The sequence below is a fragment of the Mus caroli genome, unplaced genomic scaffold (genome assembly GCF_978045245.1).
Source record: "Mus caroli unplaced genomic scaffold, Mus_caroli_1 scaffold_11, whole genome shotgun sequence".
NCBI lineage: Eukaryota > Metazoa > Chordata > Mammalia > Rodentia > Muridae > Mus > Mus caroli.
Window position 1 is genome coordinate 9,230,375 of NW_028227266.1, and position 144,179 is coordinate 9,374,553.

The 144,179-nt window shown below is 37.6% G+C and overlaps 1 long non-coding RNA gene across 1 annotated transcript; it reads right to left on the reverse strand.

The window, feature by feature from the left end:
• Positions 1-37,321: 37,321 nt before the first annotated feature.
• Positions 37,322-83,728, reverse strand: LOC147001962 (uncharacterized). Its single transcript, XR_015044515.1, has 3 exons — positions 83,637-83,728; positions 82,086-82,131; positions 37,322-37,471 (listed from the first exon to the last, which is right to left on the reverse strand). It is a non-coding gene; the product is annotated as an uncharacterized LOC147001962 (long non-coding RNA).
• Positions 83,729-144,179: the final 60,451 nt, after the last annotated feature.

Genomic DNA, 144,179 nt, shown 5'->3' on the forward strand with positions numbered 1-144,179 from the left:
ACAGGACAACACATCTAAACAGGTGATGGAAATGAACAAAACCATACTAGACCTAAAAAGGAGAGTAGAAACAATAAAGAAAACCCTAAGTAAGGCAACACTGGAGATAGAAAACCTAGGAAAGAAATCTGGAACCATAGATTCAAGGATCAGCAAGAGAATACAAGAGATGGAAGACAGAATCTCAGGTGCAGAAGATTCCTTAGAGAACATCAGCACAACAATCAAAGAAAATGCAAAATGCAAAAAGATCCTAACTCAAAATATCCAGGAAATCCAGGACACAATGAGAAGACTAAACCTACAAATAATAGGAGTAGATGAGAATGAAAATTGTCAACTCAAAGAGCCAGCAAATATCTTCAACAAAATTATACAAGAAAACTTCCATAACCTAGAGAAAGAGATGCCCATGAACATAAAAGAAACCTACAGAACTCCAAATAGACTGGACCAGAAAAGAAATTCCTCCCGACACATAATAATCAGAACAACAAATGCACTAAATAAAGATAGAATATTAAAAGCAAGACGGGAAAAAGGTCAAGTAACATATGAAGGCAGGCCTATCAGAATTACAACACACTTTTCACCAGAGAAAATGCAAGCCAGAAGATCCCAGACAGATGTTATACAAGTACAAAGAAAACACAAATGCCCACCCAGGCTACTATATCCAGCAAAACTCTCAATTACCATAGATGGAGAAACCAAAGTATTCCATGACAAAACCAAATTCACCCATTATCTTTCCATGAATCAAGCCCTTCAAAGGATAATAACAGAAAAAAAAAAAAAAAAAAAACAATACAGGGATGAAAACCACGCCCTAGAAAAAGCAAGAAAGTAATCCTTCAACAAATCTAAAGGAAGACAGCCACAAGAACGGAATGCCAACTTGAACATCAAAAATAATAGGAAGCAACAAATACTTTTCCTTAATATCTCTTAATATCACTGGACTCAATTCCCCAATAAAAAGACATAGACTAACAGACTGGCTAAACAAACAGGACCCAACATTTTGCTGCTCACAGGAAACTCATCTCAGGGAAAAAGGACAGACACTACCAGAGAATGAAAGGCTGGAAAACAATGTTCCAAGCAAATGGTCTGAAGAAACAAGCTGGAGTAGCCATTCTAATATCTAATAAAATAGACTTCCAACCCAAAGTCATCAAAAAAGACAAGGAGGGACACTTCATACTCATCAAAGGTAAAATCCTCCAAGAGGAACTCTCAATTCTGAATATCTATGCTCCAAATACAAGGGCAGCCACATTCATTAAAGACACTTTAGTGAATCTCAAAGCACACATTGCACCTCACACAATATTAGTGGGAAACTTCAACATACCACTTTAATCAATGGACAGATCATCGAAACAGAAACTAAACAAGAAAATAGTGAAACTAACAGAAGTTATGAAACAAAAGAATTTAACAGTTATCTACAGGGCATTTTATCCTAAAACAAAAGGATATATCTTCTTCTCAGCACCTCATGGTACCTTCGCCAAAACTGACCATATAATTGGTCACAAAACAGGCCTCAACAGATACAAAAATATTGAACTTGTCCCATGCATCCTATCAGATCAATATGGACTAAGGCTGATCTTCAATAACAAAATAAATAATAGAAAGCCAACATTCACTTGGAAACTGAACATCACTCTTCTCAATGATGCCTTGGTCAAGGAAAGAATAAAGAAAGAAATTAAAGACATTTTAGATTTTAATGAAAATGAAACCACAACATACCCAAACTTATGCGACACAGTGAAAGCATTTCTAAGAGGAAAACTCAGAGCTCTGAGTGTCTCCCAAAAGAAATTAGAGAGAGCACACACTAGCAGCTTAACAAAACACCTAAAACCTCTAGAACAAAAGGAAGCAAATTCATCCAAGACGGGTAGACAGCAGGAAATAATCAAACTCAGAAGCAAAATCAACCAAGTGGAAACAAGGAGAGCTATTCAAAGAATCAGCCAAATGAGGAGCTGGTTCTTTGAGAAAATCCACAACATAGATAAACCCTCAGCTAGACTCACTAGAGGGCACAGGGAAAGCATCCTAATTAACAAAATCAAAAATGAAAAGGAAGACAAAACAACAGATCCTGAAGAAATCCAAAACACCTTCAGATCCTTCTACAAAAGGCTATACTCAACAAAACTGGAAAACCTGGATGAAATGGACAAATTTCTAGACAGATACCAGGTACCAAAGTTAAATCAGGATCAGGTTAATGATCTAAACAGTCCTATATCCCGTAAAGAAATAGACAAAGTCATTAATAGCCTCCCAACGAAACAAAGCCCAGGACCAGATGGGTTTAGTGCAGAGTTCTATCAGTCATTCAAAGAAGATCTAATTCTAGTTCTGCACAAACTATTCCACAAAATAGATGTAGATGGTACTCTACCCAATTCATTCTATGAAGGCACAATTACTCTGATACCTAAACCACAGAAAGATCCAACAAAGATAGAGAACTTCAGAACAATTTCCCTTATGAATATTGATGCAAAAATACTCAATAAATTTTTGCTAACCAAATCCAAGAACACATCAAAACAATCATCCATCCTGACCAAGTAGGTTTCATTCCAGAGGTGCAGGGATGGTTTAATATATGGAAATCCATCAACGTAATCCACTATATAAACAAACCCAAAGACAAAAACCATATGAAACTCTATAGATGTGGAGAAAGCATCTGACAAAATCCAACACCCATTCATGATAAAAGTCTTGGAAAGATCAGGAATTCAAGGCCCATTCCTAAATATTATAAAAGCAATCTACAGCAAACCAGTAGCCAACATCAAGGTAAATGGTGAGAAGCTGGAAGCAATGCCACTAAAATCAGGGACTAGATGAGGCTGCCCACTTTCTCCCTACCTATTCGACATTGTACTTGAAGTCCTAGCCAGAGCAATGTGACAACAAAAGGAGATCAAGGGGATACAATTTGGAAAGGAAGAAGTCAAAATATCACTTTTTGCAGATGGTATGGTAGTATGTATAAGTGACCATAAAAATTCCACCAGAGAATTCCTAAACTGATAAACAGCTTCAGAGAAGTAGCTGGATATAAAATTAACTCAAACAAGTCAATGACCATTCTCTACACAAATGATAAACAGGCTGAGAAAGAAATTAGTGAAAAAACATTCTTCACAATAGTAACAAATAATACAAAATACCTTGGCGGGACTCTAGAAAGTAAAAGATCTGTATGATAAAACTTCAAGTCTCTGAAGAAAGAAATTGAAGAAGATCTCAGAAGATTGAAAGATCTTTCATACTCATGGATTGACAGGGTCAATTTAGTAAAAATGGCTATCTTGCCAAAAGCAATCTACAGATTCAATGCAATCCCCTTCAAAATTCCAACTCAATTCTTCAATGAATTACAAAGGGCAATCTGCAAATTCATCTGGAATAACAAAAAAAACTAGGATAGCTAAAATTCTTCTTAATGATAAAAGAACCTCTGGTGGAATTACCATGCCTGACCTAAAGCTGTACTACAGAGCAATTGTGATGAAAACTGTATAATACTGGTATAGCAACAGACAAGTAGACCAATGGAATAGAATTGAAGACCCAGAAATGAATCCACATACCTATGGTCTCTTGATCTTTGACAAAGGAGGTAATACCATCCAGTGGAAAAAAGATAGCACTTTCAACAAATGGTGCTGGCACAACTGGAAGTTATCATGTAGAAGAATGCGAATTGTTCCATTCCTATCTCCTTGTACTAAGGTCAAATCTAAGTGAATCAAGGAACTCCACATAAAACCAGAGACAGTGAAATTATAGAGGAGAAAGTGGGGGAAAGCCATGAAGATATGGGCACAGGGGGAAAATTCCTGACTAGAACAGAAATGGCTTGTGCTGTAAGACCAAGAATTGACAAATGGGACCTTATAAAATTGCAAAGCTTATATAAGGCAAAAGGCACCCTCAATAAGACAAAAAGGCCACCAACAGATTGGGAAAGGATCCTCACTTATCCTAAATCAGTTAGTGGACTAATATCCAATATAGATAAAAAACTCAAGAAGGTGGACTCCAGAAAAATCAAATAACCCCATTAAAAATGGGGCTCAGAGCTGAGCAAAGAATTCTCACCTAAGGAATACCAAATGGCTGAGAATCACCTGAAAAAATGTTCAGCATCCTTAATCATCAGGGAAATGCAAATCAAAACAACCCTGGGATTCCACCTCACACCAGTCAGAATGGCTAAGATAAAAAATTCAGGTGACAGCAGATGCTGGGGAGGATGTGGCGAAAGAGGAACACTCCTCTATTATTGGTGGGATTGCAAGCTTGTACAACCACTCTGGAAATCAGTCTGGCGGTTCCTCAGAAAATTGGACATAGTACTACCGGAGGATTCTGCAATACCTCTCCTGGGAATATATCCAGAAAATGTTCCAACTGGAAAGAAGGACACATGCTCCAATATCTTCATAGCAGCCTTATTTATCATAGCAAGAAGCTGGAAAGAACCCAGATGCCCCTCAACAGAGGAATGGATACAGAAAGTGTGGTACATTTACACAATGGAGTACTACTCATCTATTAAAAAGGATGAATTTATGAAATTCCTAGGCAAATGGATGGACCTGGAGGGCATCATCCCAAGTGAAGTAACCTAATCACAAAAGAACTCACATGATATATACTCACTGATAAGTGGATATTTGCCCAGAAACTTAGAATACCCAAGATATAAGATACAATTTGCAAAACACATGAAACTGAAGAAGAACGGAATCAAAGTGTGGACACTTTGCCCCTTCTTAGAATTGGGAACAAAACACCCATTGAAGGAGTTACAGAGACAAAGTTTGGAGCTGAGACGAAAGGATGGACCATCTAGAGACTGCCATACCCGGGGATCCTTCCCATAATCAGCCTCCAAATGCTGACACCATTGAATACACTAGCAAGGTTTTGCTGAAAGGACCCTGATATAGCTGTCTCTTGTGAGGCTATGCCTGGGCCTAGCAAACACAGAAGTGAATGTTCACAGTCAGCTATTGGATGGATCACAGGGTCCCCAATGGAGCAGCTAAAGAAAGTACCCAAGGAGCTAAAGGGGTCTGCAACCCCATAGGTAGAACAACAATATGAACTAACCAGTACCCCTGGAGCTTGTGCCTCTAGATGCATATGTAGCAGAAGATGGCCTAGTCGGCCATCATTGGAAAGAGTGGCCCTTTGGTCTTATAAACTTTATATGCCTCAGTACAGGGGAATGCCAGGACCAATAAGTGAGAGTGGGTGAATAGGGGAGTGGGGATGGGAGGGTATGGCGAACTTTCAGGATAGCATTTGAAATTTGAAATATATATAAAGAAAATATCTAATAAAAATAATAAAATATTTTTAAAAATCTCAAGCACTATGTGCTCTACTACTATATGGTAGGCAGCTTCCAAGTTCTAATTTCTCACAACTTCTCCAGTGAGCTCCAATTCCAGTTCTCTTTAATAATAAGCAAAGATATTGAGCAATGCCCTCCAGTATGTCTCCAATGTTCTGAACATAACTCTGCCTGCAAATCCATGTACATCTAACCAAAACATGTATGCACCCAGAAAACAAGTGAGTATGAGTCTTCTAGCTCAGGTTAAACACCCCTCCCCCATGTAAAAGTTACCCCATGGCTTGAGAAAGAGGCAGGCAGACTAAAGGCCTTTTTTTGTGTTTTCTTTGTGCCTCTGTTTTGGATTATTCCATCTGTAGAAATGAAAGTGCCAAGATGCTAGTAGGAAGTTTAAACTGCAGCCTTTAAATTTCAAAGCTAAGGAGCAGCTTCAAACCATTGTACAACAACACCATGTGTGTGGCCTTTTGTTTTATATTGAATTACAGTCAACAGGAGACTTAGCATCAACACATAGTAATGACATGCCTTCAAAACATCCTATGCTACCACTGTTTAGTGTATAGGCAATGCAAGCATTCTATTTAAGTGGCATGATTTTACTTACCTCAAACTCAATGCATTAAGACATTTCTATAATATCATAACTCCTTTTGCCATAGAAAGTACAAGTTCAAAATCTGACTCTTCTGTTTGTAGCTTATTAGACACAGACAGGTTATTTTTCTGTATTGGTTCTCTCTCTCTCTCTCTCTCTCTCTCTCTCTCTCTCTCTCTCTCTCTCTCTCTCTTTGTTTTTTGTTTTTGTTTGTTTGTTTGTTTGTTTGTTTGTTTTTTGAGACAGGGTTTCTCTGTGTAGCCCTGGCTGTCCTGGAACTCACTTTGTAGAGTGAGCCTCTACAGGCTGGCCTCGAACTCAGAAAACAACCTGCCTCTGCCTCCTGAGTGCTGGGATTAAAGGTATGTGCCACCACTCCCAGCTGATTATTTTTCTTAAGTAAGACTTGAAAATGAAACACAGTCTCAAATAAGTATTGCAAAGAAGCAATCATACAACCTTGGATAATCACAAGAAGTTTTAAATCCTAATTAGTTAATGTTTACTCCAATTAGGAGATATTATATGTAAGAGATATTACTTAGAAATTTATGTGTTACCACATAAATTATAGAGTGCCTTATAAAGACATGTAAAACTTTTACATATGTGAGATTAACTATGGAGTAAAGGAACTTTCTGGTCAAAGGCACATAGATGAACATCATTTGAAAACTACTCCACTTAGCATTATCTATAAAGTGACTGCTCAGAACAGGTAAGTACCAACTCTGTCTTTAAAATAAGGATGGGAAGGTTTAAAAATCTATTTTCCCAGCATTCATTAAGTTAGTCTGTTAGGAAGTTTCACACAAAAATTATGATTCCTTGTTTTGCAACTTAGGTAAATATTGTGTTCACCCTGACTGCTCTCAGAGGTTCTTAGGTTCCAGGCAAAAGACCAAGGTCATGAGATTAAATCTTCATATTCTGAATTGTTGGGAACAAAATAAAAGAAGGGTAGGCATGGAGGGGGGCTCAGGGAGAAGTGGAACAGGAAAAAGATGCCCACACCCCACCAGAGTTTCCCTATTCTCTGGTCAGTGGGAGGGCTGCTATCTACTCTATCCACTCCTCCCTGGTGGGCATTCCTGTATTAAACTCTTCAGGGGGTGGCTAAGGGGCAGCCCTGCCTGGGGACACCCCCCTCCCCCAGCTACTTTGCTAAAGACACCAGGGTTGTGGGAGAGAGGGAAGAGTGAAGAAGTTCCCAACACTGACCAGAGTGTGCAAAGGAACTTGAAGGAGCAGAGCAGATACTCTATGGTTTTAGAGTTTTATTATAGAAATGCAGGTGAAAGAGAGAGGGTAGAAAGGAGGTGGAGAGAGAGAGAGAGAGAGAGAGAGAGAGAGAGAGAGAGAGAGAGAGAGAGAGACAGAGACAGAGACAGAGAGAGAGACAGAGAGAGAGAGAGAGAGAGAGACAGAGAGAGAGACAGAGAGAGAGAGAGAGAAGAGAGGAAAGAAGAAGGCAAAGAGAATGGGAAGAGGAGAGAGAAGTGAGAGAAGAGAGAGGTGAGAGGACAAAGGAATAAGAGAGTCAGGTGGGGACTGAGCACCCCTTTTTATGGTCTACACTGTTGCTAGGTAACTGGGGAGGAGTTTAGCCTGAAGAACAGAAGCTTGGGCCATTGCTTACATGACTACTGACCATGCTTCTCTTGTGGGGGCTGTGGGAGATGGTACCTTAGGCAGGGGACGGAGATCCAGGAGCATAAGCGAACGCCTACCATGTCATGTAGGTGAATTATGACCATCAGGGTTCAGACCTCAGCTCGACTAGAGATTATTGTTGTAGAGTTTTTGGGTTCGGCAGTAATGTCCACATTACTTAGGAGCAGTTAATTGTTGTTGAGCTGGGAAAAAAGTTATATCATAAACTTTTGGTTACATGAATCTACTCAGGAATGAATAAAAAGTACCTGGTCTACAACTTTGGATTCAAACCTAACAAGTCTTCTTTCATCTTTTTATCACAGCCCTGTCATCTATCAGTGACAGAAGAACTTACAGCTCCCTAATTATAAAAGTACAGCAGTAAAACACAATTTGTTCTGTTTTGCTATTGAAGAAACTTTCTAAAATTTGTTAAAATGTTGAAATTGGCACTACACTCAAACAATATAAATGTCACCCTGGAAGTTATTCCTTAGAAAGTGTATTTGAAAATGTACCATCTGAGTCATATTAATACAACCTCCAGAGAGTCTTCCTTAACACACCAGGTAAGAAACAAATGCAAGAAGCAGAGGGGAGTTTCTGAGATGAGCTTACTGGCAAGGGTTGACAGTGTCAGACACTAGGCAAAGGTAGAGTAGGCACACATCTGTGTCAGTCATGGAGAAGTGCTCTCAGAATCCTGTGCTATCCAGCTTATATAAGTATAAACACAGTAGTACAGACTGGACACTTAAGTAAAATATTCTAGAAGCCAAAATAGAGGTGCTATTAGAGTGACACCATCATTCTATCGTTCTGTGTCCTCACCTGAAATTATTTTTAAAAACATAGATGAAAGTTCCCTGCTGTCTCTCACTATCTGAGAAAGTTACCAGGTCTTTTGAATGAAAGTTCTACCCTTTGACCTCATTTTATATCCTACACCTTCTTTTTTGTTTTTGTTTTTTTCATAGCAGCCGCATTTATTTTTTCATTTACTTTTTCTTTTTTATATTAATATTTTTATTACATATTTTCCTCAATTACATTTCCAATGCTATCCCAAAAGTCCCCCATACCCTCCCCCCTACTTCCCTAACCACCCATTCGATTTTTTGGTCGTGGCATTCCCCTGTACTAGGGAATATAAAATTTGCATGTCCAATGGGCCTCTCTTTCCAGTGATGGCTGACTAGGCCATCTTTTGATACATATGCAGCTAGAGTCAAGAGATCCGGAAAACTGGTTAGTTCATAATGTTGTTTCACCTACAGGGTTGCAGATCTCTTTAGCACCTTGGATACTTTCTCTAGCTCCTCCATTGGGGGCCCTGTGATCCATCTAATAGCTGACTATGAGCATCCACTTCTGTGTTTGCTAGGCCCCGGCCTAGTCTCACAAGAGACAGCTATATCAGGGGCCTTTCAACAAACACTTGCTAGTGTATGCAATGGTGTCATCGTTTGGAGGCTAATTATGGGATGGATCCCTGGATATGGCAGTCTCTAGATGGTCCATCCTTTTGTCTCAGCTCCACACTTTGTCTCTGTAACTCCTTCCATGGGTTTACAATTCTAAGAAGGGGCAAAGTGTCCATATTTTGGTCTTCGTTCTTGTTCAGTTTCATGTGTTTTACAAATTGTCTCTTATATCTCAGGTATACTAAGTTTCTGGGCTAATATCCACTTATTAGTGAGTACATATCATTTGAGTTCCTTTGTGATTGGGTTACCTCACTCAGCATGATGCCCTCCAGGTCCAACCATTTGCCTAGGAATTTCATAAATTCATTCTTTTTAATAGATGAGTCGTACTCCATTGTGTAAATGTACCACATTTTTTGCATCCATTCCTCTGTTGAGGGGCATCTGGGTTCTTTCCAGCTTCTGGCTATTATAAATAAGGCTGCTATGAACATAGAGGAGCATGTGTTCTTCTTACAGGTTGGGGCATTTTCTGGATATATGCCCAGGAGAGCTATTGTGGGATCCTCCGGTAGTACTATGTCCAATTTTCTGAGGAACTGCCAGACTGATTTCCAGAGTGGTTGTACAAGCTTGCAATCCCACCAACAATGGAGGAGTGTTCCTCTTTCTGCACATCCTTGCCAGCATCTGCTGTCACCTGAATTTTTGATCTTAGCCATTCTGACTGGTGTGAGGTGGAATCTCAGGGTTGTTTTGATTTGCATTTCTCTGATGATTAAGGATGTTGAACATTTTTTCAGGTGTTTCTCAGTCATTCGGTATTCCTCAGGTGAGAATTCTTTGTTTAGCTCTGAGCCCCATTTTTAATGGGGTTATTTGATTTTCTGGAATCCACCCTCTTGAGTTCTTTATATATATTGGATATTAGTCCCCTATCTGATTTAAGATAGGTAAAGATCCTTTCCCAATCTGTTGGTGGCCTTTTTGTCTTATTGATGGTGCCTTTTGCCTTACAGAAGCTTTGCAGTTTCATGAGGTCCCATTTGTCAATCCTCGATGTTACAGCACAAGCCATTGCTGTTCTAGTCAGCAATTTTTTCCGCTGTGCCCATATTTTTGAGGCTTTTCCCCACTTTCTCCTCTACATGTTTCAGTGTCTTTGGTTTTATGTGAAGTTCCTTGATCCACTTAGATTTGACCTTAGTACAAGGAGATAGGAATGGATCAATTCGAATTCTTCTACATGATAACAACCAGTTGTGCCAGCACCATTTGTTGAAAATGCTGTCTTTCTTCCACTGGATGTTTTTAGCTCCCCTGTCGAGTATCAAGTGACCATAGTTGTGTGGATTCATTTCTGGGTCTTCAATTCTATTCCATTGGTCTACTTGTCTGTCACTATACCAGTAACATGCAGTTTTTATCACAATTGCTCTGTAGTAAAGCTTTAGGTCAGGTATGGTGATTCCACCAGAGTTTCTTTTATCCTTGAGAAGAGTTTTTGCTATCCTAGGTTTTTTGTTATTCCAGATGAATTTGGAGATTTCTCTTTCTAATTTGTTGAAGAATTGAGTTGGAATTTTGATGGGGATTGCATTGAACCTACAGATTGTTTTTGGCAAGATAGCCATTTTTACAATTTGATCCTGCTAATCCATGAGCATGGGAGATCTTTCCATCTTCTGAGATCTTCTTTAAATTCTTTCTTCAGAGACTTGAAGTTTTTATCATACAAATCTTTCACTTCCTTAGTTAGAGTCAGGCCAAGATATTTTATATTATTTGTGACTATTGAGAAGGGTGTTGTTTCCCTAATTTCTTTCTCAGCCTGTTTATCCTTTGTGTACAGAAAGGCCATTGACTTGCTTGAGTTAATTTTATATCCCGCTAATTCATTGAAGCTGTTTATCAGGTTTAGGAGTTCTCTGGTGGAATTTTTAGGGTCACTTATATATACTATCATATCATCTGCAAAAAGTGATATTTTGACTTCATCTTTTCCAATTTGTATACCCTTGATCTCCTTTTGTTGTTAAATTGCTCTGGCTAGGACATCAAGTACTATATTGAATAGGTAGGGAGAAAGACTAGCCTTGTCTATTCCATGATTTTTGTGGGAATGCTTCAAGCTTCTCACTATTTACTTTGATATTTGCTACTGGTTTGCTGTAGATTGCTTTTATCATATTTAGGTATGGGCCTTGAATTCCTGCTCTTTCCAAGAATTTTTTCATGAATGGGTGTTGGATCTTGTCGAATGCTTTTTGTGCATCTAACGAGATGATCATGTGGTTTTTGTCTTTGAGTTTGTTTATATAATGGATTAGGTTGATGGATTTCCCTATATTAAACCATCCCTTCATCCCTGGAATAAAACCTACTTGGTCAGGATGGATGATTGCTTTAATGTGTTCTTGGATTTGGTTAGCGAGAATTTTATTGAGGATTTTTGCATCTATATTCATAAGGGAAATTGGTCTCACTTTCTCTATCTTTGTTGGATCTTTCTGTGGTTTAGGTATCAGAGTAATTGTGGCTTCATAGAATGAGTTGGATAGAGTTCCATCTACTTCTATTTTGTGGAATAGTTTGTGCAGAACGGGAATTAGATCTTCGTTGAAGGTCTGGTAGAACTCTGCACTAAGCCCATCTGGTCCTGGGCTTTTTTTGGCTGGGAGACTGTTAATGACTGCTTCTATTTCTTTAGGGGATATGGAACTGTTTAGTTCGTTAACTTGATCCTGATTTAACTTTGGTACCTGGTATCTGTCTAGAAATTTGTCCATTTCGTCCAGGTTTTCCAGTTTTGTTGAGTATAGCCTTTTGTAGAAGGATCTGATGGTGTTTTGGATTTCTTCAGGATCTGTTGTTATGTCTCCCTTTTCATTTCTGATTTTGTTAATTAGGATGTTGTCCCCATGCCCTCTAGTGAGTCTGGCTAAGGGTTTATCTATCTTGTTAATTTTCTCAAAGAACCAACTCCGAGTTTGGTTAATTCTTTGAATAGTTCTTCTTGTTTCCACTTGGTTGATTTCACCCCTGATTTTGATTATTTCCTGCCATCTACTCCTCTTGGGTGAATTTTCTTCCTTTTTTTTCTAGAGCTTTTAGGTGTGTTGTCAAGCTGCTAATGTGTGCTCTCTCTAGTTTCCTTTTGGAGGCACTCAGAGCTATGAGTTTCCCTCTTAGAAATGCTTTCATTGCGTCCCATAAGTTTGGGTATGTTGTGGCTTCATTTTCATTAAACTCTAAAAAGTAGTTAAGTTCTTTCTTTATTCCTTCCTTGACCAAGGTATCATTGAGAAGAGTGTTGTTCATTTTCCACGTGAATGTTGGCTTTCCATTATTTATGTTGTTATTGAAGATAAGCCTTAGTCCATGGTGGTCTGATAGGACGCATGGGACAATTTCAATATTTTTGGATCTGTTGAGGCCTGTTTTGTGACCAATTATATGGTCAATTTTGGAGACTGTCCCGTGAGGTGCTGAGAAAAGGGTATGTCTTTTTGTTTTAGGATAAAATGTTCTGTAGATATCTGTTATGTCCATTTGTTTTATAACTTCTGTTAGTTTCACTGTGTCCCTGTTTAGTTTCTGTTTCCACGATCTGCCCATTGATGAAAGTAGTATGTTGAAGTCTCCCACTATTATTGTATGAGGTGCAATGTGTCCTTTGAGCTTTACTAAAGTGTCTTTAATGAATGTAGCTGCCTTTGCATTTGGAGCATAGATATTCAGAATTGAGAGATCCTCTTGGAGGATTTTACCTTTGATGAGTATGAAGTGTCCCTCCTTGTCTTTTTTGATAACTTTGGGTTGGAAGTCGATTTTATTAGATATTAGAATGGCTACTCCAGCTTGTTTCTTCAGACCATTTGCTTGGAACATTGTTTTCCAGCCTTTCACTCTGAGGTAGTGTCTGTCTTTTTCCCTGAGATGGGTTTCCTGTAAGCAGCAGAATGTTGGGTCCTGTTTGTGTAGCCAGTCTGTTAATCTATGTCTTTTTATTGGGGAATTGAGTCCATTGATATTAAGAGATATTAAGGAAAAGTAATTGTTGCTTCCTTTATTTATTTATTTTTTTGAGTTCGCATTCTGTTCTTGTGGCTGTCTTCTTTTTGATTTGTTGAGGGATTATTTTCTTGCTTTTTCTAGGGCGTGATTTCCGTCCTTGTATTGGTTTTTTTCTGTTATTATCCTTTGAAGGCCTGGATTCGTGGAAAGATCATGTGTGAATTTGGTTTTGTCGTGGAATACTTTGGTTTCTCCATCTATGATAATTGAGATTTTTGCCGGGTATAGTAGCCGGGGCTTGCATTTGTGTTCCCTTAGTGTCTGTTTAACATTTGTCTAGGCTCTTCTGGCTTTCATATTCTCTGGTGAAAAGTCTGGTGTAATTCTGATAGGCCTGCCTTTATATGTTACTTGACCTTTCTCCCTTACTGCTTTTAATATTCTATCTTTATTTAGTGCATTTGTTGTTCTAATTATAATGTGTTGGGAGGAATTTCTTTTCTGGCCCAGTCTATTTGGAGTTCTGTAGGCTTCTTGTATGTTCAGGGGCATCTCTTTCTTTAGGTTTGGGAAGTTTTCTTCTATAATTTTGTTGAAGATATTTGCTGGCCCTTTAAGTTGAAAATCTTCATTCTCATCAACTCCTATTATCCGTAGGTTTGTTCTTCTCATTGTGTCCTGTATTTCCTGGATGTTTTGAGTTAGGATCCTTTTGCGTTTTGTATTTATTTTGATTGTTGTGCTGATGTTCTCTATGGAATCTTCTGCACCTGAAATTCTCTCTTTAATCTCTTGTATTCTGTTGCTGATGCTCGCATCTATGGTTCCAGATTTCTTTCCTAGGGTTTTCTATCACCACATTGCCTCATTTTGGGTTTTCTTTATTGTGTCTACTTCCCTTTTTAGGTCTAGTATGGTTTTGTTCATTTCCATCACCTGTTTGGATGTGTTTTCCTGTTTTTCTTTAAGGACTTGTAACTCTTTAGCAGTGTTCTCCTGTATTAAGTGAGTTATTAAAGTCCTTCTTGATGTCCTCTACCATCCTCATGAGATATGCTTTTAAATCCGGGTCTAGCTTTTTGGTTGTGTTGGGGTGCCCAGGACTAGGTGGGTTGGGAATGCTGCGTTCTGATGATGGTGAGTGGTCTTGATTTCTGTTAGTAAGATTCTTACGTTTGCCTTTCGCCATCTGGTAATCTCTGGAGCTTGTTGTTATAGTTGTCTCTGGTTAGAGCTTGTTCCTCAGGTGATTATGTTAGCCTCTATCAGCACACCTGGGAGACTAGCTCTATCCTTAGTTTTAGTGGTCAGAGTACTCTATGCAGGCAAGCTTTCCTCTTGCAGGGAAGGTGCCCAGATATCTGGTGTTCGAATCTGCCTCCTGGCAGAAGTTGTGTTCCACTCACCAGAGTTCTTAAGATCCCGTGGAGAGTCCTTTGAGGAACTTGGGGGTGTCCAGAAACTCAGCGCACAAGAAACCCTGGTGCTGTAGTGGACCGGAAGGGACTTGTGCCCCTAATCAGGCCGGGTTATCTGCTTCCCTAGTTAATGTAGTATCAGGTCCCGCGAGATTGGATTGAAGCAGATGCTGTGTTCCACTCACCAGAGGTCTTAGGATCCCGTGGGGGAACCTGTGTGGGTCCTTGCAGGTGTCCGGAGACTCCCCAGGCCAGGAACCCTAGTGATGCAGTGGACCAGAAGGTGGTCAGATGTCTGGAGCCCGAAAAGGGTGGTGCCTCAGAAGCTCTGTGGCTCCCACCTGTCCCAGAAGCTGTCTGCTTCTGTGTGCACACTCTCACCTGTGCAGACTACTTTTCCACTGAGTCCCGGGACCAAGATGGCTCTACCGTTCCTGAGGCAAAAGCCTTCCAGGCCGGGTCATTTACTTTTTCTAAATACATTTTTATTAGATATTTTCTTCATTTACATTTCAAATCTTATCCCCAAAGTCCCCGATACCCTCCCCCTACCCTGCTCCCAAACACACCCACTCCCTCTTCCTGGATCTGGCATTCCCCTTTACTGGGGCATATGATCTTCGCAAGATCAAGGGCCTTTCCTCCCATTGATGGCCAGCTAGGCCATCCTCTGCTATATATGCAACTAGAGACACAGTTCTGTGGGGTACTGGTTAATTCATATTGCTGTTCTTCCTATAGGATTGCAGACCACTTTAGTTCCTTGAGTACTTTCTCTACTTCCTTCATTAAGGGCCTTGTAACACATAAATTGAGGAGAACTTACAATTAAGTCCACACAGCAGCCTAAACTGATGGCCACATAATTCTTCATATCTCTACTGTTCACAGTTAATTAGCTCCGTTTCAAATGCTTTCTGTGCACTGGTTTATTTAATCTAAATGAAACATTTATGAGGTAGGTAATGTCCATATCATATCTGTTTTAGAAAAGGAAAATCTTGTCAAAGATACATTACTAATTTCCCAAAAGCTAATATTCAAACTCAAAAGCCTGCATGAAATCCCTGAATTTACATACTGACCTCCTGTCCTTAGCATTCTAATGATAAGCTAAAGAAAGTTATTAATGAGATAACACCTACTACAAAACAGATAATGTCTCAAAAATTCTGGTTTGGACAAAAGGAGTCTGTTTGTTTCTTTGAGCCTAAGTGCTTCATTAGGGAGATTGCACAGAGTAGTAAACAGTAATTAATCATCCACATGAGTCTAAGGTATTAGAAAAAAAAAAACAACAATGCTGTGTCAGAAGATAGGAACAAAGAATTTGTTCCAACTTCATGCAATTGATAGGTGCCCCTCAGACAATCAGGCTGCAAATAGTTTCTTCAGGAGTTTTAAACAAACAAAAGTGACTACAACCACCTAAATCCCAATTTCAAGGTGCTTTGCTTTGTTTTGTTTCGTTTTGTCTTGTTTTGTCTATAAGGTTAGCACACATGGCTAAAGATGTATTGAAAAGTCTTATAGATATTTTATTAGTTTTGTCATTAATATTTCTCCTTAAGCATTTTATTAATTTTATGTACTGTATATAAATATATGCAAATAGGAATAAACATGGTCAAACTCAAAAATCAGTACAGTACATAAACTTAATTATTAGTATTCTAATTATTCTTATAGACATATCTTATTGTCCTTCTTCACAGGGAAGTATTATCTAATGTTGCTAAATGACCACATATTTCTTTTAAACAAACAAAAAAAGCAAATCTTTACCTCTTGAACTTACAAAAATAGTAGATTTATAAAAATCAGGGCCTTAGGAACAAGGAAATAAATTTCTTTTTTTAAAAGTATATTTTATTACGTATTTTCCTCAATTACATTTCCAATGCTATCCCAAAAGTCCCCCATACCCTCCCACCTCTCCCCCATTTCCCTACACACCCATTCCCATTTTTTTTTTTTTTTTTTTGGCCCTGGCGTTCCCCTGTACTGGGGCATAGGAAATAATTTTCTAATCCATCTTTTTATGGAGGTGGTACAGTCCCTATCAATTGTTTGATGAACAATTTTTTTTAGCATTTGAGCAATGTGAACATTTTATAATAACAATTAATTGATTTTATGGTGCTCTTGCCAAAGAAAGCCCATGAATTAATAAATGAGAATGGATGTTTAAAAATATTTAAGAAAACATTATGATGTACTTTTAGATGACAATCCATGGAGTATCAAAATATTGATGATGCAATGCTAAAATCTGCTTGGTCTCCATCTAATTTCAAACCAACATCTCAATCTTCATTTATTTTCCACAATGGCAGTATAAGTGAAAACATATACCTTGAGAGGCATAGCAATTATCCCTCAATTGTCATCATTAACATTTCTCTATATGAATGTTGTTAATTTGAATTCATTTTATAGTTGTATACAAATTGGAGCAAACAGAGTCAAAGGGTAAATATCAACAAGAATAGTTAATAGCAGAAGAGAGCACATGGTGCTAGAGGCTCTGAAGTATGAGAATCAGGGACACACTTTTCAAATGTTTAAATCTCTCCTACAAGTTGCTTATTTAGGAGATTCAATGTACAGCATGGTACTCATCGTTAATAGTGTACTGTATGTTTGAAGTGGGTTACAAGACTGAATCTCAAGTACTCTCATGGACATCAAAGGAAAAATCCTTCAACTTTGTGATCTGATGTCTGCATTACATAGTATGGTGCCCATACATATACCCATCCAGTATGTATTCAATTCTTTCACTAAGCCTGAGACATGATGATAATTGTAGCACTGGTCAAACTTGAAACCAATTGAGTAAGAACCAATCCCTGATAACATTAATGATACTTTGTTATCTTGTCTTGCAAACAAGGGCCTAACATAACTGTACTCTGGGAGGCTCTACCTAGCAGCTGGCTGAAACACATACAGAGACCCACATGATGAAGTGGGTCTCTATTGATGAAGCTCCTGGACTCTTATGGAAGAGTTGAGGGAAGTATTGAGGAACCAAGAGGTAAGAGGAAAGCCAAAAGAAGAACAACAGAGTCAACTACCCTGAGGGACTACCAATCAAACAAAGATTATACATATGCTGGACCCAAACAGCCCCACACATATGTAGCAGATTTACAGCTTGGTCTTCATGTAGATATACCAACTGAAACAGTCACTATTCTTGACTCTGTTGCCCACCTGTTAATCTTGTTCTCCTAACTGGGCCGCTTTGTCTAGCCTCAGTGAGAGACAATGTGCCCAGTCCTGCAGACACTTGTTGTACCAATGTGGGTTGGTACTCAGCAAAGTAGAGGCTATGAATGGAGGAAGGGCTAAGAGAGGGGGAGACTGGGAGCAGAGGGGGATTTTAAATGGAATATAAAGTAAAAAAAAAAAATTGAATGAATAGATGAGTTAATTAGTTAATGGAAAAATAAGGTGGGAAGCCCTAAGGCTTTGAGGCAAAGTGCTGATGCTAAGATCAATCACCACTTTTACAGTCATCAGAACAGAAAAACAGACTCTTCATAACTTCTAAAGGGTAGTATCTAACCTGGTTTTGAAGCAAATGATGAGGACAAAGTCAAGTGCTCTTTGCTATTTCTTGCAGTAGACATGAAAGCTGCTGGCTACCGTGCAGGAGGGAAAGACAGGAACATGGGTTTTGGTTGAACATTTATGATCTTAATTAAGATATGAACATGAGGTAAGATTACAACAGAGGATAGCATCCTCCATCAATCATGTGAGAAATAGATTTAAAAAGAATGAAAGATAAAGTTTTCCAAGAAAACAAAAGCAAGTAAAGAAAGTTTGAGTGTGTGATTTCCAAAATTACCTCTTATAACATCACTTCAAAGTAATTGTTGGTATTTTTCCAAGTATAGTTTAAGGGGCAAGCAAAGACCTAGAGCCCCTGAAAGTTCTAATTGAGCTTGAGGAAGACTCTTATCTTTACTACACATCTTCATTTAAAGGCACATTCCACACTTTTGTCCCTGCTCAATTTGACAGTTCTGACAGGTACAGGCTATCCACTAAGACATTTTAGGAGAGTCTTAAACTTTCTCATCTCTCATTAAAGACCTTCTTACTATGTATATTACCCAGCCTCTTTGTTCCTCTCCTCTGTTCCTTCTTTGCCACCTTCCCCTTCTCTTGTCTAAGAGATACTATCTGGGTTTTTAATTTTGTTGGAGCTTTTATACAATTACAAATGTATGTTCAAGGTCAGTTCTTACTTGATTTAAGCTCCCCCTACTCTCATGTTCTTGAGTACTCCAACCTATCCATGAACACAAGAGTAAAACACAAGAGTAAAATTATTATTGATTTCCTGTCAAAGGCCTTTATAGTTCTTGGATTATTTTATTGAAGAATAGCACCTGGGAGAAAATCTAAATCTTCACATATAATCCTAAAAATAAAAAATAAATGCTGATGAAAATACTTATATAACAGCCTACTTTCATGAGTCTCATGACCCTAAGGAGACAGGAACTCCATCACAAAATGAGCCAGAGATAAGTCAGTAGATATTCAAAAGTGGTCCACACATCATATCCTGATTCTCAGTTACCTGCTAAACTGGCAGAGCTGAGCTGACCTACATACAATCTGCATAAAATGGAAATCAGATAAGGTGTTTATCACTGTAAAGCACCGAGAAGCATTAAGAATTTAACTATGTAAACTATACACATTCTTGCATGCTCTCCTGAATGAGTAGAAATGATTTGGTTCTGAGGTCTATCCTGTTGGTAGCAATGCTTCTTAGAGCTATTTAATACTAGAAATGAAATAAAAACTTGCCTTTTGACCAATGTAAATGTTTTAGTTGCTGAAATTCAAGAAAAATTCTTTCAAATTTATATATAAATAGATTTTAAATGTGTAACTAGGTGTGTGTTATTATCATATAGCCATGAGCATACAGTCATGAAACACATAACAGGTGGACAAACTTCAAGGAAAACTATCATTTCATACATATATGCACATGTATGAGGGGGAAAGCCAGTGGCAACCTAGTATGCTCCAGAATCTTTCATAAGAGCAATGCTTGGTCATCACAATGCAATTTCAGATTTAAGTGCATTTAAGATTTTCCTATAAACTAGAAAATAATAAAATAAAAAGGGAAATAGGATGAAATAGAAGAAAAGAGAGTGGCAAGGATTTTAAGAGCCAAACATATTTATAGGCAATGTACACTGCCTAGTCATTATTACATGCTTTAAGACCTGCATATTGAAATAACTTCTACTTTGAAAAACTGCAAGCAGTGATTTGTTGTAGGATATGATTTTAGAAACAAGCCTACAGTCTGCTTTAGAACTAAGAAGGATAAAATATTCAACAATCAGGCAACAACAAAAAAGTTGACAAAGCAAAGATGTATCTGCCATTCTTGAGAGCTGGAACAAAGTCTTGGCAATGTTTTGGAAGTTTCCACCCTGATCAAATTCACAAAATTTAAGTTTCTTCCAGAATGACTACAGAGGCTGATCCATGCCAAGTGCTTCTCCTGTGCCATGTGAAGCATATGAGAGCTATACTTTAGTTTCCAGAGGATCTGTGGTAAACCTAAACTCTTGGGAGGTCACTATATCAGTCAGGATAGTATCGATAGGGTTTCCAATGCTGTGAAGTATCATCATAACCAAGGCAACATTTAACTGGGGCTGGGTTATTCTTTCAGAAGTTTAGTTCATTATGGCAGGAAGCTTGGCAGCATGCAGGACAACTTGGTACTGGAGTAGGTAGAGTTCTAGATCTTGATCTAAAACCAGCAGGAGAAACTGGCATACTCAGGCAGCAAGAAGGAAATTATTTTCTGCAATAGGTGAAGCCTAAGTATAGAAAGAAACCTGATGGGAACAAATAATGGGGGGGGGGCTATGGAAGTGGAGGAGGGGAGGATAGCCCACATCCAGCAGGAGTTCCTCCTGTGCTCTGGGCAGGTGGACAAGGGAGGGCTGCCAGATGCTTTCCACTCAGCCCTGGGTGGGCATCCAAGCCTCTGACCCACACCCTGCAGCCCTGAGGTTATGGGAGAGAGGGATGAGGGAAGGGGTTCCCAACACTGACAAGAGTGTGCAGTGGATCTTGATAGAGCAGAGACTCTCTATGGATTAAGAGCTTTATTATAGAAATGCAGGGAGAAAGATTCAAGAAGGGAGAGAGAGAGAGAGACAGAGACAGAAACAGAGACAGAGACAGAGAGACAGAGACAGAGAGACAGACAGAGAGTGAAGAGGAGAGGGGAGGAGAGGAAAATACAAAGAGAAAGGAAAGAGAAGAGAGGAGTGAGAGAAGTGAGAGGTGAGAGAACAAAGGTGTGAGAGAGCAAGCAGGGGCTGAACTGCTCTTTTTATGGTCTTTACTGTTGCTAAGTAACTGGGGAGGAGTTTAGCCTGAAGGTCAGAATCTTGGGCCATTGTCTATGAGACTACTGACTATGCTTCTCTTGTGGGGGCCATGGGAGGCAGTAACTTAGGCAGGAGCCAGAGTTCCAGGAGCATAAGGGAACACCTACCATGTCATGTAGGTGAATTATCACAGCCAGGGTTCAGACCTCAGCTCAAATGGATACCAGGCTGCAATTCCCCACAGAAACCTCCACAGGTTCCTTCAGGACAGCGCTAGTTCCAGGCCACCTGGGGCCTGAACTCGGTGGACATTCCCATGGTCCCCAGAGGACACTCCACCCCACAGGTTCCCTAGCAGGCCCAGTATCTTAGAATCCCTGGGGAGTATAACACATCTGTTCCTACAGAACTGAGGGTTCCTGGGGCCAGCTGGAACATGGACAGTGGAACACCACCTGACCAGTGGCTCAGGTTCCTTCCAGTCAGTGCTGGTCTACCTTGGTTTCAAATTCAGCAGAAAGACCCACGAGGAGTGCCATTTCCAGGAGCTCTAACATGCCCACGATCTTAGGATCCCAGGATCCCAGGAATTTGGTCACACCAAGATCTCAGGGTCTCAGAGGAGGCTTGATAACCAAGAACTCTGACACACCTAGAATCTCAGCATCACAAGTTCCCATAACCACAGGATGAAAAGGAAAGCTGGACTCTGAGAAGTTCTGACTCAACTGGGATTTCAGGAAGGACAGGCTCTAATCATATATATCGAGGGCAGTGGGGCACTTGAGGTAAACAGATGGTGGGAGGCAAGCGTCAGAACAGAAGCAACAGAAACCAAAGTTACTTGGCATCAGCAGAACCCAACACTTTCACCATAGGAAGTCCTGGATACATCATCATACCAGAAAAGCAAGAAATGGCTCTAAAGTCACTGCTCATTATGATGATGGAGGACTATAAGAAGGAAATAAATTAACTCCCTTACTGAAATACAGGATAATACATACAAATAGGTGAAAGAATTGAACAACACGATTCAGGATCTAACAATGGAAGTGGAACCAATAATAAAATCACAAAGGGAGACAACTCTGGAAATAGAGAACCTAAGAAAGAAGTCAAGAGCCATAAATGCAAGCATAACAAACAGAGTAAAAGAGACAGAAGAGAGAATTTCAGGGGCAGAAGATACCATAGAAAACATGGACATAACAATCAAAGAAAATGCAAAATGTAAAAAAATACTAAACAAAAACATTCAGGAAATCCAGGATACAGTGAGTAAACCAAACTTAAGAATAGTAGGTATAGACAAGAAGAAATATTTCCAACTTAAAGGGCCATTAAATATCTTCAACAAAATTATAAAAGAAAACTTCCCCAACCTAAAGTAAGATGCCCATGAACACAAAAGAATCCTACAGAACTCCAAATAGATTGAACCAGAGAAGAAATTCCTCCTTTCACATAATAATAAAAACACCAAATGCAAAAACAATGAAAGAATATTAAAAGAAATAAGGTGAAAAGGTCAAGCAACATATAAAGGCAGATCTATCAGAATTATACCTGACATCTCACTAGAGACAATAAAAGCAAGAAGATCCTGGGTAGATGTTATACAGACACTAAGAGAGCACAAATGCCAGCCTAGGCTACAATACCCAGCAAAACTCTCAATTACCATAGATGGAGAAACCAAGATATTCCATGACAAAGCCAAATTTACACAATACCTTTCCATAAATCTAGATATTCTAAGGATAATAAGGGGAAAACTCCAACACAAGGAGGGAACCACATTCTAGAAAAATCAAGAAAGTAATCTTTCAACAAAATTAAAAGGAGATAGCCACATGAACAAAACACCAACTCTAACAACAAAAATAACAGGAAGCAACAGTGACTTTTCCTTAATATCTCATAATATCAATGGACTCAATTCCCCAATAAAAAGACTGATTACTTAAACAGGACTCAATCTTTTAATGCATACAGGAAACCCACCTCAGTGACAAATACAGACACTACCTCAGAAAAAAGGCTGGAAAATAATTTTCCATGCAAATGATCCCAAGAAACAAGCTGGAGTAGCCATCCTAATACCTAATAAATTCAGCTTTCATGCTAAAGTTATGAAAAATGATAAGGAGGAACACATCATACTCATCAAAGATAAAATTTACCAAAATGAACTCTCAATTCTGAACATCTGTGCTCCAAATGCAAGGGCATCCATATTCATTAAAGAAACTTTAGTAAAGCTCAAAACACATACTGCACTGCACTCAATAAGAGTGGGAGACTTCAACACCCTACTCTCATTAATAGACAGATCTGGGAAGCAGAAACTAAACAGAGACACAGTAAAACTAACAGAAGTTATGAAACAAATTGGATTTAATTAATATCTATAGAACATTTTGTCCTAAAACAAAAAGATATACCTGCTACACCCACTCCAGTGAAGTCTGCCTGTCAAGGTCAAAAGGCCTGGATGCAATCAAGAGGCAAAGAGTTTCAAGGAAACTCAGACTCCTGGAACCTTGGCATTCTCATAGCCCATATACTCAAACCTTATCCCCCTGTTAGTTTGGTGTATGCTTTCTTTCAGTATTGTTTTATTATAAGTGCCTTTAAATATTGAATTTTAATATAGGTGAACTTCCACCAATGTTCCAACGTCCTAGAAAATCCTTGAAGCCAATGAGCTTGGAATTCAGTAGGGATTCAGTGAGAAGGTTACCTATTCAATAACATTCAAATTTAGAATTCGAATTGATCCATTCTTATCTCTTTGTACAATGCTCAAGTCTAAGTGGATCATGGAACTCCATATGAGACCATAGATGATGAAACTTATAGAGGAGAAAGTGGGGAAGAGCCTCAAATATATGAACACAGAGGAAAAATTCTTGAACAGAACAACAATGGCATGTGCTGTAAGATTAAGAATGGACAAATGGGACCCCATAAAGTTACAAAACTTCTGTAAGGCAAAGGACACTGCCAATATGACAAACAGCAACCAACATATTGGGGAAAAAATCTTTACCAATCCTAAATCCAATAGGGGGAAAATATTCAATATACATAAAGAACTCAACTCCAGAAAACCAAATAACCCTATTAAATATGGGGTACAGAGCTAAACAAAGAATTCTCAACTGAGGAATGCGAAATGACTGAAACGCAAATAAAAAATTGTTCCACATCCTTAATCATTGGGTAAATTCAAATCCAACAACCCTGAGATTCTACCTCACACCAGTCAGAGTGGTTAAGATAAAAAACTCAGGTGACAGCAGATGCTGGAGAGGTTGTGGAGAAAAAGGAACACTCCTCTATTGCTGGTGGGATGGCAAGCTGGTACAACTACTCTGGAAATCATGCTCTTCAGAAAATTGGACATATTTTTACTAGAATACCCAGCGATACCACTCCTTGGCATATACCCAGAAGATGCTCCAAATTGTAATAAGGACACATACTACACTATGTTCATAGCAGCCTTATTTATAATAGCAAGAAGCTGGAAAGAACCCAGATGTCCCTCAACAGAGGAATGGATACAGAAAATGTGATACATTTACACAATGGAGTACTACTCAGCAATTAAAAACAATGAATTCATGAAATCCTTAGACAAATGGATGGATCTGGAGGATGTCATCCATGTGAGGTAACACAATCACAAAAGAACACACATGATATACACTCACTGATAAGTAGATATTAGGCCAGAAGTTCTGAATACCCAAGATACAATTTGCAAAACACATGAAACTCAAGAAGAAGGAAAGTGTGGACACTTGGATCCTTTTTAGAAGGGGGGGACAAAATACCCATGGAAGGAGTTACTGACACAAAGTTTGGAGCAGAGACTGGAGGAAGGACCATCCAGAAATTGCCCCACCTGTGGATCCATCCCATAAACAACGACTAAACCCATACTCTATTGCAGATGCCAACAATAGCTTGCTTACAGGAGCCTGATATAGCTGTCTTCTTAGAGGCTCTGCCTGTGCCTGACTAATACAGAAGTGGATACTCACAGTCATCCATTATATGGTGAACAGGGTCACCAATGAAGGAGCTAGAGAAAAGACCCAAGGAACTAAAGTGGTTTGCAGCCCCCTAGGAGGAACAACAATATGAACTATCCAGTAACCACAGAGCTTCCTGTGACTAAATCACCAATCAAAGAAAACACATGGAAAGACAAATGGCTCTAACTGCATATGTAGCAGAGTATGGCCTAGTTGGTCATCAAAGGAAGGAGAGGATGTTGGTCCTGGGCCAAGAAGAGGGAGTGGGTGGGTTGGGGAACAGGGGAGAGAATAGGTAATTTTTAGAGGAAATTAGGAAAGGGGATAACATTTGAAATGTAAATAAAGAAAATATCTAATTAAAAGAAATAAAGAAACCTCCAAACCCCATTCCACACTGTGACTCACTTCCTCCAACAAGGCCACACCTCCTAATAGGACCATGCCGTATAGACCAAACTTACTCAAACTACCAGTAGTGATTTCAGGCCAAGAGGGTTTTTAACCTCCTCTGGACAATTTGTTATAGAGTTTATAACCTGGGAAACTTGGCCCATAGCATGTAACCCCAGCTGCTAGTGTAGAATCCAAAATAAGTTCAAGACCACATAGTCCCTCTCCCTCTAAAAGGACTTTCAGAAACATAGCAGTCAAAATGACTAAGTCTGCAGCTGCCAAAACAAAAATGAGCTGTTCTCAGAAAAATAACCATAACAAGACAGCGGTTCCCAGAGAAATTCCCCTTTCTTACCCAACACTGAATTCTGACAAATAATACAAACCTCCCTGACCTGGATAGGATTCCCAGTGACATTAATAGCTGTGAAGTTAATAGCTGACACATAAGTTCAAAATGTACTACTGCTTTGCTGACCAAATCATAATAACCCACCATGGGGACAGGGAGAGTGAGTCACTAGGCCAAGGGTAGTCACGATGCAAACCAACCCAATGCCTAAAAAGGTTACTTGCTACACCAATTAGACTAAACCAGCCAGCCTTGTTGTCTAAATATGCCCCTTACAAGGTATAAAAGGTGTGTTCTTTGTTTGTTCCGGGTCTCTCCTCTGGCTTGTGTGCTTAGAGGGGGTCCTCAACATGTTGGATCAATAAAAACCTCTTGCGGTTTGCAGTAATGGTGATTTCTGTGGTTTTGTGAGTGATGGTCTTTGGACAAACTCCAACACTAGGTTTGTTTCCAAATTTAGAATGTATGTTTATATTTTTTAAATTTAGAATTATAAATCTAAAATTTATACCTTTACACTTTCAATCCTAAATCTAATCAGTTGGCATGTTCAGGTTCCTATTTCCTCTCTGTTTAAAATTTATGATTAGATTTTAAAAGAACAGCAATAATTCATTTAGGAAAGTAACTTCACACCCATATAAAAATAAATCAATATTGACTTAGATAATCTTGTGATTCAGACCACCTATATTTGGTTCTCTTATTCTATTTTCAATGGAGTTTTAAAAATTTATATACACTCAAAATACTTTTAACCCATATTTGTTTATCTTTGATTTGAACAAGAGCAGTGGTGTTTTGCTCATTTCTGGAGCATTCTCTGTTACTCTGCTCCCCAGGGGTTCCTAAGTCAGCTTCTCTTAAAAATATCTTATACCCTGCTATTTAAAGTGAGTTTAATGTTACTGCAAATTAAATACATTACTTCTCATCTATCAGTTTTCCAGCTTGAATCAGTATCCTCAAGATTCCCATCTGATGTCTATTGTGAAGCCATTACTTAAATCTGTCTCTTTGTTCTATATTCTATCACCTCCTAGTCCTTGGAAACTCCTCCACACACTATCTACACTCATCTTTCCCTGTCAGAGATATCTTGTTATTCTATGCAGACTCTAATGTTAGACAAATTCTACTTCTACAAATTCATGATCAGACCCTTTAATGTTCTAATTTTAAGTGGTTTCCAGAATATAAAAGAAGTTCATTTCAAAAATAGAAACACAAGGCCTTTAGGATACAAAACAATCAGTAAAAAATAGAAAATTGAGCTTTAAAAAAGAACTGAAAAGTTTTTTTATTTCTTAAGATTTATTTATTTATTTATTATATGTAAGACACTGTATATGTCTTCAGATGTGCCAGAAGAGGGCATCAGATCTCATTACAGGTGGTTGTGAACCACCATGTGGTTGCTGGGATTTGAACTCCAGATCTGTGGAAGAGCAGCCAGTGCTCTTAATCACTGAGTCATCTCTTTAGCCTCTGAAATGTTCTTAAATTGGAAGAAAAAATTAACTGATACTTCTGTGATCCCAAGGTAATATAAAATCTTGACCAAGTCTATAGTTTTGTTCACTCTTATCATCTATAAAATGAGAAAAATTAAATAAATATAATGTGATATTTTGAAAATAATGTATTATGTTACATGTATAGAAACCATCTATATTCTAGCTCTTAAACTTTAGAAAATTTAAACCATCAAAGTAGAAAATATATGTTGCTTATAATTCACTTGGCATTACTGACACACGTTTGCCTTTTATATTATATATTGGTAGATATGTATGCATGTAAATATAAAATTAGGTTTATTAATTAGGTCATTTAGCTATCTGAACTTTGTATTCTGTTTTATTTTTTAAATTTTAATAAATTTAATTATATTATGTTTTGAAAACTTTTATACAACACAGTGCATTTTGATTATATTCCTTCCCATAACTACTTTCAAGTCTACCTGAACCTCCATTCTCCAGCCCTTTTATCTTCATGTCATTTGTTTTTGTTTTTGTTTTTGTTTTATACTTCTGGGGTTTGGTTTATGGTTTGGTTTGGCTTGGTTTGATTTAGTTTTGTTTGGTTTGCTTGTAACCAATGGATTCCAATTTTTACAGAGGTATGCAGTCATCCAGATAACTATGGCAAACCAACTAGGGACTATTTTATCCAGAAGTGATGAACCACTTTCACTTCTGTGCTAGGATGTTGATTGACTTGATCTTACAGATTGGTTGTGTGCAGGCAATTCCATACTGTATATTCATGAGTACAGTGTTCCTTTCATTTCAACAACATTCTTCTTCATTCTAGTATCCACACATTTTAATTCTTAAATGTTTCAGACTCCCTTTCAATGATGCTTCTTGAGCCGTGGGTAGCATTGAGATAAAGATGTCCTAGTTATGGCTGAGAACTCTTCTGGCATTTATTATCTGTACTTTAATCAATTGTAAATGTCTATGTTAGCTGTCATGCAAGGCAGAAAGAACAATTCTCTCATGAGGTTTGAGTACTGTGTAAATATATGGATATACAGATATGAGTTTAGATGGAAGATTGATACTATATCTATTCAGCAAAAATAATTCAAATAGACTTAGTCCTGGGGCCTATAATCTTCCCCAAAATGGGTTCTTGGCAACATCTATGGTAACAGGCATGTATTTCCTATTGTGCAGTGAACCTTAAGTCTTATCACAAAACAAGTGGTTACAACCATAACATGTGTGCCACTATTGTATGCACAAGTGTATCTTACTGAAACAATAATTATTGCTACAGAGTTTGCAACTGGCTGAAAATGTTGATAACTTTTCCTTCTGAGCAGCCTTCATAGCATTTGCTGATACTATGAAAGCTATGCCAGCTAAGAAGATGCTTACTAGCCAATGCCAACTTGAGTTCTCCATATTTTTTGTGACCAAATTATCTGGTGTCTCCAATAATAGGGTATTATTATCAAGTTCTGGTAGGTAACCAAGAACAATGCCATATAACAACTATATTGTTTAGTTGCTCTCTGGGGCACTTCTGGTAACACCTAGCATGGAACATTTTATTTGGAAATCTGTGGCATCTGAGAGGATTGTTTTCCCTTGTGTGTATTTATTCCAACTGAATTCTTCTACATGAAATTATAACTATATCTATACACTATGTTACACATACTGAAGAAACATGTAATAGTATATTTGTATATTTTTTTCAAACATCAGCATGTTTTCATAGGTGAAAACTTCTATACATGTCAGACCAAACATGGGCATATTGAAAATAAATGTAAAACAAACATCAGTCTATCATGATATGTATATTTTTATGTTCTGTTCCTCACATATGACATCATAGGTACAAAGAATATGACACATTTCAGGTATTTCAAATGAAGGATGCTCAATTTGTGTCTCTTCCACCACAGACTCTTCATGTCAAATGGGCCCATTTAAATTTTTATAAATTAATACCACAGCCTTCACAGAGTATTATATAGTTTATTTTGAACCAGGTTGCATCCACTCATTATCAAAATGCACATCTATGGAACTTCAATACTTACAATCTCATGAAATATTTGGGGGACAACAGATACATAATATATTTAGTCCAGTGTCTTCACACTGTTGCATAAGCACTGATATGAGTCAAAAATGGTTTATGAGATCACCATCACATAAACCTACTTACAAATAGAATATTTTAAAGCAAGACTATCCTAGCTCTTCTGGGAGGGATAATGAAGTTAGGTCTAATGAGCTCAGGTAGATTCTTACTTAGACTCTGAGGGAGTAATCTCCACAAATTCTTGGCAACAATTGTGGGAAAACTGGCATTTTAATATTATCAAGCAAACTCTGAGACAATCAAGACACTGTTAGTTCCATGACACCTACAATTACATAGAATATAAGATCACAGTGATCAGCACATTTGAAACACAATAACACTGACACAGAGGAACAGAAGGAGAATCAAGTATCCACTTATTTTAGAGCACCATCAAATAGCTTAATTTGTATATGCACATGCCATAGCAATATTGCAAAAAATAAAGAAGTAGCAGCATTAAGAATAGAAAAACTTTCGGTTGGAAGTCAATCTTATCAGATATTAGAATGGCTACTCCAGCTTGTTTCTTCATACCATTTGCTTGGAAAATTGTTTTCCAGTCTTTCATTCTGAGGTAGTGTCTATCTTTTTCTCTGAGATGAGTTTCCTGTAAGCAGCAAAATGTTGGGTCTTGTTTGTGTAGCCAGTTTGTTAGTCTATGTCTTTTTATTAGGGAGTTGAGTCTATTGATATTAAGAGATATTAAGGAAAAGTAATTGATGCTTCCTGTTATTTTTGTTGTTAAAGTTGGCATTCTGTTCTTGTGGCTGTCTTCTTTTAGGTTTGTTGAGGGATTACCTTCTTGTTTTTTCTAGGGCATGGTTCCCGTCCTTGTATTGGTTTTTTTCTGTTATTATCCTTTGAAGGGCTGGATTCGTGGAAAGATAATGTATGAATTTGGTTTTGTCGTGGAATACTTTGGACTCTCCATCTATGGTAATTGAGAGTTTGGCAGGGTATAGTAGCCTGGGCTGAAATTTGTGTTCTTTTAGTGTCTGTATAACATCTGTCCAAGATCTTCTGGCTTTCATAGTCTCTGGTGAAAAATCTGGTGTAATTCTGATAGGCTTACCTTTATATGTTACTTGGCCTTTTTCTCTTACTGCTTTTAGTATTCTATCTTTATTTAGTGCATTTGTTGTTCTGATTATTATGTGTCGGGAGGTATTTCTTTTCTGGTCCAGTCTATTTGGAGTTCTGTAGGCTTCTTGTATGTTCATGGGCATCTCTTTCTTTAGGTTTGGGAAGTTTTCTTCTATATTTTTGTTGAAGATATTTGCTGACCCTTTAAGTTGAAAATCTTCATTCTCATCAACTCCTATCATCCGTAGGTTTGTTCTTCTCATTGTGTCCTGTATTTCCTGGATGTTTTGAGTCAGGATGCTTTTGCGTTTTGTATTTATTTTGATTGTTGTGCCGATGTTCTCTATGGAATCTTCTGCACCTGAGATTCTCTCTTCCATCTCTTGTATTCTGTTGCTGATGCTCGGATCTATGGTTCTAGTCTTCTTTCCTAGGGTTTCTATCTCCAGTGTTGCTTCACTTTGGGTTTTCTTTATTGTGTCTACTTCCATTTTTAGGTCTTGGATGGTTTTATTCAATTCCATCACCTGTTTGGTTGTGTTATCCTGCAGTTCTTTAAGGGATTTTTGTGTTTCCTCTTTAATGTCCTCTACCTGTTTGGTTATGTTTTCCTGCAATTCTTAAAGGGATTTTTGTGCTTCCTCTTTCATGTCTTCTACATGTTTAGCAGTGTTCTCCTGTATTTCTTTAAGTGAGTTATTAAAGTCCTTCTTGATGTCCTCTACCATCATCATGAGATATGCTATTAAATCCAGGTCTAGCTTTTCAGGTGTGTTGGGGTGCCCTGGACTGGGCGAAGTGGGAGTGCTGGGTTCTGATGATGGTGAGTGGTCTGGGTTTCTGTTAGTAAGATTCTTACGTTTACCTTTCACCATCTGGTAATCTCTGGAGTTAGTTGTTATAGTTGTCTCTGTTTAGAGATTGTTCTTCTGGTGATTCTGATTACCTTCTATCAGCAGACCTGGGAGACAGGCTCTCTCCTCTGAGTTTCAGTGGTTAGAGCACTCTCTGCTGGCAGGCTCTCCTCTTACAGGGAAGGTGCACAGATATCTGGTGTTTGGACCTCCTCCGGGCCGAAGATGAATGGCCCAAAACAGGACCATTCCCAGATGCTGTGTTGCTTTGGCAGGTCACAGAAGCTGTCAGCTTCTGTGGTGCACACTCGCACCTGTGCAGACTAAGTTCCTAAGCTCAGCAGAGTCCTGGTACCAAGAGGGCACTCCCTGCTCCTGAGGCAGAGGGCTCCCGTGCAGGGCGGACCACTGTCCTCCAGCTGAGAGAGTGCCGGATGTCTGCAGCCCCAAAAGGGTGCTGCCTCAGTGGCTCTGTGGCTCCCGCCTGTCCCAGAAGCTGTCTGCCTCTTTGGTGCACACTCTCACCTGTGCAGACTATGCTCCAAATACAAAGGCAGCCACAATCATTAAAGAAACTTTAGTAAAGCTCAAAGCACACATTGCACCTCACACAATAATAGTGGGAGACTTCAACACACCACTTTAACCAATGGACAGATCATGGAAAAAGAAACAAAACAGGGACACAGTGAAACTAACAGAAGTTATGAATCAAATGGATCTGGCAGATATCTACAGAACATTCTATCCTAAAACAAAAGGATATACCTTCTTCTCAGCACCTCATGGTACCTTCTCCAAAATTGACCACATAATTGGTCCCAAAACAGGCCTCAACAGATACAAAAATATTGAAATTGTCCCATGCACCCTATCAGATCACCATGGACTAAGGCTGATCTTCAATAACAACATAAATAATGGAAAGCCAAAATTCACGTGGAAACTGAACAACACTTTTCTCAATGATACCTTGGTCAAGGAAGGAATAAAGAAAGGAATTAAGGACTTTTTAGAGTTCAATGAAAATGAAGCCACAACATACCCAAACTTATGGGACACAATGAAAGCATTTCTAAGAGGAAAACTCATAGTGCTGAGTGCCTCAAAAAGAAACTAGAGAGAGCACACATTAGCAGCATGACAACACACCTAAAAGTGCTAGAACAAAAGGAAGCAAATTCAACCAAGAGGAGTAGAAGGCAGGAAATAATCAAACTCAGGGGCGAAATCAACCAAGTGGAAACAAGAAGAACTATTCAAAGAATCAACCAATCAAGCAGCTGGTTCTTTGAGAAAATCAACAAGATAGATAAACCCTTAGCCAGACTCACTAGAGGGCACAGGGAAAGCATTCTAATTAACAAAATCAGAAATGAAAAAGGAGACATAACAACAGATCCTGAAGACATCCAAAACACCATCAGATCCTTCTACAAAAGGCTATACTCAACAAAAATGGAGAACCTGGATGAAATGGAGAAGTTTCTAAACAGATACCAGGTACCAAAGTTAAATCAAGATCAGGTTAATGATCTAAACAGCCCTATATCCCCCAAAGAAATAGAAGCAGTCATTAATAGTTTCCCAACCAAAAAAAGCCCAGGACCAGATGGGTTTAGTGCAGAGTTCTATCAGACCTTCAAAGAAGATCTAATCCCATTTCTTCACAAACTATTCCACAAAATAGAAACAGAAGGTACTCTACCCAACTCATTCTATGAAGCCACAATTACTCTGATACCTAAACCACAAAAAGACCCAACAAAGATAGAAAACTTCAGACCAATATCCCTTGTGAATATTGATGCAAAAATCCTCAATAAAAATCTTGCTAACCGAATCCAAGAACACATCAAAACAGTCATCCATCCTGACCAAAGAGGTTTCATCCCAGGGATGCAGGGATGGTTCAATATACAGAAATCCATCAACGTAATCCTGTATATAAACAAACTCAAAGACAAAAACCACATGATCATCTCGTTAGATGGGGAAAAAGCATTTGACAAGATCCAACACCCATTCATGATAAAAGTCTTGGAAAGGTAAGGAATTCAAGGCCCATACCTAAACATGATAAAAGCAATCTACAGCAAACCAGTATCCAACATCAAAGTAAATGGTGAGAAGCTTGAAGCAATCCCTCTAAAATCAGGGACTAGACAAGGCTGTCTACTTTCTCCATACCTATTCAACATTGTCTTTGAAGTCCTAGCCATAGTAATTCGACAACAAAAGGAGATCAAAGGGATACAAATTGGAAAAGATATAGTCAAAATTTCACTTTTTGCAGATATGATAGTATATATAAGTGACCCTAAAAATTCCACCAGAGAACTCCTAAACCTGATAAACAGCTTCGGTGAAGTAGTTGGATATAAAATTAACACAAACAAGTCAATGGCCTTTCTCTACACAAAAAATAAACAGGCTGAGAAAGAAATTAGGGAAACAACACCCTTCTCAATACTCACAAATAATATAAAATATCTTGGCGTGACTCTAACTAAGGAAGTGAAAGATACGTATAATAAAAACTTCAAGTCTCTGAAGAAAGAAATTATAGAAGATCTCAGAAGATGGAAAGATCTCCCATGCTCATGGATTGGCAGGATCAACATTGTAAAAATGGCTATCTTGCCAAAAGCAATCTACAGATTCAATGCAATCCCCATCAAAATTCCAACTCAATTCTTCAATGAATTAGAAAGTGCAATCTGCAAATTCATCTGGAATAACAAAAAACCTAGGATAGCAAAAACTCTTCTCAAGGATAAAAGAAACTCTGGTGAAATCACCATGCTGGACCTAAATCTTTACTACAGAGCAATTGTGATAAAATCTGCATGGTACTGGTATAGTGACAGACAAGTAGACCAATGGAATAGAATTGAAGACCCAGAAATGAACCCACACACCTATGGTCACTTGATCTTCGACAAGGGAGCTAAAACCATCCAGTGGAAGAAAGACAGCATTTTCAACAAATGGTGCTGGCACAACTGGTTGTTATCATGTAGAAGAATGCGAATCGATTCATTCCTATCTCCTTGTACTAAGGTCAAGTCTAAGTGGATCAAGGAACTTCACATAAAACCAGAGACACTGAAACTTATAGTGGAGAAAGTGGGGAAAAGCCTTCAAGATATGGGCACAGGGGAAAAATTCTTGAATAGAACAGCAATGGCTTGTGCTGTAAGATCGAGAATTGACAAGTGGGAACTCATGAAACTGCAAAGCTTCTGCAAGGCAAAAGACACCATCAATAAGACAAAAAAACCACCAACAAATTGGGAAAGGATCTTTACCTATCCTAAATCAGATAAGGGACTAATATCCAATATATATAAAGAACTCAGGAAGGTGGACTCCAGAAAATCAAATAACCCCATTAAAAAATGGGGCTCAGAATTGAACAAAGAATTCTCACCTGAGGAATACCGAATGGCAGAAAAGCACCTGAAAAAATGTTCAACATCCTTAATCATCAGGGAAATGCAAATCAAAACAACCCTGATATTCCACCTCACACCTGTCAGAATTGCTAAGTTCAAAAATTCAGGTGACAGCAAATGCTGGCGAGGATGTGGAGAAAGAGGAACACTCCTCCATTGTTGGTGGGATTGCAAGCTTGTACAACCACTCTGGAAATCAGTCTGGTGGTTCCTCAGAAAATTGGACATAGTACTACAGGAGGATCCTGGGCATATATCCAGAAGATGTCCCAACCGGTAAGAAGGACACATGCTCCACTATGTTCATAGCAGCCTTATTTATAATAGCCAGAAGCTGGAAAGCACCCAGATGTCCCTCAACGGAAGAATGGATACAGAAATTATGGTACATTTACACAATGGAGTACTACTCAGCTATTAAAAAGAATGAATTTATGAAATTCCTAGCCAAAAGGATGGACCTGGAGGGCATCATCTTGAGTGAGGTAACACAATCACAAAGGAACTTACACAATATATACTCACTGATAAGTGGATATTAGCCCAAAACTTAAGATACCCAAGATATAAAATACAATTTGCTAAACGCATGAAACTCAAGAAGAATGAAGACCAAAGTGTGGACACTATGACCCTTCTTAGAACTGGGAACAAAACACCCTTGGAAGAAGTTACAGAGACAAAGTTTGGAGCTGTGATGAAAGGATGGACCATCTAGAGACTGCCATATCCAGGGATCCATCTCATAAACAGCTTCCAAACGCTGACACCATTGGATACACTAGCAAGATTTTGCTGAAAGGACCGATATATAGCTGTCTCTTGTGAGACTATGCAGGGGCCTAGCAAACACAGAAGTGGATGCTCACAGTGAGCTATTGGATGTATCACAGGGCTCCCAATGGAGAAGCTAGAGAATGTACCCAAGGAGTTAAAGGGATCTGCAACCCTATAGGGGGAACAACATGATGAACTAACCAGTACCCTGTAGCTCTTGTCTCTAGCTGCATATGTATCAAAAGATGGCCTAGTTGGCCATCACTGGAAAGAGAGGCCCATTGGACTTGCAAACTTTATATGCCCCAATACAGGGGCGTGCCAGGGCCAAAAGAATGGGCATGGGTGGGTAGGGAAGTGGGGGAGGGGCTGGGTATGGGGGACTTTTGGGATAGCATTGGAAATGTAATTGAGGAAAATATGTAATAAAGAAATATTAAAAATTAAAAAAAAGAAAATAACTGCAAAAAAAAAAAGAATAGAAAAACTAAAACCAACTGTCTTTTTCTATCTAATAGTGGCTGTCATAAGTTTTCTTATTTCATTTATTGTGGTTATACATATATTTTTAAAAAAACATATATATACCTAAAACTCTTTGTTTACATATTCATTTAGTATGTGCTTATACTTATGTGAAAAAAGTCCTTTTCAATATTTTTATCATGAACAGATTTGTGATGTCTTCACAGACTATTTTGAACCAAAAATTACAAATAAAATGTATACTACTTGTATTTTTAACAACTAAAACTTATCTCAAGAATGATTTGTTCATAGGGTAAATAGATGATTAAGTGGATAAAGTTGCTTACTGCTAAGAAAATGACTGAAGTTCATTCTCCAGGTACCACATGGTGGAAGGAAGGAATTATTGTTCTTATACCTCCAAATGTTTGCTCTGACACACACAAGCTACAAATATATAGATACATACATTTATACATACATACACACACACATAAAACCTTTTATTCCAAAGAAATTTCTTGTTCTTATTAAGTTAAAATATATATTTATGCAATTTTGTACATAAGTCAAATATTAAATCATACATTTCTAACCCACATCCAACTCTGAGTGACCTACTGAGTTACTAAAACTAGGAACTAGGAGTTTTCAGGACACAAGAAAATTTGTAGACACAGGCATGCATACATACATGCATACATACTTACACATATACAAACATTAGCATACACACACACACATATACAAACAAAAACAAACCTACATATACATGTACTTATACATTTGCACACATATATAAACTCATATAGCTACTTACAATCTAAAAGTGCATATATTTACTAACAGATACACAGGCACACATACTCTCTCTCTCTCTCTCTCTCACATATACACACACACACACACACACACACACACACACACACCTGTATGTACAGGAACACACAGATACCCACTCAAATTCAATAATTTTGTAATTTAAATTCTCTTAAAATTATCATGCGATTAATCCCTGTGAGACACCTGACTCGCCAGCAAGAAAGACACCACAATAGTATCCTTCTGCACACGTTTATTGGGAGAGCATTGACTGTGTAGGCAAAAGACCCCGAGCCCTGGGCCTCTCACTCTTATATACTATCAGTTCTCATCCACGCACAGCAGGCCACGCCACCTCACCAGGCACGCAGCTTCAGCTAATCAGGGCAGCAGGGGCATATCTCCACCAAAATGGCTTCACCGGTAACCTGGTACACCTGCGCAGCTCTCACGATGTTTGTGGCTTATATTCAGATGTATGAGGAAGTCAGGTGCAAGTCATAAGACTTAGCTGCAGTACCTGGCGCCTTCTTGGGACTGCTGCCACATCTGCTCCTCACAAATCCCACTCTTTTTTGTTGTTGTTGTTGTTGTTCATCTCAGAGATTCCTATATTGGTTGATTTAATATTTCTTTCTATTCCTTGTCAAGTTTGACTTTCTAATGATTCATTATGCTACAAAACAGAGATAAAAGTAGGATTGCATTTAGTTAATATGTTGAAAAACATCTCTGCACTTAAAACACATAAGCATTGATAAATGGATATAAATATTCATGGGTTGTAAGAAGTACAGTAAAAGTATCCATAATATCCAGAGAAACATACAAATTCAGTAAAGTACTGTAAAGATATGAAAGAGATGCTTCACAAAAAATACAAAAGAAGCAAATAGAAGCATATAAATCTAAAAGGCTATGAAGAACTGAAGGACTATTGAGCTAATGGAACAAAGATAGAAAATAATGCTTGAATAAAAATATATACATAAATATTCCACACATGTTATATATAAATAACAAAAGTGTATAGAAAAATCATGTTATAATATATATTACAATATATATTATTATACTATTCCATATATATATATACTATACATATGTTATATATAATATCATATAATCATATAAAACACGTTATTATATTATATATGTACATATGCATAATATGTGTGTATACATTTATATTGTATATATGTATATGATACACATACACACACACACCCACAATCTTTATCTTTATTAACCACAAAACATGGTCCAGGAATGATTGAAATAAATGGAACTTTTTGCTTTAGAAATCTGAGGATGGCTTTATTGTTCCTGCCGGTATAAGTTTAACTGACTTTGCCTTAATAGTGAATGAAAGTGACTCAGGAATGACATACTGGGTTCTCCACCTTTTCTACATGACTATCAACAGAAATGAATTCAACCATTTCCAAACTACTTTACTAATGAGCGGATGTTTCCATTTTGAGCATACTCTTGCAAACTCCTTAGGGACCTTTTGCCTGACAGATTGAGAAGGTAATGGACTTCAAATTGCTTTTCAGCTAGTTGTAACCATTTACAAATCACCTGGTAGCCATACTGATGACTTACATTATATTTATAAAATTATATTTCCAATAAGTAAAACACTTAAGTGTGTTAATAACATTACCTGTTCAATGAATCTAGTAATTGTGTTCCAATGAACGTTTCTACACATGATTTTTATAATTTTCTCTTATGAAAGGAAACATATCCCTACAAACTTCTAGGCTCAGTGTAAGTAATACCTACAATGCTAAATCCACAGAAACTTTTTCACCCTTCTCTGTGAGTCTAAATCTGTCAGACAATGAAGTTGAATGAATCCCTTTGTCTGATTCCTTGCTTTTCATATCATTGAACTATTAGTGGTTGTTATAGATAGGACACATTCCAAAGGCTGTTCAGCAGATAAAAAGTCAGAATATACTTTTAATACTTTTACTTCTTTTTTGTTGTTGTTGTTCATCCTAGAGATTCCTTTATTGGTTAATGATTTAATAATCTTTACATTCCTTCTCTAGTTTGACTTTATAATGGTGCATTACTTTCTGTTACCCAAAATTATATGCAATAACTAAAATTGCAGAGAAAGAATGTTCTAGAAACTTGAAAATGAAGAGAAGATGCACCATTATGCTCATCCACTTAGAGATGTTAATTGGATATTTTCTATGACTCAGATACTCTGCTGGATCTGCAATTGATAAATAAAATAGAGAGACCTCTCCTGAAGAACTGACTGAGGAAAGAGAGATAACTGAGCAACCTGTACAGTAAGGGTATTCCAACACAAGAAAATCAAGAAGAGGGAAAACCAATAGGTAGATACTTCGTTCTTCCTTAGAATAGGGAACAAAATAGCCATGGAAGGAGTTACAGAGACAATGTTTGGAGCTAAGACGAATGGATGGACTATCCAGAGACTACCCCACCTGAGGATCCATCCTATAATGAGCCACCAATCCCAGAAACTATTGCTTATGCCAGCAAGATTTTGATGAAGGGACCCTGGAATAGCTGTCTCGTATGAGTCTATGCCAGTGCCTGGCAAATACATAAGTGGATGCTCACAGTCATCTATCTATAGGATGGAACACAGGGCTCCCCAATGCAGAAACTAGAGAAAGCACCTAAGGAGCTGAATTGGTCTGCAACCCAATAGGTGGAACAACAATATGAACTAACCAGTACCCCCAGAGTTCGTGTCTCTAGCTACATATGTAGCAAAAGATGGCCTAGTCAGCCATCATTGGGAAAAGAGGCCCCTTGGTATTGCAAACTTTATATGCCCCAGTACAGGGGAATGCCAGGGCCAAAAAGTGGGAGTGGGTGGGTAGGGGAGTGGGGGCGGGAGGGTATGGGGGACTTTTGGGATAGCATTGGAAATGTAAATGAGGAAAATACCTAATAAAAAAAATTAAAAAAAAAAGCAGTCTACAGATTCAATGCAATCCCCATCAAAATTCCTACTCAATTCTTCATAGAGTTAGAAAGAAAATTTTGCACATTCATTTGTAATAACCAGGATAGCGAAAACTATTCTCCACAATAAAAGAACTTTTGGGGGAATCACCATCCCTGACCTCAAGTTGTATTACAGAGCAATAGTGATAAAAACTGCATGATATTGGTACAGTGACAGGCAATAGAATAGGAGACCTTGAAATGAACCCACACACCTATGATAACTTGATATTTGACAAATAAGTTAAAACCATCCAGTGGAAAAAAGACAGCATTTTCAACAAATAGTGCAAGTTTAACTGGTGGTCAGCATGTAGAAGAATAAACATTAATCCAGTCTTATCACCTTGTACAAAGCTCAAATCAAAGTGGATCAAGGACCTCCTCTTGAAATCAGATAAAATGAAACTAATAGAACAGAAAGTGTGGAAGAGCCTCGAACACATGGGCAGGGGGGAAATTTTGGTGAACCGAACACCAATGGCTTACACTTTGAGATCAAGAATCCACAAATGGGACCTCATTAAATTGCAAAGCTACTGTAAGGCAAAGGACACTGTCAACAGGACAAAAGAGCTACAAACAGATTGGGAAAAGATCTTAACCAATCTCACATCAGATAGAGCACTAATATCCAATATATACAAGGACTAAAGAAGTTAAACTCCACCTGTAGGGTTACAGACCCCTTCAGCTTCTTGGATACTTTCTCTAGCTCCTCCATTGGGGGCCCTGTTTTCCATCCAATAGATGACTGTGAGCATCCACTTCTGCATTTGCCAGGCACTGACTTAGCCTCACAAGAGACAGCTATATCAGGGTCATGTCAGCAAAATCTTGCTGGCATATACAATAGTGTCAGTCTTTGGTTGCTGATTTTAACCCTATAAGAGGAAGATGAATATGAACTAACCAATACACCCAAGCTAGTGTCTCTAGCTGCATATGTAGTAGAAGATAGCCTAGTTGGCCATCATTGGGAGGAGAGGCCTTTGGTCTTGCAAAGATTATATGCCCTAGTACAAGGGAATGCCAGGGCCAGGAAGTGGAAGTGGGTGGGTTGGGAAGCAGGGTGAGGGGAGGGTATAGGAGACTTTCAGGATAGCATTTGAAATATAAATGAAGAAAATATCTAATAAAAATTGTTTTAAAAAAGAAGAAATTAGAGTCCATAGAATTAAATAACACTATCAAAAACCAGTTACAGAGCTAAAATTCTCAAATGTGGAATATTGAATGGCCAAGAAGAACCTAAAGAAATGTTCAACATCCTTATTCATCAGGGAAATGAAATTCAAAACAATCCTGAGATTGCACCTCATACGGGTCAGAATGGCTAAGAAGAAAAACTCAGATGACAACAGATGCTGACAAGGATGTGGAGAAAGAGAAACATTCCTCCATTGTTGGAGGGATTGCAAGCTAGTACAACCACTCTGGAAATCAATCTGGCAGTTCATCCGAAAATTGGACATCATACTACCTAAAGACCCAACTATACCACTCCTGGGTATATACCCAAAAGATGCTCCAACATATAACAAGGACACATGCTTCACTATGTTCATAGCATCCTTATTTATAATACCCAGAAGCTGGAAAGAACCCAGATGTCCCTCTACAGAGGAATGAATATAGAAAATGTGGTACATTTACACAACAGAGTACTACAGACCTATTAAAAACAATGACTTTTTGAAATTCTTAGGCAAATGGATGGAACTAGAAAATATCATCCTGAGTGAGGTAACCAAGGCAAAAAACAACTCACATGGAATGCACTCACTGATAAGTAGATATTAGTTCCAAAGTTTGGAATACCCAATATACAATTCATAGACCATATGAAGCTCAAGAAAAAGGAAGACCAAAATGTGGATGGTTCAATCCTTCTTAGAGGGGGAACCAAAATACTCATTGAAGGAAGAGGGTAGGAGGGACTTGGGAGAAAAAGAGGAGGGTGGGGAGGAAAAATAGAGACAGGAACAGGTATGAGAGGAAACAGGGATGATAGACGGAGGGTCAGGAATTTCAACAGAGGTTTGTAGCAATGGTAGAAGGGGAACTAGAGGTAGCTGCCAGCACATCCCTGAGACCAGGAAACAAGAGGTTCCCAGCACACAACAGGGTTGAAATTAGCTGAAAGGCCCAACAAAGGGGAGGGAGAACCTGAAGAGGACATATCCAGAGGTTAGACAAGATCCCTGTTTGGGGATAGGGACACCCACTCATCTCTAAATTGTTAACACAGAAAGGCTCCTGTCTAAAGGTAATATGGGGACAATGTGTGAAGCAGAGACTGAAGCAAAGGCCATCCAGAGACTGCCCCAATTCCCATCTAGGGATCCATTCCATATACAGACACCAAACCCAGACACTATTGCTGATCCCAAGAAGTTCTTGCTGGCAGGAGCCTGTTATAGCTATGCCAAAGCCTGAAAAATACAGAGTCAGATGCTTGCAACAAACCATTGGATTTTTCATGAGGTTCCCATTGGAGGAGTTAGAGAAAGGACTGAAGGAGTTGAAGGGGTTTGCAACTCTATAGGAAGAACAACAATATCAACAAACCAGACCTCCCAGAGCTCCCAGGGAATAAACCACCAACCAAAGAATACACATGGAGGGACCTATGACTCCAGCTGCATATGTAGCGGAGGGTAGTATTGTCTGGCATCAATAGGAGAAGAATCCCTTGGTCCTTTGAATGCTTGATTCCCAGTGTAGGGGAATTCTAGAACAGTGAGGTGAGAGTAGGTAGGTGAGAGGGAGAGCTTTCTCATAGAATCAGGGGGAGAGGAATGGGAGACAGGTGATTGAAGGAGAAACTTGGAAAGGGGATAATATTTGAAATGTAAATACATAAAATATCACATAAAAATATTTATTCATGTAAATATAATCTAAACAAATAAACCAAAGAAATAAGCAACACTACCCCAGTGTTATTCTAGTCAGAAAAATATAATGCAAATTTAATAATGTTGAAGAAACATCAGATATTTCAGAAACATCAGTGACTAAAAACAATATAACTGTATATTTTAAGATGTAAACCTCAAAAAGTAGAGCTAAATTCATAGCAATAATGTTCCAGAATTGAATGGCTAAAGAGATGGCTAATTAAGTGCAAACACTGCTCTTGAGGAGAACAAGACTTTGGTTCTTATCACTCATGGCTGATGGATGGCAATCTCCTGTAACTCCAACTCTTGTATATCAGACAAACCCTCCTAGGCTCCCCAGGCACTTAAGTTCAGAAGCACACACAGACACACTCATAGATATAATTTAAAAGTAAAATCAATCATAAAAATAGAAAAAGTAATTTGGTAAAATGCCTATTTAATATCCTGAGGCAAAATAAATGCTGAAAAGCCTTTATTCGTGGAAACACTGAAATACAGCTCATAGGTTGGTTAAAAATCATTTTAACACTATCAAATGTCTTAAAGTTAAGTACTGTGCTATGCTTATATAAAAATAATACAGCATTCTTATGAAACACAAAGAAATATGTACTAAAGGGCCCTCCTTAAACTGTTCAAATGAGGCCAAATGTGATTGTGGATAAGTCTATGTATGCAGATATTCTCACCATAATCCTCCTTCTTATATTCCTTGAAATATTGAAATTCCTTCAAAATACATTTGATTATAACAAAGTCATTATTATGCTAAATCCTGAAGTATTTACATTAAGGATCTGGTATATAACACAGTAACTACTTAAACAATATTGATTTAATTACTTATAATAATGGTTCTCTTAGAGACTTGTGCTTCTTATTTCTACAAAGGAAAACAGTTTTCCTTATGCAGGATTTAGTAGAAAATAATTGGCCAATATGAAAACTTAGATAAAACAGAATTTGTTTACAGATGACTAATTAAAATTGTGGTCTCTTAAATTATATCATCCAAGATTTTAGACCACTTGATTCAGGAAGAGATACAACACACATTCAAACACACACACACACACACACACACACACACACACACACATACGTCCCCTCCCCACACACCAATGCATCTTTTTTGTACCCTTTAAAAATTATTACCCCTGTAACTCCTTCCATGTGTATTTTGTTCCACCATCTAAGAAGGATCAAAGTATCCACACTTTGGTCATCCTTCTTCTTGAGTTTCATGTGTTTTGCAAATTGTATCTTGGGTATTCTGGGTAACTGGGCTAATATCCAGTTATCAGTGAGTGCATATTATGTGTGTTCTTTTGTGATTGGGTTATATCACTTGGATGATAGCCTCCAGACCTATCCATTTGCCTAGGAATTTCATAAATTCATTATTCAGAGCATAGATTGAAGGAATGACCATCCAGAGACTGCCCCACCTGGGAATCCATCCCATAAACAACCACCAAACCCAGACACTATTGCAGATGCCAACAAAATTTTGCTGACGGGAGCCTGATATAGCTGTCTCCTGAGGGGGTCAGCCAGTGCCTGGCAAATACAGAGGTAGATGCTCACAGTCATCAATTGGATGGAGCACAGGGTCCCTAATGAAGGAGCTAGAGAAATGGCCCAAGGAGCTAAAGGGGGTTGTAGCCCCACAGGAGGAACAACCATATAAACTAACCATTACCCTCAGAGCTCCCTGGGACTAACCCAACAATCAAAGAAAACACATGGTGGGACTTGTGTCTCTAGCTGCATATGTAGCAGAAGATGGCCTAGTTGGCTATCAATGGGAGGAAAGGCCCTTGGTCTTGTGAAGATTCTATGCCCCAATATATAAGAATGCCAGGGACGTGGATTACTTTGGTTTCTCCATCTATGTTAATAGAGAGTTTGGCTGGGTATAGTAGCCTGGGCTGGCATTTGTGTTCTCTTAGTGTCTGTATAACATTTGTCCAGGCTCTTCTGGCTTTCATAGTCTCTGGTGAAAAGTCTGGTGTAATTCTGATAGGCCTGCGTTTATATGTTACTTGACCTTTCTCCTTTACTGCTTTTAATATTCTATCTTTATTTAGTGCATTTGTTGTTCTGATTATTATGTGTCGGGAGGAATTTCTTTTCTGGTCCAGTCTATTTGGAGTTCTGTAGGCTTCTTGTATGTTCACGGGCATCTCTTTCTTTAGGTTTGGGAAGTTTGCTTCTATAATTTTGTTGAAGATATTCGCTGGCCCTTTAAGTTGAAAATCTTCATTCTCATCAACTCCTATTATCCGTAGGTTTGGTCTTCTCATTGTGTCCTGTATTTCCTGGATGTTTTGAGTTAGGATCCTTTTGCACTTTGTATTTTCTTTGATTGTTGTGCCGATGTTCTCTATGGAATCTTCTGCACCTGAAATTCTCTCTTCCATCTCTTGTATTCTGTTGCTGATGCTCGCATCTATGGTTCCAGATTTCTTTCCTAGGGTTTCTATCTCCAGCGTTGCCCCATTTTGGGTTTTCTTTATTGTGTCTACTTCCCTTTTTAGGTCTAGTATGGTTTTGTTCATTTCCATCACCTGTTTGGATGTGTTTTCCTGTTTTTCTTTAAGGACTTCTAACTCTAACAGCAATGGCTTGTGCTGTAAGATCGAGAATCGATAAATGGCACCTCATAAAGTTGCAAAGCTTCTGCAAGGCAAAAGACACCATCAATAAGACAAAAAGGCCACCAACAGATTGGGAAAGGATCTTTACCTATCTTAAATCAGATAAGGGACTAATATCCAATATATATAAAGAACCCAAGAAGGTGTACTCCAGACAATCAAATAACCCACAACAGAGGAATGGATAAAGAAAATGTGGTACATTTACACAATGGAGTACTACTCAGTAGTTAAAAACAATGAATTAATGAAATCTTAGAAAATGAAGGAATCTGGAGGATATCTTCCTGAGTAAGGTAACCCAAACACAAAAGAACACACATGACTTGTACTCACTGATAAGATTTTAGCCCAGAAACTTAGACTACTCGTGATACAATTTGCAAAACACATGAAACTCAGGAAGAAGGAAGATTACAGTGTGGATACTTCTTTCCTTCTTAGAATGGGTAACAAAACACCTATGGAAGGAGTTACAGTGACAAATTACAGGGCCGAGAGGGAAGAAAGGATCATCCAGAGACTGCTATACCCAAGGATCCATCCTATATACAACCACCAAACCCAGACATTATTGCATATTCCAGCAAGATTTTGCTGACAGAATTCTGACATAGCTATCTCTTGTGAGGCTATGCCAGTGCCTGGCAAATACAGAAGTGGATGCTCACCGTCATCTATTGGATGGAACACAGGGCCCCTAAAGAATGAGATAGAGAATGTACCCAAGGAACTAAAGCGGTCGGCAACTCTATAAAAGGATCAACAATATGAACTAACCAGTACCCCCCGGACCTGTGTCTCTAGTTGCATACATAACAGAGGATGGTCTAGTTGGCCATCAATGGGAGGAGAGCCCTTTGGTATTGGGAAGATCTTATGCCCCAATACAGGGGACTGACAGGGCTAGGAAGCAGGAGTGGGTGGGTTGGGGAGCAGGGTGGCTGGAGGGTATAGAGAACTTTTGGGACAGCTCTTGAAATATAAATGAAGAAAATATCGAATTTTTTTAAAAATGAAGGAAAAAAAAAAGAATAAGAATTGGATTCTAGTCCTTGGATTGAAGTCCCTGGAAAAGAGATGCCCAACATGTTAGTTCGCATATTTTATCACATGTTAGCATTCACAGCAAAGAGATTAGTGTACTTTCTGCCTCATTTCCAAATCTCTACACAGACCAGGCTGCCACCTTTTCCCACTGACCCTTAGATTTCTATTCTTTGGGATAGAAACTTATTTTGTTTTCCTTTGTACTTCTTTCAGTATTTTTGTGGTTTTATTTTTTTCTGTAATTTTTATCTGTAGTGTATAAACTGATGACTTAAAATATCCAGAGCAAGTCTCTAGTAATCTTTTGTTTCCATCAGAGTTTTATATAAAACTTATTTTGCCAGTTATATTTCATAGTATCTGCTGATTTTACATAGTTTTTATCTGTGTCTTCTTGCTTTCCAGGCATTCAGAAGTTTGTGACAGTTGAATGAGTGAGGCCACCTCCAGTGATGTGTAGAAAGGTAAATATAGGCGGTCCTGCCTGCTTCACCAACTGGAATCTATACATAAGTACAAATAACAGCTGGCTTCCACAGGGCCTTAAATACAATGGCCCCTTGTAGCAAATACTTGTTAAGAATACCTCATCAACAATTCACTACTAATTTTCCCTGACAAACTTTTAAGTCTCCCCTTTTTTCAATACGCTGAAACACAGACTCTGCTTAAAAGTCTCTTTCCTTTTTCTCTTTTATTCTGCAGGCCTCCTATCAGATTCCACATATATATGGTCAATTTTTCAAACAAATACCTTTGAGTCACACAGTTCTTAATGTCTCTCCAACTGGACTTACACTGCATTGGCAAAATGTGAAGTCTTCGCAGATGCTGTGACCTATGTAAAGGTTATCCTTTTGTAATTCAAATGCTGATATCTCTGACCTCATGTCTTCTTTCAATCCAGACACAGAATTGTAATGTTTATGCCCAGATTATCTAATCCTAAATCTGTATAAACAATGCTTACCATTTATTCTCTTCATTGTCAATAAAAGCTGATCAATAAAAGGGTATATAGCTTTTGTAAAGAAAATTAGAAACATGTTGTTATGGAGGTAAAATTTGAGTCAATGAAATAGGCTAATCTTCCAGAAGACATTTAGCAATCACTCACATGAACTAATGTAGGGAGGGCTACCCACATTGTGGTACAATGTTTGTACTAATATTCAGCATTGACAAGCATGTCACATGTACACAGTTGGTGTTCTCTTGAAACACCATAATTTTGCTGGATTAGTTCTTGAACATGAACATCCCGGAAGGCTACAGCTGAACTGTATATAAATAAGTGGGTTCTTGTTAGCCTCACCTGCCAAGGAAGACCAAGTAGAGACATGTCAGTTTTCTATCACTTGCAGTTACAGCAAATTTCAAAGTTCATGGCTTAAAACAATGCAGACCTACCATCTTACAGTTCATAAGTCAGAGATGCAACACAGATCCCAGTATTCTGCAACACAGATCCCAGTATTCTGAAGCCAAGGTGTGGGGAGGGCAGCGGCAGCACTTGGGGGAGAACTCAGTTCCTCCTCCTTCTGAGTGTTGGAATTTGATTGATGAGATTTTTAATATTTAAAGTAAGCAAGGGTAAATGGATCTTATTCTATTTTATTGACTCTTCCTCTAAATCCTGTTTCCCTTCTTCATATTGTGTGGACCCACCCTGTAACTCAGGTTAATACTAACATTGAAGGCTAGCTGATTGACAATTATCAACACATGTATTATCTTGAATTTTCTTTGATGTATAAGTTAGAATATTTTAAAAATCCTCAAATAAGGATGTAGTTTTGGAGAGAATTTGTTCTGCTTACCATGGGAGACAATCTACCATTCAGCCATACCGTTTAGAGACAAATAAGCTTCCAGGAGATTACAGCAGGTACAGATGTTCCCAAGAACTACAACATTGCCCTATTTACTGCCCCTTAAGGTAGATTTTTAATCCCAAACAAAGCGCAGCACAGATCTAGAGGGTTTGCTTTATAAGTATGAAGATGCATGTGAATTTGTACATTTGGCTTTTGCACAAGCTTTGCTTATGGCAGATAGATAGATAGATAGATAGATAGGGAGATAGATAGATAGATAGATAGATAGGGAGATAGATAGATAGATAGATAGATAATCACACACAGAGAGGGGTTTTCAGTACTTTTAGATTGATGCAAACAACTAGAAAGTAAATCTTCCCTCTCAACCTCTACCCCTTCTGAATCACCCTGAAGTCATAATATGTGGTTTAGCATCAGGGAGTAACAGCAGGTGGAAAGTTTTGCAAAGTTACTAAATGTCATTCTGAAAATATTGACAATATAGAATTATTGATTATCTCTAGCTGCAATTACCAGAAAGACAGCAAGGACCTGGAGGTTGTCAGTGTGTAAAGGAATGCATCATGCTTACATAAAGGGAAGCTGGTTCACAAATCAGAACAAAAAGCTGCTTTAAACTTCTGAGAAAATGATCTGGGTAGCTTCCACATCAAACTGTTTTATTATTAATATGTAGAAAAGATGAAAACAAGAGAAAAAAGTGGCAAATTCTCTAGCCAGATTTCATACCCTGACCATGAAAATCCAATAGCTGAATTTGATTCAATCAGTTAGTAAATAGAATTAAAATATGCCCTATATTTTGGCATAAAGTTGTCTTTTGGCCACTACAAACATTCCCATGGTGCTGACACAGGCATTTCAGGGACTTGATTGTTGGTTTTGAGAGATACATTGAAGATAATTGTATCTTCCATGAGGTACCATGTGAACAGTATATGAAAGCATGCCACATGAAGCTCAAGTACTTTACACAAAAATAAGAGCATGTATTGACATTGTATTCCTAAAGACCCTGCCTGTCTTTTGCAATAGAGAATTATATCTGATTTCAAGTGATGAAGAATAGTTTTATAATATATTCCAAAGTTTATTTGAATCCCTTGATTATTTTTGTAGAATCCTTTTTTCTTATTTTTCCAAATTGATTTCTGTTCATATAAATTTAGTTGTATATTGGCAAGTTTTTTTTTAAATCACTTTTTCTTTTTAATGTGCTATTATTTTTGCACATTATACCTCCTGTCTGCAATTATCTTTGAAACACAGTTGATGATGCTAAACTGAAATGGATCTACATATTACTATTTCACAGAAATGAAGTTGGTAGTAAGACAAATGAAGTGCAGACCTGAATACAGTAATTAAAGACAATGCAAGAGGATGAAGAGCACAGAGGACTAAAATGATGCGCTCTGCTCTGCCTACTGCTACCAACACCACTCTGCTGAAAGCATTGCCTCACTAGTTTCCCAAGGTCATTGATAGTTTTCCTCTGTAAATTGACCCCAGAACTCCTCTAACTCACAGAGGAGAAATGAGAAAGTCAATGTCCAGGAATATTTTACTTTCTTTTTTTGGTGCAGTAGTGCCTGCCTGTATTCTCAGCACTTTGGATCTGAGGCAGGAGGAGCACAATTTCCAGTTCAGCCTGTACTTCTGGGTGAAACACAATCTCTCATCTATCAACCTGTTTGTTTACTTAACTATCATCTACTTTCCTGTCTCTCTCTCCCTCTCACCCCTCTCCCCCTCTCTTCCATGTGTGCGTGTTTAGCTGTACCTATATTTAACTAGAAAATAAAAATACATAACCATACCATAACTAGAAGGCCACGAAATTATCTAAATGAATACAATAATAAACTTCTCTGTCTTACATTTAAAAAATAAAGTATTATTGTTTTTCTTCCCTTTCTCAGAGCTACTCTCTTGCTTATGTTAATGAAATTTTGCTTTTATTTGGAGTTCCTGTGATCAAGGAAGAGAAAGAATAAAAAGAGAGAACATTCGATGGATCCCAAACTAGAAAAGTCCTGTGTGAAGAAATGGAAGCAGCCCCATGCCTAGCCAATTCTAATTTAGTGAGTGTCTGTATCCCACTGACCACACAACTGCAGAGACAGAGCAATTACAAACCAATCAATCACCTGAGGAAGAACTTATGTCACCCTGGGGAAAAAAAAAAAAAACATTTTATGAAGTTAATTTCTTGTGACAGTGACTCCTGTGAAAATCATTGCACCCCAATTTCATTTATCCCGAAAGACAAAAATTCCACCTGCAACCTCAGGTCTCCTATGGCTCCAACAAAATTAGGTTTCTCCCTTTTATATAAATGATTCAGTTCTCTTAGAAAAGATTGTATATATGATGGCTAACCTCAGACACAAAAGGGTAATTATTTTAAGATGTCTTCCCAGACCTGTACAGCTGTTGAAATACAACCGGAGACATGCTGAAAATTCCTGACTTGCTTATGAGGCACCAAAAGCACATGGAAATGGTTTCATTCTCAGAGAGAATGCAAGAAGCACATCCTTCCAACAGAAGGGACCAAGATGTTCTTTCTCATGTGTCATTGTGCTAAATGAGAAAAGCACAAGAAATGCCCAAATTAGAAGACAATCCCTTCTTAAGGGGTGTGCTCTGTAAACTGTATGCCAAGAATAGCAATCAACCGTCTTCCTTAGATTCTTGCTTATAGTAGCATCCTACACTAAATATCTTGGACTATTGTATGCAAGGAAATCCTGACTAGTTTTGACTACAATCCTGACTAATTCTGTGATGTGAGAGTAGGAAAATTTTGTCAGTAATAAGTGTGGAGGAATGATATAACAAGGCATGAGATCTAAAACACAGGCTCTGAAGTCATGCCATAGCTTGAACTATTCTGAGGGAGAGAATTCCAAACCCTTCAGAAGAAAGGTAAGAAGTACACTCAATAAAGAATATTTCCAGTGTGACCACATTCTAGACTACATTGTGTTGTTTGTAAATATTATCTTACTCTGGAAAAAGGTTCTTTAGGCATTATCTCCCCTTCTCCCCTTCACACATATATTAGGTGCACATCAAATGTCACAACCTCCAGTGATTTTATGTCTGTATATCCTGACACCTTATACTAACACTCTCTTCAGGCAATGGTTTGAACTTTCCTTCCAAATGCAGTGATAATAATGTTACAGGGTCTGATGTGTCATCTTTTCATGGGTCTGCATGTCAAAAATATATGGAGACCTCATAGTAATCCTTGTACCAGCTTCTTTGACATGCCTCCTCCTAGTCATGCAGACATCATATATAACACATGGCTTACTGAAAATAAGAGTACAAGACTCTGAATACCACACAGAAGATACTCAAGATGACCTGATTGTGCAGCTTATAATAGGGTTCATGGAGGTTCAAAGTAAAAAGGGAAGAAAGTAAACACATTGTTCAGTAAAAGGCCTGAGAGAATAATAGACACAGGCACACCTGCAGCTGGATAATCAGTCAACGCCTGAGGATTGGGCAGGGAAACTTTCTATTAAAATAATCACTTGGCAAAGTGATGTCTGCAAAGTCCCTACAATTAAGATATGAACACAATACAACAACAACAAAATAAACAAAAGGCTGACCCAAGCACACAACATTAGCTACTCTATTCCAAGCAAAGACAAACATGGAGCGGAGAACAATAATGACAGGTCTTTAGAAGAGGCAGGTGACTCAAGTACTCAGAAACAAACGTTTCCATCTATAAAAGGTGCTTTTATTTTTATCAAATCGACAATGTTCAGGGTTCCAACTGAAAAAGAAAGCAATTTAAATTTTTATTATAGAAGGAATAGCAGTTTCATAGAAACTGAGAACATTTTTGAATAGGTTTTATTTACTCTGAGTCAAACACAATTTCAGGTACCAGAGACACTGCAGGTATTGAAACAATGTCCCTGGCCTTACAGATTTTCTGGTGTCATCTAAGGGGACAGGGAAGGTCAAATACACAAATAAAAATTAAGTGGTTACAAGTCCTATGAGTAAAACATTAAGTTAATGGGAGGCACCTTGGGCTTGAAATTTTGTGCATGTCAATCAAAGAAGCTCACATTGAAAGGGTGATGCTTGGCTGGTAACTTAAAGATGGAGCAAAACAAGACTTGGACACTTCAAGATTGTCAGATCATAGACAACGAATTTTTTTTATTAGATATTTTCTTCATTTTCATTTCAAATGCTATCCCCAAAGCCCCTTATGCCCTCCCCCTGCCTTGCTCCCCAACCCACCTAACACCCTCAAGGATGAATTTCTTATCAGAATTGCTCACTTCCTTAGAAGTTATTATGAAGAAGAAATATGAAAAGGGGTGTGTTTTTTGTCAGTTTTTTTTCCAATGCCTTGAAGAATAAAATAACATAGATAGGCATTAATCATGCTACTTTCAAAACTGTTACAAAACTCTTATGAATGCCCACACAGAACAAAGCAAATGCACATATTTTACTTTTCAGTTATTAGGTAGTGGCAATTTTGGCTTTAGAAACAGAATATAGTCACAAAGTTGTGACTTTATAGTAATCACCCAAAGTATTTCTTAAAAATGCACCCTGAAAGTGTTGGCAAAATAATAATTTGACCTGAGACTTTAGTATTTGTGATGGTTTGTATATCCTTGGACCAGGGAGTGGCACCATCTGAAGGTGTGGCCTTGTTGGAATAGGTGTGACCTGGTTGGAAAGGGTGTGTCACTGTGGGTGTGGGTATAAGATCCTCACCCTAGTTGCCTGGAAGTGAGTCTTCCACTAGCAGCCTTTGGATGAAGACATAGAACTCTCAGCTCCTCCTGCACCATGCCTGCCTGGATACTGCCATGCTCCCACCTTGATGATAATGGACTGAATCTCTGAACCTGTAAGCCAGCCCCAATTAAATGTTGTTTTTTATAAGACTTGCCTTGGTCATGGTATCTGTTCACAGCAGTAAAACCCTAACTAAAATAATATATAACTGAAAAGGAGCCACTGAACAGTGAATGATCTCTTGGGTAACCTCCATGGATTTCAAGAGAATATTTATACATTTACTCTCAGTTAACAACTGTTCTTACCATTAAATACTTGGTTAAGTGTAAATAAATTCTTCATTAGAATAAAAACCTTCCAATGGAGGAGTTAGGGGGAAGGACTGGAGAAGCTAAAGGAGCTTTATCTGGCATCAATGGGAGGGGAGGCCTTTGGTCTTGTGAAGGTTTGATGCTCCAGTATAGAGGAATGCTAGGTCAGGAATGGGCAGGTGGGTGGGGAGCACCCACATAGAAGCAGGGTAAGAGGGGATAGGATAGGGGGTTTACAGAAGGGAAACTGGGAAAGAGGATAACATTTGAAGTGTAAACAAAGAAAATATCCATTTTAAAAAAAAAAAAAAACACTCTTTATCTGTAGAATTTGCATGTTCTGGGCCTGTACATGTCATCAGTGTGCACAACTGTGCAGAACCAAGTGGAGATGCACCATGCTGAGAATGTGTCCCTGCCTGCTGACCTGCACTTCATAACTATATTCATAACACACCACCAGTTAGAAAATGCTCCATTGGCATGGTCTCTTCTACCCACCACCAAATTCACACTAACATGATAGCCATGCAGCCTTTGACTGTGGTGGTTTGACTCCAGACTATTTCAAATATTTTTTGTCTCAGAAAGGTGCAAGAGGTGACGAACACTGTGATGGTTAGTTTTGTCAACCTGACAGAAGCTGGCATCACATGGGAGATAGGTTTTAAGTCCTGACTGTGAAGGGTCATCTGACTGCATTGATTGAGGCATGAAGAAATGGCACTGTGGGTGGTTCATTCTGTAGCTAGTCTCCATGGCTACATAGGAGGAGAAAGGGTCCCAGGTAGCAAGCATCCTTCATTCTCAAGCCCTGAAAGTGAATGCAATGTGACCAGCTGCTTCAGGCTCCTGCTGCCCTTATCCACCCCATGTAATAGACTGTACTCTTTAATTGTAAGCAGAAATAAATCCTTGCACCTTTGATTTGCTTATTTTAACTTGTCAACAGAGTTAAAAGAAGACAAATTACAGTGCCCATAAATTGACTCTGAGTAAACACTTCCAGGTCAATGCCTGATTTTATTGACTCCATAAAATTCAAATGTAGCTACAATTCTTCTGTACCCAGCCACCATAAGCAATGCTGAGAAATAAGTACCCCCCAACCCCCATGGAGCTGTCTCCCCCTTCACCTTGGACCATGAGAAAGTGTGCCACAAGCACATCATGCAGTGGTGTGCTTCAATGTTTTCTCTTCCCTTGTGTTCCTTTTTCAGAGTCAAATCAACTCATTTTAGTCCTTCAGATACACAGTTCTAAATATTTCAGGAGTCTTGTCAGTTCATTACAGTTGCTGCCACTATTTGAGAGAAATAAGCCTCAGAGCGATATGCTCACTTTATGTAGGTTCATCCTCTGTGAATCTCTAGACACCAATAAGCACAAAATTAAACATAATCATGTTAAGCACTCTATCTATTATCTATCTATGTATTTATCATCATCTATCTATCTTTATTATCTACATACCCATCTACCTGTTTGTCTTTTTGCCTATCTGTCTGTTGGTCTGTCTTTCTATCTACCTATCTGTCAATATTCCTATATATCTATGTATCTATGTATATATCTATGTATATATCTATGTATCTATCTATCTCTATCTATCTATCTATCTATCTATCTATCCTATCATCACTATCAACTATCTCTCCATCTATATATCAATCATCACCTACATATCATCCTGTCATCTCTCTATTGTCATTCATGTATTATGTATCATCTATTTACCATCTACTACCATCCATCCATTATCTATCTATCTATCTATCTATCTATCTATCTATCTATCTATCTACCTACCTCTCCCTTTATAATAGGTATCTCTTTTTTATGTAAGACTAAGATTCAAAAAGAATAAGATAAAAGTAGATTTCAAAACTTATATTCAGTTTCCTGTGTCCATAATCTTCTCTTCTGAAACACAAAAACTAAAGGAATATAATGATTATGAGTGACAGCATTCAAGAAGTCAGAGGTGGCCCGTGTGTTGGGAAGGGATCATCGTGTATACTCATGGGGACACCACAGCCTCCTGTGGCCCAAACTCTTGTTATTTTCATGTCCTGCTTGAGTTAGTTTGGACCATTTTTTCTTCACATATGCTGGATATTTTTTAGTAGGTATAATTATCAATAATGAAAATCATACATGCCCTGTGAAACTATTATTATATGCTGTTTATTGAATGATACATCCAATATAACTTCAGTTTGGCTCTTATATCTTTTTAGTGAAAGAAAATCTGAACTCTTTTTTTTTTTTTTTTTTTAATCATAGTACCACTTTTTTCTAACTGCTCAAAACCATGGTTAGAAGTGGCATGGTCAGGGCCAAGAAGTGGGAGTGGGTTGGTGGGGAGCAGGGCAGGGGGAGGGTATAGGGGACTTTCAGGATAGCATTTGAAATGCAAATTAAGAAAATATCTAATAAAAATTGAAAAAAAAATGGAAGGGGAAAAAAAAAAAGAAGTGGCATGGTCCATTTCATGTTTCTGGCAGTTCCAAAATATTAGTGACAGCAATTGTACATTTCATATGGTAATAATATTTATACTTTAACTATGTAAACTACCATGATTGATTGAAGTAGTATTCTAAAAACAAAATGCATAAAAACAAAAGTGCATCACATATAAATATTTATAGGTGTTTAGAATAACATTACTGTCAAGCCTTCATGCCTAACAAATGCTCTTATGAAAGTCAAAAAGTCAGAGAATGTGGCAACATACACAGGGTCTGCAGATATCCAAGCCAGATAGAGACTCAGCTGAGAAGGAGAAATGGCCACAGCTCTTATCTCTAGACAAGAAGCTCTCCCCAACTGAAAATGATCTACTAAAGGAAAACTAGTTTTCTCCATTAGAGTCTGTGGTGGTTTGAATATGCTTGGCCCAGGGAGTGGCACTATTGGGAAGTGTAGCTTTATTAGAGTAGGCATGGCCTTGTTGGAGGAAGTGTTTCACTGTGAGAGTAGAATTTGAATGCTTCTTCCTAGCATCCTGAGGATGTCGGTCTTCTCCTGTTTGTCTTCAGAACAAGATGTTGAACTCTCAGCTTCTCCTGCCTGCATTGCTCCCTCCTTGATGATAATGGATTGAACCCCTAAACCTACAAGCCAGCACCAATTGAACACTGTTCTTAGAAGAGTTGCCTTGATCGTGGTGTCTTTTCAGAGCTGTAAAACCCCAATTAAGACAGAATCTCAGTGAATATTCAAACCACCTTTAAGGACAGGTCCCATGCCCAGCAGGAGATGCCCAACACCAAATGAAATTAGTGGTAGTTTTGGAGAAGTTTTATCTCCCATTGTTTTATTTTTGTATTTTTACCTTAACAGGTCTTTTGCTTATATATCATTGTTTCCAATTTTGTGGTTTTATAGTGTGTGTGTGTATGTGTTTCTAGAGCATTTTTTCTTTTGTTGCTATTAATTCTTTTTTGTTGTTTGTATGTTTTTTAAAGAGGTACAGAATGAGTGGTATTGTGTGGATGGGAAGGTAGAGAGGAACTAGGTGATGGTGGTGCAGGAATTGTAAACTATAGTATGAAAAATTATTTTCAATACAGGGGAAGAAAATCATAATAACTTAAATTCTTGTATTCCATATTTAAGTGTAATATACTATATTCTACAAAAGGACTTTGATAATAATTGAAATATATTAACATTAATAGAAGTGATGGACAAAAATTACTGTTTTAGGTCAGGTAGCCTAAAAACAGTCAAGGCTGAGAAATTAGGACATGTATACCTTATTAAGTGAGTGTTTCCAGGGAAAGAGAAAAAGATGTGGGTTTGAGCAGAAATGAAGCTACAAAAAGATAATGTTATTCAGAGCTGGACCCTAACTACAAATGTAGACTAAAGAGCTTCATGGTCTTGTGTCCACTGTAGTCACTACTGGGTACCAGTGCATGCTAGATGCTGAATGCTTGAATGTGGAATAAGGTAACTCAGAAATGAAATCACTTAATTTTATGTTGATTTTAATTCAATCATATTTTAAAATTGGTGTCACTCTGGGTGAAATCTGCAATTTAAAACTGTAATTTCACTGTCTCAAGCCTGACTTTTCTAAAACCTAAGTCCCACCAAGTTTTCTCAAAGACTGTTATCCAATTAAGACATTCTCAAAGTTTATATTGTAGACTAGAGTTTGAAGACATACAATTAAATGATATATTTTTTTCTTTCAAATGGTGTTACAAGCAAAAAGAGTAATGTCTTACCTTGTGTTCAATCCTACCACCACTAATACCTAAATAAATTCAAATTTGGATATACCATATAATGTATCATTGAAATGAAATTTATTTTTCTCCTTTATAAAAGCCTTTTTCTAGAAGCTACCATGAAATTTCAAATCGAATTTTATTTTTATGACAGTGGTGTCGGGGAACATTTCTCTGCAATACAAGTATTTCTCTATAATAGGGTTTGGTGTGTTGATAGAAATATATTGAATGTGAATGGTCTCTTTCAGTAATAACTATCTCATGTGATCCTGCCACTTCCAGGTCCACACTCACTATTCCTAATAAGGAAACAGAATTTTAATTTTAATTGTTTAAGCATATCCCTTTGGATCATGGTAGTCATAAGAAACAGCACAATTAGACAGAATACTACAAGACTGGTCTCATTAAGATACTAAGGATCTGGGCTTTTAACTTCCCTAAAAGTCAGTCATTGGCTTTCTTTAATAGGTTTCTAGTCTCCCATGTCAGAATAAGTCAGTTCTCTACATGAACACCATTGAAGAGTGAGAAGCCACCTTTTACACTGGTGTGGACATACGTGTACTGGCTAGGTAGAGAAAGACTGGAAGAATTCATTCACTGTAGAAAGAAATGTACACAAGTGGATTGATGCATACAGAAAGGCTCATGGACAAGGAAAACTGGAAACAATGGAATATCTAGACGTTTACACCTTTTTTTCAGAACACTTATAAATGTAAGAGCAAGTAATTTACGAATACACAAGTAGAATGTATAGAAATTCAAACAGCATACCCCTACCTCCAATGCCATGATATTGTAAAATATAGGTAAAAACTGGAAATTATGCATTAGAATTTTTAAAGGCCACTTTTAAGCAAGCAGAGTAGTATGAACCTACAGCCCTGAACTTGGGAGATTAGGAAGAAAGATTATGACAGAGTCAAGGAGAGACTATTCAGTACTACACAGAGAGACACTATGTCAAAGAAACAAAGAGACATAAAAAGTTGGTAGAAGGACAGACCTGCGCTGGGAGTACCTGAATGAGTTAGGAGGAGAAATAGGGAGGGAATATAGCCCAAATATATTAAACACATATTTATCTTAAACTAATAATTTTTAAAACAGTAAATATTTAGAACATTTAATCCAAATTGGATGATAATTATACATTGAAATATCCAGTGTACATAAATTTGCTTCAAAATCGCTTATCAGCAGGTACGGGTGTTTAGTTGGCTTTAATTCCAGCATTCAGAAGGCAGAGACACACATATTTCCGTGAATTTGAGGCCAACCTGGTCTACATAGTGAATTTTCAGACAGACCTTTAAGACCCAGTCTCAAAACTAACCAAAACCAAAAATTTAAACAAAATAGTCAAACAAAAACTGTGAAGAATATTAGCATCTCAATTTTCTGTTTTGTATCAACATCCATACCTACTTCCTCTTTTCCTACTCTATTGTTTGCAAACTCATGTCTTGACTGCCAGAAAAATTTCCAGGATGAAAATTCCAAATCAAGAGTCAGCTCTACTCATAACTACTAGGTAAAGAAATTTATTTTAGACATGAGAAGAAGCAAAGAATTTCTGTGATTCCCTAATAACTTGTACCATTATCTCCAGTTAAATTTCAATTAAATACCGCCCCCCACACACACACACACTGGCAAGAGATGATCACTAGGAAACCTAGAAAGCTACTGTGATATTATCAAAGCTATCAAAGTACTACCTTTCACTAATGAATATGTGTTGCCTAGTTTTTCAAGGTAAATTGTGATATAAAGCTCCATTTAACTGCTCAAATGCATATAGTTCCATATGTATATTAGTAGTCGAACAGTGGAATTTGCAGGTCTACATTTCCATATAACATATATTAGAAAAGAGTGCCCACTGGGACTTAATGGCCTTCTAAAGCTTTCATCACAAATGCAGAAATTACAATAATTGACAAAGAAAAGGTGAAAATCAATTTAGAGAAACAAATGCTTTTCTTCATATACCATATTTTCAACCTGAGTCTTAATAAGTGCCTTCCCTTGGGCCTAGAACTGCAGACCTCTGCACTGGTCTTTCACATAGGGATTCAAATAAGAATGAAAATTGCTTTTATGCTGTGCACTTACCATATTTAAAAATGGGTACAGGAAAGCTCCAAGGGTCTTAGACTATGGAGTACTCCAGACTTACCATTTTTTGTATATTCAGGTTGGTATTCGTTCTTTGTGGAACTGAATTTGAGCATCTCTAATCTTGAGCTTGTCCAGAAAGGCAACAAAGCACACAGGGTGGAACGAGAAGGAAAGCAGGCAGCCATCACACTAGGCAGATGGCTGAAGAAAAGTGCATCACAATGTATCTATGAAGCATAAATGCCTACCCAAATCACTCACGCTTGCCTTATGACCTGCATATTCTGAACAGGTCTTTTAGTTGCTATATAAATTATTCTTCCTTGGTAAGAAGCAATATGTAACAAGAACATTCTCAGCAGACAACGTTATCCACAGAAAGCTAAATTTATGGGACAATAATTGCTACTAATTAAAATGATTGCTATGAAAAGAAGATGACCTTCTCTGAAGCCAGCTCCTTTTCTTATGCTGAGAGGTTCAGCATTCCTGGTATCTCACTGGAATATAGCATCCAGGTTTTATTCAATGTCCCACAGCCACATAACTTCTGGTCAGTTCCATATATTTTCTTTATAATTTTTTCAGGTTTCTAAACTATATCCTATAGTTTAGAAAGACTACAAATGTTACTTTGTAAGTTATTATGGGAGAAAAAAAAGACATAAAGTATGCACCATAGCCAGTTTTAACCATATGTGTGGCTGCCCAATCTTTAAAATGTGTTCTACACAATTTTGTTTTATTTTTCACATCAGTGTTTGCTCAAATATTCGTGCTGAGTGCATCTTAAGAAAGAAAGGTAAAGAGTATTCTTGATCATGTGCACAAGTGTGATCCTTGTTAAATAAAAATACCATGTGGCTTCCAAGTTGTAGTTATTATGGCTATTCCCTGCCTTTTTTGTTTTACATTACAGAGTAAAGTGAAGTAGTCTGACAAGAAGATTGCCTTTGTGTATCTATATTTCACTTGTACTCACTGCTGGGCAAAAACCTATAAAATGCAACTTCTCACATAAAACATGAATGTTTTGTGCTTCAAGAGTGGGGAATCCAGTGTTAGGAGGGGGCTAAAAGACTCAGAGTTCCTGGAGGATCCACTCTGAGACTAACATGTGGAGTTGGAGGCAAGCACTGGCAAGTGTTCAACAGCTGTGCCTACACAGGTCACCACTTAACTTTCATCCATTAGTAGTCTGAAAATAAAAGCATAAGACATTACTGATGCTCTATTCACCCTATAGTAAACCAATGTCTTCATTCCAGAAATTTAATTTACATCAGAAATTTTCATCAAGTAAACAACATATATAATCACTGTGGAAGATCTTGTATATAATCCCACAAATTACCAAGGACACACAAAATAAGGCTTACAAGTAAGATTTCAGGGATATCATGAGCCAAGTCAGGCAAAATGCTTACCTCCAAGTGATCCATTGTACCTTGTGATGTTGCACTTATATAAATAATTATAGAGCAGCAAAAGTGGGGAGAATTCCAGGCATTGATTCTGGAAATAGATTGAGTGGAAACAAGGCAGCACGCAGAGGATTTTGTTCATCTAATAAATGTTTTCTGGCCACTGTCCCTGACCACTTCATAGGCTTCTCATCTAGTGCCAAATGGCACTTAATGATCAGAGGATGCTTCTAGCTTCCATACATATGAGTCTGGAAGCTGGGAGACAGACAGATCACTTATTTTCAGAAGGAATTTCTTTCCCTCTCTTATTCTTCTGGGATCCTATTTTGAACTGAGTGTCATTCCCTAAAAGACTTCTTTCATTTTAGATTTATAGGTAGACTTGGGGCCAAGAGACTAAAAAGTTGTCAGGAACATGATGCTTAAGTGCCTACTGCTGCTATGTAAACCAAGTTCAGAATGCAGAATTCAAGTATGTGGAATATGTTTCCCTCCTAGCTTTAATCTGGAATAATAAAAACTTATAACTGAATAGAAATGCTTTAAAATTCTACAAAAAAAACATTTTACACTATTCCAATGATTGGAACAAATAACTGGTTCTTGGGGAAGATTTATATTTAATATTACAGATTGTGCTTTCTCAATTTTTGTTTCATTTTAGCATCTAGTCATATAGTTTATAATCATCAGTAACAGAAATTAACAACTGAACTAAGTTCATTATTGTCTTTCTGTTCCTGGAGTACTGTTGTCCAGAGAAACAAATGCTGCAAATGACAACTGGCATTCTTCACTTCAGAAACTTCTCAAAATGCCATTCCATGGCATCAAATTGATGAACTTGTTGACAGATCAAAGTATTTACTCTCAAGGATTCTAATACTACTTATTCTTCAACATTGAAAGTCCCATCTTAGCCAGGTGTGGTGGCACATGCCTTCAATCCCAGCACTCGGGAGGCAGAGGCAGGCTGATTTCTGAGTTCGAGGCCAGCCTGGCCTACAAAGTGAGTTCCAGGACAGCCGGGACTATACAGAGAAACCCTGTCATGAAAAACCAAAAAAACAAAAAACAAACAAACAAAAAAAACCCAAAAAACAAACTAACAAAAAAACCAAGAAATTCCCATCTTATGTTATGTATCTATGACAGTATGAACCAGGCCTGAACAAGTCCTGACTTCACAGGTCCATAGAGCTGGGGTCAACAACATTTACATCTTCTGATGTTTTCCTTCTCAAATGGAGAGGCAATGAATGTGCCATCAAGGTAGCAGCCTCCCTTGCAAGTTTTTCTAAAGAGATCTTTCTATTGAAGACTATTGGCATAGTCTGGAGTAATTACATTTCTGGCATAGTTACATTTCTTTGACTCTGATGAAACACTATGACCAATGCAACCTATAGAATAAATTGTTTAACTTAGATTTTACAGTTTCAGATAGTTAAACTTTTAAAGTCCATTGTGGTGGAGTGAGCACATGACAGCTGGGACAGCATTGAGCTTACATCTCAGAGAGCAAGAGAGAATCAGAGAATGAGAAAGGAAGAGGGAGAGAGAAACACGGACTAGAAGACAGATGAAATGGGGAGGGAGATGAAGAGTGAAGTGGAGATGGAGAAGGTCAATAGGAGGGGAGGGAGATGGAGAGGGACAGGGAGAGAGAGAAGTACAGGAAATGGTGTGGGCTTTTGAAACCTCAAGAACTTACCTCCTCCTACAAGGCCACACCTCCTAACTCTCCCCAAACAATATGTGAACTAGGGACCTAGCATTCAAACATATGTGCCTATGGGGACCACTCTTATTCAAACTACCACACCTATAGAACCTTCACACAGAAGTCATGAGTTTAATCATGCTATTCTAAGATGATGACTGTATGTTCTTGGTAAGTGTATACAAGAATGATTTATAGGTTCTTTTGGGTTTCTGAGTAAGTCACATTTTACAGTATTGTCTTTAAAAATTATAAAAATAGTATTAAATTACTAAGAATTCTATTAACAAAGTTCTTACTGCTATGCTATTTCTGCCTGATGGTCATTGTCTTCTTAAAGAACAGTTCAAAGAATCATAAAGTTAAAAGAATGTATGACTGAGAAATAAATGTTTAAATCAAATGATTTGCAAAGAATTTAATTAAAATCCTGACTTAAATACTTGAATTCACTGATGCTCTATGAGTTAACCTTCGAATTTATATTCTATAAAGTGCTTTCTGACCAACCCATCTTCAAAAGAATCTCGATGTTTAAACTTGTTTGGGGACCTCGTCAGTTGTAAATGCTATAAAAGCATGCCATGTTGAGTTCATGAAAGTAAAATGTATCGGACATATAACATAATAGACAAGTAATATTTATTTTAAGTTTTGGAGCTATTTGAGCAACTACAGGTAATGTTTATCCAGCTGCTTCCTTAAAGGTGCTGCCTTTCTAAAATGTAAGGCATTTGTGTATGTAATTTGTGTGGTTCTGTGTGTGTGTATGTAAATGTGAAATCTCCATGACTGAATTAATCAAGGACCAGAGTTGAAACTCAAGATTTAGACTTCTATTCATGGTTGGTTAGACAAAAGGAGAGTAACATCATTGATTATTGTGTCTTGTGGAGAAAAATAATGCAAATAGGTGCCACCTACAGGTCACAAGCATTATGGATATAGCCTGTCAGAGTCCTGATACCCCAGGGGATTCTACTGCAAAGATGTATTCAGTGAATTGTTGGCAGAGTAAGTGGCAATCCTTGAATTTCCATTTCAGTCTGCTTTTGAGAAAAAATGGACTTTTCCTCATTTACTATATGGGAAATCCTACAATTGCATATTAAGGCAAAGTATTTCTGTAGACAAGAATGGTTCAAATGGAAATTAAGGAAAAAAGGTAGCCTGGTGATTTGAAGCTTGATCCTGCTGGGTAGTTAGACAAATAGATTGTGAAATGGTTTTACAGAAAACAAAGCTCTAACCGAACACCAGCCCATTAATCACAGGTGATTTTAATTACTGTGATATTGATTAGTATAGCAACTATGCAGAGGCTAAGCAAGACTCTCTGCTTTCCTGAGCTAGCTTTTTCTTTTCTCTCTCCCTCTATGGCCTCTGTTTCATGAACAGCTGGCTTCGCCAAAATCTATTTTAAGACCCCGAGAAGAGCAATGATAAAGAAAGTACAGCTGAAGGCTGTGCAGAGCTACAGTGAGGAGTGTGGAAGGCAATGAAAGGCATCCCTCAGATAATACTCTAGAATGTTTTGTGCTGTAGGAAAATGACTTTGTCAATTCCTCTCACCAAGTTTATGACTACATCCACGTGGATTTCTTACCTGGGTTGAATATTTGTAGCTATCTTTGAAGATGTATATTTTAACATAGCTTAAGATCTATGTATGGTCATCATATGAGTTTAAAATTGTTTTATATTCCTCTTTTAAGAACCACTGTCTTCTTTCTACAAGTATAGTTTCTGATGGCAGCAAAATTCCTTCAACATTCAAACATAAAAAAATACCTACTGCACCATGTTCATATATTTAGGCTCAGTGAGATTTAGATGAAAAGAGGATCACATTTGTGTTTTTTTGTTTGTTTGATTTATGGGTTTTTTTTTGTTTTTTATTTTATTGGTTTTGGTTTTGGTTTTGTTTTGTTTTGTTTTGTTTTGGTTATACATAACCTAAAGATAGTTTTTAGCCTTTATTTCCTGAGTTATAATAAAGTATAAATTAAAAGCCTTTAAATTCAAAGTTATCTGGTAACAGTTTTTAAATTTTGTTTGTTAATGATGTGTAAGTACATATGTATACATGTCTCTATATATGCTTGTATGTATGCATATCTGTATAGCAGTATGTGTACACATATACAGGTGTCCCCAGAAGCCAAAAGAGGGTTAAATCTGCTGAAACTAAAGTAACAGCAACTGTCAGCTTCCTCACCTTGGTCCTATTAACCAGAATCTGTTCCTCTTTGAGAATATAAAGCACTGTTCATTACTTGGCCAACTCTCCAGCCCAAGTTTTTGTTTGATTGTGTTTTAGGCCTTCTTTTTTTTTGTTTTTTTTGTTTTTTTTTTTCCCACTGTTTTTTTTTTATTACATATTTTCCTCAATTACATTTCCAATGCTATCCCAAAAGTCCCCCATACCGCCCCCCACTTCCCTACCCTCCCATTCCCATTCTTTTGGCCCTGGCATTCCCCTATATTGGGGCATATAAAGTTTGCAAGTCCAATGGGCCTCTCTTTCCAGTGATGGCCGACTAGGCCATCTTTCGATACATATGCAGCTAGAGACAAGAGCTCCGGGGTACTGGTTAGTTCATCATGTTGTTCCAACTATAGGGTTGCAGATCCCTTTAGCTCCTTGGGTACTTTCTCTAGCTTCTCCATTGGGAGCCCTGTGATACATCCAATAGCTGACTGTGAGCATCCACTCCTGTGTTTGCTAGGCCCCTGCATCGTCTCACAAGAGACAGCTATCTTTGGGTCCTTTCAGCAAAATCTTGCTAGTGTATGCAATGGTGTCAGCGTTTAGAAGCTGATTATGGGATGGATCCCTGGATACGGCAGTCTCTAGATGGTCCATCCTTTCATCACAGCTCCGAACTTTGTCTCTGTAACTCCTTCCCTGGGTGTTTTGTTCCCAATTCTAAGAAGGGGCACAGTGTCCACATTTTGGTCTTCATTCTTCTTGAGTTTCATGCGTTTAGCAAATTGTATCTTATATCTTGGGTATCCTAAGTTTTGGGCTAATATCCACTTATCAGTGAATACATATTGTGTGAGTTCCTTTGTGATTGTGTTACCTCACTCAAGATGATGCCCTCCAGGTCCATCCATTTGGCTAGGAATTTCATAAATTCATTCTTTTTAATAGCTGAGTAGTACTCCATTGTGTAAATGTACCATAATTTCTGTATCCATTCCTCTGTTGAGGGACATCTGGGTTCTTTCCAGCTTCTGGCTATTATAAATAGGGCTGCTATGAACATAGTGGAGCATGTGTCCTTCTTACCGGTTGGGACATCTTCTGGATATATGCGCAGAAGAGGTATTGCTGGATCCTCCGGTAGTACTATGTCCAATTTTCTGAGGAACCGCCAGACTGATTTCCAGAGTGGTTGTACAAGCTTGCAATCCCACCAACAATGGAGAAGTGTTCCTCTTTCTCCACATCCTCGCCAGCATCTGCTGGCCTTCTTAAATGAGATCATATTTTATAAATTTTGAGATATTCATATTTAATTTTCCTACCCACATGCCTCTTGCTAAATGAGTTCAACATGAGCAGAGTGGGGGTAATAGACTCCCTGGAGGGTAAGGGAGGCACATAATGGTAGAAAGAAAACAAAAAAATTGTTTTGTTTCATGCCATTAATAATTCTTCTGTATTCACAGATGTTTAAGCAGATAGATCTCATTGTTTTTCAGTCCCTAACTTAATGCCATCTGAGATATTTCAGATTCTAATGGGTGAAGAATTCTCTCAATCTTTATATAGTTAGTCATAAAATGTATACCTTCACATCCACTGCCAAAGCTTAAGACTGTCAGTATATCTGCTTCTTCCTAAGAATTTGTTTACTTGAGTTTCCCTTAACTCCCCAGTGAGCTCTAGTTGAGTTGTTAACTTGACTCAAACCTAAAGTCATCTAGAAGAGGAAACTTCATCTGAAGAATTACTGATTTCATATTGTCCTGAGTACATCATTGTGGATCATTTTTTTCAAATTGCTAATTGATGATGTCAGTCGGCCCAGACTACTGTTGGCAGTGCCATCCCTAGACAAATGAACCTGACCTATACAAGAAAACAGCCAAGCAGTCCAGAGATCTACCTACTAAGCAACATTCCTCCATGGCCACTGTGTTAGTCTTTGCCTCCAGGTTCCTGCCTTGAGTCCTTGCGTTGGATTCTGACAGTGATGAACTGTGACCTGGGAACTGAAAGAAGAAATAAACTCTTTTCTTCCCAAGTTGCTTTTAGAATATTTTATCAAAACAATAGGGAAGGAAAGTAGGACAATATATCAGAGATTTAGGAAGGTTAAATAACTTCCCAGAGATTGCCTAGCGGGTGTGTGGTAAAACTCATGTAAATCCAATGATGACTGACACCAAACTGGATGTGACCACATATAATCTATGCAAGATGAATGTTCTGAATTGATTTTGTGGCTGGATTCAAAGCAAGATTACTCAATCACATGAAGAAATGGCATATAGTGTCACATAGGATTTGACCATTCTAGTAGTTCCTTATCAGAGAGTAGGTGTTGATGTTCTACTAAAAGATGCTACAATTGTACTCAGGATCCAGAGACTGGGATTGAGCTTGCTATTCCTAATGGAACAGCACAGCATTAACACAAAAGTATTATATCTCAAAACCTTTAATAGTATTCATTCCTTGACATGATTTATCAGCTTACTTACATCAATAGTTTTAGTCTTCCCTGCATTCTTTAAGATGATCTTTAGCAATTCACTCAGTCACTAGCTGAGATATCAATAAATCAGACATAGAAGGTACAGATTACAGCCAATCAAACTCTTGATCTTGTCATACTTCTTCCTAGAAAATCAGTTTGTTGACTAAGAGAGGACCTATTAGGAAGTTAATAGAAAAATTTGGAGAAGTTGCTCTAATGGATGGTTCCTAAGCTTCCAAATGCTGCCTATGTTTCCTTGTCTAAGCAGTAACTCATGTGCACAATGAAGATACTAATTATATTGACTTTGTATGATTATAATGAAAATTCAACATATGTAATTATATATTAAAATTACACAATAATGGGAGAAATTTAGAACTTGGGCAAACAGGAATCCTGAAGTATACTTTTCACTTATGCTTGAGTGTCTGTCCTGGCTTCCACTTTTATGGAAAACAAGCTTATTTATCATCACTTTGTATACTAGGCTACTTGCTCACCCACTTCAATTCTGGGGATTCTTTCATTTCTCTCCACCTCAGCTCTCATCTTAGGTGTGTTGAGTGATTACAGACTGAGCCTGAATTTCTCACTCTATGTTCATTCTAGAAATCCAAGCCCAGGTCCTCATGCTTGTATGGTGAATGTTTTTTGTTTGTTTATGTGTTTCTGGTTGCTTTGGGGGTGGTATTTTATTTATTTACATTTCAAATGGTATCCCTTTTCTTGGTTTCCCCTCTGGAAACCCCCTAACCCATCCCTCCTCCCCAGACTTCTATGAGGGTGCTCCCCTACTCACTCACCCACTCCTATCTCACTGCCTTGGCATTCCTCTACACTGGGGCATAGAGCCTTCACAGGACTCAGGGCCTCTCCTCGCACTGATGCCAGACAAGGCCATCCTCTGATACAAATGCAAATGAAGCCATGGGTTGCACCATGTGTGCTCTTTGGTTGATGGTTTATTCCTTGGGAGCTCTGGGGTGGCAGGGAGGTTGGTTGATATTATTGTTCTTACTATGAGATGCAAAGCCCTTCAGCTCCTTCAGTCCTTTCTGTAACTCCTCCATTGGGGACCCTGTGCTCAGTCCAATGATTGGATGCAAGCATCCACATATGTATTTTTCAGGCTCTGGCAGAGCCTCTCAGGAGACATCTATATCAGGCTTCTATCAGCAAACACTTCTTGGCATCCACAGGTGGGGCAGTCACTGGATGGCCTTTCCTTCAGTCTCTGCTCCATACTTTGTCCCTGTATTGCCTTTAGACAGGAGCAATTAGGGTTTAAAAATTTGGAGATGAATGGGTGGCCCCATCTCTCAACTAGGAGTTTTGCCTAAACTCTGGATAAGGTCTCTACAGGTTCTCCCTCCCCTTTGTTGGGTATTTCAGCTAATCTCACCCCCATTGAGTCCTGGGAGCCTCTTGCTTTCCTGGGTATCTGGGACTGTCTAGTGGCTACCCCCTGTTCCCCACCCCCCATTGCTATATGCCTCTGTTCAATTTCCCGCCCCTCTGTCTATTATTCTTGTTTCCTCCCATACATGATCCTTGTATGGTGAGTGTTTTATCCACTGGGCCATCTCTCCAGGTGTGTTGGTTGAAAACAAAGGAACAAACAGTGGCAGCTAACAGATTCCCTACTTCAGTTTCCTAACTCATGAAAGGGATGCTATTTTGCATTTAAGGTCTAGGCCAAAAGTCAAATCCAATATTATTTCCTCAGTGAACCAGAACAATTAATTCTCTAAGAAGGCTTGATGGATGTTGGGGTGATGATCTCTAGCCTGTCTCCATTTAAGTAGCAGAAGGTAGATTAGTGTTGAGAGAAGATGGATGGGTCTTACAGAATGGCAGTGAATTATTTTAGACTTGATCCAATGATTATATGTAGCCAGGGCTCTTGCTGCTCCTGCAATTTCTTAATGCCAGCTACTTTACATTCCCCTGAAAAGTGGTAAGCACTTTTTAATGTGCAAGTTTGTTTGGTTTTTTTTTGTTTTTTTTTTTGTTTTGTTTTGTTTTTAATCTCTCTGTCTTTATAAGCAGCTATAGTTTATCTTCACATCAGCAGTAAGGGAAACACAATGATTTTACCTCTAACCTTCCTCCTAAATGACCTTCAAAACTCTTAATCTGTCACTATGCTATTACTCCATTGCTCTGACTATATCACATTGTCTAAATCTGGTGATCAAAATTATTGTGAATATATATATATATATATATATATATATATATATAATCATTGAAGAATAGGAAGAAGCTTAAAGAAAATGAATTCATAGATAGTCTGGAATCATTGAAAACTTTGATATATTCTCCAAAGTGAACACTTCTGCGTTCCCAGATAGAGAGAAGATTTGAGAGATTCTGGAAACTTTGGGATATAGGCTTAAGAGGTTGCATGTACTTCTAGTCTCAGCAGTAATGTCAGCAATGTCCTGCCACACCAAAACAAACCACTATGAAAACCATGAGTTTCCTGCCATGACATTGATTGTAGTCCTTAAAAAGAATCAAAATAAATCCATTCTCTCTTAAGGAATTTGTGTCAAGACTTTGTCACAATGTTATTGAAATCAACTAGCACATCAGGTCTCCTAAATATGAGATTGAAAGTATATCTTCAACAGCAGAAGCAGTTTGTGAATTGGAAACCAAGTTCAGTGACATCTCTTTGTTTAATTCTTCTCATACTTCTAACATCTATTGTGAAATTTTCTTAATCTTCTTTTAAAGGGAAAGAACAATTGAGGCAGAGAAGGAGAGAGAAGAAGGGCAAAGGAGGGTTGGATGTGACTAAGAGACAATATCTACTAGAAAAAAACATGTCTTTAAGAAGTCCATTACTATGTACAACATCTATAAACCTATAGGTAAGTAAAAAGGAAAAATTGCTTTCATTTTTACTTATCATTATTAAATATCAAGCACATGTTGTTGACATTCTAGTTATGAATGAGATCTGTACCTCACTGGGCCTAAAAATCAAGGCATCCACAGGCTTCATTCCCCTCCAAAATTCCTAGAGGAAAGTTCACTTGATTGGCTTTTAAACTTATAAGGCCACACTCACTTCCTCAGTGATGCTCTCTATTTCTAAGGCCAGGGGTAGACAGTACAGATTTTCACACATTGTCTCAGGAACAGGCATAGACAGAACTCCATCTTAATACTTATTTCCTTTTGCCAAGTAACAGTAGAAAACCACTGCCTCCTAAAACTAAACACAAGCATGTTTGAAGGACATATTCTACAGACTACCCATCACTTCCCCTTGACCTCATGTTTTCTTGCAAAGGAATTTTATTCACCAACTTTGGTGGTTCTCTGAATCTTCACAATATAAGTTTGGAAGATGAAAATAAGTGTGCATGCCTTCCCTCTGTCCATGACTCACTCCCTTCTACATTTTCTCCGGGTTTCCTGGAGTACAGAGTGTGGACTGTCATTCCCACAATTATACCTAGGAAAGTAGGTAACTATGTTATTGGCTTCATACTTTATCCTGATTTGATTAGCTCAGGTAAAATACTAACTAGATTTTTAATCCACATAGGGATAGCTTAATCTAGATTTGGATTTAATGAAATAATTTTATCAATATATTGAAGATACATTGCTTAAAATGTCATTTTAGGAATCTAAGTGTATATCTTAGCTATTATCTTAGCTATCAGACCCCAGTATCACTTCTCAACTGACCCTGACAAAGATAATGGGTATTTAATGGATTAATTTTATATTTTATCCAAAGAAAATAAAAAGGAGCACACTTTTTAAGATAGCTTATTTAACATCAGATTGTCCTTCCTTGTTTAAAGTGTTGATTATATTTGTAGTTATGAATGTGTGACCCACATCCACCCACCTATATACAGATAGATACAAAGAGACTATAGAAAGAAATGTAGGGGGAGGGAGAGGGGTAGGGGGAGAAGAGGGGAAAAGGAAGGGGAGAGGGAGAGAGAGAGAAGATGCCTGTAGACACAAGAGAAAGTTATCAGATCTCTAGAAGCTGAGTTACAGCAGTTTTTCAGCATTCTGACATGACTCTCATAGATGTTGGGAAATGAATTTGGATCCTCTGCAGGAACAGCAAGACCTTTTAACCAGTAAGCCATCTGTCTAGCTCTGGTGTCATTATTTGAATATATTATTTAGAAGGATGTCACAACCCGAAGGACTCAGTTATTTGGGGGGGGGGGTTCCGAGGGGGACCATGCCTGAAAGAAAAAAAACGGTGGGAAAGAAGGAGTGAGACCAAGCAATGATTGTCAAGGTCTGTTTATTGTGAGCAAGGTTTCAGCATATAAGCAGTAAGAAGGAGGAAGTAAAGAGGGAGAAACTTGCCTGTGCCTCAGCCCGGGGGCACGGGTGGTTCTGCATAACTGCCCAGGAAGGTGCTATCTACTCTTAGCTCAGGGGACATTCTGTGGTTTTTCTCAGGAAGTTTGCAGATACTATTATCTGATCTTGATGTTCAGTCAGCTGTCCTTTCAAAAGCTCAGAAGTTTCTCAAGAAGGGAGGGGAACTTTGGCTTAAGGCTCAGTGTCAGTCTCCAACAGAGGAAAATGTAGGGAAACTGATAGCAACCAGAAGAGTATTCCATATAGAAAAAAAAAAAAACATTCACTCTGAAGACTCTTATCAGCTCGGCATCTTTGTAATTCTTCTGACAGACCTTATTCAGACTCTTTGGTCTGGATTTCTATGAAATCCTGGTAATACTTCTTTCCCATTTATTTCCGGAATAGGTCAGAACCTCTGTGGAGTCTTGCATTATTCCTAAGTAGAAGAAAAAATCTAATGTTTCTCTCCTCCCTGTCCCAAGCTGAGTTTTCCATGAAGATCAAATTGCAACATGTTTCTTTTCTAAACTGCTCTTTTGGAAACCAGAGTCTTCTTGCTGGACAACATTCGCAAATATCTCCATTTCAACTCTATAATTCAGTTCTTTTTGAGCCTTTAAGCTCTTGATGAAGAGAACTGGGGATGGAGGGAATGAGGGAGGGAGGGAGAAAGGGAAGGAGAGAAAAACAGATAGATGAGAGAGAGAGAGAGAGAGATCCAAGGTTTATTCCACACAGCAGTGGCTTGTTAAGTTTCTTTAGAATTCTTTTCTTCCAGGGATTTCCTTCCAACATTTTCATTGTTTTATTCTCAAATCCATAGAAATATTATAAGACATGTTTACACACTTCAGGTGACTCCTTGGCTCCTTCAATTCTGGTCTTCTGTGTCACTTTCTTTCGGTTTCTCATCCCTTTAAAGTCCATACTACATTAGATACATTAGATCGTATATCTTGACGCCCTGATATTTCTCAGCAGCTACCAAACCCTTGCTTGTAGAATTGCTAATGTAGACATATAAAACCTCATGGACTAAATTCAGAGCTTAATGGTCCTCCTACAACCAGTTCTCCCCCAGATTTCTTTATCTTAGGTTCCATGGTTGTCTCTGATATACATTTAAAGAAATCTACAGTTCATACAGAATCTGTCTTCAATGCCAAAACATGATTAGACCCTCAGAAGCTTCCATCCAGCTGCTCCTCAATCTGAGGTTCCATGTTCACTTCTTTCTGTTATTCTCAGAATCATCTCATGACCATTGCTACCTGAAAGTGCCCCAGATATGTTAACAGAAGACCCCATTTCTCCTCCTGGGGCCATGCTCACAATGGACATAGCCCTGTTTTATCTTCTCTGTCAGAACTGACAATAATATTTGTTGGCTTAGCATTTGACTGGCTTTTTGGTTTTTTGGTTTTTTTCGAGACAGAGTTTCTCTGTATAGCCCTAGCTGTCCTGGAACTCACTTTGCAGACCAGGATGGCCTCGAACTCAGAAATCTGCTTGCCTCTGCCTCTGCCTCCCAAGTGCTGGGATTAAAGGCATGTGCTACCACCACCCAGCTTGACTGGCTTTTTACAATCTCCAGACCTTTGGGCACCAGCTTTTCTGACATGCCTTCTAGGCTACCCAGCACATATGATTGTGTTCCACAAACTTGCCTTGAGCATTCACATCTACCGGATTACTCACACAAAGGGAAATATCTGATATGCTTTCCTTGGTTTCTTTATAGAAGAGAAATATACAGCTGCTTAAATCCTGTCTTTCCTATTCTGAAATATCATCTGCACTCAGATTTATTATGGCAACTACCAATATCAAAGCCAACACTGCATGGGGACTTAAGAGTTTTCCACATTTTAATGGCAACAGACTTGAGCTGAGATATGTACTTCTTCTGAAATGTGTTGGGACCTCACTGTGTGACCATGGCCCTGCAAAAGTAACTGTTAAGTATAAGAGAAGCTTGATCATCAGTGTTTAATGCTATGCTACTCATGAGAGCCACAATCTGGAATCATTCCAGGAGTGTAACGGCACAAAACATAGATGAGCCAATATGTTAGAGATGCAAAACAGAACTGTTTATAGTACAAAAAAAAATCCACTTGTGACCTTGGCAAGAAAATAGATGAAATTAGAGATAAATAAATGAAATAAACCATACTCCAGGATGACAAACATTGCATAGTGTCTATATTTACACTTAGATATATGTTTGTTTTTGAGCATATACCCAAAAGATTTTTCAACATATAACACGGATACATGCTCCACTATGTTCATAGCAGCCTTATTTGTAATAGCCAGAAGCTGGAAACACATATGTTCCTCAATAGAGGAATGAATACAGAAAATGTGGTACATTTACACAATGGAGTACTATACAGTTATTAAAAGCAATCAATTTATGAAATGCCTATGCAAATGGAAGGAGCTGGAGGATATCAGGTGCCCCATGCATGATTGAGACAATTAAGAGAAGGAAGCATGTCGGGTGATGGTAGTTTTAGTCCTTATACATGTTAACAGGTGGCATTAATGAACATCTCACTTAAAAATCAGGCTTTGACTAGGAATTTCATAAATTCATTCCTTTTAATAGCTGAGTAGTATTCCATTGTGTAAATGTACCACATTTTTTGTATCCATTCCTCTATTGAGGAGCATCTGGGTTCTTTCCAGCTTCTGGCTATTATAAATAAGGCTGCTATGAACATAGTGGAGCATGTGTCCTTCTTACCTGTTGGGACACACTAGCAAGCATTTGCTGAAAGGACCCTGATATAGGTGTCTCTTATGAGACTAGGCCGGGGCCTAGCAAACACATAAGTGGATGCTCACAGTCAGCTTTTGGATGGATCACAGGGCCCCCAATGGAGGAGCTAGAGAAAGTATCCAAGGAGCTAAAGAGATCTGCAACCCTGTAGGTGCAACAACATTATGAACTAACCAGTACCCTGGAGCTCTTGACTGTAGCTGCATATGTATTAAAAGATGGCCTAGTTGTCCATCAGTGGAAAGAGAGGCCCATTGGACTTGCAAACTTTATATGCCCCAGTACAGGGGAATGCCAGGGCCAAAGAGTTGGAGTGGGTGTGTAGGGGAGTGGGGGGAGGGTATGGGGGACTTTTGGGCTAGCATTGGAAATGTAATTGAGGAAAATACGTAATTAAAAAATATTTAAAAAATAAAAAAAAAAGAATGAGAAACTTAAAGCCATGTCTAGGGTAGTTTATGGTTGTTGTTTTTACCAAAGTAGTGTTAGATATTCAGCAATTTCCAAACACTTTAAAAATAAATAAATAAATAAATAAATAAATAAATAAATAAATAAAATCAGGCTTTACTGCTTCAAAGGGATACATCTCAGATTCCAGGTGACAACTTTGCTCCCTTTCTTTGCATCGCCTGTTTTAGATCTGACATCATCACCAGATGCACCATTTCCTTTCCTAATAATTCCCAACCTAGAGTCTGTAAGAAATATTTTTAATCTCTTTTCCATAATAATCATGCAATGCATTGTTGGGCATTGGGCTATACACAGACAGTCTGGTTTCCAGTTGAGGCTAGATGTTGAACCCCCGGGACCCGGTGATGATAATTCACCTACATGGAATGGAAGAAGTTCTCTCTTGTGTCTCCTGGAACCCTGGCTCTTGTTGAAGTTACCGTCCCCTTATCCCCCCACAAGAGAAACATGGCTAGTAATCATGTAGGCAATGTCCCAAGCTTTTGACCTTCAGGCTAGACTCCTCCCCAGTTACCTAGCAACAGTAAAGATAACATCATACCATAAAAGGGCTGTTTGGCCCCTCCTCACTCTCTTGCTCTTAATCCCCCTACTCTCCTCTCCTTTCCTCTCTCCTCATACTCCTCCCCCCCTTTCTTACCCTCTAGCCTTTCCTCTTTCTCTCTATTTCCCCCTTTTTCTCCTCTTGGCCATGGCCGGTCTCTCTCTCTCTCTTTCCACCTTCTCTCCTTTCTCCCTGCCTTTCTACAATAAAGCTCGAAAACCATAGACTGTCTCTGCTCATCAAGGCCCACTGCCCAGACTCTCACTGGTGTGGAATGTCTCTCCCTATGCCCTCTTTCCCATAACCCTGGGGCTACAAGGTGTCGTTCAGGGGCCTCCAGTTGGGGGCTGTCCCTTGTCTACCCCACCCCTCTGCAGAGTAGGGTCAGAGGCTTAGATGCCCACCCAGGGCCAAGTGGAAAGTGCCTGGCAGCCCTCTCTGTCTGCCTGCCCAGAGCATAGAAGAAACTCTGGCTGGGCCTGGGCTATCCTCCCTTCCCCCTTTTTCCCCAGCCCCCCTTTTTAGTTCCCACAATGCAGCACATTTAAAAGGAGGAAAGAATTTGCAAACAATTACTCTTTTATTTTTTTAGATATTTTCTTTATTTACATTTCAAATGTTATCCTCTTTCCTAGTTTCCCCTCCAAAAATCCCCTTTCCCCTCCCTCCTCAACCTGCTCCCCAACCCACCCACTCCTGCTCCCTGGCATTCCCCTATGCTGGGGCATAGAACCTTCATAGGACCAAGGGCTTCTCCTCCCATTGATGACCGACTAGGCCATCCTCTGCTACATATGCAGCTAGAGCTATGGGTTCCAATATGGTTTTTTTTTTTTTTTTGATTGGTGGTTTAGTCTCAGGGAGCTATGCGGTTGCTGGTAGTTCATATTGCTGTTCCTCCTAGGGGGCTCCAAACACCTTTAGCTCCTTGGTTACTTTCTCTGGCTTCTTCATTGGGGATCCTGTGCTTTGTCCCATGGATGGCTGTGAGCACTGGCAGAGCCTCTCAGGAGACAGCTTTATCAGGCTCCTGTCAGCTAGCTCTTGCTGGCATCCTCAATAGTATCTGGGTTTGGTGCTCTTTATGGGATGGATCCCCAGGTGGGGCAGTCTCTGAATAGTTATTCCTTCAGTGTCGGCTCCGAACTTTGTCTCTGTAATGCTTTCCATGAATATATTTGTTCCTCCTTCTAAGAAGGATCAAAGTATTCACACTTTGGTCTTCCTTCTTGAGTTTCATGTGTTTTACAAATTGTATCTTGGGTATTCTGAGCCTCTGGGATAATATCCGCTTATCAGTGAGTGCATATCATGTGCGTTCTTTTGTGATTGGGTTACCTCACTTAGGATGATATCCTCCAGATCCATCCATTCTTAACTATCTGTTAGTGTGGTAAATAAAAGATGTGTTACCTGTGTAAGCTGTATTCCTCAGGGATGCTGCAGAATCCTTTCTTCTAACTGCTCACAGTTTCTCAGGGCATGTCTATGTTTATGGTGTTTCTTAGTGGAACTCCAGGTTGGACTCTTCTCCCATGATTCCTCATTACCTAACTTCTATGTCAGGTATTTCTGCCACATAAGGTGCAGCTCCCTGTGGAAGCCCATATGCCCATCTTCTCTGACATGGTAGTGTTGCTTATGGAAGGTTTTGCTTCTTCTTGCAAAAAGGTCTATGAAACTTTGCTTCTTGCTACCTGACTTTGTCTAGTTCCTCAATTCCCATGTTGCATATATTCAAAACAAGCATGCATTTTGGGGGCTCTGCCTTAGTGTCCTGAGACTGACATTCATAAGGCTTTCCTGTGACCTTCCTTGACTGTTTATTTTGGCAAGGATCTCCACACTTTGGAATGTCCATGTTGCAGTTTTCTCATGGAAACCAGAAGTGCCCTAGCTAAGGCCACAAAGAAAACATGCTTCTTTTCTTTGTTTTGTTTTCAAGAATTCTGGGTATACACCTAATAGTCTCAAATGGAAAAAAAAAATCTATTTCTGTATTACTTTCTGGAGCCAGGTCTTCTCACTTCCCCATGAGGCTGGCTTAATAATAAAATAAGATTTTGTTAAGAAATTTGCATTTCTCCATGTGTAATTTTAGGTTTCACTAAACAAAAAACATACTGTAAACAAAGCTTTATAAACATGTGAGCACAGGCAATGAGCAGAGCCTTTGTTAAGTCCTCCCCCACAACACATACATGAATTCACATGCTGCTTTTATCTTATCTCTTTATATTTTAAACTGCACAAGCAAACATTAAAGCAATATAAAAACAGAACATTCTCTATAGGTCCAAATTTATGTATTTCAGGTAATGTGTATACTGTTTTAATGAATATATTAAATTCTATTACCATGAATGCATGAAACTAATATGGGATTTCACTTAATGGAACGAACCAAACAGACCTGAAATCTCCTCTAAACTTACTGTTACCCACACATTTCGTAACAGCTATGTTCTTGGTTTAAGAACATAGCAACATGAGAGAAGGGAGGGAATAAAGTCATTAATCATGATGAGATGGAGGGATGATAGTGACCACAATACTGGAAGATCATTATTGATGACCTAGAGAGCTACAACTCACCTGCAAGCACATCCCTTACTTTATACAAATATTACTTTGTGAGAAGAGAACACACCACTATGTTTCATAAAACCTTTTGAATAATTTTATGGACTAAAGCCCATGGGTACTATCTTCAATTCCAGTTTAAATACTAATGTCTACAGGCAAAATATATCTAAAAAAATTATCTATATTAGGTTTCAAAGTGTGTATTTGGTTCAGCTAATTTTCAATATTCTTTTGTTCATGGCATAAGGAACAGGTGTCATTTTTACTGAAAGGTTACCAAACAACCCTGTCCTAGGAAACAAGATTTTTCCATGACATACTGTCACAATAAAGTGTGTCACTTTTTAAACCCTGGAAAGGTCTAGGGAACATCACAGAAGAAGGAGGGGAATGGCCAGAGCCAGACAATAAGGAGTGCTATGGGATGCTGTCTTCTAGAATGAGTGACTGTTACATTACAAAGTTACAACAATTGCGGCTACCAGAAGAAGACATGATCACAAAAAGACAAAGGAAGTAGAAGTAAAGGTATCTAGGGAGAAGAAAAAGGTCAACAGGAGGGTATGGGGCAGATAACGAGTAATGGGAGAAAATACAGCCAAATGCATTGTACAAGTGTATGGAATTGTTAAGGCAAAAGAGAGAAATATGCAAATATATAAACACAGTGTTTAAAGAAGTAAAACAGCATGCTGATATCACTTGATTCTACAGAGATAGCACTTTGTGCCCATCCAAGGTCACTCTGAGGATAGTATACTAGGTGTCACAGAGATATTGGAGATTTTCTCAGTGCTACTTTCCACAATGCTATTGCAGTTTCCAGTGACATTGTTTTTAAGTAGTCTTTCTCTTCAAGGCATTTTAAGGTTAAGGGTGAAAGTAAACAGGGCATAGTTTCGATAACGTGGGAACGATGTTGCTCAGTTAAAAGACTCTTCCATTTTACCAATGGAGACTATTTCCCCTTTGAGATCAATAGTATTTCCTCCTTTCTTTTCTAACATTGAGGAGAAAACTATTTTCTAAAAAGCAACACATAGAATTTTCTTCAGAGTTGTGTCCAAACTATCAAATGTAATCTCTATTAGTGTCCATTGCATACAGTACACACACACACACACACACACACACACATTTATTATGTCATATTTAATACTTCTTATTTCATAAATAGAAAATATTTCAATTACACAATGAGTGTGTGTGTGTGTGTATGTGTGTGTGTGTAAGAGAGAGAGAGAGAGAGAGAGAGAGAGAGAGAAAATCTCACTAATAAGTGGAGGATAAACCAACACTCACTATATAGACTCTACTGGCCTTGAACTCACAGAGATCAGCCCATTTCTGCCTTGTGTGTACTGGTATTAAAGACATGTGAAACAACACTCAGTGAGAAAACATAAATTTTATGTCAATGTTTATGTGGAATTAAATATATTTTCCTTGCACACACCTTTACAAACCCTGTGATGTGTGAAGTTTTTCTAACTCAACAGTAGTACCAAAGTGGTAGTTTGCCTTTCTTATTTTATAACTATAAAAATGTTTCAATTACACAAAATTCCTGATTTTTTCCTTTAATTATTCTCTTTACTTAAATGTAATTAGGTGTGGTATAGAAACATATTTAAAATTCTCAGTAACATGTACTGAAGATGCATAGACTTAAATCATATAAAAATATTTTGGATATCAAATTAAGCCTCAAACTTATACTTGATTTTTTTTACTTCAAATACATACACTGTTCTAAAGCACATAAAATGCTCTGTTCTTCTCAGAGAAAAATATGCTATGTTTTTTTATATAGCTATATAAATTTGCTATATGTGGTGAAGCTGCATATGGATCCCAGGGTCCACTCTGGTCATGAGGATGGGCAACAAGCATCTCTTCTCCCAGAGACATCTCACTTGCTCTAAACCATAAGGAATTAGAATACTAGAAAAGTTGTGAATTGGAGATATGTACCACATGAGTCTGAAGAGAGGGTTCTACTAGTTCTGTCTAATAAAGTCATTGATCTTCAGAATGCCATCTTTCTCCCTGAGGACACGATGGCACTCACCACTGATTGTACAGGGCTCGATGGAGACTCAATCCCACATCTTTTGTCTCTTCCTAAGAACATAATTACTAATCCAAGGGGCTATACTAATGGAGTTTAAAGTGACAACGTCTGTTACAGAGCAATAAAATCTTTTAAGATACACTTTAGGGGCTTCTAATTCTCTCAGTAACACAGTAAATATAATGAACGTAAAAATAATCTTTGCAGCTGTTGTGTTTGTCAGTTAAAATAATGAACTCCCAACACTACAGAAGTCCAAGGCAGCATCTGGTGTGTCTACTCACCCAGCTTAATCACTATGCTACTTGCCATCTTAAAAGGCTTATTTATTGATTTGCAAGACTTTTATAAAAGTATATTAAACACAAACGCATATACACACACACACACACACACACACACATATATATATATATATATTTCAAATGGGAAGTAAGCAGTAAATTATATAGCTAATAGAAAATAAATCTTTCTATAACTAATGAAAATTCATTTATTCTGTCTGGGTCCCTCATTTGTACATTAACTTGGGCATAAGTTGCTACTTTTTAAAATATTGGAAACTCTAAGACAGCACAGGCTTCCACAACCTGAATTGAAATAATGTCGAGGTATGATTATTTCATCATATAGCAACTTCTCAAATACATCATCTTCTATTTAGTTGTATAATATCTGAGAAATATTCAAATATTAAAAGTAAATTCATTTTAAACTTGTATTCATTTTACATGTCTGTGTTATATTTAAAAAGTCATTTGATGAAAGAAGTTTGTGTTTTCTGAGCTTGTACAGACAAAATATAAAAGGACAGAGCAAAAAGAGTGGATTGTCAAATCATGATGCATTGAATAGGGGTGGATGAGGAGGGTGGTGGCCATGGACAATGTTCCTATTGTAGACATTGTTTTATAGGAATGTGTTCTGAGGTGAAACTTTTCATCTTATAAGGAAACCTATTTTTTTTTAAGAGGATGTTAATGGGGAAAGGAAAGAGCAGGTGTTCTAAGCAGAGAAGAAATAATCCATGCAACAGGAAAGCTTCTTATGGTCAGGAAGGAAACAACTCAACAGCCTCAGTTTCTGAAACTTACTATATTCTCTAGGCTTCCCTGACTCCCAGGTGTTGGGCTCCGTTAAGGAAGATCAAAGTCAGACATTATCAAAAATCCCTGAGCTCAGTGGAAAATGGTGGACTCCCTTTACCAACAGGGCTTCTCCTTCTCTGACTTTGTCTGGGGAAAATCCCCACCCTATACCTGTGGGATGTCACTTAACCTTGGTGAAATTACAGGTTCAGCTTCCTTTTCCCCAGCTCCATAAAAACCAACCCAGAAAGTACCTGCATTCCTCTTATGCCTCTCCATGCAAATGAAGTATTTAGAGAACTTTACATTCTAAACAATGATTTTCCTTTATCTTGAAAACACTTTTCCACTCTCCAAAGTCCATATATCCTTGGTTCACCCCAAATAAAATATATGTATTCAATTCCACCCTGAATAAATGTGTGTATATCCTTTATTCTAAGATAATATAATCTCAGAGAAGCATTTCATTGAAAATCATCAAAGATATTCATCTAAAAGAACTGTAACATTATGAACCTCAGAAAAGTCCTGCCTCCTGCTATCCACACCAGTACTCACTTCCAGCCTGACCTGGATCCTGCAGAATTCCATCTGTTCCAGACACCTGGAAGGGAAGAAGCAGAGGACATGTAACCACAGATGGACCCAAAAGATATACCACACCATATCACTCTCACACACACACACACACGAGAGAGAGAGAGAGAGAGAGAGAGAGAGAGAGAGAGAGAGAGAGAGAGAGAGAGAGAGAGAGAGAGAGAGAGAGACAGAATTGCTAAAAGACATATTCAAATAAGCTGAGCTGCCTGGAAGAAGCAGAGATAGGTGCAGTGCTGAGGTGTCCGGAATCTTTAAAAATGAAAATGTTCTAAACGTAGAGAAGACACTTGAATTTGTGTTATAATCTAAGCAATGGAGACCATAAAGTCACATATTGTGATAGATCTCAGGTTGGAGGTTTATTGGGGACAGGATATAGAGAGACTGCTTCTGGGTGAGGGTTAATGGAAAAGGAGAGTGAAGAAGGGAAGGACTGGTCTTTTTATAAGGAGATTTAGTTCATGTACAGGGGGAGGATGTGTAAGTCATAGTGACAGTGGGAATGTGTTGCATCTTGGTAGCTGGTGATAATGTATCCAGCTATGGCTGGGGCTCTGGGTTAAGCAGTTGCAAATACCTGATTGTTCTTACCTATATTCCCTTAAGTAATCCCTTAAGTAATTAAGTAACTCGTAGATTCACCATGTTGTACTTTGGTGTATATGAACTTTTGTTTATCAAAAACTCCCTTTCTGGGGTAAGAGGAAATAAGTTTTGCATTTCTCCAGGAAAAGTTTGTTAGGCAACACCTTTATCAACACAATAATCAAGGACTTTATAATCCTAATGATAAGACCAGAGTACACATACCCAGAAAACAGTCACATTTACATTTGCTGGCAGTATATACAATGGCCACCATATGGAGCTTCTCCCTACAGAATCCAATAATCCCATGAAGAAAAGGCAAACCACTAACCCAATTTCATGTAGGGAAAATAGAACTTTAATAAACCATTTCTTGCCTACAGCTAGAAAGCCAGGAATACTGATCATCTGATCATCATAAATTCTGCAGAACAGCTAAGTCAAAATTATTTGCTTCTTTGCATAAAAAAAATAAGGAGACATACAACAGAGTGAAACAGAACTAGTGAGGCATAGCAATATGTACCTGACCTGCCAGGCAGTTCTCAGATATTTTACTGCCCAACAGAATCAATTTCCTCCCTCATTTTGGATTTGTTATGCTTCATCATATTAGAATGAGGGACTGAGGAAAGCCCTGCAGCTGGTCATTAAATGGCAGAAGCTTGGAGACTAATTCAGTAATAGTGTCCCCCTACTCCATAAGATACATAGACTGCTCTATACATCAGGCTTTGAAGAGTTAGCCACCAACTACCTATAGAAAATTACAGAATAAGATGAGGCCTTTAATTGCTATGTCATGATATCTATCATTAGATTTACAAAATTATAGCAATATGAAGTGGCCTTTAAATGTGTTAGATTTCTTAAATATATCCACAGCCACATTGAGTCAAGACTATGAAGTGTTGCGCTCACCTTGTCCAGCAAGAAAAGACGCAACACAGTCGGATTCTTCTCAACAGCTTTCTTTATTTCAGGAACACCTCCATGCTACTCGGGAACTCCAGAAACCCCGGGAGGACCGCCTATATCCACCCCCACTCCCCCCAGCACTGGGGAGAGCCACGTGTCCTCCTGGGATTCGTCAGTCTGTCGGCCCCTTTGATATGTAACACCCACTCGGGAGGGGTTGGCGCCAGATTCGGGCTGGCGCCTGCGCAATGGTGTTATTTACGGCGCCATCTTTTGGGCGTGCGGCTGCCTACAGTGAAGGAAAACAGTAAAGGAAATAGGACCTGGGGACATGAAGGTGTATCTAGAGTCTTCCACTCCTCATTGGGACACTGGTGCTTGACAGTTTTGAACAGCTAAATGTGAAATAGGGCTGAGGTAGATAGCTCAGTTACTAAAGTGCTTGAAATGCAAGTCTTAGAACTTGTGTTCAAGATCATGAAGCATGTGAAGAAACCATATATGGAGGCAAGAACTTGTAATTCCACTGTTTGCATGGATATAGAAAATTTCCTGGATTTGCTGGCCAGTTAGGATAACCCAGTCAGTAAACTCCATGCCTATAAAAAGGCTTGACTCACAAAAAATGTGGACAGCACCAGAAGAACAACACTTGACATTGTTCTCCGGGCTCTGAATACATGGGAACACATGCACACACATACATGGACAGTCAAAAGCATACACATAAAACCATCATAAATTCTACAGGATAGTATCATCATATCATGCCACTTTCCCACACAGTTTTCTTAATATTTCTCCTTATGTTTCTCTTCCAAATTTAATGTGTGATATCCTAAAGACAGTTATATACAAAATGATTCTTCAAGAATGAATGAAAGGTTTTCCAGAAAGTCATAAGAGAGCATGCAAGACTACCAAGTACCCCATTCACCACACAGCTTGTCTGCTTAGAGACTACATGGATAGAGGACACTTGTTTCTTAGACAGGGTATAAGCCTGCCTGACAAGGATGCCCACTTCTATTCCACACTGTAGCCACAGGGAAAGAATATGTCAGACCCCCTGAACATACACATCTAACCTGGTGTAACCTGATATAAGTATAATAACCTAAGCAGCTATATTGTAAATATTTTAGTAGAGAGCAATAAATATTTGACCAGAGGTTATTACCATTTTTTTCTAAGTACAGTTGTAGTAAGACCAAACTTTTTAAAGTATTCTATCTTTTCTTTCTTGCCCCACCCCCTCCTTTCACTTTGTCCCTTGCAATACTGAATATAGAAATTATAACAGCATCAAAAAAGAACTGAACTCTAAGAACATTAGTGGAGATGAACTGGAGGAACAGAACTGACAGAATGAATGCATAATATGAAAAAGAGTTATTTCTGTGGCTTATATGACTGGGCTAAGTAAGCCAACAGTGGCCATCTGCTTGCTGGTGAGGCTGAGAACTAAGATGTGCTCATGATACAAGGCTATATACCTCCCTAATCACCATCAGGTATTGAATGCCTGAAAGATTCCTAGAGAACCCTTAGTGATTAGTCTACTTTTCCTCCCAAGAAGCTGATTTCAATGTCAGGAAAGAAATAGCAACAACAGATCCAACAGCCAACTGCGAAAGAAGGGAGACAAAGCAAGACTTCCCTTTGACCTCTTATAACTTGTCTGCCACTGGACAGAGCCACCTAATTTTGGAGCAAATCTTCTCTGTTTAGGTATTCTATCTTAGAAATACCCTTCCCACCCATTCATTCTTTTAGTTGACTTCAGATTCCCTCAAATCAACTAGTAGGCTTAACCATAACTGTGAGGGAGAATCTTCTCAGCTTGTGTGGTTCAGAACCTACTGAAGTCTCTCCCCACTTAATCATTAATAGTTAAATAATAAGGAGACTGGGAGCATATTTTCTTCTTGAATATATCTTACAAAATTGTTAGACACCTTAGAGTAGCATCCAGGATGTTTACTCAAATTGCAATTACATTTTTCACCTATTCTTTGTCTACAGAAAGACACTGTCACGATAATAACATCACTTATTAATAATCTCCAAGTCCTAAATGGCAGTTATTTTATGCCCTCCACCATGTCTAAAGCCCAATAAAAACTTCCTCTTTGTCCATTCAGAATGTGTTGCCTCTTCCTAGAAACTTGCTCAAAAATTGTTAAGTCTGGTTAATAAGGTTCAGTATTAGAATCCTCGGTAGGCAATATAAAAATTTACCAATTTATGTCCCAAATGCCTAAGAGTAACTAGAATATGTCAGAAAAAAAATAAACTAATTGAATCACAGCAAATCCCATTTAGGAATGTGCTAAATAACAGCATTTTGGGACTATGAGGTAGAAAAGAAATCACACATGGTGAAAGTAACATATGTGGCTATATTCAGACATAGAAACTTTTCACTATTTCCTATCAGGTTTAAAAAGAAGCAATGAATGCACTGATTGCTCAAGGTTAATCAGGTTGGATCACTGTTGTAGCCTGGAGACAATCTGGCATCTTTTCTTCATATTGCACTTTAAAACCAGAAAAGCTGGAAATGACATTTTCTGTGTGTTTAAACATAGCAATTCTCCAGTGCCAAGTCTGGTTCTCATATTCTTCATTCCAATGCCTCTTCTTGCAATAATGAGGCACCTGGGCCTCTAAGTTATTTCATTCCTTTCCATAAATATAGTGAAATGTATCTCATTTCAAAATTAGTGAGGAATTTCATATGGATTTGTATGTAAATATAGAATTTTTTTGTTATGGCAGTACTGGAGGAAAGACATTGCTGAAGCACAGTGGCATGGTGAAAATTACCAAAACTTGGAGATGACAGGGTTATACCAATGTCACCCACCTTTTATGACTTGTACAGGTCTAGCAAAGGAATGTTTTTCTGGACCAATTTTCTATTCAGCAAGTGAGAACAATATCTACCTTGCATATAATATTTTGATTTAAATGATGGATTATGTCAAAAGGACTTCATATAAAATTTGTTCTTTATTAGATGATTTTTACATAAATTAAAGCCTATTCTTGATTTTTTATGACAAAAACAGCAAATATAGCTTAAACTTAGGTAAAATAATCTGACATTTCCCTCTATTCTAGTCATCCCTTGGCAGCCTGTCTATGGTGTGCCATACTATACTATAAAACGGAAATAAGCATATAAGCTTCCCAGTCAATAGGTAGTAGACAAACTTATCAGATGATCAAGAGATATCAAATAAGCATCACAACACAGCTATTTTTTTTAAATAAGGAAGGTCACAATGCTTCTCATGATGGATTTAGCAGCATGATCATGACTTTACTGCATTGCTGCTCTTTATTTGTGCCCTGAATTAAGAAATATGGGGAATTAAACAAAGGGAAATGGAAAATATATTTAAGATACTAATAACATGTGGTATTTCAAGTCTTTCAATGCCATGACGAGATGAGCATGTTGACTCTTATATCTAGACAGAATTGCCCAATTGTCAGAGCTGTATCTAGCTGACCTGTAGTTAAGCAGGGAAGAGGAGAACTCACTAACCAAGGTCATTTGAAATTTATATTTGAGATAATGAGCGTGAAAAATAAAGACTAGGCATAGAGACACAGACCATCATTCAAAGGGAGAGAGGGAAATCCCTTCAAAACTGGTGAAGTGATGAGGGCAAGAAGTAGTATGGTTTGTACAGAAAATTACACTAGTATGCATCTGGAAAACCAAAGCTAATGCAGAAACTCTTGAAGACTCAATTTGTGTTTCTATGGGAAAGACTAGATCATTTGTTATTTGGGGTTTGTTCCATAATAACAGAGCTTAAAATATCATTTATTTTCATACTCAACAGAAGTTCACTAACTGGCTTCTAAAAACTTCCATGAAATAAATTAAAGGTCGCTATGCAACTTATGTTCTCTGTTTTTATTTGTTATTATAAATATCTATAATGGTTTCTCAGATATACAGAAGAAATATTTTAAGGTTTTAAACCGTATCCTTGGAGATAACACACACACACACACACACACACACACACACACACACACCAGTCTGGTGTCACTAGGCCCATTTAAAGTGTAAGCCAGATACAACAATCAGTTTAGTACCATGTTGTCTGGACAGAAAGCTAGGCTGCACTGCACAAACCCAGGTGAGTGCACTAGTGATGATGTCTGCCTAGTGCCACACTGCATTTGGCATGGCATAGCACTCCTGAGATGCACCCAGACACTCAGAGACCCCAGGCACTACTAAGAGAAGCAAGAGAAAGAGAAGCAGAAGGATGTGTGGACAATAGAGGCAGAATTGGAGCCTCAAAGTACTGAGGAACAGCCTGATGTGAGTAGCTGGTGATGTCATAAGACCATCGTGACTTCCTGCCCTGTACTGACACACACAAGAGCCATGTCTGGGTCTGTGGCAATCATCTCTAGTCGGGGATGTCCCCTGCGATCATGTTGGTGTTTCATAGCTATATAGAACTGGCACCACCCCTCATGTGGGCATCAGGGAAGAGCTTGCCCGGAGGGTATTAGAGGAAAGCTGTCTCTGACCCTCATCTGCTGTAGCACCTGGGAGAGTAGACTCTGCACCTCACATCGGCACCAAGGTAGAGATGTCCCTGGTGGCTTTAGTGGAGTAGAGGTGCACTGAGCCTGCCTCTAAAGTATGAACATGCAAGAGCTTCCACTACAGTTTGTCTGCAGCTGGCCCTCCCCAGTGCTCATCCCTTGCCATCTATGGTGGAAGAGCTGGCCACAGGGTCATGAGAGTGGGAGAAGAGGTAATGCCCCCTCTCTGACTTTGGAGAAGAGGCCCTACACCTAGCCTGGCCAGCAAAGTAGAGCTGGCCCTGATGTCATGGGCATGGATGAGCTGGACAAGAGTGGGAGAGCTGGCTCTATCCCTTGTTGGCTTCCCCATTGGATGAACTACCCTAGCAAGGCTTGAGAGCTCACCCAGTCGTGTGGGTGTTAAAGAGTTGGTGGGTTGACTAACTCAGATGCCTCTCAGTACAGATCCTGCATTAAGTTGCCCCACCCCATCAAAGAGTAAGTGAAGAGGCAGGTCCTGTAAATCCAAAGCTGCATGATCTCCACAATACAGGACAACAGAATATCTGAGAGGAGTTCCAATGAATCCAGAATTGATAGTCTAGTATAAGTCAGAGGCCTTGAACCAGACCAATGACTATTGCAAAGAACATTTGCAAGCAAAATAGACAAAAGGGTATGCTGTGTGACACACTGTAATACACTACAACTTCTACAACAAGCTTTATTTTTTTATTTTGGGGTGGAAATTGCAAGAGTGAAAGATGGGAATGAGGGAGCAGGAAAATGAATAGGATTGGGGCACATGATACGATTTTTCATAAAGAACCAAAAACAAGTTAAAATATATCCTCCAATATATCTTTCTCAGAATAATTTTCTAAAATTTTAAAACATAATTTATATTATAAAATTTTAAACAGGTAACATATGCTATATTTGATTAAAATGTTTATTAAATATAATATAAAATCACATTCTTATATAAAAAGATACTAAAGTATATTAGTTTACTCCTGTCTTGAAATTGAATCAAAAATTTATTAGATTTTTTCCTCTAATATTTACTGTGAAGGAATTTTCCATGAAATTAAAAGAAAAACAAAAATGTAATCTGTATCTCCAGAAATAACTAAATACTTTAGTCAAATTTTCTCGTTACATTTACTACATCAGACTAACTTCCAAATAAAAGTTTACTTAATAAGTTAAGATAATTGAAAGGATATTAATATTTTTATAACATTCTGCATTATATTTAGGAATATTTTTAAACCCTACTAATATCCTGTGTATTCTACAATTTGTAATACACAATAAAATATAAGTTCAAACTTAATAAATAAGATTTTAAATTATAAAATAATTATAATTATATATAAATATAATTTTAATTATAAAATGTAATAATTATAATTATTTATAGTTCACCCAAAATATATAATTTGATTTACTTTTGTTGGCCTTTGTCTTCTGATAGAGTTGGAGTTCAAGTAATTTCCATATTATCTCATGTATCCTAGGCTAACTCTGATCAGCTTCTATAGCAAAGAATATCCTTGAATTCCTGAAACTCTTGTCTCTATCTAAAATGCTGATATTACAAATGTGTGCCTCCTCAGTCTTTAATTTTAATTGCAAATTTGTTTTTCATGACGTCAAATAGACTTTTGACTATATCACTTAGCCCTTTTGCATCATATTAATTAATTTTTTACAATATTGATAAATCATGAATTGTTTCATTATAGTATTCACATGTTTCTAACTTTTATTTTATACATGATAGTCTGATCCATTACAAGACATCAGATAAATGGTTCCTGACCTATTGATTGTGTAAAACTACCCTAGCACATGACTCTGTCTTTTTCATCTCCACCTTTTTTTTTTTTTTTTTTAAGTCAACTGATATTTAGATTTAAAGTAATGGAAACATTTCAGAGTTGAGCTGTCACTTTTCATTTCTAAGCCAAATTTGAGTTTAACACGTTTGTATTTGCTTAAACTTGACATTCTTTGAAAGAACTGTCAAGTGTAATAGGAAATGGTTTCATTCAATTTTATGCAAAGTTCTTAAGAGCCAAATGAAAAACATTCCTATATGTTTGTAGAAGTTATATATGAAAGTCCAGTGCAGCAATAATTTAAATAATGTGCATCTATCCAAATACTTAATTCTTAGAACAAATAAAAAGGGCTTTAAGCCTTGACCTGAATGGAAAGAACCCTGCAATCGTGTGCACTTAATATCTGTGACATTGTATCTAAGTAAACCATTAGAAAAAGCTAAAAGGAAAAGGAGGTAAATGCTCAACTAAGGGTAATTGACTGAAGTTATTTTACTGGATTCATTTGCTTTTGAGTAGAGTCCCTGAGAACCCAGAAAAGTAAACAGGTACATGCGAGTTTTCAATACCTACCAATATTAAAACGCAATGAGGTTAATGCTTGACCTTGATCACTCATGTCATGTGATCAATACACACATACATTTATAAAAATGTATACACATATAAATGTACCCTATATATTTATATCCAACATTTTTTATTTAAAAATATCCTAGGGAAAAATCAATGAATTATTTTTCCAATCACCTTTTAAAAAATTTGTTTTCATTTATGAATATTATAGATTTTCCCATTTTGCAAACCTACAAACATTTTTGAAGTTTCACTATGAGCTAGCCCTGATTATCTAAAATACTTATATCAGATGGAATACTGCATAACTGGTAATAAATGGGTTAACTCTTACCTCTATCATTCTCAAATTTAACCATACTTTATAAAAACTATAACACAATCCATTCTGTGGCCATGTAGACCCATGTATATAACATGGGAAATGGCTAATGTCATTTGACTAAGACTGTATGAGTGAAAAAGATACTGTTAGCTCTCATACCCTTACAAATATTATTTTCTATTATTTATGCCTCAGTTTACCATCTTGTAAGTCCTGTGTGTTAGGTGGCCATGGAATTGAATATCTACTGAAGCAAGGAAATAAAATAAAACTACAGAAAAAATCAGAAGAAAACATTTCTGGCTTTGTGTAAAAGCATATGGAAATTGTACGGAAAATAGTGAGGATTAATAACAAACAGAATGAAATATTAACTTGTTAGTGTTGTGGGACAGCTGGAATCATGTGAATCATCACAGAAATCATTATTGCTTGGATGAGTGTATCAGTCCTTCCTTCCAGATACCTCTTCCTGAAGTCCTAATTTCCATAAATATTATATGAAGTTCTAGTTTTGTTTTAGAAATAGAGTAATAGAGTAAAAATCCCTGTCATTCAAACATGCTGTAAGGAAAACTGTGGAAAATTCAGGGACACACACACACAAATACACACAGCACTTATTGCATATGGAGAATTTATAAAAGTTGCAAACACTAGTATCAACCAATCACGGTAAAATCAAGAGTAAACATTATATGAGAAACTAAAATATTGACAGAAGCAGACAGATGTTCTAACCTCTTGAGATACATGTTGAACAAGACTTGTAGCACATAATTCTACAAAAGCAGATATGTTTAGATTTTATTTTAAGGAGCATCTGTGCTCGGATACCTGCTGCTTTCTGCATGCTAACTAAAGACTTAGTCATAGGAAGACAAATGACGTGTTCTTATCTACCACTCAAACAACTAAATAGATGATTTTTACTTTTACTTGTCTGAAAATTTTAACTTTTCGAGCTTTGAGTGCAATGTCATTTGTTATATCACTATATGTGACAAGTTGCTAGAATCTGAGATTGTTCTGCCGCTATACTTTAAGGTTTCTATCTAATGAAGCAGTGCATATTGCCTTCACTATAGATTAACAAAGGTGACATTAACAGTGGTGCTCAATTAATACTTACAATTTCAATTTGTCTCATATTTGAAATCTGAGTGGCTCCTTCTTAAATATTAATAACATTAGGTATATTGTATTTATTTATTTATTTATTTATTTATTTATTTATTTATTTATTTATTTATTTATTATATGTAAGTACATTGTAGTGTGTCTTCAGACACTCCAGAAGAGAGCATCAGATTTTCGTTATGGATGGTTGTGAGCCACCATGTGGTTGCTGGGATTTGAACTCAGGACCTTTGGAAGAGCAGTCAGTGCTCTTAACCACTAAGCCAGCTCACTAGCCCCCGATTAGGTATATTGTAATAGCTGCTATGGAGCTCAGAGAGCTACCATTGGCTTAAATTATAATACTAAAACAACTGAGGAACTCAATGGTAACCCTCCATTATGCATTCATAAGAAAGATCTAAAGCTCTAAAAGCAGAGCTTTGTCAAATGAAGTTGAAGTAGAAAATAAAGTTTTTCTATATATTTTTTTTTGCTTCTCCATTTTTAAAGGCAGACAAGATTGTTACTCCTAAGCCGTAGAAGTGATAAATTTTTTATATTTACCAAAAGAATATAACTCTAGATGCAGTTAGACACATAGTTGATTGAACGATCAAAATAGTATGAAGCATATGCAATGTTTTCTAGTTTATATTACTATGAAATATCTCCACAAAACAAAAAACAAAAACAAACAAACAAACAAAAAACTCTGTAGCCATGTCTTCTCTGGGAATTGGAAAGAGGTACGCAGCAGTTATCATCACATTAAACCCAGTCTTTTATTTATCTTTATCTGTGTGTGGATGTGCCTTTTTGTCTATATCTATATGCCTCTCTGTCCCTGTCTCTGTCTCTGTGTGTGTGTATGTATGTGTATGTGTATGTGTGTCTGTGTGTCTGTGTCTGTCTATCTCTCTCTCTTTCTCTGTCTCTCTCTCTGTATCTCTATGTCTCTCTATGTCTCTGTGTCTCTCTCTCTCTCCCTCCACCCTCTGTGTGTGTGTGTGCGTGTGTTTGTGTGTGTGTGTGTCTGTATGTGTGTGTATGTGTCACAGGTTTAAAGTGACTGCGGAGGACAGAGAGGGCAATGTGTTCCCTGGAGCTTGTGTTTTAAGTAGTTATAGGCTGTCCAAAGTAGGTGCTGGAAACCAAGCTCTGTACTCTGGAATATTAACAAGCACTCCAATTAACTGAACCATCTCTCATTCCCAAATACTAGCCTTCTTGATAAGCATTATCATCATTATGATTTGTCTCTTAATTTTTTAAAAAAATCATCATCTTTGCAAACTGATTACCTTCTTCAGTCAAGAAGAGTCCCATTAACAGTATTGCTCAATTAATACTTAAGTGAGTATGATTTATAGTGAAATACAGGTAAATACTAAGTCAGAATTTTTGACAATATAGCTACCAAAAACTCATAAAGTTCCAAGGAAACTTGAATATTTGATTGCATTTCTGTCCAAATAAAACCAAGCTAAGTGTCGTACAATACACATCCACCCCAGGTTTTATATTCTGGTGAAGGCTTCTTCTATTTGGCACTCTACTGTGCTCAAGCTACTTATCTACCTGGAAATCTGTCACTACTCCAATCTCTGCACTCCACAATATTACACAAAAACATAGGTGGTACCTCTCCTTGGAATGTACTGGTGCAGTGATATGACCCTCAGTAGTAATACCTAACTATCTGAGCCCTGACAGCTTCTACAAAACCCTACCTGCATTCTTCTTCAGTTGCTTATATGGTGTCTCTACTGCGACACATATCCCCTAAACCCAGCTAATGCATAAAAACAATGCACAGCACTGTAATAACAATGAACATTTTTGTAATGCCTGTCACTTCAGAAGAATCTGTAGATTCCTAAACCTGCTATATATAGTCTCAGTTCTGTGTCCTTGCAACTAAGTGGCCACTACTACTCAACCACCAGGGAACATTGACAAGTCAGTGTTTCAAAGTCTTATTTAGAAAAGGAGCACAATGTTCTATGTTAAGTTCTTAGCATGTGTCTAGTACACAATAAGGGCCTCATGATTTTCAGAGGGCATATTATTGGTTTGATCAATAAGTATAGATGTGCCAATTTTCATGATGTCATGGAGTATGATTTCTATTGCAATATGGGTAAATAGAACCATGAAGTTACCTCTGTCTCCACTCAGGAAACTGTAAAGCCTTATTGTCACGATGACTAATTTGTTGCTGTTTCTGCTGTTGTTTCTTTTAGTGATCAACATGCAAGAGTACTTGCTGTTCTTTCAGAGAACCAGAATTATGTTTCCATCACTAATGTATGATGGCTCTTAGCATCCTGCCTCGCAAGCTCCAGGAATCTAATATCCACTCTTATCTCAGTGAGCATCTTCATACATATACACATATTCACCCAGACACAAACAAAAATAAAATTTAAACAAATATTTTTAAAAGAATTTAATAATTAAAAACATAGTTTTCTGCTTCCCTATAAAAGACTTTCTTTAATGAAGGAAGTCGTTTTAAGACAGTGAATGTGGTAGTCATTAAGTTCAGAGAGTTGGTATGACAGTAGAGGTTTTTTGTTGTTGTTGTTGTTTTGGTTTTGGTTTTTGGTTTTTGGTTTTGTTGTTGTTGTTGTTGTTTTGCCTCTTTTTTTGAGTTCTTTATTCTGCTTCTACTTTGTGACATGGCTTTGTTGCCAAGCACCAAGTTTCAAGTTTTGATAGAATGTGTCAGAGAGATATGATCTGTCAGCATGTCTTATTCCTCCCCACTGATTAATGTCAAAGATAAAATAAATGTTTAAAGCCACAGGATTCTGAAAGTCCAAAAGTGAGCAAGGTTCCAAAAGGATAAAGCAGACTTCAGCTGTGTTTGATAATCCTCTCTCTCAGCTTGCCTTCTGAGGTGGGAGATGTGCCCTCTTTTGACTAAAATTTCAGAATTCACCTCTACTTTAATAGCTCTTTTTCTCCCTCTCTCTGATATCTTCTTTTTATTTGCTCTTTATCTCCAAATAATAGCTTTCTCAAACCGCAAAGAACATGGCATATGTGGTAGTCAGAAGCAGATCCTTGGTTCCGAAGCCTCTTGTAAAGCTCACATGTCATAAATGGATGAGAAGAACACAAAAATGTCTCTGTCCACACCTTAAGCTATTAACCTTGAGCCTACCATTTGAAACTGACAGAAAGACATATACCAACATCATTTTTCCTTTGAATATTTACTAGAAATGTCACTTACCTAGTATATTTAATATTAGAATCCTAGAAGGTTAACACAAAGGTGGACAACTTTAAATAGCACCTACAGATTTGGTGTCCCTGACTATCTGAGAAAGGTGAGAAAGAAATTGGAACACAACAACTTAGTTACCTAGACTGGTCAAATTTCTAGAATCTGACCCTACACAGTTTATTTTGACATAGATAAACACAGTGCAAACTTGGGGAAAAGTTTCCTTGTGATAATTATTACAACAAAGCTCAAGGCATAACTACATTGAAGTTCCATTCCAAAGTACATGTCCTTTGCAAAATACTTATGTCTTCTTCCATAAAAATAGTTTCTATTGACTGAAAAGCAATGCTCAGGCTAATGGTCTAGAAAGAACGGGACTGGAATAAGATTGTGCTGCAAACATACACAGACCTCTTCCATAAGCATGGGTTCTATAGACTGAGAACAATCCTCAGGATTCTGTGAGATTTGGGTAAAGCCAAGATCTACAGATATCAAAAGGTCACCAGGTTATTAACAACATCTACTCTTAGTCTTCTGCTGGAAAACAGGTAAACATATCCTTTCCTTTAAAGAGACAAGGTTGAATGCTTAACTTCCCTGGTTTCTCTAGTGCTTATTTATGAGCACAAGGACTTCATTTCCTCTACATTAATTAAATATCACCACCACTACTCTCACCACCCCTAGTTTTAAACACCTCTGGGACTCTATTGTAGCACTACTCAAGGAAGACAGTCACTCATGCCCCCACATCTTCTGCCATTGCCTTAGTGTAAGCTAGATATAAGTAATTTGATGTTATTCAGAAGTAATCCTAATTTCTGCTCCTTACCAATATAGCAAGCTCCCTATTAGTCCCCTCCTTTGAGAAACTATTCCCAAGAAGTAACACATTCATACATACACACACACACACACACACACAAACACACACACACACACACACACACACACACACACACACACAGACAGAGAGAGAGAGAGAGAGAGAGAGAGAGAGAGAGAGAGAGAGAGAGGCCATGTATGTCACAGGTCACAGATCACAGAGTGGGAGAGTGTGACTTTGCCTGAAGTCACCATAAGTCCCAAGCATTAAACAAGGAATTATAGAGGTTTTGGATTATGTGTAGAATGACTGTAAGGACTTTTGAAGTAAAACTGGATATAGTTTACATTGGCATATAAGCCAACCTGGGTAAAGTTTGAAATACCGTGATTTGTATATGAAATGTCCCTTACAGGCTCTTATGTTGAATATTTGTTCAATCTGGCAGCATCATCTTTAGAGAATTGGAATCTTTAGAAGTTAGGAAATAATGAAACAAAATGGCTCGACAGGAAAAGGGCCATTAGTCAGCGCTACTTCTGACTCAATTGTTATCTTCTTACCAGTGTGAGAAGTAAAGTTCATATTCTCTTATTATGTCTCTCCACCAAAATGGCCTGTATCACCTTAAACATTTACTGAACATAAACCCTTGCTCTCTCGCGTTGTTTTTTGCTAGGTGTTTGTTCATATAGAAAATGTATGAACGCTACTAAAAGACTAGCTAATATATTGAACAATTCATTCTATTCAAGCATAGTAAAAACAATAGATGAGAGAAGTTTGGCACTTGACATAACATATTTCTTTCAATTCCAAGAGAATGAAGCATACTACCATGTACAAAACTACATGGAAACCTGGATTTGGGTCTGTCAGATTTCAGAAGGCTGCAAGGACAAAGAAGATTTATATAAGCACATATGGTTTTTATCAGCTGGTAGGCATAAGATACTATGAAATAGATGGTTTGAATAATTTAGTTTCAACAAATAATTTACATCTAGGCTTTAAGAAACATTGTAACATTCCCTATGTATTCAGTTCTTAAGCAATAATTGATTTACAATAAACTACTGGTTTAAGTTATGAGAGTTTGATAAAGGAGATGGCTAGGTCTGTGATCTCCCTGCATGCGGTACCAAAGCCGTCTTCTTACACACATTACTTATTTATCAAAAAATTAACTCTTCTTGGGAGGTTAAAGTGTCACTAGGTGTATGTGGTTCCCAGAATCACCAAGCATCAGAAAACAGAAAACAAAAACAGCACATGATCTCTGTAGAAAATCATTCCAGTGCCCTAGCCTGCTGGGTCCTTCCATTAAAGAATGACTCACTTAACTTTAAGACACTCTATTAAACCCTGTCCAGGCTATTGTAGCGAGAGAGGCCTATGTGAGTGTCCTGCTGAGTGGATTTGGTAGTCAACACTCAGAACCAAAAGTCTTCAGTTTCTCACAGCCAATTATCTCCTTCTTAGACTGAGTCTGATTGACAATGACGGTTCCTTGGAAGACTCAGTCAGTAACTGATGGGAGTATAGGGGATTCAGCCACATGCTTTCTCTCTTCTGCTGTTGCAATCTTAACTTCCACGGATATTTTTACACAGATATTTTCTGATGGTGTTGAGCTATTTCTAATCCACAGTTTGTTTTCATCTTAGATTCTCACAGCCATGGTTATATGCTAAGGCAAGACACTCAGTACACAGTGCTCATGGCTTCCCTAAAATCTCAATTCTCTCATTGTCATCCTGTACATTCTCAGTTATCCTTCAAATGAGCCAGCTGTCTAGACAGAGCTAACCATAGATCTTGTCTTATCACTGTTGGTTGGTAAATTCCATTCTATATTCAATGTATTCCTTAAGTAGCTTCATTCTACTCTCAATTATTACAGTGTTTCCATTAATTCCATTGACTTTTATGAATCATACTTTGTTGTTGCTCAACAAAACCTCAACCTCTAATAAATCTATGCATCCAAAGACATCAATTGTGCTCATCCTCTGAATGTGGTGGAAAGTACATGCAAGTGCTAGAGTATCATTTAAAATTATGTCTTGTTCTAGAAAACATCACTAGAGGACCATCCCACAATCTGACTGCACAACTCTTTACTACTGCTCTACTGCCTAGTAATGCATTTCATACTCTTCTTTTATTATTTTTTTTCCAAAATTTTTCCATTGCCACTCACTGTTAGATGACAAGTTGTTTCTAAAATGTCTTAGTTCCATGTCTATTTACTATTTAACATTCTGCATGCCAGACATTGCATTCTCTACTTTCCCCGTATAATGTTCTGAGTGAACCAGATCCTTCCAAAAGGCCACCATTATGTGATGTGGTAATATGGTAATTTTCTCTGAACTCCTCATTAGCACTTCTCACTACTGCCCAATTTTCCAGATTCTAGAAACACACACACACACACACACACACACACACACACACTTCCCCCAACTTTACTACATTACTAACCTCTGTCCTTGGAAAGGAGTAATTTCCACTATTAAATAGTTCATTATAATTCCTGCTCCTTTACTTAGCAAACCCCACTTCTGATTTCAGTTCTTCTCCATTTATTTATGTATTTTTATGATCTCATACAAAAATGTGTTGGGTTCAGAGACAGAGACTTGAAATGAAAGCTTTATTTTCTGTGCATGCAGTAAGGTAGCCAGTTTGGGATCTGAATCACATCCTCAAAGGGAGATCAAACAACATTTTTAAAGAATGCGAATAAAAGTGAGGATGTTGCATTAACCATTAATCATGTCTTGACACAAGGGGTTAAACAAGTTATCTTGGCATAAGGCAAAGGAGTGGGCTAGATGCACATATTTAATTGAACTAGGAGATCCAGATTTCAGAATTACAAGGGAACAAAGGAATGAGCAAGCTGCCCAAAGTCAATTAAGTCAGACAGGCAGGACATTTATGACTTGTGTGCCTTAGTTAGATAACAGATGTCTTAGTCAGGGTTTCTATTCCTGCACAAACATCATGACCAAGAAGAAAGTTGGGGAGGAAAGGGTTTATTCGGCTTACACTTCCATACTGCTGTTCATCACCAAAGGAAGTCAGGACTGGAACTCAAGCAGGTCAGAAAGCAGGAGCTGATGCAGAGGCCATGGAGGGATGTTCTTTACTGGCTTGCCTCGCCTGGCTTCCTCAGCCTACTCTCTTATAGAACCCAAGACTACCAGCCCAGGGATGGTCCCACCCACAAGGGGCCTTTCCCCCTTGATCACTAATTGAGAAAATGCCTTACAGTTGGATCTCACGTAGGCATTTCCTCCACTGAAGCTCCTTTCTCTGTGATATCAAGCTGTGTCAAGTTGACACAAAAATAGCCAGTACAACAGGATAATAGCAACATCTCTCTTTGCATCCTTTGATGATTAACAGACAAACATGAGGCATCTAAAGAACCAGGTCATAGTTGGTGTCCGGGGCCTGGGAATATTAACTCAGTTTTGTTCCCTCCAGAAACAAAATGTGGATTCTCTTCCTGAAATGGCTGAACCCAGGGGGGTAGGGGGAACCTAACAAGCAAATTTAGAATCTATCTGTCTAGTTATTTTCATCCACTTTTACATTTGTGTTTCTAAAACTCATGCTATTTAGTTTTCCTTCTTGTATCCTTTCAGAAGCTTAACTGCTTATTGTAGTCAATCATTTTTCATTGTCATCATTCAATTGTTAAATATGTATCCATTAACATTTGTTTTCTTTTTTTTTCCCTTTGAGAATGCTTATTTTATTAAACAACAGCAACAGTTACAACTTGACCATTGTGCTATTCCAGTGCCAGCTTTCTTTTTTTTAAATTTTTAATATTTTTTATTACGTATTTTCCTCAATTACATTTCCAATGCAATCCCAAAAGTCCCCCATATCCTCCCCCCCACTTCCCTACCAACCCATTCCCATTTTTTTGGCCCTGGCGTTGGGAAGCTGATTATGGGATGGATCCCTGGATATGGCAGTCTCTAGATGGTCCATCATTTCCTCACAGCTCCAAACTTTGTCTCTGTAACTCCTTCCATGGGTGTTTTGTTCCCTATTCTAAGAAGGGGCACAGTGTCCGAACTTTGGTCTTCATTCTTCTTGAGTTTCATGCGTTTAGCAAATTGTATCTTATATCTTGAGTATCCTAAGTTTTGGGCTAATATCCACTTATCAGTGAGTACATATTGTGTGAGTTCCTTTGTGATTGTGTTACCTCACTCAGGATGACGCCCTCCAGGTCCATCCATTTGCCTAGGAATTTCATAAATTCATTCTTTTTAATAGCTGATTAGTACTCCACTGTGTAAACGTACCACATTTTCTGTATCCATTCCTCTGTTGAGGGGCATCTGGGTTCTTTCCAGCTTCTGGCTTTTATAAATAAGGCTGCTATTAACATAGTGGAGCATGTGTCCTTCTTACCGGTTGGAACATCTTCTGGATATATGCCCAGGAGAGGTATTGCTGGATCCTCAGGTAGTACTATGTCCAATTTTCTAAGGAACCGCCAGACTGATTTCCAAAGTCATTGTACAAGCTTGCAATCCCACCAACAATGCAGGAGTGTTCCTCTTTCTCCACATCCTCGCCAGCATCTGCTGTCACCTGAATTTTTGATCTTAGCCATTCTGACTGGTGTGAAGTGGAATCTCAGGGTTTTTTTGATTTGCATTTCCCTGATGATTAAGGATGTTGAACATTTTTTCAGGTGCTTCTCTGCCATTCGGTATTCCTCAGGTGAGAATTCTTTGTTTAGCTCTGAGTCCCATTTTTTAATGGGGTTATTTGATTTTCTGGAGTCCACCTTCTTGAGTTCTTTATATATATTGGATATTAGTCCCCTATCTGATTTAGGATAGGTAAAGATCCTTTCCCAATCTGTTGGTGGTCTTTTTGTCTTATTGAAGGTGTCTTTTACCTTGCAGAAGATTTGCAATTTTTGTTTTCAAATGAAGTCTCCAGAAAAGTTTTCTGGAAATGGCAACTGTTGCAAAGTCATCACTGTCTCATTCTCTCCATTTGCTAAATATTGTCACTTTCCTCTGCTTTTTCCTGTTTAACTGACTCACAGGTATTTCCTTATTCTGCTTATAATTTCTCAAGGATAATTTCTTTCCTTATGTATTTAGTGCTGTCCTATTAGTCTCCTTGCTCCTCCGTTTCCCCAGGCCCACGCTGCCTTGAAGATTTCTGTTCTTCCCTAAACCTAAATGTCTGCTTTCCTACACATGTCAATGACTCATCTGCTTACCTGTTCTCGGGCTTTGCTACAAATCCCCTTTCTATAAAAAACATCCAGATATCAGTTTTTAAAATGCAGATCTATTTATATTATCATATCACCTCTCCATATTCTTTTCTCTATAGTTATTTTAAAACCATACAACAAGTTATGCATCACTATTTACTTCAGTAAATAATTTTATTTCAAGTCATTCTCTTTTCTACTTTTCAGTCACCCTACAACTTTGAGGCTGCAGGCTTCATTATATGCTGTCCACTGAAGATTTCAAAAAATCTAGGGCTCCATATCATACTGTAATTTATTCCCTCTAAAAAGGATTTGGAAAAGAAAAAGTTAGAGCCTTTATTAACTGATGGTTCAGAATGACTCAATTCTCAGTAAAGAATTAAGTCTACATTCACCAGAAATGTTACTGAAAAGGGGACTGTTGTAAAGCAAGTCTAGACCCCAATGTTTTCTCCCTCATGTATATTCACCTGGTATCTTGCCTTTTACCAGGAGATGTGAGAAGGTCATCAGCAAATGACAGTCACAAACGGACATGCTATCTTCAAACAACCCAGTCATCAGAACTATGAAAATAAGTTTCTTCTCTTTATAATTTGGGTACTTTTATAGAGTAGCAAAATCAAGGCTAAGAAACCTGGCATACAGGGTCTATGCAGTTGACATATATTGAACACATGAATACAAAGCAAGAGAGCTATTAAGGAATAAAGCCTGCTTCCCTCCTATGTACAGGAAGAGATGCTCTCTATACCTTCTCATTGTTTTGTTTGTTTGTTTATCCTACAATATGTCTTGTTCTAAGCACTAATGTCTAATTTTGAATTTTTATCACTCCATCTCTGTTGCCATGACACTTTATCTTAAATGCTTAGGTTTACCTACAAATTTTAAGCATGTCACCCTACAAATATATATGAGAGAAGAATATTAACACATCTTCTCTATGTCCCTAAATTTTCATCCTATTTTGTCCTTCTGTGACAAAATGGCTTCTTATGTGGACTAACTGAAAGAAAACTGGGGTGGGTGCATGATATGTAAAGCAAGTTTTGCCCGTGCAGTTTTTCCACTGAAGGATATCCCCAGCCAGAATTACAGCTAGCTATTACTCACTTGGCTGCATTAGACTTCACATTCAGACACATAAAAATGCCACCTGTGACTCATTTGATTGAAGAGAGACTGATGTGAGCATCTAGTAAAGGTGGCAGAAAAATAACACAGCAATTGTGATTCATGTGTTCATATTAATTTTTATTCTCTGTTCGGCTCTCGTCTATCTCTCTGTCACACCTTTCTCACCACAAATGATGTTTGCTCTAATATCGAGCCTATTATCTTATTGTATTTTTGATTTCACTCTGGACTATTTGTTCTCAAAATATGCCTATCTATTCAATTGTCTTTCTACAGAAAGGATTATTGATATCAAAGTCACATCAGAGATTTGAAATGAGGTGCAGCATATTCCCTCAGCACTCTAAAGAATAGATTTATAATGCCATTGTAGAGTATCATTCAAATACCTTGGCCCATTAAGTTGCAATTGATGCTTAACTAATGTGCTTTCTCTTGAAGTGTCTATCTTTTCACAGCACTGGATAGCAATATGCCAAGGAGATGGATATGTGGTGGGTGAGAGTTCAACTTGAGATTTCTATAGAAGAGAAAGGCTAACTGGAGTTCAAAATGAATTTCATATTCCAACACAATTACTTCTGAGGCAGTAGGTATTGTTTAATCTCATATAATTGTTATTTTTATAGAGACAATTGCATATTTCCTTCACTATGCTTAACTTAGCATGAAGAAACATAGCATTAAAGTTTATTTTTATAGATTTATATAGTATACTATTTTTCCCATTACCCAGAGAATATTTTTGCCATTTACAACAATTTTCAACTTTTGTCTCTAATCATACTTCCTCAGCATTTTTATTTAGTTTCCTATATTTTAATTTTTCTTTTATTATAAATAGATTTTTTTCTCACATACTATATCCTGATTACATTTTCCCTCTATCTACTCTTCTCAATTCCTGACCAATTCCACTGCCATTTAGTTCTGCTCTTGTTCTGTCTCTCACTAGAAAATAAACAGGATTCTGAGATATGAAAATATAATATAAAATAATATAACAATATGATAAGTAAAAAACCAACACAAAGGAATTGGACAAATTAAACAAAAGAAGGAAAAGAGCCCACGAGAGGACACAAGAAACAGAGAACCATATATTCACACACTTAGGAATCTCATAAAAACCCTAAATTGGAAGTCACAATATATATGCAAAGGACCTGCTCCAGACTCCTACAGGCCCTGTTCATGCTGCCTCAGCCTCTGTGAGTTCCTATGTGCTTTGGTCATGTTGACTTAGAAGACCTTGTTTTCTTTTCTTTTTTCTTTTCTTTTTTTTTTTTTGTGTGTGTGTGTTTGTGTGTGTGTGTGTGTGTGTTCTCTATCTCTTCTGGCTCTTAGATTCTTTCACCTTCTCTTCTACAGGGTTCTATAGGCCCTGATGGGAGGATGTTATAGAGAAATGCCATTTAGGGCTTAGTGTTCCAAGATCCTCTCTCTCTCTCTTTTTCTCTCTCTCTCCCTCTCTCTCTCTCTCTCTCTCTCTCTCTCTCTGTGTGTGTGTGTGTGTGTGGTCTGTGTGTCTGTGTGTCTGTGTGTGTGTGTGCGCGTGCGCAACATTACTGGCTGCAGGTCTTTGTATGTGATCTCAATAGCTGCTGCAGTAGGAATCTTCTTTGATTGTGGCTTTCTTCTATGAGTATATAAAACAATGTCACTAGGATTCAGTTTATTGCTACTTTTTCTAGAAATGGTAGTATTTGTTTTTTACCCTAAACCTCTAGTCTATCTAGAGTCTCTGGTTCTGGGCCACCCAAGCAGTGTCTGGTGTGGGTTCTATATCACTGAATGGATCTTAAGTCAAAGCAGATATTGCTTGGTTATGCCCACTAGCTTGTGTCACTATTATTCTAGCATATCAGGCAGATGTGACACTATTGTAGAGTTTTAAAAATCCTGGCTGAGTCTGTTTTTATGTTTGTCTTTAGGTATCATGCAGAGTACCTTACTGTACCAAAGATTCTAGTATGTGAGAGTGAGACTCTTTATGGGAACCACTTCAATTTCTCCATTTTCAGTGAGTTTCAGTGGTGGTGTCCTGTCATTAATTTGAGGAGGGTGGCCTGCAATATTGGCAAGAGCTTGAGTTGTTTTAGGGCTCCATGGTTGTTTTAGGACTTTTGTAACAAATCAATTGTATCTAGGTCAATCTTGGGACTAGAATCTTTATTTGATGACAAGAGATGGCTAACTAGTTCTCTGTCTCACCATTACTGAGCAATTTCGCATAGATTCTCTTCATGTATGTATATACCTTTATGTATGTATTAGGTTTTCACACTACCCCTTCCATTACCTGTATTTTATCTGTCTGACCCTGTATTCTTTCCCTTGTCCCATCCTAAACTCTTTCCCATTTTATGCTCCTATCTCAGCCAACCACCCTGCGATCCATAACTATCCATCAATTCCCTTCTCTCATAAGATCTTTCTATCCCTTACTCTATACTTAGCCTTTGTGGTTCTAAAGGTTGTAGTTTGCTTTCATTGACATAATAGCTTATATCCACATATAGGCAAATACATATATTTGTCATTCTGGGAGTGTTTACCTCATTCAGGATAATTTTTTTCTTCTAATTCCATCTATTTACCTGAAATTTTCATGATTTTACTGTTTTCATAGCTGAGTAATTCTATATTATATGAATGTAGCACATTTTCTTTATCCAGTCATATATTTAGGGAATCTAGATCATTTCCATTTTCTGTTATTATGAATATAGCAGCAATGAACATATTTCAATAAGTATCTATGTGTTGGGGTGAAACCTGACTTTGAATATATGGACGGTGATAAGGCTGGATCTTGAGGAATATCGATTCTTGTCTTCCTGAAGAAGTGGCACACTGATTTGTATAGTAGCTCTATATGATTTCATTCCCACCACAGATGGATGAGCGTTCCATTTATTTCATATCCTTACTGTTACTTGTTTTACTGATCTTTGCCATTCTGACAGGTGTCAGATGAAATCTCAGGGTAGTTTTGATTTGCATTTCCTAAATGGCAAAGGATATTGAACATGTGTTTCTCAGAGATTTGAATCTTATTTTTAAGTAATTTTCTACTAATATATTTACCCCATTTTTAATTGCATTTTTTCTTTATATTTACTTTTTTTAGTTATTTGAATATTTAGATATTAGTACTCAATTACATTAGTAGTTGGTAAAATCATTCTCCATTCTGTAGGCTGCTGCTTCATCCAAATGACAACATTCTTTGTCATGGTTTTAGTTTTATAAATTCTCATTTATTAATTGTTGGTTTTAGTGCCTATGCTAATGATATTCTGTTGAGACAGTTTTCTCTTATGCCAATGAGTTCAAGATTATTCCCCACATTCTCTTCTCTCAGATTTACTGTATATGGCTTATGGTGTGTTCTTAGAGTTGAGATCAATGCAGGATGATAAGAATGGATCTATTTGCCTTCTTCTACATAGAGCTATCCAATTCAACCAACATCATTGGGTAGAAATGCTGAAACAATTCCAGTACATTTTCTTATAATTTTTTTTAAATCAAAATCAGGTGTTCATAGATGTGAGGACTTATTTCTTGGTTTGGAAATCAGTTTCATTGATCAGTAACATGTCATTTTGATAATACAGCTCTAAAGTATGATTTAAAATCAAGGATGATGATATGTATCCCACAGTTCTGTTACTATCCAGGATTGTAATAACTATCCTGGGTTTTTGCATTTCATATGAAGCTGAAAATTGTCTCTTCAAAGTCTGTATTGGAATTTTGATAGGGATTCCATTGGATCTGTATATTATTTTAGCTAGGAAAGCTATTTTTGCTATTGTAAAATATCTTGTTTTTATTTTTTGTTAAATTTCTTTGAATTTCTCTTCATTTAACTTGATGCTGAATATTGGCTTACCATAAACTGCCGTTAATATGCTTAGGTATGTGTCTTATGCCAATAATGTTTCCATGGCCTTTATCTAGAATTACATTGGATTTTTGCCAAAGACTGTTCTACATATAATGAGATTTTGATTGTGTTATATTGCTATTAAGAGATATAAGGACCATGACAACTCTTATAAAGAAAAGCATTTAATTTGGAGCTGACTTACAGTTTCAGGGGTTTACTCCATTATCATTATAGAGGGAAATATAGTGGTATCCAGGCAGACATGGTGCTGGAGAAGGAAATTAGGCTTTTGCATCTTGATACTTGGGCAGCAGGAGACTGTGAGCTACATTGGGCATAGCTGGAACACAGAAGACCTCAAAGCCCACCTCCACAATGACACTCTTCTGTAAACAGGGGAGTACATACTCCAACAAGGCCCCTCCTCCTAATAGTGCCATGAGTCTACATAGGCCATTACATTACACACCCTGACTGTACATGCTTGTAGCTGTAACATAATATTAAATGTATTTAGTCTATCTTCAAAAGTCTCCTTGGTTTATCACAGTCAAAATCTCTTCTGAGATTTATGTAATGCCTTAACTATAATTCCCCAGTTTAAAAAAAAAAAAAGCAAATCACATACTTCCAACATATAAAGGCACAAGACCTACATTATTGTTCTTAAATGTATGGAAGGGAGCGTACTAGTGAAATACTGGAGCAAAGCAATACCGAAAAACCAGGTGGGCAAACTGCAAATTCTTCATCTCCATATTCTTGTCAAAATAATCTTCAAATCTCACACTCCTTTCAGGTTTGTTGACTGCAACATATTTCTGGTTCCACCCCCTCATAGTAGCTTTCCACTCCCTCATAGTAGCTTTCTTCAGCAGGTATCCCAGGGCTTGGGCATTTCCAACACTTTGTGGACTCCAAAAAATCCAGGATTCATCTTCACTGCTTCATACAATGACCTTTTGGGGAGTCCATGCAGGAACACTCCTGAAACATTAGTGGCCACAGTGGCTTTACTAAGTAGTAGAGAAAAATTCCATAACTAGTTTTTTTTTTTTTTTTCCTTGATTATGAAGCCAGAGCCATGTGACAAAAGCTGTAAAGTTCTACTGCTTTCTGGGTCAATTACATCTTCACTAGTTTTCTGTCTTCCATGGATTCCTTCACTGACTGTGTTTGGTTGACATGAAACTCAGTCTGTACTTAAACTGTTCTTTAATTTGTTTTCAGAAGATGGAAGCTTAGATGGATGGAATCTTGCCCTGAGGTCACCACTTCCTTTATTCCATTTAATATCTTTAATCTGTTTATCTCCCTGAACACAGAATTAGCTCTATTCCAATTTCTTGTGCCTCTTTTATCCTTGAATAATATATTTTATATTATTCCTTGTTCAGCTTGCTCATTTTCATCAAAATCCTCTTCATAAGAGTAAGCACTACTAACTACTGAACAGAATCTTTACTAAGCTGTATTGAGATATTCCTTACTTATGAAATTAATCTAAGCGTAAATATAAATGTATAATATTTAGCCTGCAAACTAACACTTTTCTCTGACACCTCTTGAGCTTACCCACCACAATTCAAATCACCCTCAGCATCATTATCTTCCATGTTCTTACTGGTATCGCCCATTAAGCCCCTTTTAAAGCATTCCATTACCTTCCTAATCTAAAGTCTCCAAAACTACATTCCTCCAAATGAAAGCATGATCAGGCCAATCACAGTAATATCCTAGTCTCTGGTTCTTCTCTCTTAGTTTGGGTTTTATTACTGTGAAGAGATACAAGATTATGGCAACTCATGTCAATAAAATCTTTAATTAGGGCTGACTTATAATTTCAGAGGTTTAGTCCATTATCATCATGAAGGAAAACATGGTGGCATGCAGGCAGACATGGTGCTGGAGAAGAAGCTTAGACTTTTATATCTTGATCCTCTGGCAACAGAAGGAGATTATGTTCCTACATTGGAAGTATCTTGAGCATAGGATACCTCAAAGTCCTCCACTACCGTGACACACTTTCTCCAATAAGTCTATACTTACTCCAACAAGGCCATGCCTAATAATAGTGCCATTTCATATGTGCCAAGCATTAAAATACATGAGTCTTTTGGGACCATACATATTTAAACCACCACAAAGATTATGTTGTTGTTTTTTTTTTCAGTTTGTTTTTGTGGTAGATTATATTTATTGACTTATCTATGTTGAACTATCCCTGAATCCTTGAAATAAAACCTACTTAGTAATTGTGGATGATCTTTTTTATGTGTTCTTGAATTTAGTTTGCAAGTATTTTATTGGAAACTTTTACAGCTATATTTATAAAGACAAAAATGATCAGTAATTCTGTTTGTTGAGACTTTAGTCAGACTTAGTCAGGGTTTCTATTCCTGCACAAACATCATGACCAAGAAGCAAGTTGGGGACAAAAGGGTTTATTCAGCTTACATTTCCATACTACTTTTGATCACCAAAGGATGCAGGACTGGAATTCAAGCAGGTCAGTAAGCAGAAGCTGATGCCGAAGTCATGGAGAGATGTTCTTTACTGGCTTGCCTCCCCTAGCTTGCTCATCCCGCTCTCTTATAGAATCCAAGACTACCAGTCCAGAGTTGACACCACCCACAAGGGGACCTCCCCCCCTTGATCACTAATTGAGAAAATGCCTTACAGCTGGATCTCATGGAGGCATTTCCCCAACTGAAACTCCTTTCTCTGTGATAACTCCAGCCTGTGTCAAGTTGACACACAAAACCAGCCAGTACATGTAGATTGAGTATCAAGATAACTATGGCCTTGCAAAATGAATTGAACAATGGTCCTTCTGTTTCTATTTTGTGGAATCATTTGAACATATTGGCATTAACTTTTATTTTAGTGTCTGGTACAGTTCTGCATTAAAACCATCTGACCCTGTGCTTCACTTTTTTTTTTTGATTGGAAGAATTTTAATGATTGTTTCTATTTCATTAAGGTTTATATATCGTTTAAAGTGATGATTTGATTTGGATCTAATTTTTGATAAGTGAAAATTATTTTAGGACCCTGATAGATGTGGCCACTGGGGATTCTAGGTAAAAATGTGAATATATACTTGGAGATGGAATGGTGATAGATCATGATGCTAAGGGAGTTCTCAGGAGGAAGGAAATTACGTTACTGCACCAAGATCTGCTTAGTCTCTTGGGAATAGAGGAAAAGAGTCAGAAGATGCATCAACAGATGATGTCTTGCAGAACTAGGGATTACTAGAATTACTGGGTGATTAAATTTGGAGGAGAAAAGGGAGAGTTGAAGAGCTGCATTTAGGGAAGCTACCTTCTTCCCTTATCATTGCCATAGAATGGTATATTCCTCGTCCTGTAACTTTCCAGAAAACGTTTTATTATTCATATATTACATATGTCTATTTGAATGTAGATATGGCCACATGGCTGCTGAGTCATGGTTGGTCATGGTTGTTACATGTTGTGGTAAGATACCTGATATGAGTTCTGAGAACTGGGCTGGGATCCTATTGAGTGCTTTCTCCATCATGCAAGTGCTGAATTTTAACAATAAAACTAATTCAAGAAAATAGGCTAAACCTCAACTCAGTGTTGCGGCCCGACCCGAAGTCCGGCAACGCGAACGGTTCAACTGAGGATGGCAGTTCAAGCTGAAAAGAGAGGAAGCTAGATGGGGCGGGAGAAAGAACGAGGCCAAGACGATTTCATGTTTAAGGCCCCCCTTTACTAATTCCAACATTCAGTTATAAAGGAAGGGGGAGGGAACCCGATTTCCCGTCAAGTAACTTGGGGTCCAGTAGCAGGACGAACACGTGTGTGCCTCCAAGCAGCAAAGCGACAGGGTCCAGCAGTGGGCGTGGCAGAACGAATGAGCAGGAAACTCCACCTTTGAGCAAGCAGGTTCCAGGGTAGGGGAAGGGAAACCACAACTCAGTATGAGTATTTTGTGTTGTATATTCAATTTCTTATTTATTATGTCATGATTTTACTCAACATAAACATGTCAGGGTCATATTTATTTCTTCTCCCTTGATAATAATTTAATTAAAATGAGCTATTTCTACCAAAATAGAAGATCACTTGTCTTGACTGATGGGTCAAACTAAAGCTCACAAGAGAATCTTATATTGAAAACTGCTTACAGACTTATAAGAAGACGGGGGAAAAAGCATTTCTAGAACCCAATGATCTTGGACGCCTGAATGGCCATTTATTGCCCACTTCTATATGTGTTTTAACATCTCTGTGACTATTAGGCACCTTCTTTGGTGTTCACTAATAGATATCCTGCTTCCACCAGCCAAAAAGCTATCTTAGACTAGTAGTTGATATTCCCTGCACTTTGCCCTAACCTACCTACCTTGACTTCTCACCTATGTGTCTGAAAAGCGTCTTCACTTATGATTGTCTATGTTCTGTTCCTATACATAAATGATTACCATGTTAGAACATGGAATAGAATCTGTGCTTCTGGGCATGCTCACTCACACTTAGCTTAAGATAACTATTCATTTCATGTCAATATCACTACACTATGATAATTAGGACTTTGGGTACAGGTGTAAATTCAGCATTTCAGTCACTTTAATATTTGCTGTTTTATAATGATACTTTACTGAAGACATGTTAATTGCAATAAACACTTGCTCTGTAAAACAGTGAACTGACTTTAGACTGTAACTTTCATTTCCCATAGACTCCTGAAGGGCAGGAACAAAGGCTGCTACTCCACAGGGGTCCTGGCTTCCACAGTGGGAGGTCAACAAAAACTTTCTCCTGGCAGTTGTCCTCTTAACTGTAGTTTTCCTGAGAAATTCAATGCCTCATTATGCATGGATTTCCCTTCCATAGTGGACTAAAGTATTTATTATTTTGGGGGCTTCTGTCTGTATTCAGTATAACTTTGATTTTCTTCTAAGCTATGTTGATTCATATGTTATAACAAGTTTGATGTACTCCTGCCTAGCCATACATTTTCTTCCCTAAGAGACTCCAGTGCTTCTTTCTGACCCAAGAATTTATGTCTATTTAGATACCTGTATATTTGTAATCAGAGAATGCTGTCAAAACTGGAGACATGTGCATGAGCAGGAAGCTTTGTTGGTAGACTACTAAGTAGTGCAAAGACAATGAGATGGAGGGAAGGAGCATATGCCTAGAGAGGGTGAATATACCTGAGCAAGCCTATGTAAGTAGTTTAAACACTGGAACATATGCATTAGAAAGCAGAAAGTTAAACAATTTCAAATTAAGTACACATTTCAAAATTTCAATTAAATATTCTGGATGTATATCTGGTTCTATGATCTGTGAATGCATGTTTATGACCGTGTATGCATGGGTGTGTTTTAGTAAATCAAGTATCCAAAACATTGCATTCTTAACATGTTGGAACATATTAAGTTCAGTTAGGTATGCATTAGTTAACACATTAAAGATAACTTCAGAAGCATCAAAATGTATTACTAGCATATTGAGGTACGAAAACAATGTAATTAGAGTAATTTGACTAGGAGCAATTCCAAATTTGAATTCACCACTTCTTTTCCTATGTCTGTAGTATGAGTTAAAGGCTAGCCTATAAACTGTCTGTTGTGTGTGTGAGACTCTGCTGTTGTATGCTCCTATCAAAGAGCTTAGCTCTGTATTTACTGAACAGCATTAAAAGAATGGGAAAGAGATGAGGGATTTTTTTTTTTATAAAACCTTAGCATCATTTGCTAAAAGCATCCAATAGGTTGAAAGCAATCTTATGCAATGCATATCCCACAATTGTTGGAAACAACCTCAGATTTGCTTGATGATATAAGTTTGTTGTACTGTTTGTTCTACTAGTTGCTTAAGAATGAGTTGAAGTCAGAAGAATTTATTCCCCTTTAAATTTTTCAAATATTAACTGACACCAATCCATTCAGCCACGGCTTTCAAGAAAACTTGAAACTATAACAAGTACTTCACAGTTTATTTATAACAGCAGAATTATATATAGAAATCCCAGAAATAAGAGGTTCTACAGTTTAGATGAGTTTCAAGTGACCCACTTATATATTAGAAGTTTGGTTTGTGTGAAGAGGTTAAGAGGTGTTGCCTTTCAATAGATAGAGTCTACTAGGTCATGAAGGGATTCGGATAGTTTCCTGAGACCTTTTTAGTAATGAGGAAAGGGAACTATAAAAGACCAAGACTGGCTCTCTCACCACCTGGCTTTCTGTATAACCTGTGATCTCTTCTCACAGGCAGATCTACTATCATGAAGCCATATGCCAAACCAATAAGAGTACCAATAAATAAAACATTTTTCTCTGCAAAATGTATAGCCCTGGTATTTTGTCATAGTAATGGGAATTATAACAATTTGATGAGAGAAAAGAATAAAAACATGAAAAATTTTTCTTTAACTCTAATATTTTTGATCTTGATAATATCATTATTTATATTTTACTGAAAACCACAAGGCACCAATCAGTTATTCAGCCATTTACTTAGAACATGAGCTCCTAGTATATCTTAATTACATGTTAAATTATGTTATAGTTCAAGGAAGAGAAACACTAAAAGGTAATACAATTATACTTCTAGGAATAACAACAAAGCACCTGCATGGAAACAGAGACTGCCTGGGCATGGACAGTCAAGTGAATCAATTGATGTGGCCTGCTAAGCAGATAAACTGGGATGAGGTTTTATAATACCTATTTGTAACCCTTCTTGCTATGTTATCAGCTCTAGGACACAGTGTTCCATTTTAACCATGAAATAACAATATTTTCATTGGAGTTCTTTTAAACAAATGTATTTTAAGTAACAGTGCAGTATGGAGAACAGGGAAGGTTCTCAACAATCGCTCACATGTTCATGTGGGCTTTATTTCTACTTTATCAGTAATACGATTTCTACTTTGCCTTAACATGAATAATTTAGATTTTGTCCTCGTTCTTCAACAGGTATGAGTCAGTCTGTCTCTGTCATTAGCGTTCCCAACTTGGTGGTCAGCAATTTCACTTAGATAATTCTTCATGCTATAAATGGAGTCATTTATCAAAACTAACCAAATGTCTTCCTTGGGCACAAGAAAAAAACCATCTAGAATATTCTCTTGCCACTGAAATGTGCACTCATGTGGTGACACAGAAATCAGTATAGCAGGAACTAATGATCTGATTCCATTAACAATTGCTCATTTGGGTAGTAAGTGACCTGAGACGAAGAAAATGCAATTTTGCCTGCCAATATGATAAAAAATGGGTGTCATTACAGCTCTAAAAAGATTATAATCAATGATTCTTTTTATTGGCTCAATTGAACTACATTGTGGCCAATTAAATCCTTGTTTTGATGACATTGTGTAAAATGAGAGAGTTTGGAATCTTTGGATCTTACAGAAAACAACACAACAGCTTCAGCATTCCCTTTCAAAGTCAGGAGGTAACTTTGTTCTTTGAATATGGATTTGTCATATCTACATTAGAATAATATCTTTAAAGCATTTTCAAAAAGCACATGTAGTTATTTTTTAGGTACTCCTAAGTTTTTTTCCAACTTTTTCAGAATACTCCTAATGTTTGCTCAAACTGTTTCTTTAAACAAACAAACAAAATACATAGAATTGTTTATAAGAAATTTGGCAATTTTACATTTTTATTTTATTTGTGTATGTGTCTATGTGTGCCTGCCAGGTGTGTGCAGGTGCCACTGAAGACAGAAGAGGGGGTCAGTTCCACTGGATCTGGAAGTGTAGGTAGTTTTGACCCATACAGTGTTGATGCTGGGAATTAAACTCAGGTCCTCTGGAACAGAAGCAAGTGGTCTCTAGTTCCAAAGAATTTAGTAGTTTTAAGTGAGGCTTTCATCTGACAGTACAGAACAGTAAATTTTAAGGGCTTGAAGATGGGCATACCCCCTGATTGCCTAGTAAGACATAACAGTGTGTGTTCATGTAATGGTTTGCCTGAATTAGAAAACCTGGGCTTTTGTGAGAATTATCTTACATGTGTTTGTGATATACAGTCTTGTTTGAGAGCAGTTTCCTAAACAGTTGAAATTTGATAATTGCTAGATTTCAAACAAACAAATACATATTTGAAACACATGTACTAGGAAATCTTATAAGCACAAGTGATAAAATGAAACTCAAATTGATGGTGGTTTGTAGGTTTTATATCATATAAGAGATGTAATAGTATTCATGCTAGTTAATATCTGTCACTAAGTCATACACATAGATTATTTCTTGATCCCAAATTTCCCAAAAAAACAAGTATAGAGAAACCTGAGGGTTTTTTCCTCTTTCCAGGTATTTTTTAAATGAATTTTTATTACTGAGCACTAAATTCATTGCATGAACTGTTAAAACCAGATATGCACAGACTAAGAACATATGATTAGTCTTCATCAATTTTTACAGCCCTGACTTTATATAAATAATTAAATTAATTTTACATTTGATTGAATGTAACTGAAAATTGCTGGGTATGATATTTGGCAAGAAGTAGACTGTGTGTTCTGCATAGCTGCAATAATTCTATCAATAATGTGGGGATAGTGGATAGTATTATTTGTGTAATTGATGTTTGCTTTATAAAAAGATATAGGGCCTATTTGTATGTAGTTAGTTAGACCCAGTTAAAGAAATAGAAACTATTTTTGTATATGGAGGAAATAAAAATAGATGAATTAAAAACAGTGCTGCTTTTAAAAGCCCTCTGTCTGATGAAAAGGATTATACTTTTAAATGTCTTTTACTACTTCCTTAAAGCCAGAAGGATCAGGGAAATCATATCACACTTCCTTATTATTACACATTAGTGGCTCATTTGATTATTTTTTTATAAATAAGTACTTAAGTATCTACTTAGAGTTAAAAGCTATAATAAAAACAAAAGCTTGCTGAAACAAGAATATTGCCACTCCCAAAAGTAATAAAGCCCTTACTTCCTTGTAATGCCTTACATCAAAAATTGAAGTCATTATCAAGCTGAAAACATATCAAAATGTTTATGTTCCTCAAAACTGGTAACCAGCAAAGATAGCTTTAATAAGAAATAATGAGGAAATAGATGGCTCAGCAGGCCAGAGAGTTTGCTGACTTTCCAGAAGATCTCAGTTACAATTCCAGTACCCAACATCCTGAAACATTTATCTCAAGGGCTCCAACACCCTCTTTGGCATTTGAGGGCATATGGAGTTATACATACATTCTCATATGCAGATACACACATAAGTTAAAATGAAATAAAGTAAATTTAAAAGGAAATACTTATATATTATCCTCCTCTTTATATTGAGGGAAGTAAAGTCAGAGCTAAAAGTCTTACAAGTACAATGCCAAAGAAAAGTATATTATACCCTAAGTAGAGTAGGTTTGTATTTCTAATAAATATGTGAAAAAGGTTCATAGCAATCCTCATAACAGTAATGCTTTAGAAAAAAAGCATTGGACATAACAATTATATAAATAAAGGAAGAGGTCTGGAGTCTTAGCGGGTATTTGGAAGGATGAGGGAAGAGTTGAAGTGAGGGATACATTCCATGTATATATGAAATTCTCAAGATAAGTATGAACTAAAAATAGAATTTAAAAATCTAATATAATTTTTACTTTTCTGAAAGAGCTTAAAACAAAAATGTTAGTGCTATAAACACTGAGAATGGATACATAAACTGAGGCAAGGCAAAGGATTGTGGATGCAGAAGCATCACTGCAGAAAGAGAAAAGAAACTGCTGATATGAAGGCATCCAATGACTATTATTTATTATTAGAATGTAAGTCATTATGAACAGATTGAATCTACCAGCTATAGAGTTTAAAAGGGTAATAGAAGAGACCTATAAACACTATACTAAGGAGACAGAACTTTCTATAAGGTAGTAATTCCCATGTTTTAAGGAAATAAGTTCCCTGTCCCACCTGGAGATCTATCCCATATACAACCACCAAACCCAGACACTATTGCCAGAAAGATTTTGCTGAAAGGACACTGACATAGCTCTCTCTCGTGAGGCTATTCCAGTGCCTGGCAAATACAGAAGTGGATGCTCACAGTCATCTATTGGATGGAACACAAGGCCCCTAAAGAAGAAGCTAGAGAAAGTAACCATGGAGCTAAAGGGGTCTGCAACCCTATAGGAGGAACAACAATATCAACTAACCAGTACCCCCCAGAACTGTGTCTTTAGTTGCATATGCAGCAAAGGATGGCCTAGTCAGCCATCAATGGGAAGAGAGGCCCTTGGTCTTGTAAAGATCATATTATGCCCCAGTACAGGGGAACGCCAGGAGTGGGTGGGTAGAGGAGCAGGGTGGGAGGAGAGTATAGGGGGCTTTGGGGATAGCATTTGAAATGTAATTGAAGAAAATATCTAATAAAAAAGAGAAAAAAGAAGGAAATTCAATGATTAGACATCTTTGTAATTCAAAATAGGCTGTGGCAGCAGAAGGTAAGTGAACCACAAAGAAGGCAACACTACAGATTAAGGGTGCCTTAAAAATTAACTCCTCCACTGCATACAAGAAACCACTTCAACTTCAAATCTTAAAGAGTTTTTCCCATAGTTTGTCTTAAATATGTGAACCTTATACCCAATTAGGCTCCTTACTTATCATGTCCACTTGATTTCTGTCTTGAAATTTCTATACCATTTTGAAATTGTTACATGTTTTCTTTCTTTAAAAAGTGGTAATAAATCCAGGAGAACTAACCCTTTCTTGGTTTAGTTTTTCATCGGTGGATCACCATGTGTGGAATAAGCAACTGAGGGACACACACACAAGTTCACAAATGCATCCTGACATCAATGTGTTGCATCTAGAGAATAGTTGAATTTGTATTGATGGACATTTTCGTTTATTTTTTTAAAAAAATATGTTTTAGTATATATAGTAACATAGGATATGTCTATAAACATGTCTATATTCATAAATCCTAATATGTACAAGTGATTAAAAGTAAGGATATGCTGGAAAAGTGTCTCAAACTCTCGATGGAAGCAGGAAGACCTGTTTTGCATTCTCCAACCCCACAAAAGACCAAAACACCAACACTGGGTTCAGACAGAAACAACCAAATCCTAGTACTCTGTAGTATTATCTATCTAGTGAACTGGTGAGATTCAGGTTCAGTGACAAACCCTACAACAAGTAAAATCTGTAAATGATACCTAATGCCACCCTACGGCATCTATTTATGGAATACACACACAGAGGATGGATGGATGGATGGATGGATGGATGGATGGATGGATGGATGGATGACAGTGAACTTGACCAGGATCTCAGCTCTCTGAGAGTATGCTGTAAACAGTCATCATATATGCAATGGTGAATTGTCACATGTAATATGTGCTTACTTACATCTTGGCTCTGGAAGTCGTGTTGCTCCCTCCCCCTATCCAGTTAAAAGTGTGTTTATTCCAAAGCTTTCTCCAAAGTCTGGGAATACAATGGCATCTAACTCTGTGACAAGGAGAAAAGACAGCAGCAAACATTGTGTTTTCAAACCAGCTGGAGGGAGAGCCATTTTCAACAGTGATTACTAGTGTTTGCCCCTTGATAGAAAGTGCATGCAGTTAGAATTTGGCCTTGTGAGTTCACACACTGGCAGCCCAAACCACAAAGAGAGCCCCCACGCAACTCCATCTGACTGCTTCAATTTCCCAGGCATTGCTGCTGAATGTTGTGATCAAATGTGCAGTTTAGTGATGTTATCTCTAACTGTTGCTATTTGTTCTTTCACTTAAAATCCTCACCAAGGAAAGGAGATTCTGCTCTTTCCTGAGCTTTGTTAGATATGCTAGTAGGTAGCTGCCTTAAAGGGGTTTCTTGGATCACCTTCTGCTGAAGGTTTTGAATACCTGATGTGTCATTTTAATCAACTAACTAGATACTACTTGGTATTTTTCTTTTATTTTTGTCTAGTTATATATGTAGTAAATCTACTCATTCAAACCTAAAACTATATCTGATATAGAGCATTCTTGGGACCACCTAGAATAATACAATAAGTTCACACGATCATTTTTATGGAAATGTTATTTCTAGGAAATGAGGGAAATTAACAGAGAACTCTGGTGCTTTTCAGATCCATATTTTGACCACCAACACTAAACTTGGAACTTTCAAAATGGAAGTTGAAATTGACACTGAGCAAAATAGCTGTTTCCATTCAAAGGTCATTGCAGGGAACAAAGTAGGGAATACACAAATGTTTGTATTCTATTATTTTAGATAGCAAAGCATTACAAACTCACCTGAAAGAAAGAAATGAATGGTTAGGGTATCTTCTGGGTCTGTATACTGACCTGTGCTGATAATAGCTGTTGTTTTGAAGCTGATCTACTGCCTTTCCAACTCTACTTTTTATCTTTCTTTCTAGAGAATATACTTCCCCAATTACTCAGAGCTAATCACACCATAATAATTGAAACCGATTTGGTTTTCAGGAATGAGGAATGGAAGTGGTCATGAGGATGTGCAGGATGAGGAACAGGCCTTCAGCTTGGCCTTCGGGATCATGGAAAGGATCTAGACCACATAACCACCAGGGCCATAAAAGCCTACATGGTCCTTTGTATAAATAGTGCATTGCCAGACTTGGCCTTGATTTTGAAATCATGAGGAGACACATGTACCCTCTTGTCCAATGACTGCTTCATTAAATAGCCATGGTGAACTTTGAGACATCAAGAATAAAGAGTTAAGAGTGGTCTCAAGAAGAAAATGTATTAATAGAATAAAAATAGGAATTTTATATGATTTAGGAACAGAATTAGAAGGAGAGTACATGAGCCCAAGGAATTTCTAGAATGAAGAAATGACGATTAGAGCATTAAAAGATGATGTATAAGCATATAAAGTTAGTACTTAATTCTAGCTATTTGAAGAACTGGAGATGATAATGCCTGGAAAGATATTAGAAAGAGCTAACTGCTTTACTTATATAAAATTCAAAACTTTGTAAGGAATCTTTTTAATTATAATAGTTTGTCATTTTTCTATTCCTATATAAAAATAGTTACAGAAGATTGCTGTCTGCTGTACCAGGAAACTACAAGAGCTACTCCTGAAGAACAGACTGTGCAAACCTATAAGGAAATGTGCTTTTGCTTTGTCTTTAGTTCCTGCTTTAAAGAAACAGGGGTTGGGACCATTGATCTAGGACTCATAGAATTTATGTATATTTAAGAATTTTTACAGTTATTAACAATGATCAACCCTTGATGGTGTAGCTTCAGTAGATAAAAGACTGGATTTAGGTTTTCTAGTTATTAAGGAGAAGAATAAAAATGATAAGAAATTTCAGGGAACAGAGAAAGAGTAGCTGAACTGACAACTTGCATCTATTACTGACTCCAAGTCATTATTCAATTAGTTCCATTCCCATTCATTCCTTTTTCAGGACTCTCCTCATACTGAGGCTGGATCTCAGCAGTTATCAAGAGGTATTCAAATGAGGATACATCACATTGGATAGAATTTTTTATACAGAGAACTTGTGATTCACATTGCACTGCAAATTGTGTGATAAAGTTTGGCTGTGTAGATGAAGCAGTTTTCTTCCTTTATTCTTTCAACAAATATTCAAATTGTAGTTGGACATATACCATGCTTATGGTATAGAGCTCTCAATCAAATGACAAAACAACAGAAAACAATAAGAAACAGATACTCTGTCTCATGTCCTGAGAAGGGGACAGTAACATTCTGTGTGGTGGACCAGATGACCTAATTCTGAACAGGTATCATTTGAAAGGATGTCCACATGGGAACTCAGGAGTGATATGTCGGTATAGCAAGTATAGGGAAGACAAGTTCTAGGAAGGAACTGTGTTTCCAGGAGGCCATGCAAAGATCTCTGATGGTCCTAAGTAACACACACACACACAGGTAAGGGAAAAAAAAGACCCTCATACATGTGGTATAAATATGAGCTGTGTAGGAAAATAAAAGATAAATTGCTTAATATGTAAAAGTTCTCCAAGTGGATCAAACGATTTTCCACTTATATATTCGAAAGCATTTATATAGTGGAAAACCCTAGAGGGCACAGGAACAACAGATGCTAGAAGACTGAGGCCTGAATTTTGGATTATATCCCCAAGCTCCCAAAATGCATTCAGAATGGAAAGGTGGGGTAAGCTGAACACACATGGGTGTAAGTACTTTAGGCAGCCTTCGGGTTTAAAAATATGCATTCCCATCCCAGGGCACATCTGTGCTCCTGTCACTGTCACTGAGATTCATCAGAGCAAGAGTTACAGTGTGGGTGACTATTCATTAAAAACTATCCCTCGGCTAGACATGTACCCCATTCAGAATCAATAATCAGCTCACCCTCCAGAGGGTTCTTCTATTTCTGTCTGTTGGTCCATTAACTAACTAGGAGTCCCGGAAGGGAGGGGTTGAAAGTAGATTTAAGTAACTTTGATATGATACTGGTAGATATTGCCTAGAGGGAAAAAAGGGAGTGGTTTGTGCTGTTTTGTTTTCAGTTTATTTAGCAAATGTTGTCACTTCTGTAGTTCAGCAATACACTCAAATTAGTGACAATATCCACAGAGGCAATCATGTAGACTCTTGAGAATTTCCAGGCAGCAGCTTTGTATCATATCACTGCAGATCACAGCATGCCTGCAAACAGGGGCAGCTTTCAGAGTCACCTCCTCCTCCTCTCCCTATGCTACCAACTTATTTAAGTTTGAAATTGTATTTAATTACCACAATTTAAGAACTATTTTGTTCTTAGAGTTAAGCTTGTTTGAAAGATAGCTAGCTCCCAAATGCCTTTGGGGGAGTTTAGGAGTGAATGTAGGCAGCAATGTATCTCTCTCGGTAGTGCCATAGCTTGAAACAAACAAACAAACAAACCAACAAAACTAAAACTAAAACTATAAATTAAAAAAAATTGAATAGCTTAATCCACTTTGTTAGAACATTTGCCATTTTCATCTATGATTTTTCTTGTTTATTCTTTGCTCATATATTACATCCCTACAAGAGTTTTCCTCCCTCTTCTCCTTTAGCTGCCTGCCTTCTCTCTTCCCCAGATATACTCCTCTTCCATCTGTTTATTTTCAAAAAAAGAAAAGATCTCCCAGGGATATCAACCAAACATGGCATAACAAATTATAATAAGACTAGGGTACATACCATCATATCAATGCAGAATAAGGCGATCTCGTAGGGAGAAAGGCTCCCAAAAGTAGGCAAACACATCAAAGATATACCCTACTCCCACTGTTAGGAGTCTCACAACCATAACGTATGCAGAGGGCCTACATCAGACCCATGCAAATTCCCTGAATGTTGCTTAAGTCTCTGTGAGCCTTTTTGAGCCAAGCTTAGTTGATTCTATGAGTTGTATTCTGTTCTTATGGTCTCTCTTTTTTTCTATTCCTTTTTTTCTATTCCTTTTTTTCTTTATTGGATATTTTCTTTATTTATATTTCAAATGTTATCCCCTTTCCAAGTCTCCCCTTTAGAACCCTCTCTACCATCCTCCCTCCCCCTCCCTCTTTGAGGGTACTCCTCCACCCACCCACATGGAGTACTACTTAGCTATTAAAAAACATGACTTTATGAAATGGATGGAGCTTGAAAATATCATCTTGAGTGAGATAACACAGTCACAAAAGAACACACATGGTATGCACTAACTGATAGCTGGATATTAGTCCAAAAATTTGGAATACCCAAGATACAATTCACAGACCATATAAAGCTCAAGAAGAAACACCAAGGTGTGGATGCTTCAGTGCTTCTTAGAAGAAGAAACACCAAGGTGTGGATGCTTCAGTGCTTCTTAGAAGGGGGAACAAAATACTCACGGGAGGAAATATGGAGATAAAATGTTGAGCAGAGACTGAAGAATGCCCATCCAGAGTCTTATGGTATTCTTGACCACTCTGGCTCCTACAACCCTTCCTCCCACTCTTCCGTGAGCTCTGCCTAATATTGGGTGTGGGTCTTTGTATCTGGTCCACTCACTTTCTGAATGAAGCTTTTCTGATAATGATTATGCTAGTCTCATGTCTATGAGTATAGCAAAATACCATTGGAATTTTTTCCTAGCCTATTTGGTTCTACCCTAGACCTTCAGGCAGTGTCAGGCTTGGGCTCCCTCTCATGGCATGGGATTCAAGTTGGACCAGTCACTGGTTGCCCACTTCCACAAGTTCTGTGACACATTTATCCCAGCACATCTTTCAGGCAATACAAATTGTAGGATGAAGGTTTTGTGACTGGGTTGTTGTCCCAGTCCCAGAACTGGAAGTATTGTCTGGTCACAGAAGATAACTGACCCAGGCTCATTATACCTCATTACTAGGAGTCTTCTCTAAAGTCGCTCTCAAAAACTTCAGGAGATTTCCATTGTATTAGGTTTCTACCTCACTCCTGAAATGCACCCCAATTCCTGTCATCTCTCCCAGTACTTTATCCCTCCATCTCTCTCCCACCCAAACCATCTTGTTCCCATTCCCACCTGCCAGTAGTCCATATACAAAACCTACTCTATTTTTTGCTCCCATGGAGATCTACCACCTTTGAGCCCTCCTTATTACTTAGCCTCACTGAGTTGTAAATTATAGCAAGAGTATCCTTTACTTTACAGTTAGTCTGCACTTATGAGTGAATATACACCATATTTTCTTTCTGGGTCTGGGTTACCCTACTCAAAATGTTTTTTTTTTCTACCTCCACCCAGTTGCCTGCAAATTTGATGATTTTTGTGTAAATCTACCATATTTTTCTTATCCATTCTTTAATTGAAGGACATCTGGGTTGTTTTCAGTTTCTGACTAATATGAACATAGTTGAGCAAGTGTCCTTGTAGTACGATGGCATATTCTTTGGGTATATGCTCAGGAGTAGTATAGCTGAGTCTTGAGGTAAATCAATTCCTAATTTTCCAAGAAGCTGCCAAATTGATATCCAGAGTAATTGTATAAATTTACACTGTGACCAAAAATAGAGGAGTGTTCCCCTTGGTCCACATCCTCACCAGCATGAGCTGTCACATTTATTTATTTATTTATTTATTTATTTATTTATTTATTTATGCCATTCTGACAGGTGCAAGATGGAGGCACAGGGTTGTTTTGATTTGCATTTCCGTGAGAGCTAAGATGTTGAGCACTACTTTAAGTATTTCTTAGCCATTTGTGTTTCATCTGTAGAGAATTCTGCTTAGATCTGTACCCCATATTTAATTTGATTATTTAGTTTGTCAATATATGGCTTCTTGCATTCTTTATATACTTAGGCTATTAGTCCTCTACCAGATATGAAATTGGTAAAAAAAAATTCCCATTCTTCAGCTGTCTTTTTGTCCTATTGACAATGTTCTTTGCCTTACAGAATCGTCTCAGTTTCATGAGGTCTCATTTACTGATTGTCGATCTTAGTAGCATCTTTTAAAGGGGGTAACAGTCATCCTTTGCTGTGGCATAATAAAACAGGTAGCAGAGGTATGATCCTCATTCATATTTCCTTACATATAAATAATCCAAGCTGTTCCTAGATTAGATACAATTCATGGATTATATTTACATGTTAGGGTTTTTTTTTCCCCTCCAATTCTTCAAAAAGGTAGGAATTCTTTTTAATTGGATGTGGAATTTAGGTATACCTTAAGTACTGTACAGTTCTTTATTTCCTAGATACTCTTGATAATTATTATACAACATAAGTAATATATGATCAATTTGCCCTTTTTAGGAATCACTTTTAATATTAGATAGGTGGGGATATAGCAGTGTTGACCATGGGTTTCTTTCCTTTAATACAGAATGTAGAAGATTACTTTTGAAGTATGTTGATGCTTATAAAGCACATGCTTGTGGGAACAAAACTAGTCTTGTTCAGCTCTGAAGATTTTCCTTATTTCTGATCACTAGCACATTCCCAGTTGAGATATCAGAGTGACCCTTTCCACTCCTCTTTCAGCACCTCCTGAAACTTGGCACTTTTCTTCAGAACTCAAACCCCTTTTGCATTCTTGGTGCCCTTGATTCATCTTCTCAACAGGACTCAGCTAGTGTGTCTCTTCCTAATGCCATGAGCTGGAAACTCTCCAGAGGGAGCAAGCAGGATGTTTAAATGCCCCATCTTCTTGGAATTACAACCTTCCCCTTACAGGTACTTGATACGTGTGATCTTTAGAATTGTTTGACATATTTTATTTCACCTTTTATTGTTGCAGTTAAGAAGGTATATCTTGACCTGTACTACTCCTCCACTGATGACAGAAAAGTAATGAATGTGTTTCTTCCTCATTGCAAAGGGAACATTTCTCCACATAGAAACCTATAGAACTAGATAAAGAAATGTTTTCCCAATGACTAAAGCATATGTTTTCAAAAACATGGTTAAGTAAATTATCTTTTCAAATTCAAAATTGTATTTATGTAGCAAAATATATAAATTGATAGTTTCAGAATCTATATTCATTAAAATTATCCAAAATTATCTGATAGATCACTAAATTTCCCTTATCTTTTCCAATGTTTTGTGTACCTGAGACCATCTTACCTCATATATTTCCATTAAGACAGGTTCCCAATGAAGGAGCTAGAGAAAGTACCCAAGGAACTAAAGAGGTCTGCACCATTATAGGAGAAACAACAATGTGAACTAATCAGTACCCCCAGAGCTCATGTCTCTATATGCATATGTAGCAGAGGAAGGCCTATTCAGCCATCAGTGGGAGGAGAGGCCCTTGGTCTTGCAAATATTCCAGAAAGTGGGAGTGGATGGGTTGAAGTACAGGGGAAGGGGGGAGGGTAGAGAGGATTTTCAGAGAGGAAACTAGGAAGGGGATAGCATTTAAAATGTAAATGAAGAAAATATCTAATAAAAAATAAAGCTTAAAAGAAACAAAAGACAGGTTATATCCTTAGACTAGATACAGAACAAATCAAGTAAACTATCTGAGAGAGTACATGAGAAGCAAAGGTGAAAAATAACCCATTTCTCTTGCTATTTTCTTTTTGGAAAGCAGTTAACTTTTTCCTAATAATATACTTTTGTAGTGAATGTGTGAGTAGTTAGTACTGTGTTGTATACATTTGCATGATATGTTTTATAAATATCATCAGTTGCAGTTTTTGAATATGCTCAATATGAATACATATGACCTACATAAATACAAGTCTTTAAAATCTTCAAAAGTTTAAGAATGTAATGGGTGTGAGATCTGAAAATTTGAAGACTACAGGGATATAGAGGTAGCACAGTCAGTGAAGTGCTTTTTATGCCAGCAAAGAAGACTTGAAATCTATCCCTAATGCCAACAGGAAGCCTGGACAAGGCAATGCAAACTTGTCCATGCTAGCACTGGAGAGGCAAAGACAGGGGTACTTCTTGCTGGCCAGATAATCCAGCCAATTCAGTGACCTCTATGTTTCAGATAGACTATCTCAAAAGTTAAAAGTAGAGAAACTAAGAAAGATATTATCAGATGTTTACCTCTCAATTCTGCTTGTAGAATATACATGTGCATGCTCACACATACATCACAGACAGTCATGCAAATGCATGTACCATATTCACACACAAGGGAAAACCTGAGAAAAATGGGATCCTTTCAGGAATCCCTTCCCTAAAATTATGACCAGCAGTTGGCCTATGTTTGGCTTACTTCCTCCTAGGAATCTGTTTATATATCTGTGTGTGAATTAGACATTGTTGAATTTCAATCATATAGATTTCCAGTTATGTATCTGAGTATTAACTAAGGAGGATACATTTAGTACACTGGACAGAAAACTAAATGTGCATTATAATATATTTTAATTCAAAACGTAATTTTGATCTTTATGGCTTCATACTCTTTCAGTAAGAAAAAAGACAAACAAAAATAATCCCCTGACTTATATTGAGACTCACAGCTTTCTGTACCTTCCCTGTAGTGTTTATCTGTGGCACACAGCAAGGCCTTCAACCTCAAGCTCCTGATCCAGGAAGGACTGCCCTGGTACCTCTTATAGTGAGAAGATCAAAGTAACTTCAAGACGTATAGACAGGAAATGTATAGTAAAGCACTAGAACAAAGTATGGTATATGGTGTTGTGATACAGAGGAGTAAGACATTTTGAAAATCAATCATTAAAACTTTACCAAAAATAAAGCCTTATTTAGCATCATTAAAAACTTAACCAAGGATAAAGCTTCATTTAGCCACAGCCTTTAAGAATCCGTTATGTTACAAGAATGTATGTCCTTTCATGAATTCAAGAAATTATATATAATAAGAAGATTAAAAATTAGACTTTTGGAAGATGACCACTTACTTTTAAAATGGGGTAAAATCTATTTAATTTGAATAATATTTCCCTAAAAATAATACTTAAGATAATTTATCCTATTAACAATGATATTTAAGACAAATCTGAAATATGAGATACTAAAATAAAAGAAAAAGAAAATATTTAGGAAGGTCAAACCAGCCTTGATGGTTTATTGCTCCAGTTAGCGAATAAAAGAAAGAAGAGAGTTAGTCAGTTGCTCTAGGTAGAAACAGAAAAGACTCTGTTAGAGCTGGTTCACCTAAATGATTTCTTTCTTTCCTTCTTCAAATATCACAAAATCTTCTTGGGGAACATGAAGAAATGAAACAGTTTTATTTTTTATTTGTTGGGTTGGTTGGTTGCTTGATGGTTAGGTTGGTTGATTTTGAGACAGTCTTTCCACATACCTCTGCATGTCCTGGAACTTACTATGCAGACCAGGCTGGACTCAAACACACATAGATCTCCTGCCTCTACCTTCCATGTGTTGAGGTTAAAAGTATAAGCCACTGTGCACAGTACACTAGATACTGTATTTTCATTGTAGTTTTTATGTTTTTGCCATAAAAGTAAAAAGTCAGTTGTGTCTCAGCCTCTGAACTGAAGGCTTGTGAGTGACATCAACCTCTTTGTTCTTGACATATCTATGTCTCACTAAGATCAGCAAGAGAATTTATTCTTTTTATTTGCACTGGAGATACTTGTGACTTTAATGATATTGTAGTTTAGCTGCTACAGATTTCTGTCTAGTTGTTTAATGCCATTTGGGAGACTGAAGCTACTTCGATACAAATACTAGTTTTACTTCCCACAGCAAATTCTGCACACCCACTGCACAAACAGTCTCCTGGGGCTACCCTGCCTTACCCTACAGTGAAACTCTGAGTTGGCAATCTTACCAAACATACACAGGCTGACTATCTACATCCAAGCTTGCTGGTATCGACTAACATTGGATTATTTAAAAGAGAAATTTTGGTGCTAAAAGTTTCTTAAAGTATCTTAAATTTTATTTTATACACTGAGTGTATTTATTTTCTTCTAAAAGTGATTTTCTGATATTGAACCTGCAATAATCTTCCAAGATTATGAGAGAGATGGAGTTAGAACACTGTATTTACAGGGACCACCAGATTTTATATTTTCATCATATAATTTTTTAAAAGTTACTCAGAAAAAGACTTTGAAGAAGTCATATTTTAGATATCTAGAAAAGCTCTAACTAAAAATCAGAAATTTAAGGGAGTCACTCAGTAACATACAGGTAATCTTCAGAGCAGGCTGAGATACAACTGTTTACTTTCATGACAAAAAGATAAAAAATACAGTGAAGAACATAGTCTGGTAGACTGTACATAGTTGCTCATACCTATAACTTCTATGCAAAATACTGCAGTTTGATAATTATCTCTTCAAAACACCTGAAGACATTATTTCAATTTACTTACTTAAAAAAGAAAATTCAAGATATTTATACAGAATTTAGATCTAAAGGAAACAGTTAATGAGACATGAAGGTGCTATAAGATTAGATGGCTGGCACAGAGGCTTAATGGCAGGAAGCTGCCCAAACTGAAGAAACTTCCATTGCTAAAGTCAAATCAAGGTCACTTTAATATGCAGAAATCAGTGTTTTCATAGTTGCTAAATCAAACTGTGTTACAGCTATGTGTGTTACTTCTTTCTATTAGATGTTTAACTCTTACTAATTGCAAAACTCAAAGTTCATAGAGAAATTAAATACCCTAGATTATCCTGTAGCCCTCTGACACCACACACCCTGCCCACCCCACTACCCTATCCCTCGAAGAACTTTTGTCCTTTCCCTCCCATTTTTCTTATTTATCTCCTCCATGTTTGCAGTTCTGGATCATGCCACGGACATTCCCATCTGCTTATTACTTCGTCTTATTGCCACAGCATCTGCCTCTCTCATCATCCTCACAAGTTGGTTGCTGTTGTTGTTGTTGTTGTTGTTTCATCTTTGCATTGGGATTATGATCAATTCATATGAAAAGTAAAATTTTGTATTTTTCACTATTTGATTTTTTTCTATATTTTTTATTGTTATCCAGTATAGAACCTTTAAAATATTTGTCCTTTTTCTTAATTAGAACACAGCTACACATAGAAAAATCTGGTTCTATGTTACCCACTCTTCTTAACTAATGTTTCCAGATAAAATAAATACAAGAGATAAGATTTAACTTGGATAAAAACATAGATTAACTATAAACACTGCTTAAGTATTTCTCATTTCTATTGAACAAGCATAAGTAAGTTGAAAAGTTATTAGTTATTCCAAAATTAATCTAATAATAATATTATTATTTCAGAATATATATATATCTTCCTTTAACTTTTAGAAAAAAAAGTTACCCAGACCTACACCTGTTTAACAAAATTATTGTAAGAATTTTGGCAAAGATTGCTTGCTTGTTTGCTTTAGATATGTCAATAAATTTTGACAGAAGAGATACACTTTGTATGCTTTCATCAGTCCATGAACACTGTATGGCTTTCCTTCATGATGGGCTTTTCAAAAGGTTTAGTTGTAAATTTTCAGCATGTTTATGCTATTCAAGTTTTGAGACAGTAAATGCAGGCATATTTTTGTAACATTATAGTTAATATTTTATTAAATAATTTCACTCTTAATTCACATGTTTAATTTTGTTTATGTAACATTTCCATAGAAATCAAGAAAAAATTTAAAATGTAGTAAAGAAAAACTTGCATTCTAACTCTCATGAAACCAGTGAGAGGCAGCTGAGTTTTTTTGTTTTTTTGTTTTGTTTTGTTTTGTTTTGTTTTGTTTTGTTTTGTTTTGTTTTGTTTTGTTTTAATGACACTGCATGAAAGTTCAGTGAACTCTTTGCACAGGCTCATCACACCAGGTCATGATGGGACTGGGCTTGGTCCTATCTGGACCAGTCTGGTTTGACAAAGACTGGTGTTGTCTTATTTGGTTTAAATTATTTTTATATATAAATGCCAACATGCTATCTATAACATTCATTTAGTAATTCCTTAGCACAGGACTGGGGACAAAGCTCTGCACCCATATGGCAATTCACAAACATCTCTAAATCCAAGTCCAGGGAGTCTCAGCCCCTCATCTAGCTTCTGTACGTAACAAGTCTATGTCTTGTCCACAGATATACATGGGGGCACAAGCACCTGAAGTTTAACATTATTCTCAAATTCTAAAATATATCATACATAACATACTATAGAACAGGTAAGGAGCCTGCAAAGACTACAGTAGAATTGTCAAATGAGAAAATTCCTTTATATAAAGACTTTTGAGACGAAAAAAAAAAATATGTACAGGAAACAATTATGAGGCTTGGGATATGTTAGGACAAATTGCTCTAACTGTGAAGATAAGTGTCATTTTAAAGAACCCACATGAATTGAGCACTAGAGAAATGAAAATAAACAGTTTATCCAAAATGATATAATAATACAGAGAAATTGTGGTGACAGAACTTAGCAAGGGAATACTAAACCCAGATGGGCAAATTTATATTTAAAGGGATGAAATCTACAAAAAGATAGATTATTGATTATCCAAACTAAGAGATAAAACATTTGCCTTTTAAGATGAAAATATTTGAATACTCTCAACTCTTTTCCACAACACTTAAGTAGCTTCCAATCAGAAAAGAGGAATGCCTAGAGGACAGGAGTCACTCAGACTGTCCAGACTCTCTCCCAGAACAGTTTAGGTGAAAGGTCAAGTTCCCTCAGCTCACCTCACTGAAACAGAGGCATCCTAGGAAAAACCCACCTATAGCACCATAGTCACCATCATCACCATAATTAATAGTGTCCTGAGGTGTCCACAGAGTTCACTTCTGCTCATTTTCCTATCAACAGATATAAATATTAACGAAATGAGGATGTAATTCATGAGGAAAGATTAACCAGAAAGAGTTAGGATAAAGTCGAACCCATGGCCCTCTAATTTAGTTGGAGGAAAATGGTAATATCATCATAAGTATCATTATACAGACTGAACATGTTGCATTTACATGTTTGGGAACTCTCACACACTTAAAAATTTAAAGGAACAGAGCCAATAAGTTTGAAAGTAAACAGTACATGGCAGGGGGATGAAGGGGAAATGATGCAATTATAGTCTTAAAAAGGTTTTTTTTTAATTTAAAAGATGTCAAACATGGGGAATAAGGTAAAGTAGTCATATAGTCTCATTAAATGAATTCATATGATTGAATTACATGACTGTGTTTAACACACACATATGTGTTTGTGTTTGTGTGTGTGTGTGTTGTACATTCTAAGAGTCAATAATACAAGCCAGTCCTCCAATCTTGAAACATAACATGCCAGATGGTATCTAATTTAAAATCTGAAATATTATATTACTATGTGGGACACAAATGGGAAGAGGAAGATAGCTGTAGCATTCAATATTAATAATATATAAAATCTATTCTAATGGCACAATAATATCAAGTGCTGAAGACATAACAGTTATCTAGTGCCTGCCTGATACACACAGCCATGGATTTGATCCCCAATGCTGCAGAATGAAAGCCATAAAAACAAATAAATGATTATCAAATTAGAATGCTTGAAGATACAATCTACAATAATGTTTCCAATAAGCACAACATTTAATCATCATTGTCTGGATTCAGCTCTCCTCAAACAAAGAAACTGCTAAATTTTCACATTTTCTATACCTCATTTATAAAATGGAGATGGTCATGTTATCGATTTCACAGGACTTTTGAGAATCATCTAGAAAGCTGTTTTTCAGTTGCATGTCTGCCTTGCCTGCCAGTAAGCAGAACACAGTCTACAATAGGGATCCCCCAGCCTATGTTTTCCCAGATGAGAAACAGCAGGATCTGGATAGATGCTGTGGTTCCCAGATCTCCTGTGTACACAGACCTCAGGGAGTTGGGAACTTGGGATTGCACTTCACCTTAAGATTTCTAAGTGCCATGCAGAAAGGGGACTGTAGGTCCATGAAAAGGAGTTTGCTTCTTGGTCGAGCACAGGCTGGGGGCAGTAGGTGTTTTGCCATACTTCCAGACACTAGGCTGTTGACACGAGCCCTCCATAGATCTGTGGCCTTATGTCATGTAAGGGCAAGCTCTTCCACAGGTAGAGGACATGACCACAGGTTATATAGCCTCAAGACAGATCTCCATTTTAATGAAGTACCTAACAGCCTGGAGATGTAGCCAATAAACTCCCCTTCCCAGACATTCCTTCCTGCAAAATGTATTTAACCTCAGGCACACCCTGAGAAAATGGGATATGGTTTTACTCATTGCCACTCTCTGCCATGACAATAAATGCCTTAAAACCATTGACTGTCTCTTTTCATTGGGATCTGCCATGGGGAGCAATGGAACAGGTATTCGCCTAGAGAGCCAGCTGCCTAATCTTCCACAGAAGGCCTCTCAGCACTACCAGTCATGATCTCCATCAAGCCAAGCTGCCTGTCAAGCAAGCCAAGGATTGCTCCCCACAGGATCCAGCCTCAGCTCTCCCCTCTTTTTCCCATTGGCCCTAAGCTAGATTCAGCCTGTGGGCCCCATTCTCTTCCCAGTGCTTCCGTGGAATCCAGCAGCGCCTGGGTGGCCAAGAGCGTGAGACCCAGCTCTGGCAGTCTCCAGGGACCTCAGACTGTGCTCCCCCACCCCCAGAGCGGTGTCCCATCGCTTCCAATAGCCTGATACCCTCCCAGCACCAGCGAGGGGTAAGTGCATTCAAACTCCTGTCCCACCTCCACCAGTGGTCAGAGCCCTGTGGTGGAGTGGACACAAGACACCCAGTAACCTAGAGGGGATGGCTGAGCCTAGAAGGGGCATAATCCAGTTTGGTTCCAAGTGAGTGCCAAGAGAATAGAGGGGCTGGAAGATAGAAGACCTTCTCTGAGAGATTTACACTTGGACCTGCACCTACACCCTGCAGCAGTCATTGCTTGTCCAAACTGCTTTATTTTATGGCATCAGTGAATGCACACATCTTACTCAGTGTGACACAGGGATTAAACATTTTTACAGGAAGAAATACACAGAAAGAAAAACGCATTGGTTCAACACTCGGGACCTATTCAGATACTTAATTAGCATGGAGAACTCCAGGTCTTTATGCTATTTGTCAGACTGTCATGTCATGGTCATCTCAGCTGGGGAGTCATGGTTATATGTGCCAGATCAGGTAGCTTGGCAAAATGTTGGCTCCATGCCTACCATTCTCAATTCTGATATTTTGCAGTGTTTAGACTTGCTCAACCTTACCAGTTCTTCTGTCTGGTGGCATGGTTCACTTAATCCACAGTTGTTTAACACATAATAAGTGAATTTGTTAATGTTTCATGGTTAGCATCAATTATTAAGCAAAGCTTAAGACACCAGAGCCATCTCCAGCGTCCTAGTCAGGTCTTTTTATAAAAATCTTGTATGTTCTAGTTTAGTATCTTTCCTCCAACATCCAGTGGGAATTTGTTTTCCTCATTCCTCTGATTTGAGGAAAAATATGCAGAATGCTTTAGGTGTTGGAGAGAGAGAGCACCTCTGTAAATACCTTCAGGAACCTCTCACAAGCTGTTGTGTACATAGTCTTAGCGTCCATGCGATGCTGAAGAGGATGGAGGACACATTTGTTTCTATAAGGCCACTGTTAACAAACTGCAAGCTCGTGGCTTGTCATGTGAAGATTATTCTTTTATGAGTTCTACTCGTAAGGATGCCTGCAGGTGTGCTGTTGTAAATATTTAATATCAATTGGGGAGTTCTACATAACCTTTGGCCATTTAATTCCCAAATAAAAGATACAAAATGTTATATTAAATAAGCCTTAATAGCACTAGATATCAACCCACTATGCTATTAGTATCTGCATCCCTCTTAGTAACCCCATGTTATAACTTGCCATGTTCCATCTTAGCAACATTTACTCCAATTGGTCAACTCTCATGACCATGTTTTCACGATTAATCTACTCCATGGAGTCTTCTCTTCCCACAATCCCTCTCTTCCTGTTGTGGTCCCTGCTTCAGACCTCAAGCATGGAAAGCAAAACTCTGCCTACCTTTCTTCTGCCCAGCCATAAGCCATAGGCACAATTACTCAACCAATAGTTTTAAGTTAAAGAGGAAAGTTACATAGCATCACTTGGTGTGTGTGAGGATGTCCTAAACCCTGGAGGCAGCCAGATCTTGGGGGCCAGTATTTAGCATCACAATACATAGTAAAGAACCAAACCTCAACAGTTTCTGTTGACCCAGGAGCCTACTTAACTTACAGAGGAGTTACTGACATCTCTGCCCCTGCCACTGTCTTATACCAATGTATGTCCCTATGTGTACCTCTCTCTAGTGACACTATAACTGAACTTAAAGTGCATGCTAAACCATTAGTATCTGATATCCATTCTTAATTTCATTGTATCTTCAAAAACATACTTTACAATAATTTGTCCATGTTTCAGATGGGCACAAACTTTCAGAAAACACTATTAAATACACTAAGGCAGCATATGGGGTGTGAAGAGGAAGTCAAAACTGTTTATTTAAATTATTATAAGCTAGAATTTTGTTTTTTACTTACTACAGTTACAAAAGTCATTCCTAACCCTCTTTACAGAGGATTATTTCTTGTGTAAACTGGTAAAGATGATTTTAAAAGTAGGCTTTTGTAGAAGTATAAAATTTAGCAGAGCAATGCATAATATAAATTCATTTGCTATCAGCACATAATCTTACATTAATAATATTGAGCACTTGGTATTAGTCCAGTAAATTAAAGTCTACATAGAAGCAAGTTATTGAATTTGTACACATACAGAAATAGCTTCACCATTTTAACGTAACCAATAAATCTATTAAATAAAATAAAGTAAAATAATTTCAATAACTATATTGACACTCACATACGGGGATGGGACCTAGTGTAATAAAAAGGGGAGGTTAACATCTGTCCAGTACTCAAACATTATTAGAAACCCTTCTCACACATTTTATCTCACTTTGCCCTTCTAACACAGCTGTTAATATTATAATTTCCACTTTATACATAATGAAACTATAGCTCAGAGAGTTTTAATCATTCAGCCCAGACTATAAAGCCAGTAAAGAGAAGAGTCTGAATTTTAATCTAAGATTACTGATTATCCAAAGACACTGTCTTTCCATTAGTGTATTGAATTAATAGAATGAATGAACTAATTTTATTTAATTGTTCAATGACTTTAAATACTGGTCAAATATTTTACAGCTGATAGAGCTATTTATAGGCACACCGAGGGCAAGTTGCTCAGATTAGAAGTCATTCAATCTCCAGTGCAAGGTGAACTTTGACTCTACTCCACAAAAGAATAAGGCTGCCCTGTGTTCTGACCATGGTGACCTAGAAGTTAAAGGGAAGAAGACAGTAGCAGTAGGATGCTTGTTTATTCAATCATTTTGATTATTTGTTGTGTCCTTGCATCATTTGGGTATACTTTTATGAAGTAAAAAAGAACTCAATTCATCCATTCATTAACCATTCTGTGGTATAACTAAAATTAGCACATAGAAAACTAGGTATAAAACATTTCATTTATCAAGGGTCAGAGTATTCATGTAGCTCTCTGCATGGGTATAGACTCCCTTCTTCACTTCTTGCATGTGAGAACTCTTTGGTTAGGAAGAAAATGAATTCTTTCATAACTTTGTCATAGATGGCTGTGAAAGGTAGTCTGATGCTAAAAGGTCTGAAGCTCACAATTCCTTAGAGAATCACAAAATTCAATCCAGTTTTGTTGTCAAGAAATTGAAAATACTCTTAATTTTATCTTATAGCACATAGAAGGTAATTATCTACATTTCTGTCTCCTTAAATACACAAAGTAGATGACACGATGAATGGATGACACTAGAAATTCTTAAGGAGAAGACACAAAGACTCGTCAAAAACTTTCCAATATTTGAAGTGGATATGAATCCCTTTTTAATACTGGTATATGAATTTTAAATGAATTGTGCTTTTTCATACTAAAAGCCTATTAAGAAATACTTTGTGAAATCATCTGTTACAAAGGAAGTCACATCTGTATTCATTACACACTGTGCTTCCTACAGTTCTACTATGTGACCCTTAGATGCTACTTTAAAATTTTAAACCATGTCACACTTTACACTAATATAACTGTGATTCTATCATGCCTTCAAATACTTCCAACATCTTAAGATTTTTGGAGTATTTTGTTTCCATGTGAAAGACAACATATACAAAATGACTCTTTTATTGCATTCCTATAAGGTAAGTTGCAGTTAATCACAAAACAGAAAATTTTACTAGATTAAGATACACTTAGATTTGTAATCATCTCATGCTACTCTTATCAGCAATCAATATTATTCGCTTCAGCAATTTCAGAAGAGCTCAGCTTAAAGGAAAACCTACTATACTTGACTCAAATCAAACTCAGGTGATACCTTTATTCTTAAGGATGGCTTTCCTTGCAGGAGAACACAGGGAAACAGGTATAAGCCCTTAGAGAAGAAACACAAAAATCCCTTAAAGAATTACAGGAAAACACAAACAAACAAGTAAAGAAATTGAACAAAATCACCTGGGATCTAAAAATGGAAGAAGAAACAATAAAGAAATCACAAAGGGAAACAACTCTGGAGATAGCAATCCTGGGAAAGAAATCAAGAGACATAGATGCAAGCATCAGCAACAGAATACAAGAGATGGAAGAGAGAATCTCAGGTGCAGAAGATACCATAGACAACATAGACACAACAGTCAAAGAAAATGCAAAATGCAAAAAGATGCTAACTCAAAACATCCAGGAAATACAGGACACAATGAGAAGACCAAACCTAAGGATACTAGGTATAAATGAGAATGAAGATTTTCAACTTAAAGGGCCAGCAAATATCTTCAACAAAATTATAGAAGAAAACTTCCCAAACCTAAAGAAAGAGATGCCCATGAACATACAAGAAGCCTACAGAACTCCAAATAGACTAAATCAGAAAAGAAATTCCTCCTGACACATAATAATCAAAACACAAAATGTACTAAACAAAGATAAAATGTGGAAATCAGTAAGGGAAAAAGGTCAAGTAACATATAAAGGCAGACCTATTAAAATTACACTAGATTTCTCACCAGATACTAGGAAAGCCAGAAGATACTGGACAGATGTCATACAGACCCTAAGAGAACACAATGCCAGCCCAGCTACTATACCCAGCAAAACTCTTAATTACCATAGATGAAGAAACCAAAGTATTCCAGGACAAAACCAAATTTATACAATATCTTTCCACAAATTCAGTCCTTCAAAGGATAATAAAGGGAAAACACCAACACAAGGAGGGAAATTACACCCTAGAAAAGCAACAAAGTAATCTTTCAACAAACCTAAAAGAAGATAGCCACAGGAACAGAATCCCAACTCTAACAAGAAAAATAACAGGAAGCTACAATTACTCTTCCTCAATGTCTCTTAATATCAGTGGAATCAATTCTCCAATAAAAAATACACAGATTAACAGACAGGCTACAGGACCCAACATTTTTCTGCATACAGGTAATCCACCTCAGGGATAAAGACAGACACTACCTCAGAGTAAAAGCCTGAGAAACATTTTTCCAAGAAAATGATCCCAAGAAAGGAGCTGGAGTAGCCATTCTAATATCAAATAAAATCAACTTTTAGCCCAAAGTTATCAAAAATGATAAGATGGGACACTTCATATTCATCAAAGGTAAAATCTACCAAGATGAACTCTCAAGTCTGAGCATCTATGTTTCAAATGCAAGGGTATCCACATTCATTAAAGAAACTTTAGAAAAGTTCAAAGCACATATTGTACTGCTCATAATAATAGTGGGAGACTTCAAAACCCCACTCTCATCAATAGACAGATGCTGGAAACAGAAACTAAACAGACACACAGTGAAACTAACAGAAGTTATGAAACAAAGGATTTCACAGATATCAACAGAACATTTCATCCTAAAACAAAAGGATATACTTTCTTCTCAGCACCTCATACTACCTTCTCAAAAACTGACCATATAATCGGTCACAAAACAGGCCTCAACAGATACAAGAAGATTGGAATAATCCCATGCATACTATAAGATCACCACAAAAAAATGCTGATCTTCAGTAACAACATAAGTAATAGAAAGGCCACATACACATGGAAGCTCAACAGCACTCTACTCAGTGATAATGTGGTCAAGGCAGAAGTACAGAAATTAAAGACTTTTTAAAGTTTAATAAAAATGAAGCCACAACATACCCAAATTTATGGGATACAATAAAGGAAGTCCTAAGAGGAAAACTCATAGCGCTGAGTGCCTCCAAAAAGAAAATGGAGAGAGCATACACTAGCAGCTTGACAGAACACCTAAAAGCTCTAGAATAAAAGGAAGCAAATTCACCCAAGAGGAGTAGACAGCAGAAAATAATCAAACTCAGGGCTGAAAGCAACCAGTTGCAAACAACAACAACAAAATCTATAGAAAGAATCAACCAAACCAGGAACTGGTTCTTTGAGCAAATCAACAAGATAGAGAAACCCTTAGCCAGACTAATGAGAGGGCACAGGGACAGTATCCTAATTAACAAAATCAGAAATGAAAAGGGAGACATAACATCAAAATCTGAGGAAATCCATAAAATCATCAGATCCTATTGCAAAAGCCTATACTCAACACAAATGGAAAATCTGGATGAAATGTACAATTTTCTAGACAAATACCAGGTACCAAAGTTAAATCAGGATCAGATTAATGATATAACCAGTCTCATATCCCCTAAAGAAATAGAAACAGTCATTAGTAGTCTCCAACCAAAAAAAAGCCCAGGACCAGATGGGTTTAGTTCAGAGTTCTATCAGACCTTCAAAGAAGGCCTAATTCCAATATTCCTCAAACTATTCTACAAGATTGAAACAGAAGCTACTCTACCCAATTCATTCTATGAAGCCACAATTACTCTGATACCTAAACCACACCAAGACCCAAAGAAGAAAGATAACTTCAGATTAATTTCTCTTATGAATATTGATGCAATAATATTTAATAAAATTATCGCAAACCAAATCCAAGAATGCATCAAAACAATCAACCATCATGATCAAGTGGGCTTCATCCCAGGGATGCAGGGATGGTTCAATAAATGGAAATCCATCAACATAATCCACTATATAAAAAAACTCAAAGAAAAAAAAAACCCACAGGATCATCTCATTATATGCTAGGAAAACATTTGACAAAATCCAACACCCCTTTATGATAAAAGTCTTGGAAAGATCAGGAGTTCAAGGCTCATATCTAAACCTAATAAAAGCAATATACAGCAAAAACAGTAGCCAACATCAAACTAAATGGAGAGAAACTTGAAGCAATCCCATTAAAATCAGGGACTAGACAAGGATGTCCCCTCTCTCCCTACCTATTCAATATAGTACTTGAAGTCCTAGCCAAAGCAATTTGACAATAAAAGGAGATCAAAGAGACACAAATTGGGAAGGAAGAAGTCAAAGTATCACTATTTGCATGTAATATGGTAGTATACATGTGACCCCAAGAATTCCTGAGAACTCCTGAACCTGATAAACAACTTCAGTGAAGTAGCTGGATATATAAGTAACCCAAACAAATCAGTGGCCTTTCTCTACACAAAGGATAAACAGACTGAGAAAGAAATTAGGGAAACTGAAGGAATGACTATCCAGAGAATACCCCACCTGGGGATCCATCTTATAAACTACCACCAAACCCAGACAATAATTCGGATGTCAACAACTTTCTGACAGGAGCCTGATAAAGCTGTCTCCTAAGAGGCTATGCCAGTGCCTGACAAATACAGACATTGAAGAAAAAAAAAAAAAAGAATACAACTTGTAGTGGTCATATTTGTCCCTCTACACTATGGGTCCTGGTGATCAAATTTAGTCTGTAACTTTTGACAAGTAACTTCAACCGCAAAGCAATCTTTCAGGCTATGAGCTGTATCATTTTAACATTTAGAATACTAGAAAACTCACGAGCATGAGAATGAGTTACATTTTTCTGATCAGATGACTTACAACAAACAGCTTTTAAAGACATATTCTTGTCATGAGTATTAGAAACATAGATGAGCATATCCGTGTCCTTCTACAGCATCGGAATTACTGAAAAACAATAATTTCACAGTGTTGGTGTTCTATGTGGACTCCACCCCCACAGTTACCTAGCAACAGCCAGGTATGCTCCTCCACATGGTTACCTAGCAACAGCCAGATAAGCCTGGTCCACTATAAAAGAGGCTGCTTGGCCCCTCCTCTCTCTCTTGCCACTCTTGCTCCCTTGCCTCTCTCTTGCCTCTTGTTCCCTTGCTCCCTATCTCCTCCCATTCCCTTCTCTCCTCTCTCCATGTGGTCATGGCCAGCCTCTACTTCTTTCCTCTCTCCTCTCTGACTTTCTCTGCCTCTTCTATCCCCTTAATTCCCCTCCCCATGCCCTGAATAAACTCTATCCTATACTATATTATGTGGCTGGTGTCTCAGTGGGAAGGAATGCCCGGGCACAGGCCCATTGAGGCACCCTCTTTCCCCACACCCCACCAGAACATATTCTTACAGCTCTTTCTCTTTTTATGGTCACAACATACAGGATCGTGATTTATATGGCAACAATTTGCCAGATACTTGCCAATCATAATAGCTTTGGCAAAAACAATGAAAGATTCTTTTATTACAGACATAATAAAATTAACTTTCAGACCACACATTAACCATTACACAGTGTCATGATTTGAATAAAAATGACTCCCATAGGCCATAAGGAGTAGCACTATTGGGAGTTATGGCTTTGCTTGAGTAGGTGTGCCCTTGTTGAAGAATATATGTCCCTTCAGATAAGCTTTGAGGTCTCAGATGCTCAGGCTGGGCCCTATGACACACTCTATGTTTTGTTGTATGCTGATCTGGATATAGAACTCTCAGATACCTCTCCAACTTCATGTCTGTGTACATGATGCCCCGCTTCCCCCCATGATGATGATGGACTGACTAAACCTCTAAAATGTAAGCCAGCCCCAGTTAAACTAGTACTTATAAGAGTTTCCCTGTCTTTTTTTTATATATATTTTTATTACATCTTTTCCTCAATTACATTTCCAATGCTATCCCAAAAGTCCCCCATACCCTCCCCCCCCTACTTCCCTACCCACCCATTCCCATTTTTTTGGCCCTGGCATTCCCCTGTACTGGGGCATATAAAGTTTGCATGTCCAATGGGCCTCTCTTTCCAGTGATGGCCAACTAGGCCATCTTTTGATACATATGCAGCTAGAGTCAAGAGCTCCGGGGTACTGGTTAGTTCATAATGTTGTTCCACCCATAGGGTTGCGGATCCCTTCAGCTCCTTGGGTACTTTCTCCAGCTCCTCCATTGGGGGCCCTTCCCTGTCTTATATGGTATCTCTTCATAACAATTGAAACCCTATCTAAGATACACAACAAATGCAATTTTAAATATATTGGATGAAGTATGACACAAAGAATCAAATAGACAGGAGGTTTCATGGAAGGCTAAGAAACCAAACTGTGGAAACTAATAGTGATGAAAATTGGGATTGAGGGAGGTAGAAAACTTTTTAGAACTCCTGACTGCTGCTCCTCTGAGATGATTAGTAGATTTGAGTTCCACTGTGCAGATGAAGGAGAAAGGTCAGGTCTATGAGAAAGAGATGGATAGAGAAATGGATGTTGGGTCTTAAAAACATGTCAACAACAAGAATGTGAAGTCCTGTGACAGGCAGGAGGTCTGTGTTTATTGGTACCCCAAGGCAGACACTGGAGAGTCATGACAAGTAAGTGTGGGTGATAGCCTTTTCAATGGTGTATGTTCTTGTTTTTCTGGACTCAACTGGGGAGTTACACCTCTTCTGTCATCTGTTATGTCCTCTCAGTCTTTCTGTCCTGTATTCCTAATATGGTTTTGATATGCTCTTATGTTTCTATAATACAAATTTACTCCAGAAAGTTTATAGGGCTACACACCTTGTCTCTCCCAAATAAATGGTTTATCAGTCTGTGCTTTGTGGGTGGTGATGGACCAATGATGGTGTTCTTGTGTCTACCCAGGAGCAGAGTCATAGCAAAGGTTCACATTGTATACAATGTAGAGAACATAGAGCAGGGCACAGCCTGGTGTCAACAATTATGATTATGGTTTGACTTTAAAACAAGATTATTTGTATCTAAGACTGGCCTGGAACTTGCATTTATCCCAAGATGACTTTAAATTCTTGACCTCCCCCAGTCTCTACTCAGAAATAACAGCACTTAAAGACTGTACGCTTCCCAGTTTATATTGTGATAGGGCTCAAACCTATGTTCATGATTTATCACTTAATCACTCACTAACTTTCCTACATCCTCATACCCCAAAGGACAAATTCTGTGCAGTGCAGACACATTGTTTAGCATGCATCACAGGAAAATGTAGTCTTTCCAGGTTTTATTTTCACCTCTTTCTGTGTGTTTATGTCCTTTCCATCTAAATGGACGACAAACAAACTAGAGATACAGAATTATATACCTGGAATTTCCTGTTTCCCTTATCAGGAAACAAAGGACTATACAAATGAAAACAATTATTCTAATCTCAAAGCACATTGTAATCCTAATATGTTACTGTAAAACATGAGAAGACACTATAATGTCTCCTTGTTCTCTTTTACTACATGACACTAGATTTAAGCAAAAGCATATTCCTGGATTCAGCTCTCCTTGTAGCTAATCTGGGATACTTTCTCATTCTTCATTCTAGACTCTACTACTCAAGACATCATCACAAGTCTTAATGGCACCAACTATTTCCTGAAATCTATCAGCTCACAAAGAGTCTGTTCTTCATGCAAAAAAAGTTCAAGAGACACAATCTCATAAAATTCAGCACAAATTACTTCATCAACCAGGAAGCACTGATCTCACCCCTTTTGGAGAATAAAAGACAATTGTTCCACTCTGCTTTCTCATTCCTCACAAATCAAATGAGCATTGACCTTCCAGGAAATTAGGAAATATTTTGAAAATTATTAAATTGTTAAAAATAGTTTAAGTAGCCCTGTCTGTTTCATTCCCTTCCTCTCATTTCCCATGTGGTTCACACTATGCTTTGAAGCTGTATAAAATGACATATGGTCCTCCCTAATATTTAAATAAAATAATTTACTTTTCCTTCCCTACATGAAACTAATACTCCTTTTTTCATAGACTGTAAGTTTACATATTGACTAGATATCTATCTAGTGACCTCTAAACACTCCCTAAAAGGATGAAAATTTAAGAAAATTATTTAACCTAATTAAAATTACAGAAATTGTTATTACATAAGAGCAGGTGTGAAAAGTACATTTCCTTCAAGAGGAAAGAACAGAGGAAGAAAGTGAAGCAAGAGGGATGGAGGGAGGGAAGGAAGGAAGAAAGGAGGGAGAGAGGTTGAGAAGCAAGGGACAGAGAAAGAAGAACAAGGAGAGGAGAGGAGAGGAGAGAGAGAGAGAGAGAGAGAGAGAGAGAGAGAGAGAGAGAGAGAGAGAGAGAGAGAGAGAGAGAGAGAGGAATCTTTGCTTGATGGATAGAGTTTTGTTTTGCTTTTTCCTGATAGCATTGGGGAAAATAAGAGAAAATACTGGTTTCTAATGAGAGGAACTTTATCACACATCTTTAATCAGATTGTAAGAATTTATTATTTATGTATTCATGATCTCCTAACACTTCTCTGTGCATCTATCACATAGGGTATGCCTAGTATACCAATCTATAATTTCATGAAGATGCTTCCCGGCTACTAGGAATAAACTTGGAAGCATGCTATAGAAAAGAGACACCATGGTGCAGGAGCATTCGAATAGGCACATGTCTGATATGGGATTGTTTCCTAAAATATTCTGAGTAGAAAAAATCATGAGAAGTGCATTATTGGGAAAATAAAACAAAGCAAGATCATAGGTATTCATGTGAAAGCCCCACTTGGAACATTTGCTTTTCTTAAAAATCACCCACCCATCTAAAAAATTTTAACACAGAATTGCTCCTGTCTAAAGAAAATGCAGGGACAAGCAGTGGAGCAGAGACTAAATAAAAGGCCATTCAGAGACGGCCCCACCTGGGACCCATATGGGACCCATATGTAGACACCAAACCCAGACACGATTGCTGATGCCAAGAAGTATATTCTGACAGGAGCCTGATATTGCTATCTCCTGAAAGGCTCTGCCAGAGCTTGACCAATACAGAGGCAGATCCTTGCAGCCAATCATTGGATTTAGCACAGGGACCCCAAATGGAGACATTAGGGAAAGAATTTAAAGAGCTGAAGGGATTTGCAACCCCACATGAAGAACAACAATGTCAACCAGCCAAATCCCCCAGAGCTTCCA